At 34.8% G+C, this 127,355-nt stretch overlaps 9 protein-coding genes across 11 annotated transcripts in view; 4 read left to right on the top strand and 5 right to left on the bottom strand.

The window, feature by feature from the left end:
- The window catches only part of arl6ip4 (ADP-ribosylation factor-like 6 interacting protein 4), an 11,419-nt gene extending 9,998 nt beyond the window's left edge, over window positions 1–1,421 (bottom strand). The window contains exon 1 of one of the 2 annotated variants that reach the window (XM_073841318.1): window positions 1,328–1,421. The gene's annotated coding sequence lies outside the window, so the exon portion shown is untranslated. The remainder of the gene's footprint in view (window positions 1–1,327) is intronic. The other variant, XM_073841319.1, reaches the window with a different exon arrangement.
- A 1,421-nt stretch (window positions 1,422–2,842) lies between these two features.
- Window positions 2,843–18,196, bottom strand: mthfd2 (methylenetetrahydrofolate dehydrogenase (NADP+ dependent) 2, methenyltetrahydrofolate cyclohydrolase). The gene is made up of 8 exons (XM_073840731.1): window positions 17,976–18,196; window positions 13,846–14,030; window positions 10,904–11,026; window positions 10,555–10,707; window positions 8,056–8,163; window positions 7,875–7,967; window positions 6,402–6,527; window positions 2,843–3,744 (listed from the first exon to the last, which is right to left on the bottom strand). The coding sequence occupies exons 1-8, from the start codon at window positions 18,053–18,055 to the stop codon at window positions 3,596–3,598; spliced, it is 1,017 nt and encodes a 338-aa protein (XP_073696832.1). The 5' UTR covers window positions 18,056–18,196; the 3' UTR covers window positions 2,843–3,595.
- A 2,827-nt stretch (window positions 18,197–21,023) lies between these two features.
- On the top strand, window positions 21,024–28,074 carry mob1a (MOB kinase activator 1A). The gene is made up of 6 exons (XM_073840950.1): window positions 21,024–21,182; window positions 21,566–21,732; window positions 23,772–23,865; window positions 27,172–27,305; window positions 27,476–27,639; window positions 27,720–28,074. The coding sequence occupies exons 1-6, from the start codon at window positions 21,169–21,171 to the stop codon at window positions 27,795–27,797; spliced, it is 651 nt and encodes a 216-aa protein (XP_073697051.1). The 5' UTR covers window positions 21,024–21,168; the 3' UTR covers window positions 27,798–28,074.
- Window positions 28,075–28,108: 34 nt separating this feature from the next.
- On the top strand, window positions 28,109–37,552 carry dguok (deoxyguanosine kinase). 2 transcript variants are annotated; one of them, XM_073839671.1, is made up of 7 exons: window positions 28,109–28,854; window positions 29,024–29,130; window positions 31,505–31,701; window positions 34,982–35,129; window positions 35,218–35,333; window positions 35,729–35,828; window positions 37,155–37,552. In XM_073839671.1, exons 1-7 carry the CDS (start codon window positions 28,734–28,736, stop codon window positions 37,179–37,181), a joined length of 816 nt encoding a protein of 271 aa, XP_073695772.1. In that variant the 5' UTR covers window positions 28,109–28,733; the 3' UTR covers window positions 37,182–37,552. The 2 variants fall into 2 exon arrangements, with proteins under 2 accessions (XP_073695772.1, XP_073695771.1); XM_073839670.1 differs by having other exon boundaries at window positions 31,502–31,701.
- A 77-nt stretch (window positions 37,553–37,629) lies between these two features.
- gtf2h3 (general transcription factor IIH, polypeptide 3) lies at window positions 37,630–45,685 on the bottom strand. Its single transcript, XM_073839669.1, has 13 exons — window positions 45,585–45,685; window positions 45,344–45,423; window positions 45,152–45,258; window positions 43,872–44,002; window positions 43,314–43,376; window positions 43,147–43,176; window positions 42,962–42,990; window positions 42,807–42,881; window positions 42,668–42,721; window positions 39,741–39,809; window positions 39,516–39,651; window positions 37,990–38,026; window positions 37,630–37,904 (listed from the first exon to the last, which is right to left on the bottom strand). The coding sequence occupies exons 1-13, from the start codon at window positions 45,592–45,594 to the stop codon at window positions 37,835–37,837; spliced, it is 891 nt and encodes a 296-aa protein (XP_073695770.1). The 5' UTR covers window positions 45,595–45,685; the 3' UTR covers window positions 37,630–37,834.
- Window positions 45,686–45,950: 265 nt separating this feature from the next.
- On the top strand, window positions 45,951–53,874 carry eif2b1 (eukaryotic translation initiation factor 2B, subunit 1 alpha). The gene is made up of 9 exons (XM_073840861.1): window positions 45,951–46,226; window positions 47,924–48,025; window positions 48,102–48,238; window positions 50,125–50,241; window positions 50,324–50,436; window positions 51,458–51,526; window positions 51,730–51,805; window positions 53,365–53,490; window positions 53,567–53,874. The coding sequence occupies exons 1-9, from the start codon at window positions 46,214–46,216 to the stop codon at window positions 53,720–53,722; spliced, it is 909 nt and encodes a 302-aa protein (XP_073696962.1). The 5' UTR covers window positions 45,951–46,213; the 3' UTR covers window positions 53,723–53,874.
- Window positions 53,875–54,113: 239 nt separating this feature from the next.
- Window positions 54,114–82,691, bottom strand: cngk (cyclic nucleotide-gated potassium channel). The gene is made up of 39 exons (XM_073839461.1): window positions 82,551–82,691; window positions 79,683–79,971; window positions 79,499–79,598; window positions 79,170–79,255; window positions 78,495–78,579; window positions 77,587–77,761; window positions 77,342–77,506; window positions 75,710–75,856; window positions 75,552–75,614; window positions 74,946–75,060; window positions 74,728–74,864; window positions 74,561–74,626; window positions 74,344–74,479; window positions 73,771–73,878; window positions 73,321–73,493; window positions 73,033–73,175; window positions 72,813–72,922; window positions 72,239–72,371; window positions 72,009–72,125; window positions 71,790–71,889; window positions 70,627–70,773; window positions 70,365–70,427; window positions 66,971–67,092; window positions 64,110–64,762; window positions 63,879–63,982; window positions 63,371–63,514; window positions 60,922–61,083; window positions 60,752–60,835; window positions 60,488–60,637; window positions 60,129–60,262; window positions 59,657–59,850; window positions 59,051–59,295; window positions 58,072–58,143; window positions 57,671–57,942; window positions 57,470–57,591; window positions 56,716–56,942; window positions 56,452–56,609; window positions 54,751–54,854; window positions 54,114–54,663 (listed from the first exon to the last, which is right to left on the bottom strand). Exons 1-39 carry the CDS (start codon window positions 82,689–82,691, stop codon window positions 54,380–54,382), a joined length of 6,030 nt encoding a protein of 2,009 aa, XP_073695562.1. The 3' UTR covers window positions 54,114–54,379.
- A 1,702-nt stretch (window positions 82,692–84,393) lies between these two features.
- vps33a (VPS33A core subunit of CORVET and HOPS complexes) lies at window positions 84,394–97,702 on the bottom strand. The gene is made up of 13 exons (XM_073840862.1): window positions 97,595–97,702; window positions 97,303–97,368; window positions 97,015–97,142; window positions 95,579–95,762; window positions 94,165–94,281; window positions 93,605–93,779; window positions 93,288–93,481; window positions 89,730–89,856; window positions 88,891–88,958; window positions 88,094–88,231; window positions 87,802–87,939; window positions 86,585–86,753; window positions 84,394–84,977 (listed from the first exon to the last, which is right to left on the bottom strand). Exons 1-13 carry the CDS (start codon window positions 97,694–97,696, stop codon window positions 84,784–84,786), a joined length of 1,800 nt encoding a protein of 599 aa, XP_073696963.1. The 5' UTR covers window positions 97,697–97,702; the 3' UTR covers window positions 84,394–84,783.
- Window positions 97,703–98,121: 419 nt separating this feature from the next.
- Window positions 98,122–125,648, top strand: aldh2.2 (aldehyde dehydrogenase 2 family member, tandem duplicate 2). The gene is made up of 13 exons (XM_073839416.1): window positions 98,122–98,284; window positions 106,293–106,397; window positions 112,090–112,230; window positions 112,590–112,669; window positions 114,620–114,731; window positions 114,819–114,947; window positions 117,193–117,306; window positions 118,251–118,353; window positions 121,244–121,428; window positions 121,513–121,677; window positions 123,416–123,573; window positions 124,943–125,057; window positions 125,241–125,648. Exons 1-13 carry the CDS (start codon window positions 98,174–98,176, stop codon window positions 125,271–125,273), a joined length of 1,551 nt encoding a protein of 516 aa, XP_073695517.1. The 5' UTR covers window positions 98,122–98,173; the 3' UTR covers window positions 125,274–125,648.
- The last annotated feature ends 1,707 nt before the right edge of the window (window positions 125,649–127,355 follow it).

Here is a 127,355-nt window from a genome sequence, read left to right as displayed (position 1 = left end):
CATTTCACTCGCATTCAGAGATCGACACTTCTTGACTGGCAAGGCGGCCGCGAGTAGAAACTCAAACAGTGAAAGTGAGTTGTTCAAAACCTTTCTTTTTAGTAAACTCTGTGTACACAAACAATGTTCTCAATGCTGGAGTTCATGAGTAGAGACCCAGGCGATACTTCGAGCAAAGTTTCATGGTGTGTCGAGCCTTCTTAGTGTTGTAAAAATATCGAATTTGATGCGCTTAAAGTTATGCCCCTAGTATCCCATTCACCGGCCATTGACCACAAAACGAAATCACGGTCAATCTCAAAAACGGCTCGTTTGTCGTAATTATGCTTTTAGATACAAGTTTGTCTAGTTTACAGAAAAAAAAAAGTCCAGGTTGCATTTTGCCAATAGTTATCCTTTAAAAATTGACCTACATTGCTGCAGAAGTACCGAACCAGTGTTTACAAAATGCCCTTTACAAAATAGATAAGCTAGATAAGACCCTTCTTCCTCGGCTGGGATCATTTAGAGCCTTTTGCAGCTCCGTTTAAACTGCATTTTGCAAGCTCAAACTCAGGGGCACCATTGCAATCCACTATATGGTGATAATTCCTGAAATGTTTTCCTCAAAAAACAATTTCTTATCGACTTAAGAAAGAAAGACATGGACATCTTGGTAAACAAGGAAGTGAGTAAATTATCTGTACATTTTTTGTTCTGGAAGTAAACTACTCTTGCACCATTTCTTGTTTACTAAGTCCATCTCTGTATGATTCATCAGCGTCCACAATTTTTTTCCATGGTTTAGACAGGATAAATTAGCAGAAGAATGTATTTAGTAGTACATTAACCATGCAATCAGTGCTGTTGTTTTCATCCGAGTATCTCCAATATGGCCGTACATCCGGGTAACTGAACAAATCGCGACGTAAATGCATACATAAGTGTGCATCAGGCAAATTCAGTATTCCGCCATTTCCTATTTGTCCCCTTAAATTATTAAACAGCCGACTGTAGCTGTTTACAAGAAACCTCTTCATTGAGAAGACGCCTGCAGGGTAAAAAGCAAAGCTCAACAAAGCACTTTCTTGCGAACTCTCTGCGCTGCCACCTATTGTTTCGGAGAATAATGCGACGTTGTGTATGACTACGACTACGAAAATATACCGCATAAACAAGGCTTCAAGAATCGCAGCACGACTGTGTGTAACGTTATTCTGAGACAGAACGTGAGGCAACGTGCAGAGCGCTAAAACGCCCGGGTCTACGTAAATCTGATATAAACAACGCGAGCACATGCTTTATATTACTTATAGTCACCCGGTATACATCGCCAATTAATACGTACTTTTTTCCAGTCCAGTGTGTTTTCTTTCTGCTTTATAAGACCTTTAAATCAGAAGAAAACTACTTGTGCACTGTGTGGTCACATGAAACAACAACAACAGCATGCCGGAAATCCGTTTTCGTCATCCTTTCAAAATAAAAGACATCGAGAGTTTGTATTTAGGCGAGTAAGTAAATAAATAAATAAACTGTTTAAATAAAGTATATTTTCAGAGCTGATTAGTAACCGATTACATGAAATATGTATTACGTAATCAGATACTAAATTAGATTAAATTACATTTTAAAATACGTGTAATCAGACTATGGATTACATATTTACACGATAGCAAAAAAAATATTCATAATTTACAAAAATGATTTCAGGTTTAAGAAGCGTTTCAAAATGGCATTAAATACTGATGAAGATGTTGTTTTTAATTTAAATTATCTCTCTAAACGTATTTCTATGTCTTTGGAAGGCTTTTGTCTTTCAAATGTATTAAAACGCACAAATTCACAAACGTTTTCGGCATCTGATCCTCTTTCACTTAATATACTTGAAGTCATCAAGACATTTTAAAATAAATATTTTAATAATTAAGTATCACATTTGCATGTTGATTGGTTCTCTGGGTATGGTCACATGACATGCAGGTAAACAAATTATATATATATATATATATATATATATATATATATATATATGTATGTATATATATATATATATATATATATATATATATGTATATATATTAGTGCTGTCAAATGATTAAGCGTGATTAATCACATCCAAAATAAAAGTTTTTGTTCAAATAATATATATAATATATATATATATGTGTGTGTGTACTGTGTATATTTCTTATGTATATATAAATACACACACATACAGTTTATATTTAGAAAATATTTACATGTATATATTTTTATTCATATATTATGTATACATAAATTTAATATATACACAATAAATAAATAAATAAATATATATATATATATATATATAGTTTTGATTGATTTTAAAGTGATTTACTTTTATTTACCATTTTTTACGATTTAATTAATTATTATTACCACCCTGCAGTTCCTTCCCAAACCCCAGTTTGGCAAACCTTAACATAATATGATGTTTAATGGACTTCATGGTTTTAATAACAACAAATGGAATACATTTTCATACTATTTTTAATATTAATATGGTACAAGATTATCCTGTTTAAATCAATGTAATAAACGAGTTAGGTCAAAAGTAATCTAAAAGTACTCAGATGCAATTTGGAATCAGTAATGGATTACAATTTGTAAGTAATCTACCCAGCTCTGTATATTATATTTTTGACAACGTGCTTTAAATTTACATTGATGCATTTAATGCAATTTCTGGGAATCGAACCCAGAACCTTGACGTTGCAAGCTCCATGGTCTACGTGTTGAGCTACAGGAAAAATACTAATAAAAGCCAAATTCATAAAACAAATAAAAACACAACCTAATTCCTAGATTTGAACAAAAAAACAGGCTGAAATAAAACATCAGTTTGCATATGATGCATTTATTGTAGTGCTTGAAAGGCAACGCATTACATGTTAGTATGCAAAACAATTATGACTTCAACAAGATATGGCATGTCACTGGAACATACAGCTGAAAAAAGCACCAACTTGGCTAGATTTCCATCTAAATGTAGCCAAATTTTCCTCTCCTTTTCTAAGAGGTTCTGTGTCCCTATCCACTGCTCCTTTATCATCACTCTTTGTACTTTCAAAGGCCAGATAAAGGAAGAATAAAATATAAAAGAAATGATTGAGTCACAAATGCGCTCTAAATGAATGAACTGTTGTGGTTGCAAAGGTTATTGGGTCAGTTATCTTGCATGCTGACTCACAAGTATTGACCAGTATTGGACATGTGACATGTCTTAACACTGACTGCAGTTGTTTTGGAAGAATTGGAGTTTCTTAATAATAAATATGCCTCAAAAATGTCTGGCAATATCCTAATATAAATCTTTGCACATATAGAAAGCTGAAAAAGCAAAGCTGTAACAGTGTACAACAAAAAAGTGAAACCTGTGTTTAATGCTTGGCCAGGTCATTTAAAAAATATACACTAAATAATATATTTTTTGCGTCCGATCTGAATGAAAAAGCACATTCTTTTTCCCGCAAACCTTTAAATATATTTAACTAGGCTGTGAGATGCAAAAAAAGGCATTGAAAATATAGACTTTCCACTTGGAGACCCTCGAAATGAAGTGGGAATGTGGAGTGAGCTGAGAGTGAGGATGTTACGAGGACGCTGCCATTCGGACGCGCTGAGGAGGGGTTAAAATTAAGTTCTTTGCTGCCTTGATTGTATTTTTCATGAGCATGGCTACGGTCATGGGTCCAACACCGCCTGGAACTGGAGTAATGAAGCTGGCCTTCTTTCTGACACCTGTGGAGACACATCAGAAATGAGGTTAAGGGGAGACACTGCAGGCTAAAAATATTTTCTCATGCACCCGTCAAGTGAGATTTTGGGATTTTTGGTTTCTCATATGTGACCCTGGACCACAAAACCAGTCATAAGGTTAAATTTGACAAAACTGAGATTTATACATCATATGAAAGCTCAATAAATAAGCTTTCTATTGATGTATGGTTTTTAGGATAGGACAATATTTGGCCAAGTTACATCTATTTGAAATCAGAAATCTGAGGGTGCAAAAAAATCAAAAAGACTGAGAAAATCACCTTTAAAGTTGTCCAAATTAGGTTCTTAACCATGCATATTACTAATCAAAAATTACATTTTGATATATTTACAGTTGGAATTTTACAAAAAATCTTCATGGAACATGATCTTTACTTAATTTCTTAATGATTTTTGGCATAAAAGAAAAATCAATAATTTTGACCCATGCAATGTATTTTTGGCTATTGCTACAAATATACCCCAGCGACTTAAGACTGGTTTTGTGGTCCAGGGTCACATATAATGTTTTTTCAGACTGGTGGAAAGAAAAACTTCCAAAAGACACTGTTAGGTGTTTCTTTAATAGCACTTTATCTATTTGGTGTTTACAATATTAGATTACAAGGTTACAATGCATATCTTTAAAGGCTGTTTTCTCAAAATGCGTTTTTTTTCCTTCTACACTGAGCCATAAATCTCCACTTTAGTAGCACTTACACACAACAAACTATATCCTGAAGGTTTTTCCAGAGGGATTTGTTCATTAATAATTAGCTTGATTTTATACAAAACATTTTATTCCCTCAAAAATGGTTAAAAAAAAGGTTTTCTGTCTGTTCAAAGTTTTTTTCTGAATTATGGTATTACAAAATGAGAGACCCAAAAACATTTGACTCTAATGTGTAAAAAAAAAAATTAAACAAGAATTTTGAAACAGAAAATATCCAGTGTTTCGATTTTTGTGCTAGAAATGTATTAAATTAGTGCGCATTTCATTAAACAATGCCTCATTTGCATACTTATGCAGCGTTCCAGGCAACTCATTACCTGTGTTTTTCCAACCTTCTACCCATGAAAGTGCACTGGAGGGGCAGTCAAACTGGTGACTTCCCACCCAAGAACTAGATGTACTAGATGGATGTACTCCCAGTTCTGAGTTCTGACGTAACATAGCCCGCGAAACAACAGTGTCAGCCCTACGGGTGCGGTGTTTATGCAAGTAGTACACGGTGGAAAAATAGAGCTTAGGAAAACATAACATTGCAATCAAATTAATAATAATATAAAAATAATAAATGCGCCCAGGCATTTTGGCATGACTTGCCTGGAACCCTACACACTGCAAAAAATGCTTTTCTAGCTTAGATTTTTTGTCTGGTTTCCAGCCAAAATATCTACAAATTCTTAAATCAAGAAGGATTTTCGAGACGAGTAAAAATTATTTTCTTGTTTTCAGAAAAAGCAAGTCAAAATTAAGTGAGTTTTTGCTTAGAACAAGCCAAAAAATCTGCCAATGGGGTAAGAAAATAAATCTTATTTCAAACAGAAAACAAGATTATTTTTCTTACCCCATTGGCAGATTATTTTGCTTGTTTCAAGCAAAAATGTACTTAATATTGACTTTTTTTTTCTGAAAACAAGACAATTTTTACTCGTCTAGAAAATCCTTCTTGATTTAAGAGTTTTTAGATATTTTGTCTGGAAACAAGACAAAAAAATCTAAGCTAGAAAAGCATTTTTTTGCAGTGCAAAGTCTTGAGTCTGGTTTGAAGTCGTGATTTACCAGCTCAAAACCTGCCTGGAACGCAGCATTAAACCTAACATTTTAGAAACTCGTAGTTCAATAATTGTTTGCAGTCAAATAAATGTTGTTAACATTTCGTAACATGTTTTAGTATGTTGTTGGAATGTTTCTAGAAGTATTAAACATAATACTAATCACATTTTAACATGTTACTAGCATGATTTAACACTAATCAATGTAAGTCGATGGGAGATTTTCAAATATCAATCCTAAAATTCCTTAATTAAAAGCCATAAATAAAATAAAAGCAGATATTTATTGTGTAGAAATCCCAAACTAGAATGTCTGATGAATATGTGACCCTGGACCACAAAACCAGTCATAAGGTTACATTTTACAAAACTGAGATGGATACATCATATGAAAGCTCAATAAATAAGCTTTCTATTGATGTATGGTTTGTTAGGATAGGACAATATTTGTCCGAGATACATCTATTTGAAAATCTGGAATCTGAGGGTGCAAAAAAATCAAAATACTGAGAAAATTACCTTTAAAGTTCTCCAAATTAAGTTCTTAACAATGCATATTACTAATCAAAAATTACATTTTGATATGCTTACAGTAGGAATTTTACAAAAAAATCTTCATGGAACATGATCTTTACTTAATTTCCTAATGATTTTTGGCATAAAAGAAAAATCAATAATTTTGACCCATACAATGTATTTTTGGCTATTGCTACAAATATACCCCAGCGACTTAAGACTGGTTTTGTGGTCCAGGGTCACATATATGGTGGAGTGCAAGTACAATTATTTTATGAGAATCTTAGAAAGGCTTTTATCACATTATTCCACAAATGACAGTACAAGTCTCTGTGCTTCCTTACCTTCAAAGTCCACATCACCAACAAGTCTGTCTTTCCCGGTCAAGGGGTCTGATATTCTGTTGATACCAACATCTATAACAGCTGCACCCTCCTTTATCATATCAGCAGTGATGAGGTTGGGAATACCTGAAGGAAATTACAGCATTTGTGAACATTAGGTGCATTTCCATTACAGATTTGCGCAAAACTTTGCCAATATTTTATAAACGTCGATTAAAAAGTATTGCAAAATGACGGTGTTTCCATTAACCGATGTTATGCGACTGAAACATATTTTTTCCTGTCATGATAAGTCATGGCAATGGATTTTTGTGTCATTTTGGCTATTTTTAATCAAATGTGATGATCGTATAAATGCAGAAAAATAATGTTTCCATTGCGGTTTTGTGAAATATTCCTTTTTTGAATTGCCTGAAAAACCACCTCATGCAAGCATAAAAACTGTTTTGCGATATATGGGAGTTTTCTTTTCAGTAAGCATATTTTCAATTTGCGCAATTTTAAGGGTAATGGAAACACGCCTATGGTAAGTGACATTTATGATGGTAAACATGCATTAAATGGAAATTTACATTGCCTTGCAAAAGTATTCATACCTCTTAATTTTTTTCACTTTTTTTTGCTGCAGCATTATGTTAAACTGCTTTAAATAATTTTTTTTTCACATCAATCTACATCTCATACACCATAATGACAAAGCAGAAAACAGGTTTGTAACAACTTTGCAAATTTATTAGAAATAAAAAAAAAGATCCCGTTGCGTAAGTATTCATACCCTTTTCTGGGACACCCGAAATGTAGCTCAGGAGCATTCATATTGCTTCTAGATGTTACTACACTTGGAGTGGAGTTAAACTGTGGCAAATTCATTTGATTGAGTCTGATTTAGAAAGGCACACACCTCTCAGAAAAGGTCTAACAGCTGAAAATGCATATCAGAGCAAAAACCAAGATAACTGCCTGTAGAGCTCAGTGACAGACTTGCGTTAAGGCGATGATCTAGGGAAGAGTTCAGAAACAAATCTGCTGCATTGAAGGTTGACAGAAGCATTATCCATAATGGAAGACGATTGGAACAACTAGGACTCGAGAAAATGTCTGCCAGCCCCATCCAAGCTGACAGAGATGGAGAGGTGAAAAGGTGAGGCAAAGAATGGCAGATAATTGCCAAATGCAGATGTGCAAAGATGGTCACATCAGACCCAAAAAGACTTGAGGCTGTAAAGGTGCTTCAACTATGTACTGAGTTAAGGGTATGAATACTTATGCAATCTACTTTATTTTTACTACATTTTTAAAATTAGCAAATCTGGTTTTTGCTTTGTCATTATTACGGTGTATGGAGTGTAAATTGATGTGGGGGAAAAACTAAAGCAGTTTAACATAATGCTGCAACAAAACGTGAAAAAATGAAGGGGTGTGAATACTTTTGCAAGGCACTGTAAGAGGTTTTATTAGAACTGAAAATCCAACCTGCAGCAGCGACGATAATGTCGGCGATCTGCGTGTGCTGACGGAGCTGTTCTTTGGGAGTGTAGCGGTGCGAGATGGTCACTGTGGCATCACCTAAAAAAACAAAAGGGGCAGGATGTGTTATACTAATAGCCTGCACACAAATACTTCCGCTTTGCTTCTTCTCTCCACACAGACTCACCTCCTGGCCTTTCATGTCTGCCGTCTGTGTGTAGCAGCATTGCAATGGGCATCCCCACGTTCTTGGAGCGACCAGCCACCACCACATTCTTACCCAGCGTCTCTATGCCTACGAGAACAGACAGGTTCAGTCAGCATGACAAAGGCCTGGTTTACACTGCAGGTCTTGATGCCCAATTCTGATTTGTTTGCCCATATCCGATATTTTTGGCTGTTTGTTTACATGTTCAATTGTGACCCATATCTGATTCATGTGTTTACACTTGCCATACCATCTTAAAGGGATGGTTCGGAGTAGAATTGACTTCATTGCTATGCACTCCGAAGCCCATCTAAATACCCCATCTGAAGTTTTTTTTTTTTTTTCCCACTTTAGTCAAACATTTATGGAGATATTAGAGTTTTTCGAATTGCTTGTTACAGGAGTGATTGGTACATGTGATGTATCTCGTGAATTGCACCACTAAACGTGCAAGTAATCTTACCAAACTTGTACAGTAGTGTAAATAGGTTATGTACTCACAAAACGCTGCATCGGAACATTTGTAAGTCCACCATGAGTGTTTTAAAAACACGTTTTAGCCGAGCCCTACTAGTCTCAAAAACTACAAATGGCGACACGTCGACGTCACTTCCCCGGTTTGAAAAAAGCACGTAAAAGTCCTCCTACTACATCTGTGTGCATGTCAATTGAGCGCTTCCAGAATTTTCAAATAATGGCGGACGAAGCAAGCGGTAGTAATGATGGAAGTTTTAAAAAAACTGACGTTTCAAAAAATATTTTTTACAGCGGTTGTCTAGTTAGGCCTTTGGTTTTAGCGTTAAGCTTATTTTTTTACATTTGTATGTATATATGTTAAAAAAACATCACTTTCGTAAACTAGCTTCTTTCTTACTGCCTGTGTGAATATCCCCTTACACACAGCTAATTTCTTGTTAGTGATTGAAGATGTTTTTAACGCTTTTAGGGATGAAAGAGTAGTTATTATGTTTTGTGCAGTACAGATAACCTTACTTCTTGCTTAGCGCTGTCACGGTTGCTATGAACAACGGGGAAGGGAGGGAACTGAAAGAAGTGTAGGCTGTCCAAATTCACTGACACCTACTTCCAGGTTTTGCGGTCTTTGGAGGACCCCTCCTCCTTCAACCTGGTAGGAAGGATCCTAAGGAGGATGCAGACCCTGAATTTGGACAGAGCCTTGGTTAAGGTGCGTCAAAGAACAAATACTGACATATAGGGTATTCTATACTCTTTTGGTGCGTTCCGATCGACAGGGTCCCTACGCAGTGTTCACTGCTCCCTTCGCTGAAAATAATCGCTCATTTGGAATGCCCTGGAACGTCATCAAAGCAAATTAACGACAGCGTCACGCAGATTATGATTTAACATAAATAAATATTGTAATTTATTTTACTTTCAAATTTAAATACATATAAAATACATATAAACGTATGTATCTAAACAAATATAGTCCAAATGTATACGTTTAGACCGTTAACACATTAACAGATTTTTGTGGTCTTATTTCACGCACTTTTTTCCCCACACACAGCCTATATTTAACTATCCTGTGATAGCATTAAATAAAACAAGACAGAGCTTCACCTCGCCAGTTTTACTTTCATTCATAAAATACAATATGCCAATGTAACATGAATCGCCATAACCATTCATAAACACTCTAATTTGTATAATGATAACAACATTTATTGCAACCGCTTCATTTCAGAGCCTTAAAAAAATATTATGTAAAATATCACCCAAATGTGTCGCTTTTATTTATTTTATGCAAGAATTCTATTGTGTATTGGCAGCTTTTCCAAATAAAGATTTTGTAAGTTCTTATTTTTTTGAACCGAAAATGAACCGAACCGAGCTCTCCAAGACACTGTACCGAACCGAATACGATATTAGCGTACCGTTACACCCCTATGTGTCACATGAGCAAAAAAAAAAACACACACGGAATTGGGTCGCATTTAACTGACAGTGTAAACGGGGCAAAAGATTCACAGCCAGTCTATAGGTTTAATAATACAGTTTATTTAGGTAAACCGCAGCTTTTTATTTAATAATCATGATTCACATTTTATTCTGATCAACTGTTTCTTCACAAACCCTGGTTTGGGAAACTCTAGATATCTCAAAGCCTGTTTGACTGATTATTTAGGTGTCTTCGTTCACCAAATTTGGTATCTGCCAGCTGACAATAATGATAACTTTATGGCTGATAATATCTCTGTCCTCCAAAGGCAAAGCACAGTAACTACACATTTGGTCAAAATTGAGTTAAGGCTTAAAATGGACTTTGTCTTGTGGCAAAGTCTCCTGGTTAAATTGTGTCCCATTTCAAAGATGAGAGATGAGAGTTTCAACATGTTTGACTAGCTGGTTGTTGGCGTAGTTACTGCACTTTGTCTTTTGAGGGCAGAACTTTTCCTCAACAATCCACACAATTTGAGGTATCAATAAATCCCACAAAGGTAACCAGTTTCTCACCTGTGCGTTTGATAATCTCCCAGACTCCCCAGGGTGTGGCAGGCAGCATAGTGGACTGATCCAGACACATGCGACCGACATTGACCACATGGAAACCATCAACATCTTTCCCCGGACACACGGCATTGCAAACACGTCGCTCGTCGATGTGATCTGTGTATGACAGGAAACCATTTTAAGGAACTTGACAATTTCACAGTATAACTGGAAATAAGATTATGCTTTTATCCTCCATTTCAATCTGGACTAAGTAGAACTGGTCAAAAATGGTTTTAAATGACTATCAAATCTAATGCAGTCATTTCTTAAACCCAGTTCACTGCACTGACAATGTAAAATGTTAACCTACCAGGAAGTGGTAGTTGTACCAGCAGACCGTCTACTCTGTGGTCTATGTTGAGTTTCTCAATGAGGTCAAGTAGCTCCTCTTCACTGATGTTAGAAGGTTTCAGGATGGTTTCGCTACTGATACCTACAGAGAATAAGAGAGAAACTGTGATACAACCGAATGTAATGCAAAGATCAAAAAGGCAAAACTAATACTAGCTATATACAGTTTGGGTCAAAGGTTTACACCCCCATGTTAATTAATTTACCAAAATACGAGGGATCATACAAAATGCATTTTATTTTTTATTTAGTACTGACCTGAATAAGATATTTCACATAAAAGATGTTTACATAGAGTCCATAAGAGAATTGAGAGTTGAGTTAAACTGCCTGCTGTTCTTCAGAAAGGTCCTTCAGGTCCCACAAATTCTTTGGTTTTCCAGCATTTTTGTGTATTTGAACCCTTTCCAACAATGACTGTATGATTTTGAGATCCATCTTTTCACACTGAGGACAACTGAGGGACTCGTATGCAACTATTACAGAAGGTTCAAACACTCACTGATGCTCCAGAAGGAAACACAATGCATTAAGAGCTGGGGGTGAAAACTTTTGAACAGAATGGAGATATCGTATTTTGCCATAATATCATATTTTTTCCCATTTAGTGCTGCTATTCAGAAGCTACAGAAGATATATGTTTCCCAGATGACAAAAGAAGTTACATTTACCTTGATCTTTAAATTCAAAAAGTTTTCACCCCCCGGCTCTTAATGCATGGTGTTTCCTTCTGGAGCATCAGTGAGTGTTTGAACCTTCTGTAATAGTTGCATATGAGTCCCTCAGTTGTCCTCAGTGTGAAAAGATGGATTTTAAAATCATGCCTTCATTGTCGGAAAGGGTTCAAATACACAAAAATGCTGGAAAATCAAAGATTTTGTGGGACCTGAAGAACAGCAGGCAGTTTAAATGTTCAGGACAAACAAGGGACTCATGAACAACTATCACTAAATGAAAAAACACATCTGTGGATCATTCAGGTAACAACACCGTATTAAGAATCATATAAATTCAACTATAATTTTCTCATGTGGACTATATGTAAACATCTTTTATGTGAAATATCTTATTCAGGTCAGTACTATGATAGTATGATCCCTCTTATTTTGGTCAAATAATTAACATTTTGCATATTCTGAAAGGGAAATGTAAACTTTTGATCTCAACTAGGGCCCAAAGTAAGGCTCCTTTCTAGTCAGATTTGCTTGAGTGCGTTTGTGTGGAATCTGTGTGAGATCCTGTAAGGAGTCATATGAACACTCAAAATAGACTTACATACTGTATACAGCCAACAGTGGAAAGTGACACCCATTGCTGACATGCTACAGTAACACTGAAGACAACCACAGACTCATGGCTGCTTTGACTAACCAGTCCAATTCATTCATTTCACAATTTAAAAAAGTAGTTTAATATGCAAGCATAATATCTACAAAACTAATTTAAATAATTTAAGCTTTAAAGGCATGGTTCACCCAGAAGGAATGTTTTGTCATCACTTACTCACCCTCATGTGGTTTCAAACCGGTTTTGACTTTCACAAGACATTTTTAATGACGCCTGAGAGGTTTTCATCCCTCCACTCAAAGTACACACAACTAAAACTTGAATCCGAAGTTCATAAAAACATTGTAACTATAATGCATATTAATTGAGAGTTAATTTAGGCTTTTTGATCAGCACACAAAACGCATATAATATATGGTAGGTCAGATGTCTGCGCTTTCATTTATTTTATGTGCTCTATGTCAGTGTTGGGGAAAGCTATTTTTAAAAGTAATGCTTTACAGTATTGAGTTACTCCCTGTAAAAAGTAACTAATTATGATACTTAGTTACTTTTTATGGAAAGTAATGCGTTACGTTACTTTTGTGTTACTTTTTAAATCTAGGCAGGGTTTGCTTGTTTGTTTTTAATATAAAAAGTTCTGTTTTTGTCAAATGTAAAAGCCTTTTCACACCAAAAGCCTCAGGCTTAGAGAAAAGTAAATTCACGTCTGTACAGCAGACAATAAAAAAACTAAAAAGGAAAACAAATGTTAGATTATTGTAATTTTTTGAGGAATTTTTGCTTATTAGTATGGATGAATTGGATCATCGAAAGTCGGCGGCAAAGACATCGGTTAATAAAATGGGATTAAATACATAAAGGATATTTGCATTATTTAACATATTTAATTATTGCAGGTTTGCGGTGAATTTCTCAGTTTTTATTCATTTTGAGGAATACTCTCTGTTTTTTAGTGAGCGAGATTAATGCATGTTCACATTTATTCTAGAACTAAAGTAACATCTTACTCACAATTTCTCTCAACATGTGGACAGGAGAGCTTTTAATCAATAAATGAGGGGGGAAAGTAACTGGCGTTACTTATTTGAAAAAGTAACTTTTTCTTTCTTTCTTACTTTACTAGTTACTTTGAAAATGTAATATTATTACGTAACTTGCATTATTTGTAATGCATAACCCCAACACTGCTCTACATCTCCCCAGAAGACTAAAAGGCAACAGTCTGACTGATTTAAATTACATTGACCGCGTTTTATGAACGTTTGGAGGTATAAACAGACTTTAACAGAAGGGTAGAAATCTTAGGTTTCGTTAGAAATTATATAATAAAGTCTTTGATTTCCAAAGAATGACTTGGAACAAAAGTCATGGGCTTGTAATGACATGAGGATGAGGAAACAATGAAGAATTCTCAATTACAGGTGAACAAAGCCTTTAACCTTTTATATCAAAAGGTTAAGAAAAATCAGACAAGTGCTTTCAGATTTTTGAACTTGAACTTTACTTCAGTGAGTCATAAGGCGCAAAGGCTTTTCTCTCTAAATACTACATTTACAACCCATTTTAAATAGGAATTACTCTCATCTGGCACTTCGTTTGAACATATCTTACCCACTTCTGCAGCTGCACGGGTTTTATTGAGAACGTATGAGTGACTGGCTGGATTGTCACCCACTAACACCACACTCAGGTGAGGCCTTCGGTTCCCAGCAGTGACCCACATCTCCACGTCATCACGCGCCTCGTTGCGGATCTGCCGCGCCAGTTTCCTGCCTGAGATGATCACGGCATCTTGTCTGCGAAAAGAAACCGAAGGATTGGAGGGTGAAATTTCACTGCAAGAACGATAAATCTGCTTCTGCTCTGGCTAACTGTGAACCCAAATAAGAATGTAAAAAAAAAATGAAAAAAAATAAAAAAAATAAAAGACACTTCAGGCACCTGTCAAGTTTGAGATTTTGGGCACTTCATAAAGTGTTTTTCAGACTAGTGAAAAGAAAACATCCAAAAGACACTTAAGCATTTCTTTTATAACACTTTATCTATTTCAATAACAATACATATTTTTAAAGGTGTTTTCTCAAATTAAGTATTATCTTAATTATGGAGTGACAATATGATATTCCCAAAATTCCTTCTGTAAAAACATTTGACTCTAATATAAATATAAATAATAGAATTTTGAAACTGACTCCATCCAGTGTTTAGATTTTTGTACTAAAAATGTATGCAAATTAGAACATATTTCATTAAATAATGCCTCATTTGCATATTAAAAACTAACATTTAAAAAAAGCTTGTAATACAAAAAATGTTTGCAATTATCAATGTAACTGAGTAAGTAAGGTGATGCAGTGTCTCGACTTAAGCATAAAAACAAGTGTAATACTGCTTAAAACTGTTGTTGTTTTTCCAAAAAAAATATTAAAAAGTTTTTTTGTTTAATTTCATTGCATTTCTGTTTTTATTTTTCCGAGCAAAAAATAAATATCATACATTTTCCCCTAATTTACAGAAGACTACCACTAAAATGTCATTCAGTGTAACAGTCTTGTCAGGCACATTTACAACAAAAATCTATTTATTAAGTATTAAAAGACAAATAGCTTTCACCCCAAATACTAATTAGGTGTAATTCTACTTTTTTTTTTTTTTTTTTTTTTTTTAAATTTGCTACTATCCTAAGTTTTGCCAATTTGTCAAAAATAATTTTTTACTCATTTAAAACAATACAATTTTATATGCTCACGTATTCATTTAGATATTTCAATATGCACAAGTCAGAATAAGCATGTAGTTTGAAGTTTTACATAAATATTGTGTTACACTGAATGACAATGTAACATTATTTTAACCAAATTTTGACATTTTATTCCCCAAAACCTTATTTGAAACCTTAAAAGTAGACACTTTTATTTACATTTAATGTGCTTTATGGACATAAAATCACATCAAATTTGAAAAATGTGGACATATACATACATTCATATACATACATATATATATATATATATATATATATATATATATATATATATATATATATATATATTTTTTTTTTTTTTTTTTTTTTTTTTTTTGGGTGTAATTTATCTGTTAAAATTCCAAAATTCAGATACCTAGAATGCACACTGGGAGCTACTGTCTACAGATAAGCTCTGTGCTGGACTGGTGTGATAGACTTCAGTCTAAATGAAGACATATGCACACTAACTGAAGATAACAGTTTGAAGTCACTTTGAAGCATGTCAGAGCATTCTTGTTTTTCCAGCAAAAGTGTTCATGTCTTGTTTACCTTTACTGACGTGACAATTTTCAATCATGAGATCATTTGTGATAAATTTCAATTGTAAGGCTGTAAAACTGCTCTGAAGGAGCGCAAATTATTACAAAGTGTGTGATTTTCATTTCTATTGAGAAGACAATGCAGTTGAAACAGCACGAAGGTTATGGGTTTGAATCCTGGAGAATGCATGAACTGATAAAATGCATACCTTGAATGTAAATGCAAATAATAAATGGCTGAACTTTAACCTTAACAATGACTGTTGACTATGGAAGAATTAAAAATCCATGTGTCCCCAACTAATTCTCATGATCTCAACATAGCAAAATTACAAAGTCGCGTAATCGCAATTAAGTCACGTCACCAAAATGTTGATTTTTGGTGATTTAGAGTTGTTTTTTTCTTCAAAAAAACATTCCAAAAATTAAGTAGCCTACCTCTAATTAGATTAAATGAAAGTAAAATACTCGTAATCAGACTACAGTTATAGTTCTACAGGCCTTTGTTGTAACACGTAATTTACATTAGCTCCATTGTTTATAACACATTATGTATTTCAACAGTTTTGTGCAATAACCCCATTTGATTTCTTGCTTTTAATTCTTTATTTGAACTAATTATTTTTGCCTCATTGCTATTATTTATGCATTTTAAGAAATTTTAAAGACTTTTGTTCACAAAAAAAACATAAAAAGATATTATCGGGCCCTAAGAAATCTGTTTTATTTAAAAATTATTATTTTTTTCTGTTTTAATTTTTCTATACTCCGTTTTAATGGTTAAACTACTTTCAATAATCAAAAAGCCTGTGTAATTAATTGAGTTTTACAGATTTATTTTCTTCATTTTAACGGTCCTATAAAATTTTAATAATCAAAAGCATCTCCAATTATTTGATTTTATTATAAATAAAATGTTCTGAAGTAAAATTGTTCATTTTATGTGGGAAGGCAAGGCAAGGCGAGTTTATTTATAAAGCACATTTCATACACAATGGTAATTCAAAGTGCTATACATATGAGGAATTAAAATAATCCTCACAATAATACAAACAGAATTTAAGAACATTATTTAAAAATTGATTTAAAATTTATTAAAACAGTAAAAATGATTATAACTAAAATACAATGCAATCTCTTGATTTAAAATGAATTAAAACGGTAAAATTAGTCGTTTAGATTAATAGATTAATTAGTTGATAGATTAATGATATAAAAATAGTTGTTAGTGGCAGCCCTAACTAATTTCTATGTAAAATGATACCAATATTTGTTCTCTTTTTTTGAAGTTATGTTACACAGAAAAAAACTTCAAGCTTAAAGGAGTAGTTCACTTTCAAAACAAAAATTTACAGATAATGTTCTCACCCCCTTGTCATCCAAGATGTTCATGTCTGTCTTTCTTCAGTCGTAAAGAAATGGTGTTTTTTGAGGAAAACATTTCAGGATTTCTCTCCATATAATGGACTTCTATGGTGCCCCCGAGTTTAAACTTCCAAAATGCAGCTTCAAAGGGCTCTAAATGATCCCAGCCGAGGAAAAAGGGGTCTTATCTAGCAAAATGATCAGTTATTGTCTAAAAACATGATAACTTATATACTTTTTAATCTCAAACGCGTGTCTTGCCGAGCAAGACAAGACAAGCATTTGAGGTTAAAAACTATATAAATTGTAATTTATTTATTTATTTGTTTTTTTTTTTAAGAAAATAAACCATTTTGCTATCATTTAACCATCATAAGACCCCTTTTTCCTTAGCTGGGATCGTTTGGAGCCCTTTGACGCTGCATTTTGGAAGTTCAAACTCAGGGGCACCATAGAAGTCCATTATAGTCCATATAGAAATCGTGAAATGTTTTACTCAAAAAACATAATTTCCTTACGACTGAAGAAAGACACGAACATCTTGGATGACAAGGGGGTGAGTAACGTTACATTATCTGTAAATTTGTGTTCTGAAAGTGAACTACTCCTTTAATTTAAGTCGCCTCAGTCATGTGTAGAAAATTTAATCAGCGCTAAATCACTGACCATGCGAGGCATAAATGAAAACAAGTATGTGCTGAATTTAAGCAATCAGCTTTAACTATAAATCACGAGAGAGGAAACCCAACCCATGAGCATTGAAATTAGCAGAGAGAGGTGTCCCTCTGTCGAAACTTGACGCTGGTTGAGTGCAAGCCGTTTCTGACATTACATCAGCCGAGAGACGCTCGGGAGCGCGCGTGAATGGAACAATTAAACCGGCATTTGTTACATAACTAATACATCGAGAGAGGACATGCTTTTGTAACACAACCAAAATATAACTGTAAAATGATTACAACAGAGGTGTTATTGGTTAAGAGTTACAATTATGCTTATGACAAGAGGATTAACGAGAACGCGATGACATTCGTAACACATCCGGAGCTTATTCTAATACTAAAGAGACTAGACAGCTTTAGGATACTTACCTTGAAGATGACAAATGCAAACTACATGCCTGATGGTGAGAATGCCGGCATAGTTTCCGCAAAGCCCGGAGTGTAGCCATTGGTGCGTGATATAAATAAGACTTAAATGAAAAATAAAAAGATTGAAAACGGCTAAATCGCAGGTATGCGATCCTAAACACACCGGGTGGAAAATAAGGCACACTAAAAATTTACTGTCAGCTTATAACCCCGTTGCCCCGTGCGTGGCTATAACGTCACTCTGTGATCAAAAAGGAGAAGCTTCCGCCCGCCCCTTCAGCAAAACGCGCATGCTCAGTAATAACTACAAGGTTTTAGCAGCCAGCAGGCTTTTTGACTTTTTTTAATAGTTTAACGAAAAATTGTTTTGATGTAACAACTCCGTCAGGTTCACGTAACCACGCGTTTTATTTCTATGGTTAACGTTACATGGCACTCGCATATGGCAAGCCGTTTTAGCCTAAAATATACTAACGGTGCGTTTCCACTAGTGATGGGAAGTTCGGATCATTTTACCGATTCGGATCTTTGAGTCTCGTTCAGCAAAATGAACGAATCTTTTTTCGAGTCATTTCGTTCATTTTAGCAAAATATAATTAAAAAGCTATGTGTTACTTCCCTAAAGGTGCATTCACACCAGACGCGACTTGTTCGAATAAATCGCGCTATTCGCGCGTAGTTGGACGCTTGAACATTTTAGATTACTCGTTTCATTCGCACGTGAAATTTAATTCACCACAGATGCAAATTCACGTCATGGGAGGAGTGTCTGCCATTCGTCAGCGGGAAAGTAGTTGTAAAATAGGTGAATGAGCTCAGTTTGCCAGCTTTAGCTTGCTTGTAGTCTCAATGTGTGTGTGTGTGTGTATATATATATATATATATATATATATATATATATATATATATATATATATATATATATATATATGTGTGTGTGTGTGTGTGTGTATATATATATATATATATATATATGTATATATGTGTGTGTGTGTGTATATGTAGGTCTAATTGAGTAAAGAGCGTTTTTTTTTTACTTACCAGATTGTCCGACCTCTTCATTCACTTTCTTCCAAGCAAGATCCTTTCTTTTCCTGTCTTTAAAAGTACACAGATGTATCGTACATCTCCGAGTAACCACAGACAGCAACAGTGATTTTGTCCTCCATTGTTGTTTTGGATTTGTGCCTCCGTCACTACTAGAGCAAGCTCCTGATTGGTTAACGCGGTGCGAATTTTCGCCAAAGTTCAGATTTTTTAACTCGCGCTTTTCGCAGCAAACGCTTGAAACGCTCAATGCGCGCTGTTTCGTTTGCGTGTTTCATGCCGCCGCATTAGCACGTTTGGCACCGCAGGATGGCTATTCGCATCTTTGCATTGGCCGCTTCATTCGCGTCCGGTGTCAACGCACCATAACACATCTACTGCTTACACAAACGTTCACACTACAAACAAGACAAAACTATAATGCTATAAGAAACAGAAAAGATTAAATAATTGTTTACCTGGGTCTTCAGTTTATGATTTGCTCCCCCACCCCGATCTGTCCGGGTTTGAGTTGTTCATTCATCACGTGACAGCCCCATAAAAGCTTGACTGCAGTCTGAACCGGAAAGAGAATTTATTAGTTCATCTCTCGAGTCTTCGGGTTTGAGTCGTTCGTTCATCATGTGACAGCCCCATAAGCTTTACATATACTGTCTGAGCTAGAAAGAGAATTGAATTGTTCAAAATGAACGAATCGTTCAAGAATGACCCATCACTAGTTTCCACTACAATGTCAAATCCGCACTCAGAGCTGCTGGCGATGCTACAACACCACTGCTTTGGGGTGTGTCAAATTTAGGGCAGAGCACGCCTTTGAAAAACAATGTTTACACCCTGTTTGCGTTTCATCATTGCCTTTAAAAGTGGATCGCAAACTAAACACTGGCATGTAATGACAGCATGCAAAGTGCATTTACTTTTGCTTGACTTTTTCAAAGATACGTGATTGAGCTCAGTAATCCACAGTTCAACACTTGGAAACATCAAAATCTCACCTTGCCTACTTTTCACAGCGATTGTTTGTCGCCCGGCATTTTTTGCTTGAGATTTGCATAAAGTTGAGGAATGTCCAACCTTTTTGACGCTCTCAGCCGCTTTCAACGCATTCTCCGCACCGCTCTCAGTCCCATAATGCACCACGCCAGCCTTTAGCTCAACTTCCATATGAATGAATTGAAAATGCTCGCTCCGCCGTGCTCGCTATGTGCCAGTGGAAACGCACCGTAAGTGTTACTCGTCGTAATTGCATTTTTACTAGTAACAATTCCAATTACATAGCTCTCTAATTAAATTCTTACAAGTCAGAATTACAATTAAAGAGCTCTACTATTTAATTCTTGGTAGTAACAATTACAATTAAAGAGATCTCTAAATCAATTTTTACTAGTAATAATTCCAATTAAAAGCGCTCTAATTCAGTTTTTACTAGTAACAATTCTGATTAGAGAGCACTCTAATTTAATTATTACTAGTAAAAATGCAATTACAGAGCTCAATAATTTATTTTTTACTAGTAAAAAAACTCATTAAAGATATGTTTAATTGCAGAGCTCTGTTATTGAATTAAAGAGCTCTCTAATTCAGTTCTTACTAGTAACAATTGAATTAGAAAACTGATTTTTTTACTGTATTTTTACTGGTAAGAATTCAGTTGTAGAGCTCTCTAATTGGAATTCTTACTAGTAAAATGTATTTGTAGAGCTCTCTAATTGGAATTTATACTAGTAAGAATTGAATTAGAGAGCTCTCTAATTGTAATTGTAACTAAAAATTGATTTTGAGAGCTCTCTAATTGTAATTGTAACTAGTAAAAATTGATTCTGAGAGCTCTCTAATTGTAATTGTAACTAGTAAAAATTCATTCTGAGAGCTCTCTAATTTAACTGTTACTCATAAAAATGCATTTACGACGAATAACGCATAGTATATTTTAGGCTGAAACGGCTTGCCATACTCGCAGGGAACCAATCGTGGACATTTCCTGAGTCTCTACTTCTACGCCTACTTATATCTCTTTCGTCTGTAAAACATCGAACTTCGAGGAGTACTTGTAAATGCTGTTTAACTGCCTTTGGGAATTCACTTTATAGTAGCTGTAATTCGTATCGCCTTCTGAACGTTGTTTTGAAAAGGACAAGAACCGGATATGAGTTTCTTATTGTAAGTATTTTAGCCGATGCAACAGTTTATTAACCTTTTTTTTTCTTGCCATAATGGCGTTTTACAGAAACATCAAAAAGCAGCTGTGTGTGTTCCATAAGGATGAGTAATATGGAAGCACACCAAGTCAAAAACTAATGCGAGAATAACGCTGATAACGTTAAACTTTCAACATTTCCGGTTGACATGTCTGTTCCTGTGTTTAGCGTCAAAAACTTCGACTCAGCGTGTTTTGTGTTTTAACTTGCATCTTAAGTTACCCTTTATGCTCTAACGGTACTTATATATTGTTTATAGTCAGTTTAACCACATATCTTAGTTTTTTTTTTTTAAGTAACGTTAGATTTGATTGTTGTGACACAATATGTGACTTTTTGTTGCAGTGGAAGCCGTTCATCAAAGACTTTCAAGCCCAAGAAGAATATCCCAGAAGGCTCTCATCAATATGAACTGCTGAAACATGCAGAAGCCACTTTAGGAAGTGGAAACCTTCGAGCTGCTGTGATGTTACCAGAGGGAGAGGACCTCAACGAATGGATTGCTGTCAATAGTGAGTTTCCTGTTGAACTATTTAAACTTGCATATGAAAACATAATATACATATACAAATATGTGACCCTGGACCACAAAACCAGTCATAAGGTTAAATTTTTACAAAATTGAGATGTATACATCACATGAAAGCTCAATAAATAAGCTTTCTATTGATGTATGGTTTGTTAGGATAGGACAATATTTGGCCGAGATACATCTATTTGAAAATCTGGAATCTGAGGGTGCTTAAAAATCTAAATACTGAGAAAATCACCTTTAAAGTTCTTCAAATTCAGTTCTTAACAATGCATATTACTAATCAAAAATTACATTTTTATATATTTATAGTAGGAATTTTACAAAAAATCTTAATGGAACATGATCTTTCCCTAATTTCCTAATGATTTTTGGCATAAAAGAAAAATCAATAATTTTGACCCATACAATGTATTGCTGGCTATTGCTACAAATATACCCCAGCGACTTAAGACCGGTTTTGTGGTCCAGGGTCACATATGTGCATGCATACACATAATTACATCTACAGTCATATTTAGTGTACACATGTGACCCTGGACCACAAAACCAGCCGTGTTGGGGTAACGCATTACAAGTCATGCAAGTTATGTAATAATATTACTTTTTCCAAGTAACTAGTAAAGTAATGCATTGCTTTTTAATTGACAAGAAAATATCTGAGTTACGTTTTTAAATAAGTAACGCCAGTTACTTTTTCCTCCCATTTATTGATTAAAAGTTCTCCTGTCCCCATGTTGAGAGAAATTGTAAGATGTTACTTTAGTTCTAGAATAAATGTGAGCATGCATCTCACTTACTACAAAAAAATACATAGAGTTTGTCAAAATCAAAATGAATAAAAACAGTGAAATTCAATTCAATTCAGTGAATGCAAACCTGCAATAATTAAATATGTTAAATAATACAAATATCCTTTATGTATTTAATCCCATTTTATTAACCGATGTCTTTGCTGCCGACCTTCGATGATCCAATTCATCCATACTAATAAGCAAAAATTACTCAAGATAATCTAACATTTGTTTTCCTTTTTTTACTGATGAAGAGTTGACATTTGTTCTTCTGCGGTCTACTGTACAGACGTCAATATACTTTTCTCTAAGCCTGAGGCTTTTGGTGTAAAAAGGCTTTTACGTTTACCAAAAATAGAACTTTTTATATTAAAAACAAACAAGCAAGCCCTGCCCAGATTTAAAAAGTAACGCAAAATGAATGCATTACTTTCCATAAAAAGTAACTAAGTAACATAATTAGTTACTTTTTTAGGGAGTAACTCAATATTGTAATGCATTACTTTTAAAAGTAACTTTCCTCAAACCAATCATAAGGGTGAATATTTTAAAATTGAGATTTATGCACCGTCTGAAAGCTGAATAAATAAGCTTTCCATTGATGTATGGTTTGTTAGGATAGGGCTGAAATCAAAACATTGAGAAAATTGCTTTTAAAGTTGTTCAAATGTAGTTTATAGCAATGCATGAAATATATGCAAAATATCTTCATGGAACATGATCTATAGCATGATCACCAGCTTTGACATTCTTGAGACCATCCATATGTACAAAAACATTAAATAAGTCAAGGAAAGGATATTCAGTTTAACAGTTTAACCAGATGTGAAGAACCTTTTAGAACTGCAGTGTGATCAAACAGAAAGAAATAAGTGTTTGCTTGACAGTTTCAGGCTCTTTTAAACCGAACACACAAGGATCTACTTTAAAATAAAAACTGAAACTAAAGTAAAATTTCAGGAGCTAGAGAAACGGTGTTAATAATCAGACACCGTACTGTATGTTTTTTGTAGCAAAAACATTACTTGATAGTATGTTGAAATCAGAAAAAAAAAACAATACCAATGTATTTGTTGTTATACATTTTATTACTAATGCACACGTTTCCAATCTTCAACTCAGGCTGATAACACACCTTTGAAGAAGGTCAACAGTGAGTTTTTTTTTTCTGAGAATAAAAGAAATGATTGTCATTAATTGTTTAATTCAAATGCATTTATTTCAGCTGTGGACTTTTTCAACCAGATCAACATGCTCTATGGCACAATTACTGAGTTCTGTACAGAAACCAGCTGCTCTGTTATGTCTGCGGGGCCCAGGTAAAATAAAACAACTTCTCTTTCAGTGCTTTAGTATTTTCAATTAACCTTTGTGCTGTGCTGACAATCCTTTACCTACAGTTGAAGTCAAACGTTTACATGCGTCTTGCAGAATCTGCAAAATGTTAATTATTTTCATAATTAGTATTGAAGTGAATAAGATATTTTACATTAAAGACGTTTACATATAGTACACAAGAGAAAATAATAGTTGAATTTATGAAAACTTACCCCGTTGAGTCGATTGTTTGTCCTAAACAGTTAAACTGCCCGCTGTTCTTCATAAACATCCTTCAAGTCCCACAAGATCATTGGTTTTTCAGCATTTTTGTGTATTTGAACCATCTTTTCACACTGAGGACAACTGAGGGACTCATATGCAACTATTACAGAAGGTTCAAACACTCACTGATGCTCCAGAAGGAATTACAATGCATTAAAATTCAGAGGGTGAAAACTTTTGAAGGTGTGTAAATTTTTTCTTATTGTGCCCAAATATCATATTTTTTTAATTTAGTACTGCCCTTCAGAAGCTACAGAAGATATTACATGTTTCCAAGAAGACAAAACTAGTTAAATATACCCTGATCTTCAAATTGAAAAAGTTTTGTACAAATCTCTGTTCTGTTCAAAAGTTTTCACCCCCTGGTTCTTAATGCATCTTTTTCCTTTTGAAGCATCAGTGAGCTTTTGAGCTTTGTTATGGTTGCATGTGAGTCCCTCAGTTGTCCTCATTGTGAAAAGATGGATCTCAAAATCATGCAGTCATGGTTGGAAAGTGTTCAAATGCACAAAAATGCTGGTAAACCAAAGAATTTGTGGCACCTGAAGAGCTTTTCTGAAAAACAGCTGGCAGTTTAACTGTGGATCATTCAGGTAACAACACAGTATTAAAAATAAGTGTACGTAAACTTTTGAACGGCATATTTTTTATACGTTTTTATAAATATAAACTAATATTTTCTCTTGTGGACTAGATGTAAATGTCTTTTATGTATCTTATTCAGGTCAGTACTAAATAAACACTAACATGCATTTTGTATGATCCCTCTTATTTTAGTCAAATAATCAACATTCTGCAAGGTGCATGTAAACTTTTGACCTTAACTGGCGTTTCTAGTTAAAAATGACCTGCTTTTTAAAGATTTCTTGTTCATTTCTCATTATGCTGCATTATCACTAAATATTGGATTAAGCCTCAACTTGTTTTGCTTGCAATAAGCATGTTTTGTATCTTGTTTTGGAACTGATTGATCATCTGCCTCATTGATCTGAGTTTATGCACCTTAGTTTTTGCAAAAATTATCCACAAATAATGCTTTTCATTCAAAAACTGAGATGCATATACTTAGATAAATGATAAAAAAGAAAAACTGAAAGACAACAAGTTGATAAAAAGATTGAATCTGATATTTTTGACCAGGAACACCAAAAGTGGGAAAAATTCTAAAAAAGCTACAAAAATGATGCTTGCTTTTTTGGAAAAGAGTCCCAAGTTTTAGTCCGTTGCAACAATATTCACTAGCTTTTTCAGGAGAAAGATTTTATTTTTATGAATTTATTCACTAGCATTTTCAGGAAACCTTCCACAAAAATGATCCACAAATAATGTTTTTCATTCAAAAACTGATGCATATAGTCTGGTAAATGAGGTGGACAATCAATCAGCTCAAAGAAAAAAAAAGAAAAACAATTTTAATTGAAAGAAATTTTTATCTGATATTTTTGACCAGGAATACCAAAAGTGGGGCAAATCTAAAAAAAAATAGAACAGGTATTTTTTTTATTTTGTTTTGAACAAAAATTATGCTTCCTTTTGGAAAAAAGTGAGTTTTAGTCGGTTGCAACAATATTCACTAGCTTTTTCAGGAAAAAGAAAATCTTCTATGGATCAAAATGACCAAAATGCAGTATGTGGTTTAAACAAATAATGAAAAAGGCATTTTTGTTATTTCATGTTCTTGCTCTATGTTAACAGTTTTAATTGAAATTGAAATTAATCCAATATTTTTGACCAGGAACACCAAAAGTGGGACAAATCTAAAAAAAAAAAAAGTTAGAACACCTTTTTATTTTTTTTATTTTTTCAGAAAATTATGCTTCCTTTTGGAAAAGAGTCCGTTGGGTTTTAGTCGGTTGCAACAATATTCACTAGCTTTTTCAGGAAAAAGAAAATCTACTATGGATCAAAATGACCAAAATACAGTATGTGGTTTAAACAAATTATGAAAAAGGCTGAAAAAAAAGGACTGTGCTGCCTTGTTCCTTGTTATTTCACGTTCTTGCTCTATGTTAACAGTTTTAATTGAAATTAAAGAAGTTAATAAAAAAATGAATCCAATATTTTTGACCAGGAACACCAAAAGTGGGACAAATCTAAAAAAAAAAGTTAGAACACGTATTTTTATTTTTTTTATTTTTTCAGAAAATTATGCTTCCTTTTGGAAAAGAGTCCGTTGGGTTTTAGTCGGTTGCAACAATATTCACTAGCTTTTTCAGGAAAAAGAAAATCTACTATGGATCAAAATGACCAAAATACTGTATGTGGTTTAAACAAATTATGAAAACGGCTGAAAAAAAAGGACTGTGCTGCCTTTTTTTTTTTTTTTTTTTTTGTTATTTCATGTTCTTGCTCTATGTTAACAGTTTTAATTGAAATTAAAGAAGTTAATAAAAAAAAATTAATCCAATATTTTTGACCAGGAACACCAAAAGTCGGACAAATCTAAAAAAAAAAAGTTAGAACGCCTTTTTTTTTTTTTTTTTTTTTTTTTTTCTCGAAAATTATGCTTCCTTTTGGAAAAGAGTCCGTTGGGTTTTAGTCGGTTGCAACAATATTCACTAGCTTTTTCAGGAAAAAGAAAATCTTCTATGGATCAAAATGACCAAAATGCAGTATGTGGTTTAAACAAATAATGAAAAAGGCTGAAAAAAAGGACTGTGCTGCCTTGTTCCTTGTTATTTCACGTTCTTGCTCTGTTAACAGTTTTAATTGAAAGAAAAGAAGTTAATAAAAAAAATTAAATTCAATATTTTTGACCAGGAACACCAAAAGTGGAAAAAAAACAACAACAAAAAAAACGTATGCTTTTTTTTTTGGAAGTTGTTACAAAATCAGAGTCCTAAGTTTTAGTCGTGTGCAACAATATTTACTAGCATTTTCAGGATGGATCAAAACACAGCATGAGGTTTAAACAAATTATTAAAAAAGCTTAAAAAAGGAATATGCTGCCTTGTTCATAAAAACTAAAAATGTTTATAAAAAGTGTATATTGTCTCTAAAAATGAATTTCTTTCTCCATAAAGGTATGAATATCACTGGGCAGACGGCACCAACATCAAAAAACCCATCAAATGTTCTGCTCCCAAATACATTGACTACTTGATGACCTGGGTTCAGGATCAGCTGGACGACGAAACTCTCTTCCCGTCTAAGATCGGTTTGTTTGATTCCATTTGTGTTAAAGGAACACTCCACTTTTTTAGAAATAGGCTCATTCTCCAACTCCCCCAAGTTAATATGTTGGAGAATGAGCCTTTTTCCAAAAAAGTGGAGTGTTCCTTTAAACAGTGTAAGCTTTCCATTTACACAGCATTTGACTTTTTCCAGGCGTTCCTTTCCCGAAGAACTTCATGTCAGTGGCGAAGACCATCCTGAAGCGTCTGTTCAGGGTTTATGCTCACATTTACCACCAGCATTTTGACTCAGTCATGCAGCTTCAGGAGGAAGCTCATCTGAACACCTCCTTCAAGCATTTTATCTTCTTTGTTCAGGTCAGTGCATTAACACACAGGCCTAGATCGTAAATGACGATTCTTCTTTATCTGATGACATTTTTTGAATGTTTTTTTAGGAGTTCAATCTCATCGATCGCAGAGAGCTGGCGCCCCTGCAGGACCTTATCGAGAAACTAGGCAGCAAGGATAGATAGACACTGATTTGAATACCATATCGGTCAGCCTTAATGCATTCTCCAGAAAGCCTTTCTTTATTCCTGTCTGAATTTGCTATTTGTGCACACTTCCTGCAGCTCATAGAAGGAGTCTTCCTGAAAACTCTTGGTTTATGTGTGGATTTTCTTTTAGCGTTTGTTCTGTTGTCAGTATTACACTGTAGCCTTTTTTTTTTTTTACGTGTATTTGTGATGGACTGGGGTATGAAACAAATATCAGAGTTTAGATTTTATGGAAGTGAAACTAAAACCAGCAACTTTTAAAAATGTTAGAGTAAGGTGTATTTTGGGGAAGGGATCAACTTTACATTTTTTATTATTCTTTTATTGTTGTTGTTTTGTTCAAGTTTGAAGACAAATGTTATTTTTGATGTTTTGCATTGTTATTATTATTGTTATTATTATTATTACTACAAGACTTCAGTGGTAGGTAAATCCCAAGAGATTTATAATCAGATTTTAAGCAGTATTTCACACCTAATGGAAGTGTCTGGTTCATTTTATTATTTCATTTCTAGTTCTATCGTGCTTATAATCAGATTTTTGAAAGCATTTCGCTTTGTTAATATTTAGGTTATAGCCTAAAGTTAGAACAAATTCCCAAATGTCATTTTAAACAACAAAATGATTATTCCATAATACTTTCTCCACGTTTTATTTCATGAATTAAATTGCTTTTTTTTTGCATTTTTTCGTATTTTTAGACTTTTTACAAAAGGTGCACTGTAAGAATTATTGTCGTATTTTTTAAAACTGTTGTGAAGTCATTTTCAAAGGGGGAAAGCGAAGCTTTTATTTTGAAATTAAACATTCCTCACCCGGAAGCACGTTTTTGCAGAGATGCTTGTTGAAAATAAAAACGGCCAAAACGGTCTTATTCATAAATGAATGATGTAAATATTATTTTTCAGTGATATGTCAGGGATGAGTATGAGAACGATAAAACGCCTTTTCTCGAGCTCTGTTGTTTACCGTGCGAGCAGCCACATGATTAAAAGCAATGAAATAAAGAGAGTCTCCATCGAAGGAAACATTGGTATGTTTTTCTTATATTTTTTTATTAGTTTTTTACACATTATTGATGTTTATACTGGTTATATGAGGTACGTAATGCAGTTAATAATTAATGTTATGTCTAATTATTAGACTAAGTTAGCTCTCGGTGTTTAAAGTTCAGTTGCTAAGTGTTTTCTGAACATTTAAAGCGGTTGGAAAATCAACATTTGCCAAGCTGCTACAGAATGCAGGACAGGACTGGGAGGTGATAGCAGAGCCCATCAGCAAATGGCAGAATGTGGACCAAACAAATCAGGTCAGTGTAACTAAACTAGTCATAGATGACAAATCAACACTGACAGCGCACAAGTTCCGCACATGGCTTAAAGGAGTAGTTCACTTTCAGAATAAAAATGTGCAGATAATGAACTCACCCACTTGTCATCCAAGATGTGCATGTCTTTCTTTCTTCAGTCTTAAAAAATTGTTTTTTGAGGAAAATTTTCAGGATTTCTCTCTATGTAATGGACTTCTATGGAGTTTGACCTTCCAAAATGCAGTTTAAATGCAGCTCAAAGGGCTCTAAATGATCCCAGCCGAGGAAGAAGGGTCTTATCTAGTGAAGCGATGGGTTATTTTCTAAGAACATTTACAACTTATATACTTTTTAATGCCGGGGTAGAAAAGACAAGCAATTGAGGTAAAAAAGTATATAAACTGTAATTTTGTTTTAGAAAATAACCCATTGTTTTGCTAGATAAGACCCTTCTTTCCTGGGCTGTAATCGTTTAGAGCCATTTGAAGCTGCATTTTGGAAGTTAAAACTTGGGGCCACCGTAGAAGTCCATTATATGGAGAGAAATCCTGAAATGTTTTCCTCAAAAAACAAAAATTTCCTTACGACTGAAGAAAGAAAGACATGAACATCTTGGATGACAAGGGGGTGAGTACATTACCTGTAATTGTTCTGAAAGTGAACTACTCCTTTAAGGTGATATTTCACTATTTAAAGGGGTCATGACAGATTTTTTTAAAATTATTATCTTAATATGTTCTTTGAGATTTACTTAAAATGTTAATGTTTTTTTGTTTAAAAAATATCATTTTTACGATGACAGAATAACAACAACAACAACAACAACAAAAAAAAATCCAGAAAAACACTTTTTAAAAAAAAGTTATAATTGATTTGACCCCTGTCAATCAGCAAGATTTCTGGCTCCCAGGTGTCTTTTATACAGGTAACAAGCTGAGATTAGGAGCACTCTCTTAAAGGGAGTTAAAAGAGATAAAAGACACCTGTCCACAGAAGCAATCAATCAATCAGATTCCAAACTCTCCACCATGGCCAAGACCAAAGAGCTATCCAAGGATGTCAGGGACAAGATTGTAGACCTACACAAGGCTGGAATGAGCTACTAGTCCATCACCAAGCAGCTTGGTGAGAATATGACAACAGTTGGTGCGATTATTCGCAAATGGAAGAAACACTAAATAACTGTCAATCTCCCTCGGTCTGAGGCTCCATGCAAGATCTCACCTCGTGGAGTTTCAATGATCATGAGAACGGTGTGGAATCAGCCCAGAACTACATGATCAATGATCTCAAGGCAGCTGGGACCATAGTCACCAAGAAAACAATTGGTAACACACTACGCCGTGAAGGACTGAAATCCTGCAGTGCCTGTAAGGTCCCCCTACTCAAGAAAGCACATGTACAGACCCATCTGAAGTTTGCCGACGAACATCTGAATGATTCAGAGAAGAACTGGGTGAAAGTGTTGTGGTCAGATGAGACCAAAATCAAGCTCTTTGACATCAACTCAACTTGCCGTGTTTGGAGGAGGAGGAATGCTGCCTATGGTCCCAAGAACACCATCCCCACCGTCAAACATGGAGGTGGAAGCATGCTTTGGGGGTGTTTTTCTATTAAGGGGACAGGACAACTGCACCGCATCAAAGGGACGGGGGATGGGGCCATGCATCGTCAAATCATGGGTGAGAACCTCTTCCCTCATCCAGGGCATTGAAAATGGGTCGTGGATGGGTATTCCAGCATGACAGTGACCCAAAACACACGGCCAAAGCAACAAAGGAGTGTCTCAAGAAGCACATTAAGATCCTGGAGTGGCCTAGCCAGTCTCTAGACCTTAATCCCATAGAAAATCTGCGAAAGGGAGCTGAAGGTTTGAGTCACCAAACATCAGCTTCGAAACCTTAATGACTCGGAGAGGATGTGCAAAGAGGAGTGGGACAAAATCCCTCCAGAGATGTGTGAAAACCCGGTGGCCAACTACGAGAAACGTCTGACGTCTGTGATTGTAACTAAGTTTTTGTACTAAGTCATGTTTTGCGAAGGGGTCAAATACTTATTTCACTCATTAAAATGCAAATCGTTTTTTAAAACTTTTTTGAAATGCATTTTTCTGGATTTTTTGTTATTCTGTCTTTCACTGTTCAAATAAACCTACCATTAAAATTATAGACTGATCATTTCTTTTTGTCAGTGGGCAAACGTACAAAATCAGCTGGATCAAATAATTATTTTGCCCTCTGCAGTTATTGTCTGAATTGTAAACAGTATTTCTATTGCTTTGTTATGTAGAACCTGCATCTCTTCTATCTAAAGTCTGACTTTATCATCTAAAGTGACACATTATGTCATATAAACTTTCTTTTCTGTGTAGCAGACAGTGAATTGTCCTCAGCAGTCATCCAGTAACCTGCTGCAGATGATGTATCACGATCCGAAGCGCTGGTCCTACACTTTCCAGACGTTCTCCTGCATGAGTCGCATGCGCACACAACTGCAGCCGCCTCCTGCCAGATTACTGCAGTCCACAGGCAAACCTGTGCAGGTGTACGAGCGCTCCGTCTACAGTGACAGGTGATGCTCAATTTTTGTTTTTACTGATGATTTGAAAAAAAAAAAAAAAACTTTTTTTTTTAAATTAAAACTAATATTGATAATTATTAAATGCAAGCAGGGATATCTATAAATTTAGGATACCTTTAAAAGAGTATGCTATTACGGAAATGATATACTTTATAGGAATATACCTCAATGCAAAATGAATGTAATATTTTCATACATGTAAAGGTGCACTAAGCCAAACGATGTTGGTGTTCAGGGTTCTCACGGGAAAGTTTGTGAATTTGAAAAAAATGTCAAGGCCCTGGAAAGTTTTTGCAAATAAACACATAGATACAGGTCCTTGAAAGTTCTTGAATTTATTTTGTGCAAAAAGTTTTCTGGAAAAAATTCAGAATTATTGCCTCTGGTCCACTAATGTGTTATTTCGCCAACACTTTGTGGCCTAGGCATACTAGCTTGCTTGAATTAGTTACGCACATTTATCGTTACGTTTCCTACATGAGGTAAACATTGCTAAAAAATAGGCTGAAACCACTGAAAAGTGATGCCTGGAAAATGCAAGTTTCAAATGCAAATATTTTATTTAATGTAATGTTGAACTGCTTTGCTTGTTAAGATAATGTAAACCCATGAGGCAAGAAAAACCTAGCATATTTATAAATCTTAAAACTTCTGGTTACATGAGCCTAAGCTCTTTTCTATGAAGCCCATTTCCGCCACTGAATAAGAAATGTGAACCTGGACCACAAAACCAGTCTTAAGTCGCTGGGGTATGTTTGTAGCAATAACCAAAAATACATTGCATGGGTTAAAATTTTAGATTTTTCTTTTATGCCAAAAATCATTAGGAAATTAAGTAAAGATCATGTTCCATGAAGATTTTTGTAAAATTCCTACTGTAAATATATCAAAATGTAATTTTTGATTTGTAATATGCATTGTTAAGAACCTAATTTGGACAACTTTAAAGGTGATTTTCTCAGTGTTTTGATTTTTTTGCACCCTCAGATTCCTGATTTTCAAATAGATGTATCTCGGCCAAATATTGTCCTATCCTAACAAACCATACATCAATAGAAAGCTTATTTAAATCTCAGTTTTGTAAAATTTTACCTTATGACTGGTTTTGTGGTCCAGGGTCACATATGAAAAAAAAGGTTATTGCAACTTATCTCACAAGACTTTTTTCTTAGAATTGCGTCACACAAACTCGCAATTTTTCTTTTTGCTTATGATTGAGAGATATAAATTCACAATTGCGAGTTATGAAGTCAGAATTGCACGATATTAACTCGCAATTCTGAGAAATAAAGTCGCAATTGCATGATATAAACTTGTAGTTGAGAGTTATAAAGTCAGAATTGTGTGATATAAACTTGCAATTCTGTGAACATATCAGTCTTTTTTTTTCTTCTCAGAATTAGACTTTATAAGTCGCAAATGCAAGTTTATATCTCAATTCTGAGAGAAAAAAAGTCTGAATTGCGAGAAACAAAGTTGCAATTGCAAGAAAAGTCAGAATTGCGAGTAAATATCTCACAATTCTGACTTTATATCTAACAATTCTGACTTTATAATTCGCAATCGTGCATTTATATCTCACAGTTCTGAGAAAAAAGTCAGAATTGCAAGAAAAAAAATCTGAAATAAAAGCAAAAAAAAAAAAAAGATTTTTTGCATGGTTGTGTTTGAAACATGAAAACTGTAACAATGTATCTTACATGATGTAACCTTGCTCTCACTTAAAACGTGTCCTTGAATTTGAAAGTATTGGACCTGGAAAGTCTTTCAAAGTTCCTTGAATTTATCCAAGGTGTGGGAACTCTGGATGTTTGAAAGCACCAAAACAAACATGTCCATACCCCAACAGTATGGCCTCGCCCCTATTTTGATATTTGATTCCAGGCCGTCCTGCTCCTTGAGTTCTTTCCACCGCTGGAAAGCAGTTCCGGTATTTACGAAGATCCTACCTCTTGCCTGATCGTGACCCTTTCTCTTTATCCATTTTTTCCATTTCTCTCTATCTATAGTCAGTCTGCTAATATCCATCCTGTGCACTCAAATTTAGTGCTGTCTTCTCTCTATCCTTACAAGACACGCCCCTTACTGCTGATTGGCTACCAGTGTGTTTTGGGACTCGCTCCAACACTGTGGTCAAAAATTGCTTAGTGCACCTTTAATTGCATGTTAATGATGGCAATTAAATAAATTATTATAAGTATTACAGGTTAAACTTATATTAAGTGCAATTAAGGCATTAAGTAGGGCTTAAGTGCATCTTAAATATAATTACGTGACTTGGTTAAAAATTAAATATGCAAGAGGACAAAGCGAAAAGAGAATGGATGGATTGATTTAATATGGTTGAAATTAAACATGGTTAAAGTGTATTGCTGAATGTGCTGACATGCATTTATAGTAAAAATATATTTACAGTAAAAACAAAGTTTGTGCTGGCCAATGATTAATTACGATTAATCGCATTCAAAATAAAGGTTTTTGTGTACAATATATATATATATGTGTATGTGTGTGTGTGTGTACTGTGTATATTTATTATGTATATATGAATATACACACATGCATGTATATATTTAATTATATAAAATATGTTATGTTTATATATTAAATATATATTTATATATAATGCAAATTATATAAATATAAATATATGCATGTAAATATATTCAATAATATCAATAAATCTATAGTGTATGTGTGTCTTTATATATGCATAATAAATATACACAGTACACACACATACAAACAGTAACTTTTATTTTGCATGTGATTAACTGTTTGAACAGCACTAAAAATATATTTTTTATAATAAAAATATATTGCAATGTAATTTCCCTTAAAACTTGTATTTGTATTTAAATATGTTTGCAATATAAAATGTATTAAATGTAGTCCACACTTAAAAATAAGTGTACTTCTTTAAAGCACAGCTAAAGATTATTAAAACAAGGTAAAACCATTAATTCTACATTGTTATAAAGTGCACTTTTTTTAGAAGTGTATTTAAGTGTGTTAAGAAACAGTCATGAAAGTGTCTATTTAAATTACACTTAGATGGCCTTATTTATTTAATATTATATTACCTGCAACTACAGGTTTTTTAAAAGGGATCTATGCAGGGTCAGAAAACTCAGATTTCATCAAAAATATATTAATTTGTGTTCTGAAGATGAAGGAATTTGGACAGAAATTTCATTTTTGGGTGAACTGTCCCTTTAAGATTTGAAGTCTCGTGTCATATTTCATTTTAAATGTGTCTATATTCTCTCAGGTACATCTTTGCGTTAAACATGTTTGAGCTTGGCTGTATAAACTCAACAGAGTGGGCTGTGTATCAGGATTGGCACTCCTTTCTGGTTGAGCAGTTTGATCATCGAATCCAGCTGGAGGGCATCATATATCTCCGAGCATCACCACAGGTCTGTGTTGCTTTGGCTTTCATGTATGCATGCTGATGGTCAGATATGCACACACACAAACCTTGAATTTTGATGTTATGTTCTGCAGACCTGCATGGAGCGGTTAGGCAGACGAGGCCGAATGGAGGAACAGGGCATTCAGCTCGACTACCTTGAGAAACTCCACACAAAACATGAGGACTGGCTCGTCAACAAGACTACAAAGTAAATGTTCTTATTTGGTAGTTGTATTACCATGTGCTTGCTCACTGTAGTGAATGGGTGCCATCAGAATGAGAGTCCAAACAGCTGATAAAAACGTCACAATAATCCACACCACTCCAGTACATCAGTTAACATCCTGAGAAAACAAAAGCTACGTGTTTGTACGAAACAAATGCTTTAAGACACACTTCCTCCAGTGAAAAGTCAATTTTTTTTAAATGCATACATGTTTAAATCAGTGTTTTATTGCATTTTTTTGCTTGTCCTTTAAGAATTAAACTGGATGAATAATACAAAGTACACTTTTTCATGCACCTGGATCCTATTTTGTGTATAGATCTTTGATGACGACAGCAGCATGTGCTTGATTTGTGCTGTTCTCTTCTTCTACATAGGGTCCATTTTGAGCATCTGGCAAAGGTGCCTGTGTTGGTTCTAGATGCCGAAGTCGAGTTTGAGAAGGACAGCAAGACTCAGGACAATCTATTAACAAAGGTAAACTATGTAACAATTGCATGTTTGTATTCCACATTTGTTGCTTTGCATAAAAGTGTCTGCTAAATGAATGCATACAAGTTGAAGTCAAAAGTTTACATACACCTTACAGATTCTGCTAAATGTTAACTATTTTAACAAAATAAGAGGGGGTCATACAAAATGCATGGTATTTTTTTATTCAGTGCTGACTTGAATAAGATATTTCACATAAAAGATGTTTACATTTAGTCCACAAGAGAAAATAATAGTTGAATTTATAAAAACGTCCCCGTTCAAAAGTTTACATACACTTGATTCGTAATACTGTGTTGTTACCTGAATGATCCACAGCTGTGTTTTTTGTTTAGTGATAGTTGTTCATGAGTCCCTTGTTTGTCCTGAACAGTTATATTGCTCGCTGTTCTTCACAAAAATCCTTCAGGTCCCACAAATTCTTTGGTTTTCCTGCATTTTTGTGTATTTGAACCCTTTCCAACAATGACTATATGATTTTGAGATCCATCTTTTCACACTGAGGACAACTGAGGGACTCATATGCAACTATTACAGAAGGTTCAAACACTCACTGATGCTCCAGAAGGAAAAACAATGCATTAAGAGCCGGGGGTGAAAACTTTTGAACAGAATGAAGATGTGTACATTTTTCTTTTTTTTCCCTAAATATCATAATTCTTCATTTAGTGCTGCCCTTTAGAAGCTACAAAAGATATTTGCATGTTTCCCAGAAGACAAAATAAGTTAAATTTACCCTGATCTTCAAGTTCAAATTCGGGGTAACTCTTAATGCATGTTTTTTCCTTCTAAAGCATCAGTGAGTGTTTGAACCTTCTGTAATAGTTGCATATGAGTCCCTCAGTTGTCCTCAGTGTGAAAAGATGGATCTCAAAATCTTACAGTCATTGTTGGAAAGGGTTCAAAGAGACAAAAATGATGGAAAAACCAAAGAATTTGTGGGACCTGAAGGATTTTTGTGAAGAACAGCAGGCAGTTTAACAGTTCAGGACAAACAAGGGACTCATGAACAACTATCACTAAACAAAAAACACAGCCGTGGATCATTCAGGTAACAACACAGTATTAAAAATCAACTTTTGAGCTGGGTAATTTTTATAAATTCAACTATTGTTTTCTCTTGTGAAATATCTTATTCAGGTCAGTAATAAATAAACAATAACATGCATGTTGTATGATCCCTCTTATTTTGCTAAAATAATTAATATTTAGCATTTTCTGCAAGGTGTATGTAAACTTATGACTTCAACTGTATGTTGACAAACATCACATAAGCAACATATTGATTTTTATTTTTTTTCTCCAATCTAGGTTAGAAATTTTTTCAGTGCGTTATAAATGCCATCTTGGGACCAAAGTGCAAGGATTATTTTGTATGGACAGTGATCATCCACTAAGAATCTGTGAGTGTTGAACCAAAGCGCAGATCCAAATCATCTTTGCTGCAAAAGACTCTCATCTCTAATGTGGTTTTTATAACATTCACAGTGGAGCTGAAGTTTGAAGTCTGTGGTTGTCAGTAGGGCACAGAAATGCCACTATGACCAATAAGTGGTTACTTTAACAGGAAACCATTTTGTTAGTCACTGCAGTGAAGATTTTTGCACTGATGGGTAATAAACTGTACTGTGCTGTATATATACACTATAAATACTATGTTATGATGTTTAACATTGTTTTGAATAATTTCAATAAATCCTCATATTTGCAGTGAATTCCAAGACATGAGTCACAAATGTGCTGCATTGCTTTAAAATGAAACACACTGTAGTTCACTGGCTTTGATTGGTTTCTTTAAAAACAGTCTTTTATTTAAGTGTTGGCTACAGTATCAAAACATGTTCAAATAAACATAAATTATTATTTCTTAACACTTCCAAATTACACAGCTCTAATCACACAGTAAAAAAAGTATGCTTTTCAACTAAATACTAATTAGGGCTTTGGAAAGTGCAACACACACTCATTTACTGATGCGGGGTTGGACTAAATCAGATTGCAGTTTTAACTTTTTTCTTCTTTGTTTTAGCCATCTGAGGCAGTGGCATTTTAAAGGCAGTCCTGTAAATAGAAGAACATAGGGGCAGTTAAAGACTGAAAAATGGAAGAAACCATGTTATCTATCTAAAATGTTGAAAAGACTCACTCGCATGTTGTGCAGATCGGACTGAAGTTACAGAATACTGCACAATGAAAGAGGAAAAAATGCAACACAAGGTTAAAATATTATACAGGGTTTCTACACATTTTCCATTTCAAAATTCTATACTCAAATTTCCAAACCTCTCAGTAGATTTTCAGACCATATTTAACAAAAATGGTTCATAATGCATTGTTTTCAGCTTTATATTTATAGTTTTGGATAACATACATAAAAACATTAATAAAAATACAGACTTTTGCATGCATACAAGAAACATTGTTGCACCCTCGAGAAACTATTCACATGAGCATGGGAAATTTTGCATGCTTATGCAATGCCATTTCTAGTTTTATGTAACCTTTTTCTTTTGTGCATCACTGCTATCCTACTATAAATAAAGAAAAAGCATGGATGCACATGAATTAACAGATTTCCTTACTAAAATGTGACCCTGGACCACAAAACCAGTCTTAAGTCGCTGGGGTATATTTGTAGCAATAGCCAAAAATACATTGTATGGGTCAAAATTATCGTTTTTCCTTTTATGTCAAAAATCATGTTCTATGAAGATATTTTGTAAACTGCCTATCATAAAAATATCAAAATGTAATTTTTGATTAGTAATATGCATTGCTAAGAACTTCATTCGGACAACTTTAAATTTAGATTTTTCCACACTTCTCAGCCAAATACTGTCATATTCAATGGAAAGCTTATTTATTCAGCTTTCAGGTGATGCATAAATCTCAGACCCTTATGCCTGGTTTTGTGTTGCAGGGTCACAAATTTAGCTGCCCTTATGGTAGTAACCCAAAATGCAAAACATTTAGCATAATGAAAAAATAAATGCACTTTAAATTCATTCAGTCGTGTTTGATGATCACTAAACAGCTGCCACGAAAACACACTTCTTGTATGATTTAATTATTAAATTCTTAATTTTCTATTATAAAAAACTAAATAGGGTAAAAAAATTTAATTCCATACTTTTCCAGACTACGCAGTAACCCTGATCATAACATAATCCCTCTGCTATGTAGGATATTGATACATTTTAGGGTCACTAAAAATGCAAAGATGACAAGGAGTTCAATCAAATGAAAGCAATTTAGTAAGACTTTAACAATTTACAGCATTCAGACTGTAAACATGAGCAGTGCATGCGAATCAATCAAATATTTCTATTTCAAATATGTTCTGTTCTTTTAAACTTTACATTCTTTAAATAATCTGCATTTTAAAATGATTTGAGGATCATGTGACACCGATGCTGAAAATTCAGCTTTGATCATAGGAATAAGTTACATTTCACAAAATGCTACAATAGAGAAGAGTTATTTTAAATTGTAATAACATTTCACAGTATTATCGTTTTACTGTATTTTTTTTTTACAGTTGTGTTTACAAATGACGTGTCTGTGGTGATGCTCACATGCAGCAGACACATGAGTCTGAACCCAGCCTAATTCTGCCAAAAATGTAAACGTTTATCCAAACTAATAAGGAAAATAGGTCAGATGTAAACGTACTTGACAGGCACACTGAGCAGACGTAGCCAATTTCGATCAGGTTTCGGTGGCAGAAGCAGGCGGCCCTGTAGTCTACATGCACCGGAGGAGGCAATAACAGCTGGGATCGCTGCTCCACATCTGGTAAAAACACCCACTGACACACAAACAACAGTCTCGGCAAGAGAACTTTTGTAACAGGATAACAGTAGATTGGGATAGTACTAAATAGCACAAATATCTCACCAACAAATACTGTGTGAGAGCAATCTTCTGGGGAATTCTGAGATACAAGCCTCCAGTAATGTCACAAGCCTGTTGAGAGACAAACACAAGTGCAAACTGTTTTACACCCAATCAAATATGCAAACATGCCTTGAAATCTTTGAAAATTGTCGTAATAAAGTAGAAACAAGTAACAATGACGCTTAAGACAAAGACACTGCAGGCAAAAACCTTGCTTTTCAGGCTTTGGTCTTTGATTGTTATTTAGGACTACTCGAAAGAAAGCATGCAAAATAGACATTTAAAGGAACACTCCACTTTTTTTGGAAATAGGCTCATTCTCCAACTCCCCCCGAGTTAATAAGTTGATTTTTACCGTTTTGAAATCCATTCAGCCGTTCTCCTGTTCTGGCGATATCACTTTTAGCATAGCTTAGCATAGATCATTGAATCCTATGAGACCAATAGCATCACGTTCAAAAATGACCAACGAGTTTCCATATTTGTTGTATTTAAAACTTGACTCTTCTGCAGTTATATTGTGTACTAAGACCGGTGGAAATGCAAAGCTGCGAGTTTCTAGGCCGATAAGATTAGGAACTACACTTCCATTCCGGCGTAATAGTCAAGGAAGTTTGCTGCCGTAATATGGCCGAAGCAGGCGGAGTATTATCAGAAATGAGTTCACAGCTAGTTTAGAATTTGCACATGCGCTGCGTGATATTACTGCGCCTGCTTCGGTCATATTACGGCAGCAAACTTCCTTGACTATTACGCCGGAATGGGAGTGTAGATCCTAATCTTATCAGTCTAGAAACTCGCAGCTTTGCATTTCCACCGGTCTTAGTACACGATATAACTGCAGAAGAGTCAAGTTTTAAATACAACAAATATGGAAACTCGTTGGTCATTTTTGAACGCGATGCTATTGGTCTAATAGGATTCAATGATCTATGCTAAGCTATGCTAAAAGTGATATCGCCAGAACAGGAGAACGGCTGAATGGATTTCAAAACGGTAAAACTCAACTTATTAACTCGGGGAGAGTTGGAGAATGAGCCTATTTCCAAAAAAAGTGGAGTGTTCCTTTAAGAGCTTATTTTATTACACTTTATATATTTCTATCTGTAGATTTAAATTACAATACATTTCTTTAAAGGCTCTGAGTTTTTTCTCCTCTTCCACAGCAAGGTTATTTTCGTGAATGAAAACTAAAATTAAGACAAAATTGATTGATGAGAAAACATTTTCGTTAACTGAAATATATGAAAAACTAAAACGAAACGAACAACTTTTATTGAAAAACGAACTGAAATAAAATAATAATTATCAAAAATAAATAATTGTTTTCGTAATTATTACGTTAAGACTGTGGCCTGAACAGCACCTGCATTAAATCTAGGCTACGGCAGTTTTAGGCAAAATTATTTATTTTTGTTTATGTAAAACAAGCAATCAAACAATACACTAGAGCTGATAATCGTTAAAAGATCGAGATTCAAACATCCACGCCATCTCATTTCTAAATTACAACGATTCCTCATGTATACCTTTAAAAAAGCCTTACGTCACCTTTTGAAAGCAATTGGTGCTTCAAATAACGTTTGTATCAATTGCATTGTTTCATTATTTTGCTTAGTTTAGAACTGCGGGGAAATTGTGATCTCTATTTGATCTCTAAAAAACTAAAACTGAAACTAAACTATATAAAAACTAAATAGAAATGTGTTCACAAAATAAAAAATTGTTAATGAAACTAATAAAAATGAAACTAAATTTTATTGCAAATTTGAAAACTATATTAAAATAAAACAAATTTAAAGAAACAAAACTATAATGACCTTGTTCCACAGTTCACAGTTTTATTCTTATCTATACTCTGCATGGTGTTACTATACTCAGAGGGGTTTGTTCATATATCTTTTGCACCATTTTATTTTAACATTTTATTTGTAAAAATCTGGAGTATAATTGTTTCTGCCAGTTGACAGTAGTTTTTAAATAGAGAAAAAATATATTTTAAATCCAAAGTTCCCTTTGTAAAAAACAATAACTCTAGAAAACCTCTTTATCCAATGTTCAGGTTTCTGTTCTGGAAATGCATGGATATTAGTGTATATTTAATTAAATATTGGCTTATTTGCATTTAAGAAAACTACGACAGGTGTTAATTAACTGGTGAAAGTATGCTGATATTTACTAGTTAACAATTTCTCCCAATTCATCTGCAGTGTCCTGCCTGAAACAAAACCGGTTCTGCTTCATGCCGCTGAAACTGTCTTATTACAGTTTATTATTTGTGACCCTGGACCACAAAACCAGCTATAAGGTTACATTTTACAAAACTGAGATGTATATATCATATGAAAGCTCAACAAATAAGCTTTTCATTGATATATGGTTTGTTAGGATAGGACAATATTTGGCCGAGATACATCTATTGGAAAATCTGGTTCTGAGGGTGCAAATAAATCAAAATACTGAGAAAATCACCTTTAAAGTTGTCCAAATTAAGTACTTAACAATGCATATTACTAATCCAAAATTACATTTTGATATGTTTACAGTAGGAATTTTACAAAAAATCTTCATGGAACATGATCTTTACTTAATTTACTAATGATTTTTGGCATTAAAGAAAAATCAATAATTTTGACCCATACCATGTATTTTTGGCCATTGCTACAAATATACCCCAGCGACTTAAGACTGGTTTTGTGGTCCAGGGTCACATTTGTAGAAAGATGGACATTTGAACCAGTAAATCCAGGCATAACCTATTAATTTGTATTTCATTTGCACAACTATTTGAATTAGTTATCACTTTGCTACTCACTGATGTATTTTTGTGGAATCATCGTTTGTGGTATTATCATCATTACCGTGTAATTGCAAAAAAAAAAAAAACACTAATAAGTATCCTTGCGCAATGTGATCAAATAAAATACCTGTTGCAGTAGTCCTGAGTCAGCATCCAACACACAGGCATCAATCAGGATATTCTGTGAGAAAAGGAAGAATGTAAGTTAAACAATGGAAGCATTATTCGGTATCAATGAGTACATAATCGAATATAATAACTCCCACCTTTTTCTGTGCTGCAAAGATGACATTCATAAAGTTCATGTACTGTAATGTAGAATCCTCAGCAGCTTTTATTACCTGAAAAACAACGAAAACACTACTGCATTTACACAACTAAACGCTGGATGTTTCAGTGTCAAACCCAAAGAGGTTCTTACCAAAATCCTTGATTTGATGTCCTGCCCAGCTGCAAGTAAAAGCATTAAAGTTCAGTCCAAATATTAAAAATACTGAGATTTCTTTAAAACACCAAGGAACAGAAGTATCACTCTATTTTTAATGAACCGTGTGAAATGCACAAAATGCATGTTTTGAAACATAACCAAGGAGGAAATGTGTTTACCTTGAACATCCTTTGAGACTCGATGAATGTCTGAGAGCCAAATATTAAAGAAAAGTGGAGCCTGTAGTTTGGCCATCATATCTTAATCACAAAGCTTTCTTTAGGCCTAAACTGACATAAAATAAAATCCGAGCGGCCGATCTGCATATAATGATGGTTAAGGATACAGCACAGAGCTTTGGCGAGAGATACGGCCAACAGGCTCTCTGTTTGACCTCCACTGACCTCTGCTGTTAATAAAGAAAACAAAACATTAATACCATTCGTGAAAACATTTATTTACCAAAGCAAAGAATTACATTAGATATAAAGCTAAATGCATCAAAATAGCCAACACAAGGAAAACATGCATGAACCAGGACAATTCACCCAAAAATGAAAATTTTCCACTGGAGGAAGCATTATTTTGGATTATGGACGCATACTTAAGCTAAAAGCAAATGGATTTGTCTCTAACAAACACAGCTTTTGACTTCTCAAGATGTTGATTGATTGGATTGGAGTGGTATAGATTACTTGTGATGTTTTAATCAGCTGTTTGGACTCTCGTTCTGACGGCACCCATTCGCTACAGAGTATCCATTGGTGAGCAAAGGATGCAATGCTACATTTCTCCAAATTCGATGAACAAACAAACTCATCTACAAAAATAGTCCTTTTTGGCTGAACTTCTCCTTTAACCTGTATAATAACATTTAAATCATTAAAATTATTAAATGGCTTACTTCTGTCCATGAGATTCCTGATCTCTTCCACAAAGAGATCATTGGTAACTGACAGAAGTTCATATTTGCCATCACTACTTATAGGTATGTCATCCCCTGATTTCCACCGCTTACTGGGATACAGAAAGTGGCTTGAAAGGAGACATAGTTTTAGTATGTTTGATAATACATACATATACAATTGAGGTCAAATGTTTGCATGAATCTGCAAAATGTTAATTATTTTCACAAAATAAGAGGGATCATACAAAATGCATGTTATTTTTTATTAGGTATAGCCCACAAGAGAGAAAAAAGTTTACATGCACTTGATTCTTAATACGGTGTTGTTACCTGAATGATCCACAGATGTGTTTTTTTGTTTAGTGATAGTTGTTCATGAGTGCCTTGTTTGTCCTGAACAGTTAAACTGCCTGCTGTTCTTCAGAAATCCTTCAGGTCCCACAAAATCTTTGGTTTTTCAGCATTTTTGTGTATTTGATCGCTTTCCAACAATGACTGTATGATTTTGAGATTCATCTTTTCACACTGAGGACAACTGAGGGACTCATATGCAACTATTGCAGAAGCTTCTAACTTTTACTGATGCTCAAGGAAGCACTATGCATTAAGAGCTGGGGGTAAAAACGTTTGCATTTGAAGATCAGGGTAAATTTAACTTATTTTGTCTTCTGGGAAAACATGTAAGTATCTTCTGTAGTTTCTGAAGGGCAGTACTAAATGAAAAAATATGATATTTAAGCAAAATAAGAAAAATTATCACATCTTCATTCTGTTCAAAAGTTTTCACCCCTGACTCTAAATGCATTGCTTTTCCTTCTGAAGCATCGGTGAGTGTTTGAACCTTCTGTAATAGTTGCATATGAGTCTCTCAGTTGTCCTCAGTGTGAGAAAGATGGATCTCAAAATCATACGGTCTTTACTGGAAAGGGTTCAAATACACAAAAATGCAGAAAAAACTGAGAATTTGTCAGACCTGATGGATATTTTTGAAGAACAGCAGGCAGTTCAACTGTTCAGGACAAACAAGGGACTCATGAACAACTATCACTGAACAAAACAAAAAACAGCTCGTTTTTCATTCTGGTAACAACACATTTATAAGAATGAAGTGTATGTAAACGTTTGAATGGGGTCATCTTTATAAATTCAACTATTGTTTTCTCTTGTGAACTAGATGTAAACGTATTTTATGTGAAATATCTTATTCAGGTCAGTCCTAAATAAAAAAATAACGCATTTTGTATGATCCCTCTGCTTCAGATCAGTATATTGTTTACCTTTTTTGATACAGGTTTGCAATAACAGCTAGTTTGTTGGTTCTTGACATCACTAAATGGGCATTTGCCAGGACCATCAGAGAGTCCAAGCACGTTGAAAGAGTGAACTAAAAGAAAAGAAAAGACAAAACTGGTTACTTCTAATAGGCAATGATAGAAAACATTATGAATCTGTAAATAATAATACAGCACCTGTGGTTCCCGTTGAGCTTGCTGACCCCACCAAATAGGGTTGACATCTAACACTATGACCAGAATATTAATTTCGTCGTCTGCAAACATTAATGCTCGTTATTATTGTCACAAATATCAAACATGACAGGTTTTACATGTTTACTTCAAGAGCATGCGCTCCATTCAATTACTTTTTCACACAAGAGGTCAGTGCACAATTGTTTACATTTTAAATTCATGATGTATATAATTTACAAACCCGAGGCCATAGCTGTGAAATCTCTAAAGCTTTGGTATTTTCTCCAGTGTGTTAAAAGTTGTGTTGTTCCGACTCATAATAAGCTGTTCTTCTGTTTTCACCGAAAGGTTTGCGAACCAACTAAACAGCGCGACCTCCTGTGCCGGAGCCGGAAATACGTGTTTGAAACTGACACAACTGTCCTATTTTTTAATTTTTAATTTCATATAACAATACACATATTTATCAATTTGCTATTTTAAAAGATAGCTTTGAGTTTAAAATAGCTTTGAGTAAAAAATAAATTATCTATGTTGTTTTGCTCCGGTCCTGTAGGTGGCGGTAAACGCCAAACCGCGGTCATCCGTCATTAAACAACGAAGAAGAAAGTGCAAGTCCACTTGCTTACTGTCTAGCGTTGATAATTTGAAACAGTTTAATAAAACAAACATTATTCAGTTGACAAAGTCGCTAGTTTGAAATTAGCTAGTAAAACAAACCTTATTCTGTTGACAAAGTCAAAGTAGCTCATCGGGTTCAGTCTCATTGAGTCTAATGAGAGAACATTGCATCAGCAAAGCGTTGTAAGAGAATATTTGTTTGTGAAACACATCCTTATCCTCAACAGAGAAGCTCTGAGGAGTTTTAATATGGAAGAAAAAGGTGAGTTTTGAAAACAAGACATTAAAATGTCATTTCAATAATAGGACATGCTATTTTGCCAGTGGCTGTGGTCTTCTGATCATCTTCCAGTTTAATTAAACGTTGCTCATTCCGTTATATTGCGAAAAAAACATTAGGGTAGACTTTCTAAGATCTAATCTAAGTTACTTTGCTTAATTATATGCTGGCAAAAATTGAAGGACATGTTTCCTGTCCATGTGCATCTTAATGACAGATGCATTATGGGTTAAAAGAGAGAAAAAAGATGCATTATGCTTTATTTACCTTTTAATACCTGACTGTAGTTGTTCATTCTTTTATTGATAGTTATTTATTTAACTTTTGAACGGGGTCTTTTTTATAAATTCAAGTATTATTATCTCTTGTGGACTATTTTTAAACGTCTTTTATGTGAAATGTCTTATTCAGGTCAGTGCTAAATAAAATAAAAAACATGCATTTTGTATGATCCCTTTTATTTTGGTACTTTTGATAGTTTTTTATGTATTAATAATAGTTTTAATAGTTACCTAAAATACGTCTAAATTTAATTGTAAAATATATTTACATTATTTGTTGGGCTCTAGTTTATGAAAAACATGAAATCCTGGTAACACTGGTGATCGTAGGGTCTCATTTTCTAACAGTAGTTAGTGCATTAGCTAATATGAACTAATAACGTGTATATATGTAATATATTGCAATGCAGTATTTTTACAGCATCTATTAATTTTAGTTAATAGAAATGTAATTGTTCATTGTTTGTTTGTCTTAGTTCTCACACTTCACAGTGCATTAACACATGCTAAAAGATACAACTTTTGATTTTAAGAACTACCAGATTTTTTTTTTTATATATATAATTTATTTGATTTGCTTGATCCAAAGTATGTCAAAATGTTTTAATATTTTTGCTATTTAAAATAACAATTTTCTATTTGAATATATTTAAAAGGTTTTTCAGGTTTCGTTGATGAATAGAAAGCATCGATCTGAAATAGAAATCATTTGTAACATTATAAATGTCTTTATCATCACTTTTGATCAATTTAAAGCATCCTTGCTAAAAAGTATTAATATATATAATTACTATTTTTTTAATTACAAAACTTTTTATTTCAGACAAATGCTGATCTTTGGATCTTTCTATTCATTAAAAGTCCAGAAAAAATGTACTCAACTGTTTTAAATAATAATAATAATAATAATAATAATGTTTCTTGAGCAGAGAATCAGAATATTAGAATGATTTCTGAAGGATCATGTGAAACTGAAGACTAGAAGTAATGATGCTGAAAATTACATTTTAAAATATATTCAAATAGAAAAGCAGTTATTTTAAATAGTAATAATATTTCACAATTTTACTGTTTTTGCTGTACTTTGGATCAAATAAATGCAGGCTTGGTGAGCAGAAGAGACTTTTTTAAAAAACAATAAACATAAAAAATCTTACTGTTTAAAAACTTTTGACTGGTAGTCTTAGTAATTGTTGAAATAAAATAAGATTTATAATGGCTAAAGAAGAACTGTTCATTGTTTTTGTTATTTTGCGTAAACGAATGTACTAAAAGGTGTTACACACAAAAATAAAACACAAAAGCCCAGAATCTCATTTAAATATTTATTTGTGTTTTGTAATATGCTTTGCCTGAACTTTCTCAAAATGTGAATTTAATGTTGTTTTTCTCTCTCAGAACTGGTGGAACATTTCCGAGAGCAGATCAGAGAAGACCCGGATGTGGCGTCAGCGGTGGCTGCCATTCAATCACTGCTTGAATTCCTCAAGAGGGATCAAAGTGAGTTTTGTCTTGTTTTAGGATGGTGTTCAGGGAAGTCAGATGCATATATGAACCGATGCTTGTCCTTCTCTAGGCGAGACGATCCTTGGCCTGAGGGAGAACATGACAAAGGCCATACACAGACTAGAAGAGACGGATTCGTCGGTGGCGGTGTCGTCTGGAGGAGAGCTCTTCCTGCGCTTCATCAGTCTCACCTCACTGGAGCATCCGGTCCGTTCAACATTGTAGATTAGTGGCTAGGTCTTGCATTGCAGTGGTTTCAATGGTTTAGGAGTAGGATTGGTACCAATACCGATTATTTGCATGTTTATGTGCCCGATAACCGATATTTATTTACTTTTATAAAGTAAATAAATCACTGAGTGAAGTAAGTCCATACTTCACTTTGATTTTTCCTCCTTTCAGTCAAAAAGTGTTGAAAATTAGCAGTCTTTCATGTTCAATTTAAACTTCATATTACAACGATAAAAACATTTTATTTAAAAGAAATGCATCAGCTGCAACGATAATAAGCAAAATAAATGTAGAATGTCTAATGTTTTCAAATGGAGAAAATAAATAAAGGACAGGAGGGGTATTAACTTTAAAATATAGCTGCAAGCAGCAATTATGGGGCCAAGCACTAGGCAAGGAACGCATCAGAACAAGTGCAGCAATGAGTAATTGAAGCCATTTTAAGGGGATTTTAGTCAAAGTGGTTGAAAAAACATAAAAACAACCACTAGTAATACAACATAATCAGATATCACTTTTGACCACAAGGTGGCACCATCTCAAAACGTTTTGAATACTTTCAGGTCATGATCTCGGTGATATAAACAAAGTTTTGTAATGGTACACCAGTGCATTGGTAAAAATGTAGCATTTTAAATCATAATACTCTATTGTAGAGTATGCTATTTTATGTTTAGTTCAATTATAGCGCCACCAAGAGGCACAATCCCACCAAATTTGGTGTGTGTCTTTAGAATATGCCCATACATATGAGTGTCAAATTTGGTAAAAATATCTCATTTTGTTTTGGAGTTATAGACATTTTTCTATATGAGAAGAGAAAAAATGACCGATGGCTGACTTTGTTTGCATTAATTTGCAATTTACTATCAAAATTTCGCCAGTTGGACATTAGCATATAGCCAGCATGCTATGTTTTCACATTTCCTACGGTGGTTTCGTGTCGATCAGAGTAACAAAGATATTGGCAAATGTTTTTTAAGTGTTAAAATGCAACGTTGTGCAAACCATTAAGGCAAAACCTAGCATGTTTGGTATCGCTGGACTCTGCAAGGATTCAGGAGTCGAAAAAGGTGACTCCCCTAGAAAATTAGTCGACCACACCCAAAGTTATAAACATGGGATATTTGATTTGATTGGCTTGAAACTTCTCGGGCTCCTTCAGGCCATTGTGCTGATGACTCATCCTGAGTTTTGTAAAGATGCGTCAATGTGTTCGTAAAATATAGCATTTTACTACAAAATTCAAAACGGCAGATGCCCAAAATGAGAATTGGAGAAAATGAGACATGAGAATTGGGTATCATTTGACTCCTGAAAATAAACCGAATCTAAAGAGAGTTTTGTGATTTTTGGCCAAACCATTTAGAAGTTATAAGCTAAAATAGCCATTTTTCGTGTCTCCTGACCACTAGGTGGCACTGCGCTGAAACTATGCAGGTAGCCTCAGGTCATGCGTGTTATAACACACGCCAAGTTTGGTCTCAATACGCCAAACCATTGCAGACATTTACCCTCACATCCATATTTGCACGTTTTTCTTAGAATTTGTTTGTTTTTCGAGAATGGTTTGACTAATCAACTCGAATTCCATAACTTTTTGCCAGCATGGTCTGAAGATGATCTGAGCCAATTTTGGTGAAATTTTGGGTAAGTGGTGGTGTTAGAGAGATAAACCCACAAGGTGCTGTTTATCGGTGAATCCGATATTACAAAACCGATAACCGATTATGGTAAATGCTTAAATATCAGGAAAAATATTGGTAAATTGATATATCGGTTGATCTCTAATAATAAGGACTTGTTTTTTTTATCTTCTGTCATGGTGTGGTTGATCTTGTTATATTCTTTATTTTTCACAGGATCTTTCACAGTGTAGGAATGTGATGATAGAGCGAGGCAAGCTCTTCTTGAAGAAAATATCCCTGTCCAGGGGCAAAGTGGGTAAACTGTGCCACACCTTCATCAAAGATGGAGCTGTAAGTACAGTCGTACAGAAACCAGAGCATGTTTTTGTCAATATTTTGAAACATTATGCTCATTTCTGCCTTTCTTCTGCAGAAAATCCTGACACACTCGTCATCTCGAGTGGTTTTAAAGGTTCTGGAAAACGCAGCAGCTGATAACAAACGTTTCACAGTCTATGTCACTGAATCACAGCCGGATTCAGCAGGGTGAGTTTTGCCGTTTACTATTTTGCTCTACAAAGGCAAGTAACACTCAAACTAAGAAAAATGCTTAGAATGTTGTTGATTTATTGTCAATTTTTACACTTCCAGTCTCCACAGACAATACAGGATTTTTTTATTATTGTATTTTGTTTTTAATTAATTATTTTTTTCAGTTATATTAGTTAATCAAGTCAAACGGAATTAAATTTATATTTAGAAGATGTGTGTATACATCATTTTAATAGTATTTTTTTATTTGATCCAAAATTCAGCAAAAGCAGTAATATTCTGAAATATTTTTTACTATTTAAAATAACTGCTTTCTATTTGAATATATTTTAAAATGTCATTTCTTTCAGCATCATTACTCTTCAATGTCACATGATCCTTCCGAAATCATTCTATTATGCTGATTTGCTGCTCAAAAAACATGTATTATGAGCACATTTATTTAGAATTCTTTGATGAATAAAAAGATCCAAAGATCAGCATTTTTCTGAAATAAAAAGCTTTTGTAATTTTGAAAAAGAAATAGAAATAGAAATTAATACTTTTATTTAGCAATAATGCTTTAAATTTAACAAAAGTGATGATAATGACATTTATTTCTATTTCAGATGAATGCTGTTCTTCTGAACTTTCTATTCATTGAAGAAACCTGAAAAAATTCTATTCAGCTGTTTTCAACATAATAATAATAATAAAAAATGTTTTTTTTGAACAGCAAATCAGTATATTAGAATGATTTCTGAAGGATCATGTGACACTGAAGACTGGAGTAATGATGCTAAAAATTCAGCTTTGAAATCACAGGAATAAATTATATTTTAAAATGTATTCACATTTAAAAACATTTCATTTAAATAGAAAAAAAAAAATATTTTAAAATGTTACTGTTTCTGCTGTAGATCAAATAAATGCAGGCTTGGTGAGCAGAAGAGACTTCTTTAAAAAACATTAAAAATCTTGCTGTTCAAAAACTTGTTATAGTCTTTTATGACTTTTTTTCTTTTTTGCCCTTTAGTGAACTCATGGCCCAAAAATTGCGTGAACTCAATATACCCGTCACAGTGGTGCTTGATGCTGCAGTTGGGTAAGTGTTGTAGTTTTGTTATAGTAATAAACCTCTTAATCGCTTTAATTCTACTCAAATCAGCATTCAGATTCACTAGTAAACTGTATTTCTGCTGTCTTGATGGACTGTTTTAAGGTGAGCTCCAGCACTGAAGTCTGGATATCGTAAGATAAGTTTATGCTGTGTATAAACATCTGCTGCTTGGTTTGTGTGATGTTTAGGTACATCATGGAGAAGGTTGACCTGGTAATTGTGGGTGCTGAGGGCGTTGTGGAAAGCGGAGGTGTTATAAACAAGGTCAGAAACATACATGCTCCTGCTGTCTTGATGTTTGCAGTTCTATCTGTACTGTATGGAAGCCCGTTTGCACCATGAATAAAAAATAAAAAAGGGATAATTGCAACTTTTTATCTTATAATTCTGACTTTTTTCCCTCACAATTGCGAGTTTACTGCAATTCTGACTTTTTTCCCAGAATTGTGAGAAATAAATTCACAATTGCGTGTTATAAAGTCAGAATTGCAAACAGAATTGTAAACTAACAATTATGAGAAAAAAATGTCAGAATTGCATGAAACAAACTCTCAATTGCAAGTAAAAAGTCAAATTGTGATTTTTTTTTTTTTTTAATCTTGCGATTCTCACTTTGTTTCTTACAATTGAGTTATCTCACAATTCTGAGGAAAAAAAGTCAGAATTGTGACTTTATATCTCACAATTCTGACTTTATAACTCACAATTGCAAGTTCATATCTCACAATTCTGAGAAAAAGTCAGAATTATGAGATGTAAATTCGCAATTGCGAGATAAAAGTCAGAATTGCGTGAAACAAACTCACAATTGCAAAAAAGTCAGAATTGTGAGTTTTTAACTTTATTTCTCGCAATTATGTTTATCTCACAATTCTGAGAAAAAAAGTCAGAATTCCGAGATGTTAACTAGCAGTGACAAGAAAAATTGAAATGCAGAATATCTTCTGACTTTATCTTCTGAATTATATCTTGTAATGCTGACTTTATAACTCACAATTGCAAGGAAAAAGTCATAAATTGTAAGTTTGTCTTGCAATTCTGACTTCATTTCTCACAATAATATAGAAATATAGAAAAATGTCTATAACTCCAAAACATTTGTGCCTCTTGGTGGCGCTATAATTGAACTAAACATAAAATAGCCATTGACTACAATAGAGTATTATGATTTAAAATGCTACATTTTTACCAATGCACTGGTGTACCATTACAAGTTTATATAATGTAATTCTAAGGAAAAGTCAAAATAACTGGACAAACTCGCAATTGCAAGAAAAAAGTCGGAATTGTGTGGAAAAAAAAAGTTTATATCTCACAATTCTCAGAAAAAAAGTCAGAATTGCAAGTTTGTATCTTAATTGTGAGGAAAAAAGTCAGAATTGAGTGAAACTCACAATTGCAAGAAGTGACTTTATATCTCACAATTCTGAGAAAAAAAATCTGAATTGCGTGAAACAAACACAATTGTAAGATAAATAAGTCATAATTACCTTTTTTATTTTTTTATTCAGTGGGGGAAACAGGCATCTATAGTACTGTCAACCACCAGAAAAAAACAGGAATAACATGTACAGTATGTTAAAAAGGTGAATAAAATATGAACAAACCCCTTTATATAAAAAAAACCCTTTAGAATATTGATAGGAATAAAGCTGTGAAGTTTGGTCCTGAAAACCCTCAAAGATATGGAAGCAAAACCCCAAAATCTCAAAATGAAAAACAAAGGTTTTGCCTGCAGTGTCATCCCTTAAAACTAAATGCATTTAGCTGTTATTATTGAATTTATTTCATACATTGGTAAAATGAATCCATTTGTTTTCTAGATTGGTACCTATCAGATGGCTGTGTGCTCCAAGGCGCACAACAAACCATTTTATGTGGTGGCAGAAAGTTTCAAGTTTGTGCGACTCTACCCTCTTAACCAGCAAGACGTACCTGACAGGTTCAAGGTAAGCTAGTTGAAATGCTATTACACATATTAGACATAATAGATGGATAACATCACTCTCGTTTGTTGTCTTTCAGTATAAAGCAGATATCCTGAGGACAGTGAAGGATCTGAACCAAGAGCATCCCATGATCGACTACACCCCGCCATCCCTCATCACATTACTCTTCACTGACCTCGGTGTGTTGACGCCCTCGGCTGTCAGCGACGAGCTCATCAAACTATACTTATGATGAGGAGGAGGAAGATGAGACTGCTCTTCATAAAGCATTTGTATCTTTGCTCAAGTGTATGACCACAGATGCACCTGAGAGATCCTGTGTTTGGAGAGTGTGACACAATCCTGAAGTTAAGATTAAATTATCTGTTGAAATAACAGAATGGACGATTATTTGCATGTGTCTGTCTTTACACAAAAAAGCATTTAAAGAATTGTCTGTGTCAGTGATTAATATTGATTATTTATAAACGTGTGAATATTAATAGACAGGTATAAACAGGTTAGGCTTATTTCTTTAGTATTTTTTTGTTATTTACCAAGACAAAAAAACTTAAAGATAGCACAGCACTCAAAGCTATCCTTATAAAAGTCTTACAAAGTCAAGAATTTATGGTTGTTTATATTTCTCATGCATTACAAAAACATAACAACATCCCCAAATTTCATTTAGTAGATTCTGTATTCATTAACCAAATACAACTATTTAAAATTACACTACAAATACTAGTACTTTCTAGTACAATAAATATAAAAAATAAACTCCTAAAAGTCTAACTCGTCTAGAATATCGCAAATGAACAAAATATTTTCTATCAGGAATTTTCTATCAAATCTTAAAAACGCCACACCGCTGAACTACTACCAGTCACAATAAAGAAGTGTGCTACAGCTATGGCATTTCAGAAGCTTTCTCTAGCAGTCTGGCAACAGATGGACACAAGAGAGCCACATCTTCCAAGGCGACTTTAGAGAGTATGGCGATATCAACGTAGTTTGCGGCTATGGCAGTGTCCCGGTGTTTATGTTCCCGTAAAAAGTGATCACCAAAAGCTGCTCCGGCTGAGAGACGCTGGAAGACGTTTTTACCTCTTGTGTCGAGGCACAAATTAACCTTGCCGATTAATATCAAGTACATTTCGGTGGCAATGTCTCCCTTTCTGTAAATAAATTCTCCTAAAAAAAAAAAAAAACAGTAGATCAAAATTTGATCATAGCTCTTCAATAAGTTTGGGGCTGATCAGAGATTTAACAAATGCTTACCAACAGGGAAACAGCGGAAGAGAATTCTGGTGGAAAGTTCTCTCATGACAGGCTCTCTTAGGTGGGAGAATAAATGATGCATCTTTAAATGCTGCATGCAGATTCTAAAACAAATGCAAAATAGTGTCAATGTGTGCTTAAGATGTAATGTGCACCACTGTTATTTGAATCATAGTGATGTTAATTACCACAGACAATAGTTTTGATTCATCCTTTGTCTATCAAAGTACAGGTATGACTAAAAAAATTACAATACCGAGGGAAAGTCCATTTATTTTGATCATTTGTTTCAAATAATTCAACTTGTATGTTATATTAGTTCACTACACACAAAGTGAAATATTTCAAGCCTTTTTTTCAATTTTGATGATTGTGGATTAAAGACAAAAAACCCAAATCCAGTATTTCACAAAATTAGAATATTTCCATATGACCAATAAAAAACAGATCTTAAACACATGTTGGCCTTCAGAAAAGTGTGTTAATGTACTGTATTATGTCCTTAGTACTTTGTTGGGCCTCCTTTTGCACTAATTCCAGCATCAAGGCGGCGATCAGCCTTTGACACAGTTGAGGTGTTATGGAGCCCAAGTTGCTTTGATATTGGCCTTCAGCTCGTCTGCATTTCGGGGTCTCTGTTCCCTCATCTTCCTTTTGACAATACCCCATAGATTTTCAATGCATGGGGTTTAAATCAGCCGAGTTTGCCGGCCAATCAAGTACAGTTATTCCATGGCTATTAAACCAGGTACTGGTAGTTTTGGCTTTGTGGGCAGGTGCCAAATCCTGCTGTAAAAGCTTGTTGGCAACAGAAAGCATGAAGTGGTCTAAAATTCCCTGGTAGACAGCTGCGTTGTTTTTTATCAAGTCCACAGTCAGTGGACCCACACCAGCAGATGACATGCTCCCCAAACCATCACTGACTGTGGAAACTTCACACTGGACTTTTGTGCCTCTCCGGTCTTCCTCCAGACTCTTCCTCCAGGGACCTTGATTTCCAAATGAAATGCAAAATTTGCTTTAATCTGAAAACAGGACTTGGGACCACTGGCCAACAGAGCAGTCATTTTTCTCCTTAGCCCAGCACAGACGCTTCTGACGTTGTTTTTGGTTCAGGAGTGGCTTGATGCATAATTAAGCTTTTAGGAGATGATGATTTTATTTTCCAGCAGGATTTGGCACCTGCCCACAAAGCCAAAACTACCAGTACCTGGTTTAATAGCCATGGATTAACTACTTGATTGGCCGGCAAACTCGGCTGATTTAAACCCCATTGAAAATCTATTGGGGTTTTGTCAAAAGGAAGATGAGGGAACAGAGACCCCGAAATGCAGACGAGCTGAAGGCCAATATCAAAGCAACCTGGGCTCCATAACACCTCAACTGTGTCAAAGGCTGATCGGCACCATGCCACGCCATCCTTGATGCTGGAATTAGGGCAAAAGGAGGCCCAACAAAGTACTGAGCCAACATGTGTTTAAGACCTTTTTTTTATTGGTCACATGAAATAATTTTGTGAAATACTGGATTTGTTTTTAATCATTAAAATTGAAACAAATAAAGGCTTGAAATATTTCACTTTGTGTGTAGTGAACTAATATAACATACAAGTTTCACTTTATGAAACAAATTATCAAAATAAATGGACTTTCCCTGGATATTCTAATTTTTTGGCACATACCTGTAGGTGTGCTTGTTTACCTTGACACAATGTCCATTTTCAGACAGCGGGGGACGCCTTTGAACAAAACCTCAGCGCATGTTCCTTTAGTGCGGTTCCACTGATAGCTGTAGAACTGTGTCACTCGATTTTGTAATGTAGATGGGATTTTTTCATGTATCATGTGCTCCTGAATAGTCTGGAATAAATAACGAGGTTTTGCAGAAATTAAACATTATAATAAATCAAATGCTGTACAATGTCTTAGACACGTTAAATACAGTAGCACTGTAGTCCTTCATTACCTGCAGTTTTTCCTCAAAGGCTTCCTGCAGTGTCATCTTGTTTGTTTGTGTAGCGACGAGGAGTCCCATTTTATAAATCACCTGAACTTTACACAGAATCATTATCGCAACACACGCAATCATTTCTCCAAGGTTTGATGCCGATATATCACCATAGCCTGTTGTTGTGTAAATCTGTAATATCCAGTAGGTAGCGTATCTATACATTTCAGTGAAGTCATAGACCTCTGAAACAGAAAAAAAAAGTGGCATATTACATTTTGATTGTAAAAAGTAGGTTAGAAAAACAAAAAACACAGTCCCCCTGCAGATGCTTGAGTCAGTTTGCAGTTTTTCCAGGTTTCCCAGTTATACTTTGAAACAAGAGTCCTTAAACACAAGTCAGTCTTCTTTGATTGTTCTTTACTGTCAAGGTGAGATTCTTTAGTTGGTGCCATGTGTCAGAATCACTACAGTAAAAATGTAAAGCCTTTTGAGGCCAAAATATTGAATTAATATATTTCATTAAGCTTCCAGTGCACTAAAACTAAATAAAATACACCAAGACACAGACAGTAAAAAATAAAGTAGGGACAACCTATGGGCAATATCAGTTGAGTCAGTTCTCAAACAATTTTTTTCATCTTTTTATTTACTTTTTTGACTGATGTCTGCTGATATTGTTAGTCATGGTTTTTCTTATCGTAATTTAGTTTTTACGAGTGTTTTCCACTTGTACAAGATCAGACTAAAGCGATCTTGTTTATTCTCTCACCTGTTTTAGCAACCCATGACATTATTCCATGACTCTCAACGAATGAAATGAAGAGCACCGCCGTACAGTGGACAAAGAGGAAGGTGTGTACAAAGTACTTGATCATCCTAACCAACAGAAGACTGAAAAGAAAAATGTACTATAAAATGCAATTTTAAATACATATACATTTTTAAAAATGCAAGTAATTAAAAGACATACTTGTTTGTTAATGACTGTTCTTCTTTCCACATGAACAGCAATAGTGAAATAATGCGTGGCAAGTGTGCAATCCGGACGTAAATAATCATAGGCAGGAATGTTGACGGATCCTCTTTCATCTGGCGAAAAATGATGAGGCCATATGGAAATGAAAAGACCATATCAAAGACAAATCCCACTTTTCTCGTCATGTAGTTACGGGACGTCAATCTGTATTCTGAAATATAGGCTCCACTGTCATCAAAATAGCAAATTCGAAACTTCAGGAAGATCTGAAAGAAAGGCGGGAGAAGTTTCATGAGGCCTACATTCTTAGGGTATCTTAGCTACAGTATGTTTGCATTATGATAAGAGAATAAACTTGAGTTGAATGTAGAGTAAATCAGTTATCTTTGGCTCACCTCAATTATCTGAAGGAACTCAACAACCATTGTGAGCATGAATAAATAATAGTCAACATCAAACACAGCGGGCTGCAAGGAGAAAGAGTGAATGATAAAACGAGAGCGTGAAAATTTACAGCCAAACGGTCAATTCACAATACCACAACAAAATCCAACAAACCATGGCAAACCATCTTAATTATTATACTTAATACCAGTGTTGGGGTAATGCATTAACCCCCTATTTATTGATTAAAAGCTCTCCTGTCCCCGTGTTGAGAGAAATTGTAAGATGTTACTTTAGTTACAGAATGTGAACATGCAAAAAATAATCTCAGTCATTAAAAAAACAGATACAGTATTCCTCACAATGAATATAAACAGTGAAATTCAACGCAAACCTGCAATAATTAAATGTTATACAATACAAATATCCTTTATGTATTTAATCCCATTTTATTAACCGATGTCTTTGCTGCTGACCTTCGATGATCCAATTCATCCGTACTAATAAGCAAAAATTACTTAAGATAATCTAACATTTGTTTTCCTTTTTTTTTTTTGCTGAAGAGTTAATATTTGTTCTTCTGCGGTCAATTTACTTTTTCTCTAAGCTTGAGGCTTTTGGTGTGAAAAGGCTTTTACATTTGCCCAAAATAGAACTTTTTATATTAAAAACAAACAAGCCCTGCCCAGATTTAAAAAGTAACGCAAAAGTAACGTAACGCATTACTTTCCATAAAAAGTAACTAAGTAACGCAATTAGTTCCTTTTTTATGCATTACTTTTAAAAGTAACTTTCCCCAACACTGATTAATACTTAATACATAGAATTAAAGGTAGTATTAGTGATGCAGCTCTTCTAAAACCTTTTGATTCGACAGGAAAAACAATGACCCAAATAGTTGTAGCAAAAAGTATTTAGACATTTTTGAACACTTTTGAATGCATTACCTCTAAATTAGAGACTAAACTGCACAAGAGATACCATACACACCATGAATGTTATTGCCCAGAAGAAAATGGTGATCAGCAGACAGGATATGTACTGGTAGATGACTCGAAAATTGTTCTCAGGGTCAATGGTTCTGTTGTGCACTCTTCTCATGTTGTTGAAAATCTTCAGGAAGAATTGGATGAGCGCTGATGAGATCGATGTACATAGTCTAGTGCACAAAGAACGTGTACGGAGTTGAGCTCTGTGCTCTTCCCCAGCCATGTGTTCTCTAAACAGTTTTACAGCTGTAAGAGACAGAAACAATATATGACATATCATGCTCATCAGATGAAAATGCAGTCAAGAGAAAGGTGTCAGATGGATAAGGCAGACAAGTAAAACTTGAAGGTGTGTAATCAGCACACTATACAGATTTTGGCCATGATTTTGCCATCTGAGATCATCATAAAAAGTCATCTATCACCACTGGGTGCTTTCTGGTCTTTGTTATTACTATTCAGCAAAATAGTTTTCTACATTGCCAGATTAATAAAGACCCTATGATAAACTGCCAAATGGGAAAGAGTGGTAACAGTGTGTATTATTTTCATAGTGTGCCTGATCTTACATAAATTAAATGCATCAGTTAAACATCAAACAACTCACATCCAGTCCGAATGAAAGTCTCTTCTGCAGAGCCAGGCTTTTTAGATGTGTTTATCTGGAGATCTCCTTTGTGTAACTGGTATTTCATCTCTTCAGCTGCGCTTTGCATTTGATTGTAAATTCTAGGGTAATACTTCAGTGCTTCATCAAGGCTCTTCTTCGATAACACATACAACTCACAGTTTGTTGCAGCTCTGAAAAAGAAATGGGAAAATCAACAAGCTACTCACACAGCATATTTGCAAAATACTTCATTACACTTCTAGATAACATCCATTGTCTGTAGCATTTCCTTAAGGCAAGCATTTCATTTGCTGATTTTAATATAGTAATAATGAACTTTATTTTTATAAAGTGCCTTCAATGCAGATTCTCAAAACAAAAAGCTTGTATCACACACAACTTTTCCCTCAGGAAATGCAAAAGCATCTTTAAAAAATACAAAATAAACATAAATAAAAGCAGTACTAACCTTACTGTGGCAGGTCTTGGTTCTCCCAACAGCAAACTCATCTCACCAAAATACTGTCCAGCTTTGAGTTGGAAAAGAACTGCTGTATTATCATTTGATAAAACCTCCACTTCTCCCTTGTAGATAAAATACATCTAGGAAAACAAAGTGATTGTATGAAGATGTCTATAGCTCTGACTGATTCTAAATTGTAATGCATGAACAAAGCAAGAACATAGTGTCTCTGTGTAATTTGCACCCTGCACAAAAACATTAACATACTGCTACCAATTCAGGCCTATAGGGACACTCCAATTTTCATTCATAAAATGAAAGTTTTCAGATGCACAGTAAGTTTCCAATGTAATTGTAATAATAACCTCTGATCCGTAGTCATTTTTCTTATATATGAGGTCATTCGCTCTGAACAGGGATTGGGAAATTCTTCTGGCTAATAAGCGAATGAAGCATCCATCAGATTCTAACTCCTCCAGACCTTCCTTGGTTATCATTGTTTCAAAAAACTGTCCCTGCAAACAACACCTTGTAAGTCTGAGAGTGACAGATAATTATTTTCAGCCATTTCAACATATTTAATAAAAAATAAAAAAAACATTAATGACAGCTGTGTGTTATGTTATTACCCTGAGTTTCCCTGCTTTGGCAAATGGCGTAGAAGAAAAAAAACTCTCAGATTCTTGTGTTTTCTGCTTATTAAGACCAAACACCTAGGACAAGAGATGATGAATATACATAATTAGGGTGCCATTTTACAAACATTTTTAAAGTAGTAACAGCCAAGATTTTATTTTACCCGTGCTATAAAATCAGCATAAAGAACTGTTGATATATCACCAACTAATGAAGACGGAAAATACTCAGTCAGTTTATCCTGGTCAAATCCTTTTGTGAGTTTCCAGCGCAACACGTAAAATCTGACTACACTGTCATATAAAGCCCCACTTATTTTGTGGCTCTTAAAAAAGAAAGAAAAGAAAAATAAGTGCATATAATATATACCGTAACATGAGATGAGATTCAACAAAATGAGGCATTGCCATAACTGGAAAAATAGTTTAAACAGTACTAATACAATACAATAAATACACGATGGGAAATAGGCATGACCAGCTGCAGTATTTTGTATTTTGGTTGAGAATGAAAACCGGGTTGACGTCAGTTTTTGACATCAATTTGACGTTGACTTAAAGGGTTAGTTCACCTAAAAATGAAAATTAGCCCAGTCTTTACTTACCCTCCAGGCATCATAGGTGTAAATGACTTCCTTCTTTCAAAATTAAAAATGAATTAACCAAGCATTTCCAAGCTCTATCATGGCAATGGGTAGGTTTTTCTCTTCATCAGTCCAAAACAAGTCCAATAAAGTGCACCCATACATAATATAAAGTGCCTCACACAGCTCTGGGGGGTGAATAAAGGCCTTCTGTAGTAAATCAATGCGTTTTTGTAAGAAAAATATCCATATCCAAAACATAATAATCACTTGTGCTAACAGTCGTACACAGAAGCAGCTCTGTGTGGATGGCATAGGACGTATGCGTTGCGCATGTGCCTGTGAGTCTCGTGAAAACCGACATTTGTTTACAAGAGCAAAGGAAGCAAAGTTTTCTTACTTTAGCAAAGGAAAACCAATCTCCTGTTGGTTCATATCAAAATCCTCCAACATTTTTCTCAATTCGTGACTGGTGTTTTGTTTACCTTTCTTCACATCCCAGAGCTGCTTCTGTGTACAACAGTGAGCACAAGATAGATTAAAGTGATTCTTATGTTTTTAATATGGATAGTTTTCCTACAAAAAAGCATCAATTTACTACAGGAGGCCTTTATTCACCCCCCGGAGCCGTGTGAGGGGCTTTTTTTTTGTTATGGATGGATGCACTTTATTGGACTGAGGAAGAGAAACACCCACAGATGTCATTCTAAAGCTTGGAAGTGCTAGGACAATTTTTAATATAACTTTCGTCTGAAAGAATGAAATCGTATGCACCTAGGATGCCTAGTAAATAATTGGCAAATTTTCATTTTGAGGTGAACTATCCCTTTAATGTTGGATTTTGGTTACATAACCAAAAACAACAAATAATCAACGTCAGCGTCATTGGACATCAAATTAATGTTAACATTAGACATTGTCGCATCTGGAATTTAAAGGGGTCATCGGATGCAAAACTCACTCTTTTTTTGGCATTTTTGCCTTTATTATGAAAGGACAGATCAGACATGACAAGAAAGCGAAGTGGGAGAGAGATGGGGGGCGGGATTGGGAAAGGTCCTCGAGTCGGGATTCGAACACGGGACGCCCGGAGCGCAACGGTGCTATATGTAACCCTGGACCACAAAACCAGTCATAAGGTTAAATTTTACAAAACTGAGATTTATACATTAATTATAATTAATAAATAAGCTTTCTATTGGTATGTGGTTTGTTAGGATAGGACAATATTTGGCCGAGATACATCTATTTGAAAATCAGAAATCTGAAGTTGGAAAAAAATCAAAATACTGAGAAAATCACCTTTAAAGTTGTCCAAATTAGGTTCTTAACAATGCATATTACTAATCAAAAATTACATTTTGATATATTTACAGTAGGAATTTTACAAAAAATATTCATGGAACATGACCTTTACTTAATTTCCTAATGATTTTTGGCATAAAAAAAATCTATAATTTTGACCCATGCAATGTATTTTTGGCTATTGCTACAAACATACCCCAGCGACTTAAGACTGGTTTTGTGGTCCAGGGTCAAAAGTAAACATACTTTAGTGTGGCTAAAGTAAACATTACAGCTCATCATCCCATGGGAGAGAGGGGCGGGGCGAGCAGAGCTCATTAGCACTTAAAGGAACATGCAACAGAATAGCACACTCTAAAAAGGGCTGATTTTGACAAGGTAAAAAGTGTGTTTTTTACACAACCATTAAGAAATTTTAACCAAAATATGCTCTAGACTTCTCATTAAGACCCTAAAGAATCATATCAACATGTGGATAATGGGCATCCGATGACCCCTTTAAGAAAGAATAAACCTGACAGATATCTGTGAGGCGCAGCCTGGTCAAAGACAGACATGGTGTCATAACAGCTTTCACAATTGGTCACCGCATAGTGAAACACCTCATTCTGGTATCAAAGAACCCAGGTCCAAATTAAGCAACCCTTTAAGATGATTTTTTTCAGCATTTCAAATTGTTTTATTGTGTATATCTAATAAACAGATTTTGTGTGAAAATAAATACCTTCAAGAACAGTTTCATGCTCTCAGTTTTCTCTGTATAAGCAGCTCTCATAGCATCTGCGTTTGCCAGCATAGCAGTAACGGTGCCTGATAACCAGCCAGTAAACAGCATTGCAGCAATCATGATGAAACTCATGCCAGTTCTCTGAAAATGTGGTTTATGCACAAAGAAAAGTCAGTGGCTGGAGATTCATAAAGCAAGCAATGAGTCTCTACATGCAGAGGACATAAAAACATGCAATTTATGGTAAAATAGGCTTTCATTTGTAAGTTTAAAAGAAAAATTACAACACTATATAATGTATATATCTAGTTTACTGTAAGGTAGAATATTGCAAAAACCTGTCAAGAAAATGTCATGGCCCTATTTCATCTCACAATCAAAGGGAAAATTAAATAAAGTATGAATCATTTCACCATCCCTCATTTTAATTACAATAAAGTAAAAAGCCTAGACAAGTTTTAGATAAATTAATCTAAAATTTGATTTAATCTGATTTGATACTTACCATTGAAATTAGAGATGGATGGATGTCCCCAAATCCAACAGCACATAATGTTGTGGTTGTAAAGTACAAGCTTATTAAATACAGCTCCTGGAAAGTAACAGTGGCTGAACAAAAAACAAAAATCATCTATTTTATTTGTATTTTTTTTAAACCCACACAAATTTATTTTTAAGATATGTGAAAAATTATAAAACATATTCAGAGGTGAAAGCTCAGAAGAACAATACATACCAAAATCGACATCAAATGATTTGTCCAAGTGTGTCACCCAGGACAATATTGTACAGTTGTGCTTTATGCTTGGTATGAAATAATCACTGACGTTTCCATAAAGGTCTGCTGCAGGGCATGCACTTGCAAAGACAATGCAAGTGGCAAAGTGCACAAAAAGAGCAGAATATAGCAACAACTGCAAAACAGTGTGGATGTGCTTTTCAGTGGCAATGTCAGCTTGCAAGAATGAAAACGCCAAGGGAATGCGATATAACTGAAAAATATGTGGAATCCTTAAGTATGCATACAGATGCAATGCTTCACTGTTGGCATAAAATCCATTCTCACTGATTGGTGAAATCATTATCCAACCCACAAGTTCCCAAGGAAAGCAGGTAATGAAATCCACAAGGAACCCGGTTTTTAAATAATGACGTGCCGTTTCCAAGGTGTCAACTTTGAGATCATTGTCTTCATAGAAAGCAACATGCATGCGGAGATAAATGTCCACCCAACAGCAAAATCCAAGTATGTAACAAACAATCCACAGTTCCAAACTGAAGTGTAAAAATGTAACAAGAAATGAGGTAATGATGCTGTTGGCGACTGCTAACAGGGTCCGTAAAAATTCCCATTTTACATAAAATGCACTGCTGGGAAAAAAGGCTTTACTGCAAAAATATAAAAAAAAGTGAGTAAATAAGTCATTCACATTAGGCAATGAGAAAGTACTGGAATACTTAAAAAACAAGGGTGCTTAATTCACTCAGAATTCAATCTGCTAAAGCTTTCAATTCAACGAAACAATCAAATTTTATCATTTATAACGTTTACGAATTAAAACACCACAGTAGCACTGCCTTTACCTCATTAGGAAAGGTGACAGGCACCACGACCAGAAAAAATATGTAATTTGCCCCATTACATTCCTACGGAAACAAAAACAAGAATGCATACTAAAAGAAATAGTATACCCACATAACTTATTCACTCATGACAAAACTTTCATTTTTTTGTGAACTATTGCCTATAGTTTATTTACCTCTGTTTTAAACCTCTAGCCTAAGGGGATTCGATTATAACAGGTCGAAGAGTGTAATTTAATATTTGACATGTTATGTAATTCTAGCCATTTCTTTTTCCTTCTTCCCTATAAATGCTTCTTTTCTTGAAGTCCTTTAAATGTCAAATTAAATTACATACAGTAGGCCTATACAGAGGTTGGGCAAAAAATGTGAACTCCCATTATTATAGAGCTCGTTGTACATGTATAAAATTTTAGATCATTAAAACTAATTTCTTCTTACTTCGGTCTCTGTCGTTTCAATGATTGTCTCATTGGAACAGCTTCTTCCTCTGATCCAGCATACATTGGAATGGTTCCAAATTCAGCCACATCTGGAAAGATATTTATATTTGATTAATAGGTCGCAATCCTTACAGCCTTTATTCACCAAAATCACAACAGATATTAGTCAGTCTAAAAAATAAATAAATAAAACCTGGCTGTTTTAAGTGCATGAAATTAAAAATCACGGCCCTATATTGACTATGATCAGACAATTAAAAAAACATTGTTAGTGCATTGTAACAGCATTGTAAATATCTTGCCATTCTTGGCCTATGAATTAATTATGTAGTTAATCAGTCATTATACATCTGAATTAATATGATTTCTTTAAATAAAAAAACACCTACTATTAGGGCTGCTCGATTATGGCAAAAATTATAATCATGATTATTTTGGTCAATATTGTAATCGCGATTATTTAAAACGATTATGACTGGGTCCAAAACTTTATATAAGTGATTAATCCAAAGATAGCGATACAACGAACAAAAAAATATTGAATACTTTTATGCAAGTCTAAGGTAGCCTAACTACCAAAATTGAATGTATTTGAATGTAAAATAAAACAGCATCTTCACTGTAAAAATTAAACATGCTTTGTTTCTTATTAAAACTAAAAAAAGTCCTTCATTTAAGAGCAGTGAGTGATTTTTCTCTTTGTATTTTTACAGAGAAGGCAGAAGGAATATTATTTGTTGCCGCTTTAAGAGCCACACAGATCCAGTATACTGTTAAACACGTATTTTCATTCTCAACTGTTTATGATCATTTTAAGACATAACTGACATATTCGATGGTTTAGGCTGCACTTTGAGCTAAAAGATAACGTTACAAGTCCGTGTTCTGCTCCGCCTCTGAGCGCATACACAGAACAGTGCAATATAATAATATTTCTTTCATTTTTAAAAACACAACATCAAAGAAGCATTAATAAATCAAGCACGTCCCATTTTATGAAACTCAAGTTACGTGATTTTGCTGATTGGCTTTTATGGAAAAGAGAAAGGAAAGGGGGCGGAATGGGGTGCAATGATCGTTTCATCTTGATTACTGTATTTTCATGATCGTTTGAAGCTGAAAACGAAACTGAATTTTCATTAATTGCACAGCCCTGCCTACAATATATTTATAAGCAAATTAATATATGTGTCATGTATTGTTAGTGCATTTCTGATTCTTGTTCACATAGTCAGATTCACTGATTCTTAATGAGAGGTAGGTGCTGAGATAATCTGTATAGAGTTATGTTTCTCAAAATACTCACAGCATTTTGTCTTTTTGCAAAATCTACGGTCTTTAAATTTCAATGTAACTTTTTGTCTCTGTGCAACATCAGTTTCTAGGACTTGGGATTGCCTTTTCAGTAATATCTCTGCAGTCTCCACCAATGTCGTGTAGCATTTTTGATCTGATTGGAATTCTTCAATTTGCCTAAAAGGATTGACAGTTTTCTCATATAATGTTCTTTAATATCACAGACATTTTACTCTCAACATTTGCAATTTGTTTTTTAGTTCATAAAACATACCTTTTAAGCATGGGATATTTCTCAAGAACTACTCTGATCTTGTCAAAATCAATAACTATAATTTCACAGCATGTCACAGCACGTACTGTCAATGTGGCTTGTTTTCCAAACAAAAAACCTGCCTGCAGAAAAAAACAAAAAACAAAGAAAAGCTGATTCATTTAAAACATAAAACTCTGGTATGTGGGTTAATACCAAGACACTATTTGAACTCCGCTTAGGAGCTCTGAAGCACCCTGCGATTAAACAGTGATATAAAAAAAAAAAATACTGATGTTAAAGGGAAAAAAATGAAAATGTCATCATATACTCACCCACATATTGTTCCAAACCTGTAAGAATTTCTTTCTTCCGTTGACTACAAAAGGAGATACAGTGAGGGAAAAATGATTTTGTACTTTGGCCCACTGACAAAGAAATGATCAGTCTGTAATTTTAATGGTAGGTTTATTCGAACAGTGAGAGACAGAATAACAACAACCAAAAAAAAGTATTTGACCCCTTCGCAAAACATGACAGCACTTGGTGGCAAAACCCTTGTTGGCAATCACAGGTCAGATGTATCTTATAGTTGGGCACCAGGTTTACACACATCTCAGGAGAGATTTTGTCCCACTCCTCTTTGCAGATCCTCACCAAGTCTTTAAAGTGCCCCTATTATGCATTTTCAAATATGATATTTCATGTAGTGTGTCATGTAGCTGTATGTGAACATAAACTATCTGCAAAGTTGTGACGCTGACAGTGCACGACAAATGAAGTTTTTGTCTATCAAAAAAAAAAGAGTCGGCTCACATTCGCCTAAACGAGTCGTCAGCAATTCGAATCTTTTTCTGTTACTGCCACACGTCACGAACTACACATTTGGGTAATGTCCGCCCGCGTTCTATGTCGCGAACAACTTGCCTGCCCACAAACAGTACAATTTTCACGTGGATTACATCATGTCAAGAAGACGCTGTATCCTGCGCTGTGAGAGTAAATTTGTTTTATATGCCCCTCCGAAAGAGTAATCTACAAAGAATGAGTGGTTAACATTAATTTTTTCAACAACACCTCAGCAGTACAATTCCAATCTTGTGTTGTGTTCGCGCCATTTTACTGATGACTGCTTTTCCAATCTTGGGGAGTAACGTTACAACGCGGGATTCACCAAACGCTTGGTTTTAAAAAATGGATCAGTGCCCAGTTTATTTGGACCGGCTTGCTCCTCTGAACTTCTACCTGTAAGTATGATTAATAATTGATGATTGTATTTTCTAGCGATCGTTCAACATACGTATTTGTGTACGTTATGGTGTGTAACAACCCCGCTCATGTCTTGGTAACCGGCTAACTTGCGTTTCTGTAGTTCTGTTGTTCAGCTGGGAGTGCAATGTAGTCTAAAAATTGTGATTGATGCAGCTTGACTGTCTGTCTGCCTTATTAGTTTAAGTAATGATAATGATAAACGATGGCTTAACGCAGTGTTATGGATTATACAATGTTGAAGTTCACAACGTAGAGGTGTGCCCGGTTCGCTTACAAAAGCAAATTGCAAGCACTTTTAACAGGTAACATATGACACCCACTGAGAAACGTCCTGCTCCAGTCGTGCTTACGAAACAGTTTCTTGTCTATGTGCCACTTCAACCGTTTCATCGTCAGACTCCGGCTCGAATTGATAGGGTAAAATCGAGGCTATCTTTTCTATGTATTGACAGTTCTCCGCAGCTGTCATTCAGTTATGGCAATGGCCGTTTCGTTTTTGCGCTGTAGCGGTAGACCAATCCAAAAGGACTGCGCCATCTGACCAATCACAGCAGTGAGGGCACACGGAAAGGAGGGGTTTAGAGAGACTGTTTCTTCGAACTGCTTCACACAAGTCGTTTACGAATCATTTAGAAACGGGGTAAAATTAAATCTAATTTTGGAGAAAACTAAAGTGTTTTTTGAACTTGCATACATGTAAACCTGTTTTAAGAGACTAATACAACAATATTAACTACCTTTAAAATGGCATAATAGGGGCACTTTAAGGTTTCAAGGCTGACGTTTGGCAACTCAAACCTTCAGCTCCCTCAACAGATTTTCTATGGGATTATGGTCTGTAGACTGGCTAGGCCACTCTAGGACCTTAATGTGCTTTTTTTTTGAGCCATTCCTTTGTTGCCTCCACAACACATTTTCAATAAAGGAAGGAGGTTCTCACCCAAGATTTGACGGTACATGGCCCTGTCCATCATCCCTTTGATGTGGTGCAGTTGTCCTGTCTCCTTAGCAGAAAAACACCCCCAAAGCATAATGTTTCTACCTCCATTTTTGACGGTGGGGATGGTGTTCTTGGGATCATAGGCAGCAATCCTCCTCCTCCAAACACGGCGAGTTGAGTTGATGCCAAAGTGCTTGATTTTGGTCTCATCTGACTACAAAACTTGTACATAGTTCTCCTCTGAATCATTCAGATGTTCGTCGGCAAACTTCAGACAGGCCTGTACATGTGCTTTCTTGAGCAGGGGGACCTTGCGGGCACTGCAGGATTTCAGTCCTTATGGCGTAGTGTGTTAACAATTGTTTTCTTGGTGACTATGGTCCCAGCTGCCTTGAGATCATTGACAAGATCCTCCCGTGTAGTTCTGGGCTGATTCCACACCGTTCTCATGATCATTGAAACTCCACGAGGTGAGATCTTGCATGGAGCCCCAGACCGAGGGAGATTAACAGTTATTTTGTGTTTCTTCCATTTGCGAATAATCGCACCAACTGTTGTCACCTTCTCACCAAGCTGCTTGGCGATGGTCTTGTAGCTCATTCAGAAATCTTGCTGATTGATAGGGGATCAAATACTTATTTCACTCATTAAAATGCAAATCAATCTATAACTTTTTGAATTTTTTTTTGTTATTCTGTCTCTCACTGCTCAACTAAACCATCCATTAAAATTATAGACTGATGATTTCTTTGTCAGTGGGCAAACGTACAAAATCAGCAGGGGATCAAATATTTTTTTAAGAATGTTGGTACCCAAACACTTGTTGGTTGCCATTGACTTCCATAGTATTTTTCCATTTCATTTTTTTTTTTTCATAAAATGAAATCAATCGGGACCAGCAACAGTTTGGTTACTAACATTCTTCAAAATATCTTTACACAGGTTTGAATTCATACAGGTTTGGGACAACTTGAGGGTGAGTGAATGATGACAGAATTTTCAATTTCAGGTGAAATATCCCTTTAAGTAGGAAAGATTGGTATTTGGACAGGTCATGAAAATCTGAACAATGTGACACCTCAGAGTGCCATTTGCCAATAAACTGGCATGATTTTCTCAAGGTTTCAGAGCTCCTATAGCATCAGCCACTGATGCAGTGTCAAAATGATTAATATTAAAGGGAACAATATATTCAAATGTTACCTCTCCAAAATGCATTCCCTTCTGATAATGACCAACAACTTCTGAAAGGTCATCATTCAAAATCTATAAAACATTCAAAAGATAAATTAATAAATAAAATGTTCAGTTATTAAACAGTGATTAAAAGAATCAAGTTTAAAGCTATAACCTATTTTCCACAAATGCTTACTAATGTGTCCTGAACTGTATAACTTGCCAACCCCCAGGTTTAGTTTTTCTTTATGTTTAAACATTTATCAAGAAATATACTTTCAATGCTGACCTCACATGCTCCCCTCCGAATACAAAAGAGCTCTCTTGTGATAGTTTTACTGTACTGAATGATTTCGCCTTTAGGAAAGAAGTACATAACCGAAGTTAAAGCAAGGTCTCGTATGAAAGACTGCCCAGCTTCTGCAAAGTAAGGAATCTGCAAAGAGGGAAACAATGGAACATTTTAGCTCATTTTTAACCAGCGCTTATCATCATAATATTCTTTGACAAATGTGTAAAATGAATTTTGCCTCTCATCATTCCAGGGCCTGTGTTCACAAAACATTTTAAATTACCAATAAGAGTTCTCCTAAATAGCAGTAAAATTGTTTAGCTAAGAGTTTTTAAGCTGCTGAGACAAACTTTTAATAAGGAATAGAGAGAAAGCTTAAACTAAGAGCTTCGTTCTGGTTTAATGATTGTAAACAGTCATTAGGTCGGTCAGACTTAAAATATTTTATGTGACCAAATCTGTCAGAGTAATAAAACAATAAAAACCATCAAATAATTTGTAATGGTTTTACTGGGTATAATGGGAATTGTTTTGGTTTTAATGGTAACTGTAATGGTGCCTGTAGGTCTCTACTGGTAATTGGTCAGCTATTGGTGGCTTATTAAAACCACTAAATCTTTAATGCCCCAAAACACAATATAGGAAACCATTCTTTTATGGTTTTAATGGTTAAAAGTTGATGCTTTGTAATGTTTGTAATTGTATTTGTAGTGGAAACCGTTAGAATTTCTGTGATGTTTTGTATTTTTTTTTCAGCAGGGAGGATGGTTTGTGTTTTGGTCTTAGTGACTTAGGAGTCCTCTTCACTACTCTTAACATTCCACAGATTTGACATCCAGATCATGTCAATGGCAACATAGGTTAGACATGCCTTGATTGTGTGTTAATGGTGCCATATAAATACCTTAGTAAAACAATCCTTAGTAAAACACACATGGTTTATAATTTATGCCTAATCTCCTCCAATAAATTTCCTTTCATCACTAATATTGTCTATTGTAAATCCTGACGGTATTTTTAATGTCAAAAGACGGTTTTGTTTTTGGCATACATCTGGCTCAATGCATTTTAACTACAGAGTATGACAGGTGTAATAACTACAATAAACACACACAAATGCCACTTTTCACACATACCTTTTGAGATCGAAAAACACTGACCTGTGACAAAACCTCCCCTCTCTCTGCCATGAGGACATTCTGTTTCAGTTCAACTGGCAAGTTGTGCATTATAAACGGTCCTCCTGGAAAAGCTTCACCTCTGAAAAAAAATAAATAAATAAAAAAATAAAGCTAAATATTTAGCTAAATATCACCTTAGCCATAACCAATGATACACAGACTTATAAATATTGCAGGTAAAATGACAAAATAACATACTGATATTTGGACCACATGAGAGTCATATAATTCATGACTCTGTTCTGCAGAAAATTTTTTAAGTCATGTTGCTTCATGAAGTGACGCATTTCTGAAAAAAGATTCTGGAAAGCCACCCTAAGCAGAAAAAAAGAGCATTAATATGTGCATACATTTTCCCCACATACATAAGAATACATGGCCTTCTTTAATCAGATTAAATTTCGTATGTGTAAATCAAAAATATGTACCTCTTAGCATTTTTACCAGATAGTGTGGCAGAAAGCTGGCTAATAATATAGTTAAAAACCAGCAAGGCAATAATACCAACAACTGCTGCCATACATTGTTCAATCAAAGAGCCAGGTATAATGTCTCCATATCCTGTTAATGTAAACACATGTAAGCACCATTTGATTTGGCGATAAGACGGTTACAACGGTGTCAGTCATCGCAAGTTCAAGAGTTTTGTTCCTAGAAAATCTAGAAAAATTGTTACTAGTTCATATATTTTTAGTTATTATTATGGATCCATTACTATAAACCTAGACAGTACAGACACATTTCTAAAAATAAAGAGAAGCAAATTTTGACTGTCAGATGACAATACAAGAGAAGTATCCACTGTAGAGAAAACGTTACCCACATACTAACACACATCTGTAGAACAATGAATTATAACTGTGTATTTATTGTAAAACATTTGCATTTGCTATTGCATTTGCAATAGATGAAAACTCACTCTATTTGTCTTTTTGTATGTTTCAAAATTCAGTAGAATGGCCCAAAAATGTGCACACAGACACAAACATATGTGGTACTTACCAACACTTGTCATAGTTGTAATTGTCCAAAATACTGCAGTCATATAATGTTCAAAATAGGACTGAGTTGATTTAAGCCCTGTATTCCATGCCCATGATTCCTCCTGACATCTTAAAAGTAAATAAAAATATTGAATCAAAGTAAATGTCTATAAAATTCTATAAATATTGGTAATGTCTTCTCTGATGTACAGGCCAGCACTCTAATAAGTTACACTTACCTTTCTTCATGGCAGGCAGGCAGGTACAATAAGCCAGCACAAACATGAACAGTGAAAATCAAGAGGAAGAGGCATTTTGTTGTCCTTTCTTCAAATAGGTTCTTATGGATGTCACTTTCTTTTTGGCAGAAATACTGATAAATCTAATACCAGAAAACAACCGCTGTGTATCAGGATATCAACTCAACTACATAACTGAACCACAAATAATCCAAACACTTGTTCTCCCCTCCCAACCACAAAGGTTGTGGAAAAAAAAAAATCTATATCGAAAAATATCTAACATACCCTGCGAATCCAAATGAGTCTGTTTAGCCTGACTAGGCCTGAAATGGTCCAATGTTCAGCACCGCCGTAAGCAGAAACAATCAAATCCAAGGGTAAAGCTGCCAGGACATCATAATACAAGTTCCAAGACTTACGATAGACTTGAAATATTGCTGCTAAATCGCTTACTTGTCCTGGAAAACAACAAGAAAGATAAAGGAAGTTTCAGGCATTAAATAATAGCATTGCAGCTAATTAGTGTAGTATGGTACAATTTTCCTATTTAGTTTTCCAGTATAATACTGATAAAATAATTGAGAAGCATTTACTAAACTCCTCCACTGGCACAGAGTGAGTGCAGCTAAGTCAGAGTTGCCAATATTTAACAATTGCTAAATTAAACAGTTTACCAAGATATATTACATGTGCCTTAATTCTGAAAATAAACATGTACATTAAACATTGACCTACCACTTTTTGTAAGCAATCCAGTGCGAAGATTCACTAGTATGTCAAATGCAGCAGCAATGTAAATCAGGCAATTAAGGTAAAAGACAACCGAGTCTTCACTGAAAAGCCCTTAACAGGCAAAGACAAAAAATCATGTTAGGCAAAACCTTAAAAAGCCTAAGCACAAGTCTTGACTGTACTAGATTTAATGTACTAGAATATTTATTCAACTATTTTGAATTTACCATATATAATGAAGCTGAGGCTTGTTCTACATTTCTATTTTTGTTGTAAATAATGTTTTATGATTTTTTCTCAAAGTAAAATGAGCACATGTAATACTGTTAACCTCTCAATCAAAAATCAATGCTTTACATCAGAGGTCTCAATCTCAATTCCTGGAGGGCCGCAGCTCTGCAGAGTTTAGCTCCAACCAGCTCCAACTCACACCTGCTTGGAAGTTTCTAGTAATCCTGAAGACCTCGATTAGCTGGATCAGGTGTGTTTGATTAGGATTGGAGCTTAACTGTACAGAGCTGTGGCCCTCCGGGAATTGAGTTTAAGACCAGTGCTTTAAATCAAACAGAAACATACCTTTTGATTCCACATTGCTGGTGAAGAAAAACACCCATAGCTCCAGGAAAACTGAAACAGTTATGCACCAGAAGAAAAAGAACCTCCAGACTTTTATAAAAACACATTCAGGATGGAAAGTTCCCTTCCAAAAAGACTAGAGAAAGAGACATGGCAAGTAAATAATAAAGGGCATAACAATTCAATTTACATTCATACATACATTCACAATACTCACATTCAAATCACAGGGCTGGTATAAATCATATTCCAAGGATGCTCCAAAAATCCTCTGATCCTTTGTCTACAACAAAAGTTTTGTAGTCAAACTTAGTACATCTGTACAACTATTAGAAAACACTGATTTGGCTATTTCAAAAATAGCTAAATCACTCTGTCACTGACTTTAAGGTTGATGATCTGGTCCGTTTCAAATACAGCATTTTGTGGGACAGAGGCAACTCCATATGCACATGCTTCTTGTAGGGGATTCCTGAAATTTTTAAGACGTTTCTTAGCAGCTCTGGCAATCTCAACAGCAGCTTTAGATAAAGATACGAAACGTCATTAGTGTGCTGTAAACAAAACATCATAAATCTCAAAGCATTACAAAATGTTATTACCATCAGGGTAGTCAGCAAAGAGTAAAAGCAAATTCTTGCGTTCCAAAATGACAATTTCACATTCTGTTAACGCACACATTGTGACATTTCTAGGGATTTCATACAGCAAATGGACCTTAAAACAAACAACAAAATGAGAAATAAACAAAATAAACAACAAAAATAGCATTTATTAAATCAAAGCCACAAATCCAACACTACATCTACCATTACTTTAATTTATTTTGTCATCACTTAAAAAGAGACTATTATTGTTCAAATTATACATTTGCAGTATGAAAAGCATTTCAGACTAAAACATTTTAGTATATAACAATTAAGTATATTTTACTATAAATTAATTTCATTATATTTTAGTAAATAACACATACAAGGGGTTGGACAAAATAATGTGAGCACCCATTATTATAGGGGTTCATATAATATTTGTAGACTACAGTGAAAAACAATTATGTGATTAGACTAGTTTTAATTTATTATTCAACTCTATAATCTCTAGTGTGCACTTCAACAGCAAAGAAGATATGTGATCGAAAACTAAAAGTGCATTTTTTGTCCAATCCCTGTAGATGTGTGATACTGAGAACAAGGGTCTGAGTGTCAAACCTCTCCAAACAATGAGCCAGGTTCCAGTTTTGCAATTTCAGTCTCAGGATTATTACCAAGAACCTGACAATTAGAGCAAATGATGTTCAAAAAACCTTGCACAGACACACTAAAGTCATTGTCCTCAGTTGACCTCAAAGCTTAATATTTAGGCATACCTGAACAAGTCCTTGCTTAATGTAATACATATTTTGACGAATTTCTCCAGTGTTAACCAGAACTTGTCCAGGGCTGTATGTGCAGGTTTTTAATTTCAGCACCAAAGCCCTTTTAAAGCCATCTTCTGTTTTTCTGAACAACTTTGCCTAGAACGATAGACATCCACTTCATTTAACGTCTTTTTAATCTTATGAGCAGTTAATAAAAAACATTATTATTAATACTTTATAAAAGCAAAAAAACATTTCAGTAAACATTTTAGTATATCTTCTCAAGGGACAATACTATAAAAAATGAAACTTGGATATATTTTAGAGTAGTCAACGTGTAGCTAGTATAGCAGTATAGATTTACTGTCCTCTGAAAATAACTCATTATTGTCAAAAAAGCTGGCATCAAAAGTAAGTACACCCTAAGTGATAACAGCAGTATGTTGCTTAACCATGCAAAGCCACATGTCCTATTTATCATGTTTATATTTTTGTCTGCTTAACAGGACCATACAAAGTTGTGTATCTTGTATTAGAGCTGTTCAAATTAGGTGCTTTAAGTACAATTAACTCAAACTGACCACTGGATGTTCAACATTGCATCTCATGGCAAAGAACTCTCTGAGGATTTGAGAATTACAATTGTTGCTCTCCACAAAGATGGACAAAGGCTATTAGAGTTTCAGTAACACACTTAAACCGAGTTACACTACAGTGGTCAGGGTCATACAGAGGTTTTCCAAGATGGGTTCATCAACGAAGTTGAGCACTTGTTCTGTGCGTCAGGTGCAGAACCTGGCTTCAAAAAACAGATGCATGAGTGCTGCCAGCATTGCTTGAAAGGTTGCAGAAGTAGAAGGTCAACTTGTCAGTGCTCAGACCATACGCCGCACACTGCAACAAGTCGGTTTTCATAGGCATCGTCCCAGAAGGAAGCCTCATCTGAAGTGGGCTCACAAGAAAGCCCGCAAACAGTTTGCTGAAGACAACCAAGAGCATGAATTAATGACAACCATGTCCTGTGGTCTGATGAGACTAAGATAATCTTGTTTGGCTCAGATGATGTCCAGCATGTGTGGCGATGCCCTGGTGGTGAGTACCAAGAAAATTGGGTCTTGTCTACAGTCAAGCATGGTGGTGGTAGTATCATGGTCTGGGGCTGCATGAGTGCTGCTGGTACTGGGGAGCTGCAGTTCATTGAGGAAAACATGGATTTCATTATGTACTGTACATTCTGAAGCAGAACATGATGCTTTCCCTCCAGAAACTAGGCCGAATGGCAGTTTTCCAACATGATAATGATCCCAAACACACCACCAAGATGACAATTGCCTTGCTAAGGAAGCTGAAGGTGATGGGGTGGCCAAGTAGGTCTCTAGACCTTAATCCTATTAAGCACATGTGGGGCATCCTCAAGCGTAAGGTGGAGAAGCACCATGTTCCATGCCCAGGATGATTAAGGCAGTGAAAGATAACAATGATGCTAACACAATATATTGACACTATGGACAATTTCACTAAGGTTTCACTTAGATCCAAGTTTCATTTCTATAGTATTGTCCCTTGAGAAGATATACTAAAACAGTTGCGGAAATGTGAGGGGTGTATGCTATGCCTCGGCTAATTGATTATATGACTTACACTTTCAATCACAGTTTTGTAGCAACAACTTTCAACGTCTGAAAGCAGGACAAATGGAAGATCATCCATAAGTCCTGCAATGTCGCGGCCCCTCTGGTGGAACCAAAGATTGTGATAATGTTGGTGCACCCACTCCTGGATCTCCTCTGTTAATCCCATTTGTCTCTTTGATTAAAAAGGTAAAATAAGTATGAAATTACTAGCAGAAATGACAGAGAGATAAATAAAGTCTTCTTATCACAAACCATGTAATGAAGAATAGCCTCCACTCTATGGTAGAATCTTCCTCTTTGTGCAACCATGTTGCTTATAACTGAGCTCAAGTTAGACATGCTGATTCCAAAGGAAAGCAATCCAAGCACCATCACAAATGATGCAATTGTGGCCTCTTCCAAATTTGTGGCATGTATATCCCCATAGCTGTTCGATATATTTAATAAGACAGTATAATGAATACACCCTCTTATGACAAGCAAAGAATATATAAAGTACCGTATTTAATGGTACACTATACTACGGAAATAAAAAAGCGAATATTGCATTACAATTTTTACATACACCACCTTCAAATGCTCCATTTTAACACTTAGACTTTGTGTCTAAAATATCTGTCCACTATATCTGTCATTATGAAACTTACGGTGAAGCTGAAGTAGCGTCACATCTTTGTGACTTAAATCAGAATGAGCATAACTGATTACTTTTTTCCTGTACATTTATGAAATTTAACCTAAATAGTACACTTCAAAGTCAAAGAAAAGTATCAGATAGAGGAAGTCTTGTGTGCTGCACCCTTTTTACAATCTAGATAATAAAACACGGCGTTGATCGGTAACATACAGAGACCTCAGCTTTTACCTATACTCTATAGTTAAAAAAATTATTATAGTTAGAAAATGATAATGCATTAAATAAAAAAAAAATACTAAAAAATGATCAAATTACACTAACGCATTACTGGCCAAAACTGTAGGGCAGGGGTGTTAAAACAGACAAACAGATTGGAGAACCTGCATATAAAACTGTGTTTTATGTTACTGCTATAGTTTATGTGATTTGCATATTGCAATCTCATTTTTAAAAATATCAGTTTAAAAAAGGATAACTTGACATGTCGCACTGTGCATAGCTACATTACATTGCCAGTACTCACCCTATGGAGCACAATGTGATAGTTGACCAGTAAAGCGACGTAGCATAGAACTCCATATCTGTAACTTCTGTCGTATTGATTGAAACTGTAGAAATAGTATGCAGCATAATTAGCAATATCCAAAAACATAGTATAAGGAGATTTATGCTGCAACCCAATCAGTGTTGGGTAAGTTACTCTAAAAAAGTAAATAATTACCAGTAGCTAATTACATCTTCAACAGATTACTGTACAAATTACCTCTCCAAAACGTATTTAATTACTTATTACTAATTACTTTCTAAATCCTATATCAATACCTATGCCTGATTCACGAAGAGGGTCTTAAAAATGGCCAAAGAATTTTATTTTGCTTACTAATTTTAAGTTAAACTGTGCTTTGTTGGTAGGCTATAATGTCTACTAGAATGTTAAAAATGTTCAGTGTTTAATAAATATTTTTAAATTGTTATTCTGTAATTTTTTTTTTCTTTGAAAAGCAAGACAAAAATGTAAAAAGCAAATATTGGCTATTTAATTCATGAAATGGTGAAAAAAATGGCAAAATACATGGGGGAAAAACACGAAAACTTGTTTGGTAATGGGCCTTTGGTCCAGTGTGTAATTTTGTTCTTTATCTCTTAAAGATAATGGCCTTTTTGTGTTATTGGGAGTGAAACAAGGGGGGAAACTTACATTCTGGCAGCAGCTGCAACCAGTTTTCCGTTTTTGGGCAATACCTTTCATGACCAGCATAAACTGCTTCACACACCTGATGAAACCTGACAGAACAACAGAATATCATTACTTTTTAACTGTGCAATGTTTTCTTTATGCAATATCTTGGCATTAATAATAACAAACATTTGCCATTATTCTGTTCTAACATTTTGTGATAGAAAAAACATTGCATTCCTGATTACTAAGAGTTAATAAAGATTATTCTTCAGATCACCAAAGTGACAATCAAAAGGATCCATTGTGGAGTAGAATATTCTTAATTATCGGCCAATTATTGAACTTACCAAAGGCATGCTGAAGCTTGTATACACAGGGCCATGATGGAAAACACTTTGAAAACTGTAAGATTAATCTTGTTGGTGTCTGGTTCCTTACTGAACATGGCTAGAATCACACAAAACATGTTAGCAGGTGTATTTATCTGAATTACATAATGAATTATTTAAAGTTTAGAAATAAATGACTTACATAATATACCAAACAATCTGAACAATCTGAGACATCTATTGGCATATGCATAACGCATAAACCTCAACTGGGGGAAAGCGATTGTTATTGTTTCAAGGGGTAAAACAGACAAGACATCCAGTAAAAACCATGTCCTGAGGTATTTTTTTCTGACTTTTCTAGGGTCTGTTATAACCACTCCATGGGTTTCGTATCCAATGTAAAAGCGTGAAATGATGCTCAAAATGAAGACCAGATCAAGTGAGTATCTCGTGAAGATGATCCCTGGGACTGTAGAGTTGAAAAACATCTGGAAAAAAATTAGGAAAATGAATGATCAGTTATGAAAACTATAAACAGAAGTTACACTCTACCTAGGGCTCTACACAGTACTCTGATTACAATTCTTGGTTTTGGAATTCGAATTCCTCAACATCAATTTTACATTATTTTTGATTGTTTTTATTTAGATCTTTTTTTTTAAAGATTCAAAAAGCCCACTAATTATCATTCAAAAAAACAGAAAAGTAAGAATAAATACAAAACTAAATAAAAAATGCAATAAATAAAGGGAGAGAGTAATACAAAAATAAATGTAGGACTAAATATTAAACATTAACTGTATTTGTTTTAGTGAGTAATTTATTCCTTAATTAACATTAATTCAATTTCAGATTATTACATATATTAAATCATTTATTTTAATTTTATTTTAAATCATTTGACCCTTAATTAAATTCAAATTCAACGACTTTCCAGGTGTAACACTCTCAAATTTATTTATTTGTTTATTTAAAGGTTGTATCAGCGATTTCTAGCCTAAAAATAAAGTGTCAATTTCAGCTGACCTTTTTTCACGATCCGCTCGCTGCCTGCCCCATAAATTGTCTGTGAAAAAACCGCGTCTCTCTGGTCAGCCTAGGGTCCGAGATATGCCAAAAAAACAATCGGCACTACCAACCTTTCCACACATAAACAAACATTGTTCCAACCAATCAGCGTCAGGGGTTTGGTGTTGTGGACTTTCGCTCCGCCTCCCTCACATCCCTGCACCAGTAGGAAAGTCCACAACACCAAACCCCTGACGCTGATTGGTTGGAACAATGTTTGTTTATGTGTGGAATGTTTGGTAGTGCCGATTGTTTTTTTGGCATATCTCGGACCCTAGGCTGACCAGAGAGACGCGGTTTTTTCACAGACAATTTATGGGGCAGGCAACGAGCGGATCGTGATGAAAGGTCAGCTGAAATTGACACTTTGTTTTTCAGCCTAGAAATCGCTGATACAACCTTTAACAGGGACAGTGCATGGCCCTCAGCCATACCAGAATTAGCTAGAATTGTGCTCACATTCTGCATTTTAATACAGCCAAATTCTCAATAAATGCAATTTTTCGTTTGCAAAATTCAGCTAAAATTCAAGGACTTAATGTGGGGACACATTTCAAGTGAGAGCAAGGTTACATCATGTTACCTTGTAAGATACATTGTTACAGTTTTCATGTGTCAAACACAACTATGCAACAAAAAAAAAATGTTTTTTTTTTTTTTGCTTTTATTTTTGGCCATATGACAGAGATCTGATACTCTACTTGTTGTATTTCTGTTTTGCATAAAACTGAAGAATATTTGGTACATTTGATATTAACTTTTGGATTGAAGTATGGAAGCCCGTTTCTGCCACTGAATAAAAAAATGAAAAAGGTAATTGTGACTTTTTATCTCACAATTCTGACTTTTTTCTCGCAATTCTGACTTTTTTCTCAGAACTGTGAGATATAAATGCACTACTGTGATTTATAAAGTCAGAATGGCTAGATATAAAAAGTGGAATTGTGAGATAAAAATCTTCCAGTTCCTAGGAGGAAAAAAGAATTGCGAGTCTAACTTTATAATTGTAGATTAATATCTTCGAGAGCTGGTTATGTAGTCTTAATGGGCCACGTTTCAGTCACTATTTTATATTCACCTTGTTGTCTGAAAAAAGAAACAGTAAACTATATCAATATAGCTATGAAATATATATATATATGAAAACCATTTATTGAGAATTTGGCTGCATTAAAAGGCAGAATGTGAGCACAAAGAGGCAAGACAATACGATGCACTGACGTCATGAATATGCTCTTTAGCATATGACATCATCTAGCGACATTTAGTGACTTTCCAATGAAAAAAGTTGGCAACACTGTGCGTATCTAATGTAAATCAGCTAAGCTAGCATGCACAGGCCACAAAGTGTTGGCAAAATAACACATTAGTAGACCGGATGGAATAATATGGATTTTTTTCCAGAAAACTTTTTGTACAAAATAATATCAAGGACCTGTATCTATGTTACACTGCCCTAGAAAAGTGGGGTTTTGGACAATATTGGCATGAATCCTTTTTAATTTGTGATCATTTTGCACTCATAAGGGACAACACAAACTACGAAAACATATTTTATTACATAAACAGTTTATTCATCAAAATATCCACCGTAATCTTGGCATCCAAGCAGTCAGTTTATTCAAACATTGATATATTACTCCAGGCCTCCTGAAGGATTGCCTAAAAATGATTCGCACTATGCCGATATCGTATCTTTGCCAGGGGTGTTTCCAAAGTTTTAGAGGGCAGTGTATGTTTATTTTCAAAAACTTTCCAGGACCTTGACTTTTTTTTTTAAATTCACTTAATACAGACTTGCAAGTATTTCATGGTTTTAAAAAGGAGCCGATTCCCTTTAAAGAATCGATTCTGATTCGCGATTCGAATGCTTCGAAATAGACGAACCGATTCTTTTTTGGTGTGAAGCCATTAAAACACATAAAAACATTATCTTTTCACTACAATCTCCAGGTATTGACTCAAACTAACAGACAAATGTCTGTTAAAAACATCTTACCTCATACAGAGCGATTATTCCCGTTGCCAGACATGTTATGGAAATAAACGCATTCCACGCACGAACATTTTGCTGCTTTGGAGAATGAACAGACAGCTCATCCTCCAGCTCCCTGGACTCGTTCGGGTCTTCAGGTGTCATCTGCAATACAATCTGAGATATTATCTCTGAAACAGTAACTACACTAATGGAGATGTAATTTTAGAGCAGTAAAAAGAGAAACAATAGCTAACTGTGAACATTTGATCTAAAGTTTCCGTCCGTTTTCTGATAACGTTACCAAATTCAGCTAGCAAGTGATATCTCAAATCCTTTTAGAATTAAGTAAAAACAACATATAACATATAATATGTTTAGCTACCGTTGTAATGATATTTTATATGTAATTTACGAACTTTACTTAGCTTGTACGCTTAAAAATCCTCATTTCTTCACATTTCGATCGGCAGTGACCGTTAAATCGGTTGGAAGTTTTGATTTATTGAATTATGTGGTTGAACGTCACCGCTTACGTCACATCACGTATGTGTCGCAAACAGATTATTAAAGAAAGAATAACATATGTTGTTGTTCTTTGACTTATAAAAAAAAACTAAATTCAGAGGAAAACCTTGCACTAAATTAATTTACTAAATATTTTTACACCCCCCACCTGTGGGGAATTGTGTGAATTACACGAATACTGTTTATTTCTATGTATGTAGATTTTTTGCCCTGATTATTATTTATTTACATATTACTATATTGCTTTATTCAGTGATGCTATTGTGTGGAATATAAGTCTGTACACTTGCAAAAAAAAATTACAAGAAAAATTATTAAAGAAAGAAAACCGAAGCTACTATGTGCTGAATGTGTTCTTAATTTTCTTGTATTGAATGCTAAATTCTTCATTCATATGCAAAAATAGCTTAAATCTCCTTTATCTTTTCCCCTTTTTTCCCCTGAACTTGATTCTCTTGTTTCATTTCACTTACAAATAACCAAAAGAGTGGCAAATGTTTGATGCATTATGACATTTCTAATTTTATTTTTGTGCTTTTCTTTTCTGTATGGGTAATACCAAATTCAAAAACTACTTTAAATGTAAAGGATGGTCACACCAACTGATTTTATTTAGTTAATAGAAGTTCATTGAGAAATAAATCTATTTATGACATTTAAAAAAAAAATGACCCTATTTAAAAGTTTACATACATTTGATTATTAATAGTGTTTTTACCTGAATGTATACCTGTACAAATGAAAAATGTACACATCTCCATTTTGTTCAAAAGTTTTCACCCCCGGCTCTTCTTTTCTTCCTTCTAAAGCATCAGTGAGTGTAATAGTTGCATATGAGTCCCTCAGTTGTCCTCAGTGTGAAAAGACGGATCTCAAAAGCATACAGTCATTGTTGGAAAGAGTTCAAATACACAAAAATGCCGGAAAACCAAAAAATTTGTGAACTTTAGGATTCTCTTAGATTTTTTTCTGAAGAACAGTGAGCGGTTTAACTGTTCAGGACAAACAAGGGACTCATGAACAACTATCAAAACAAAAAAAAAAAAAAAAAAAAAAAACAGGTAACAACAGTTTTTTGTACAGGGTCAATTTTATAAATGTAACTATTATTTTCTCTTGTCGACTACATGTAAACATCTTTTATGTTAAATATCTTATTTAGGTCAGTACTAAACAAAGAAATGCATTTTGTACAATCTCTCTTAATTTGATCAAATAATATTTTACACATTCTGCAAGGAGTATGTAAACTTTTGACCTCAACTGTACTTGCCCTTTCATTAGTAGCCAATCTGAGGTTTAAATTTAGCTATTTCAATAAATTGTTATATAAACGTGCTAAATCCAACAATTATTTTATTTAGACTTGGAATGCATTATCATAACAAAAAAGTAGCCACTACATGCTAAAATTATGTACAGTGGCTGTCTGACAAAGCAGGTTATATATCACATTAGTATGTTAATACACTGCATAATCTGTTTACTCACAAACCTTAGATCAGATGCAGGTGGCTGTTTTCACAAATGTTTCTCATGAATAAATTACTATTGTAACAGGCAACAGCAATTTCAACCTCTTTTCTCATAATCATTAAAAATGATCAGACAAAACAGCATTAACACTTTGATATGAGTTGCATTCTACATTTCACACAAAACCGTACAGTTTGGGTTCATGGTGGACAGATAACAGGATCCGTGAGGCCCCACAGATGGCGTGGCTTTGTTAAGGTAAGTTTTCCTCAGGATTGTCCATGAGAGACTTTATCCAGCTGGTGCCGTTGATAAGTTTGGTGGTTGCAATAATGTACTCAGTCCCGCTATCTTCCATATGAGATAAGAACCGCAGAGCAGCGATTTCAGCGTACGTCACACCGCCAAGAAAGAAGACAAGAGTGGTTCTGTTTTCTCCTGGCTGACCTGCAAATTCAAGAGAAGGAGATTGGACTATCAATCAATTATCAACATTGACAAAATGTTGCAAACATACGCATAAGACTTTTATTCAATTTTTATTTATATAGCGGTTTTAATACTACAAATTATTCTACAGCAACTCTACTACTTAAAAAAAAAAAAAAAATCTCTAATATCCTTGGTGTATATGACTTCCTTCTTTTAGATGAATGCAACTGGAGTTATATTAAAAATTATCCTGGAAAGTCCAATAAAGTGCATCCATCCACAATAAAAAGTGCCTCACATGGCTCCGGGGGGTGAATAAAGGCTTCCTGTAGTTTATTGATGCATTTTTGTAAGAAAAATATCCATATTTAAATAGCAATGGCGTAGGATGTTGCGGTTGCAAATGCACCGGGGAGTCTTGCAAAAACCAACATTTGTTTACAGGAGCAAAGTCAGCAAAGTTTCCTTATTTTAGTTTCCTCTATGGATATTTTTTTTGCAAAAACTTTTGCCACCCCCTGGATCCGTGAGGAGCACTTCTTATTATGGATGGATGCACTTTATTGGACTTGTTTTGGACTGATGAAGAGAAACACCCACCCACTGCCACTCTAAAGCTTGGAAGTACCAGAATAATTTATGTAACTCCAATTGGATTCATCTGAAAGAAGTCATATACACTTAGGATGCCTGGAGGGTGAGTAAATTATGGGCAAATTTTATTTTCTCATACCTTTTGGCCAAATTTCAAGATTATAGCTGGACGATAATTTTTTTGTGATTATACAAGCAAACAGGCAGTTAAGATTTGCTATATAGTATATATGTGACCCTGGACCACAAAACCAGTCTTAAGTCGCTGGGGTATGTTTGTAGCAATAGCCAAAAATACATTGCATGGGTCAAAATTATTGATTTTTCTTTTATGCCAAAAATCATTAGGAAATTAAGTAAAGATCATGTTCCATGAAGATTTTTTGTAAAATTCCTACTGTAAATGTATCAAAATGTAATTTTTGATTAGTAATATGCATTGTTAAGAACCTAATTTGGACATCCTCAGATTTCAGATATTCAAATAGATGTATCTCGGCCAAATATTGTCATATCCAAACAAACCATACATCAATAGAAAGCTTATTTACTTAGCTTTCATATTATATATACATCTCAGTTTTGTAAAATTTAACCTTATGACTGGTTTTGTGGTCCAGGGTCACATATATTATTTTATGGGAATGTACTATATGTACTGTATGTGGGTGAGGTTGGATATAATATGTGACCCTGGACCACAAAACCAGTCATAAAGGTAAATTTTTCAAAATTGAGTTTTATACATGATCTGAAAGCTGTATGAATAAGCTTTCTATTGATGTATGGTTTGTTGGGAAAGGACAATATCTGGAATCTGAGGGTGCAAAAAAAAAACACCTTCAAAGTTGTCCAAATGAAGATCTTTGCAATGGATACAACAAATCAAAAATTAAGTTTTAATATACCCATGCTACTTAAGACTGTTCTTTTGTGGTCCAAGGTCACATATATATCAAGTTTATTATTAAGTTAATAGGTTTACTGATCTAGAATGAAAGTAAATAATGTCAAAGCTCACGACTTACGCTTCTTGTGAAGTCCTGTGGGAACCTGCTGTCTTTCTTCAAAGTGTGGCCCAGGCAGCATCTTCAGCACCTCCTCGATGCTCCTCCAGCCAGGACGAGCCAGTACTTGAGTCAGACGAACGCTGAGCGGCGCATAGCCACTGTACACATACGAGATGTCATTGGGGTTCTAAAAGAAAGTTAACAAGCATTAGTCATTCCTAAAAACTCAGTAACACACAAGAATTTGAACGGCTGCAAAAATGACACTTTTGTGTAATCTCATTAGCAAATATGTGTAAAATATGTACTGTTACCTATGCAAAAATATACATCTCCAAACAAATGCTACTATAAATAATTTCTCAAAACTAACTGCAAAAGTGATGCAAAACTCACTTTTACATGTTGTTTGAACATTAATGTGTTTTGGCAGTTTGTGTACACAACCACCCTACACTGATAAAAATCCACCCAGTCGTATTTTTTTAATCTTTAAAAGTAATATCCCCTTTTTAAAATCAGGTCATTCTCAGCTTCAGACAAAGGCGACTCCCACGATAGATGATTGACATGAGCGCCTTATCTTAGACCCGCCCTCATCGAGCTGAAAAAGTCTGACTCCAATCATCATTGTGTCGACAAGAAAGTCTCGAGGTGTTCTGTTGATGGATGTAATAATGAACATAGCAGTCGTCATTTACTCCCAACATCTGAGCTGCTGAAGACGCAGAGGGTTAATGTTACTTTCGTTTTTCAAAGAAAAGCACGATCCCGATCTACACATGCGTTTATGTTTGTGCGAATCATTCGTGATGCAGCTTCACCCACAGCAGAAGGTAAATATAAGGGTTTTTTTATGCATCTTTGCGAACGGCCTTTCTTAATAATGTGCTTGTTGGCAAGTTTTGCCACTAAATGCAACTAAAGTAAACATTACGGCTCATAATCCCACAGCAGAGAGGGGCAGAGCGAGCAGAGCTTATTTGCATTTAAAGGGACCATGCAATTAAATAGATTTTTTTGCAGAGCTGATTTTGACAAGGTAAAAGGGTGTTTTATGACACTACTATTGAGAATTTTTAACCAAAGTACATTATAGACTTTTCATTAGGACCCGAAAGAATCATATGAACTTGTGGAAAATGGCCATCCGATGACCCACTTTATTGCTCCCAATGTTATTTAATGGATTAATTGACTGGTGGCAGCCATATTCACTAATAACAATAACAAACCTGTTCATTGGCATCCTCCATCCACAGTTTGAGGGTTTTTCTAATTGTGGGGTAGTTGTTTCTCATGGTGCTTTGAGGTTTGAGTAACCCAACCTTTTCCAGGTTCTTGAGAGTCAGAATGTGCTTGTAACCGTAAGTCTAAACCAAAAAGACAAAAGCAATTGTATGTTTATAGCACTTCTAACTCACTTCTATGGTGTCCAGTGACTGTTGCACAACTCAGAAAGTCAGTGACTCAAATTCACCATTGAATAAATATAAACAAACCACAAAGAAATCTCCTCTGTTCTACCTGAAGGATTTCTTTCTTATAGTAGTCCAGGACTTTCTGTTTGAGGCCACTGTTGCAGACAGACTGCATGCAGACCAGCCGCAGGATTTTAATCAGTGGGTCTTTTTGTGCTATGCAGTCTTCTATATAAGTGCTGACCTGAGAGTAAAATCGCAATAAAAACACATTAAACAAAGAAATTACTAGTACCTGAAATATAACCTATTCTCAGAGAATTAAAAAAAATCCATGTTAAAATGCATTTTCCCTTCAAATTCAAAAATAATTTCAAAAATGTTTGGAGAAAGTAAGCAGACTTATATATTAAACTTGATTAGTTTCTGTTTGAACAATAATTAAAGCAGAGTTGTCCATTGTATTTAAACTCTGGACACTTTTGATCATCTGCAGTGAATGGGTGCCATCAGCACGATGAATTTGTTTCTTGCAAACATGCAGCTTTTCGCTTCACAAGATGTTAATTGATGGACTGGAGTGGATTATTGTGATGTTTTTATCAGCTGTTTGGACTCTCTTTCTGACGGCACCCATTCACTGCAGAGGATCCATTGGTGAGCAAGTGATGCAATGCTACATTTCTCCAAATCTGTTCCCATGAAGAAATAAAGTCATCTTGGATGACTTGATTGGGAGTACATTTTCAGCACATATTCATTTTTAGGAGAACTATTCCTGTTTCCACACAAAAACAGGGCATTTCTTTTAAGGTTATGCAAATCATAAGAACATGTCTATTACAAATGTAATTTCTTACATTATACTGCATTTATAATGGAATCATTAACAAAACAAAGCACCTTGTCTGTATCCACTCCAGTCATAAACTCTTGTTCGACGGTCAGATTTTCAAAGAATTCTTCTGAGGCTGAAACATGAAAAGCAAGGCAGTTTGAGAAAAAACTAAACTGATACGAAGTAAAAAAGCAAAATTAATGTGCCAGGTCTCATAAAATGATCATATACAGTCAAGCCCGAAATTATTCATACCCCTGGCAAATTCTGACTTAAAGTTACTTTTATTCAAACAGAAAGTTTTTTTGTGAAAATGACACAGGCTTCTCTCACAAGATTAGATGTGCCACTTTTTGTTCAAACGTAAATAAAAGCTAAAAAAAAAATTTTTTTCCACAATGATGCCTCTTGTACATCATCTTATTATCTTTTTGGAGAAGCCTCATTTCCGGTCAAAAAAAAACCTTGCTGTTTGAATAAAAGTAACTTTAAGTCAGAATTTGCCAGGGGTATGAATAATTTCAGGCTTACCACACTTTGTTAAAATGACCAGGAAAAACATTTACAGTACAATGAAAGTCCAGCAAGCAAGCAGGCGGATGGCTAGCCTGGCGAGCCAGACTTACATCAAGATGTTTAATTAATCAAATGTTTAATTATCAAAATAATTTTTGCTGCCGCTAGGGTGCGTCTAGATTTCTAGGCTAGGCGGATGGCATCATTAATGTTCAAATGTTCATTTCCCGTCATTAAAATCATTATTTTTGATTTTTGAAAAATAACCACAAGTCAGCTCATAAGTCACAATTTGCTGGTAATTGACAGCTTTCCACAGACCTTAGGTCGAAAATAACATAATATTTATTTAATTTCTGAATGCATGGATGCTTGGTCTCAGACTTACTTGTTATGTCTTTAATGAGTTCAGCGATGGAAGTGTGATTAGCCAGGGAGCTCCGAGCCGCCTGCATGTGAGGCAACTGGGAAACAAACTGTTTAATCTCTCCAACAGTTTTCGCATTGTGTCGCTCCTGGCACAGAGACACAAACACAAGCTTGTTTATGGCAAACACTAGCAAATCAGTCTGTTAAAAATGATTTCCAAAGGATCATGTAACACTGAAGAGTAATGATGTTGAAAATTCAGAGAAATAAATTACATTCGAACATACATTCACATAGAAAACAGTTCTTTTAAATTGTAATATTTGACAGTATTACTGTTTTACTGTATCCTTGATCAAATAAATACAAGCAATTCACTAAAATCATGGACAGTAACTATTGGAATGCTTATTTTCTTGCTATAAATATTTACAGTGTTGGGAGTAACGCATTACTAAAGTAATAATATTATAGTAGTATATTACTTGTTACAATCTCAGTAACGCAAGTTACAACAACATATTTTAACTCAGAATGGCTGCAGAGATGGATTCTACATTTGTGAGAAGGACACTCTCTCGTTATTTTCAGTTCATCAGAGAAAAGGATAAGACTGCATAGTCAGGTGCAATCTATGTGCGACACCAAACTCTCAACATGGAAAAATAGCACGAGTAACTCCTGAAAACACCTGGACTGGTGCCTAAACACTAAATTAATGGAGACAGCAGCGGAGTCGAAGAAGAGGAAAAATGCGGCGGACAAGTGCAAACAAGCAACAAAAATTACGTTTAACTAAAATTGACAAAATCTTTTTGTATTAAATCATAGTCTACAGTGCCTTGTAAAAGTATTCATAACCCTTTATTTTATTTTTTTTTTTACATTTTGTTATGTTGCTGCCTTGTGTTAAACTACTTTAAATTACTTTTTTTTCCCCACATCAATCTACACTCCCTACTCCATAATGGCAAAGCAAAAAAATAGGTTTTTAACATTTGTGCAAATCTATTAAAAATAAAAAACTGAAAACATCCCGTTGCATAAGTATTCACACCCTTTTCTGGGACACTCGAAATTTAGCTCAGGAGCATTCATATTGCTTTTAGATGTTACTACACTTGGAGTGGAGTTAAACTGTGGCAAATTCATTTGAATGAGTCTGATTTAGAAAGGCACACACCTCTCAGAAAAGGTCTAACAGCTGAAAATGCATATCAGAGCAAAAGCCAAGATAACTGCCTGTAGAGCTCAGAGACAGACTTGCGTTAAGGCGATGATCTAGAGAAGAGTTCAGAAACAAATCTGCTGCATTGAAGGTTGACAGAAGCATTCTCCATAATGGAAGATGATTGGAACAACTAGGACTCTAGAAAATGTCTGCCAGCCCCCATCCAAGCTGACAGAGATGGAGAGGTGAAAAGGTGAGGCAAAGAATGGCAGATAATTGCCAAATGCAGATGTGCAAAGCTTGTCACATCAGACCCAAAAAGACTTGAGGCTGTAAAGGTGCTTCAACTATGTACTGAGTTAAGGGTATGAATACTTATGCAATCTACTTATTTCAGTGTTTTATTTTTAATACATTTGTCAAATTTGCAAATCTGGTTTTTGCTTTGTCAATACTTTTGCAAGGCACTGTAAATGAACACAGAGACCTCAAGACTTGGCACATGATATACAATGACTAATAGTGAATATTTTTTGAGTATGAATGGGTCATTTTGAGTAGAAAATGAACTCCAGATGTTACAAAACAGCTAGGTACTTAAAGGTCCCATATCGTACACATTTCTGGAGGTTTATTTTATTTGTTGATGTCCTTAAGAATATATATTTGCGTTATAAGTGCCAAAATCCATCTCAATATATTTTTACAGCTCCTTTTTTAGGAGCTCTGTCAAGAACAGGTCGATTTTGGCCCATCTAATTAATATTCATGAGCCTCTCTTCTGATTGGCCTGTTGTTTTCTGAGTGACGCACAACCAGGCCAATCACAGGTAACTACGGTCATGTATGCTGTAAGCGTAAGCGAGCTCAGAGCAATAGAGAGAGCTGATACTCAACAGGATATTTTAGAATGATCATTAATGTTTTTTCTTTTACAAACACCGAATGCAGTAAGCTATATAACTGTTGCTTTAGTAAAGCCCCTTTCACAATGCGCGCTGATTCTGGAAAATTACGGGAACTGTGTGAACCAAAGCCAGAACCTAAAGGCAGTGTTGTAGTAATGATGCACGTTATCAAGCGACTCTTCACAACGAAAAATAACGTTACGTGCAAAGTGGAATGAAGCAGCGATCATCAGGCAGAGCCAGCTCCTCACTATCAGCGCTGAAGCACAGTTTGTTCAGGTTAGTTTCAGTTTAGTGAAACGTACGCGTCGCATTACATCTCACATTCAAACGTCACATGTCTTTATGGTTTGTGTGTAAAGCAAGCACAGATCCCGGAAAACAACTGTGAATGAACCAAATTAAACAATTCCGGAACAAATCGTGGGACACATTATGCGTGTATTTACCGGAATCGCTGTGTGAAAGAGGCTGAAGTTGACGTGCCGCTGATCTCTTATATTCATGTTGTTCTGAAGCCTGTGTAATGATCGTAGCTTGACATCTATCGACTGAACAGGGTTTTCTCCACTTGTTTTCCTGTTGTTGTTGCTCAATGGAATGGATGCTTTGTTGTCTGGGGGTTTGACAAAAGGAGGGTGGGACGTTGGTTTGTGACTGAAGGCGGTGACTTGAGTCGATCGGACGTCACATCGTTACGGAAGTCACAGCTGCTCGTGAAAATGAACAGCTACTTTGAGCAGGCTGTGTGCAGTTTACTGTGGATTGACTGTTTTGAAACTCATATGGTAGTTAGATAGCCCCTAGACCTCAGTTATCATGAAAAAAGCCAGGAAATTTTGATTTTGACGATATGGGACCTTTAACCTAACAACAAAAGCAGCCATAAAACAGTGTGAATACACCTTGAAAACAGCAAGAAATGTAACCTTATTAATGAACTATTTAATGACTTTTATTTTTAATAAAATTGTCAAATTTGCAAATCTGGTTTTTGCTTTGTCATTATTATGGTGTATGGAGTGTAAATTGATGTGGGGAAAAACTAATTTAAAGCAGTTTAACATAATGCTGCAACAAAACGTGAAAAAAGGGGTATGAATACTTTTGCAAGGCACTGTATATATATATAAAATTAATCAATACGCGAAATATTTTTCAGAGCTCGGGCCAAACACAGATTTGCTCATGTGAGGAGTATGTTTTTTATTTTTTTATTTTTTTAAGCGTGTTAATTACAAATCCTGGTTTACATAATAGTTTAGCATTTAAACACATTGCAAATATGGACACAATTAATTGGATTTATGCCGAATGAGAAAGGTAGGCTGCATGAAAACAAAGCCGTTTGCGTTCATTTTTGCTTTACCCTATGTAATTCGTTTTGGCATATATATATGTATTAGATTTTGGAAGTAACTTGCCCAACACTGTATATTTAAAATCAATCATTCTTGCGGTTTGTCTCAGCCAGTGTGCACACAAAAGCAGCACAAACCTCAAACGCAGCTGATATGACCTTGGCTTTCTTGCTGAGAGCCGCTCCCACAGCATTAAAGTTCTTGTCCCGTATTTCAGCATAAAGCTCCTCAGCTGAGTTGAGCTGCAGTTTTTTGGGCTCAGTGGGGAGATCTTTCCCACCTTCTCCCTGTTTCTTCTGTGCAAACTTCTCAGGTGGAAGCTTCACATAACCTGTCAAAGAAACCAACATATGGCAGTACAGACTACTGGGGAAAACAAGAGCTTATACAATCTTTATAGCTTTAATTTCTAAAGTATTTATTTTATGTCTGCACAAATTTGACACTCATTTACCATTAGTGATGCCGTAGATCTCATCGATTAGACCCTCATAGGTAAGTTGGGTGGCTAACGGCGTAAGCAAGTCCACATTGCGATCCAACAGGAGGAGGGTATCAAACACAGGCAGGATTTGAGTATGATTCCCTGCAAACTCTCTCTTCATCCGCAACATCATGTTGGCCACATGCTGAAAAAGACACCCGAGAGATATAAAAAAAGAGAAACAACTCAGTGCAATGTAAAACAAAACAGTGTTTTCCAAACTACTACAAATAAGTACACTTAAACGTGAAGGTTCTTTATTAGCATCAATTGTTCTATGAAGAACCTTGAACATCCATGGAACCTTTCAAATGCAGATTTTTTTTAATGTTCTTCAAAATGGATCTTTTAGGAACTGTTTACTGAAAGGTACCAAAAATAGTTCTTGTATGGCACCACTGCAAAAACACCCTTTTGGAACCTTTATTTTTAAGAGTGCACTACTGAGGAAGAACTAGATGCTAGATGGCATACAATGCATAATTTAAAAAAAAATAAAACAAAAAGTTGACAATTGCTTTTCTACTCACCCTTGCACACTCGCCTTTGCCAAAGATTTGTGGTATTGTTCCATAAAGTGCTTGCAAAGTCATGAGGCCCTTGGCAGCGTGATACAGACTTGTCTGATCATTCTCTAAATAACATTCCTTCATAATAGAAAACAGTTATGTGAACATCTCAATCTGCTCATGCATATGTCAGCTTTTTACTGCACATAAAACAAGGTCATAACCAGGCAAAAGGATATGAAAGAACACAGGTGCTTTCCTAGAGCCAAGAACAGGTCTAAAAGGTGTTTGATGTTATGAAATCACAGATTTTTGAATGAGACACTTTTGCAGCTTGACTTAAATGTTCTTTTTGGACAGGAGGTTTGAGTTCTGAAAGTCAGATTACATTTACAAAGTACATCCAGCAGTCTTTTATATGATCACTTTAACCCTACAAAGTCTACTGTAGCTTAATTGACACAAACATAAGGCCTCTAAATTAGCAACGTGATCAAAACTTTGCTGAAAAACCTGTTGCACTCAATCTACTACATACCTTCTGTTGTCTAAATGATAGTTTGAAATGTTAAGGAAGTAAAATGCCTTAAAAGGTATAATTGCAAAACATCTTTCTTTCAGTTTACTTGATTAGCCATGCATTAATTTTTTCGAAAAATCTTGTTGAAATGTGAGTATCAAATGTGACCCTGGACCACAAAACCATAAGGGTCAATTCTTTGAAATTGAGATTTATACATCTGAAAGCTGAATAAATAAGCTCTCCATTGATGTATGTTGTTAGGATAGGACCATATTTAGCGGAGATACAACTATTTGAAAATCTAAAAATCTTAGGATGTGAAAAAAAAATCCAAATATTGAGAAAATCACCATTAAATTTGTCCAAATTAAGCTCTTAGCAATGCATATTACTAATCAAAAATAAGGTTTTGATATATTTACGGTAGGAAATTTATAAAATATTTAATTTCCCAATGATTTTTCACAAAAAAATTGCTAATTCTGACCCATACAATGTATTTTTGGCCAGTGCTACAAATATACCTGTGCTACTTAAGACTGGTCCAGGGTCACAAATATCAGGCTTTTGAAGAAGGTTTATTTGCATAGGTTTATTGCATTGCATATGTTTTGTGTAAGTAGTCTGATATAAGTAGATCTCATTAAATTGCATGACAAGCTATCAAAGTTTCATCTTGCTTTTTGGCAATAAAAATATTAGTCAAAAAAAAAAAAATATTTTTTCATGTGTCAGGCTTTAATGTTATTGTATGTATTAAGAATTACCCACTATAATATGTCTTTCTAAAACTTCAAATATTCATATTTTGCACCCATAAATATTGATAGTCAAAGTCTGACTAATGTTGAATCAGAAATCCTTCAGAAAATTAGTAAGTTAAGTAAGATTGACATCCAAACACTGCCTTACTCTGAAGGAACTCTCCGACTCCATGGAAAGAAGATCTCCATCATAAGGTATGAGGTCCAGAATGTATTCGTCGATGTTTGTGAAAGAGTTCAAAACCCCTTTCTCCTTCAGCCGCTGTTCACACAGGAGACTCCGGCGAGGTACGAACAGGATGTGGAATTCCCGCGGATGTAATTTATCCTCACTGCAATGGAAACATTAGAATATAATATCATCAGCAACACTACATTACTTTCACTGACTACTGTCAGCAATCATTGCACATAATTAAAACTACCTTTTTATTTTCTCCAATCAAAATCTCTGTTATGAATGATATTGTTACAGTTGAGGTCAAAAGTTTACATACACCATACAGAATCTTAAAACTTGAATTATTTTACCAAAATAAGAGGGATCATACAACATGCATGTTACTTTTTATTTAGTACTGACCTGATATTTCACATAAAAGATGTTTCCATATAGTCCACAAGAGAAAACAATAGTTGAATTTATAAAAATGACCCTGTTCAAAAGTTTACAATCACTTGATTTTTTTAATACTGTGTTGTTACCTGAATGATCCACAGCTGTGTTTTTTTGTTTAGTGATAGTTGACCATGAGTCCCTTGTTTGTCCTGAACAGCCTGCTGTTCTTCAGAAAAATCTTCCAGGTCACACAAATTATTTGGATCTTTGGCATTTTTGTGTATTTAAACCCTTTCCAACAATGACTGTATGATTTTGAGATCCATCTTTTCACACTGAGGACAACTGAGGGACCGATATGCAACTATTACAGAAGGTTCAAACACTCACAGATGCTCCAGAAGAAAAAAAAACATGCATTTAAAGCCAGGGGTGTAAACATTTCTCTTATTTTGTCTAAATATCTTCTTTTTTTTCCATTTAGTACTGCCCTTCAGAAGCGACAGAAGATACGTTTCTCAGAAGACAAAATAAGGTTAAATTTACCCTGATCTTCAAATTTAAAAAGTTTTCACCTGGCTTTTAATGCATCATGTTTCCTTCTGGAGCAGCAGTGAGTGTTTGAACCTTCTGTAATAGTTGCATATGAGTCCTTCAGTTGTCCTCAGTGTGAAAAGATGGGTCTCAAAATCATACAGTCATTGTTGTAAAGGGTTCAAATACACAAAAAATGCTGAAAAAACTGAATTTGTGAGACCTGAAAGATTTTTCTGAAAAACAGTAGGCAGTTTAAGTGACTTTTAAACAGTTATTATTACAAATTCAATTATTATTTTCTCTTGTGGACTATCTGTAACCATCTTTTATGTAAAATATATATTTCAGGTCAGTACTATGTAAAAAAATAACATGAATTACTATGATCCCTCTTATTTTGGTCAAATAATTAACATTTTGCAGATTCTGCAAGGTGTATGTAAACTTTTGACCTCAATTGTACATTGTTTTTGTCTTTTTTGACTTACCTTGCAACATTTTCTGCAATGATGTCCATCAATTCCAACCTCGGTCGAACAAAAAAGACAATATTCTTGACGGCAGCCGATGGTATACGACCGCCTTTGAGAGTGAACATTTTCTCAACCTCATGTTCCTTTGTAAAAAATGAAATAAAGAAAATTACTTTTTGGAAAAGGGATGAACTAACCATTAAATAAAGTCATCAGTATTTTTAAAATATAAAATTAGATTTTCTGTTTTTCTTTTTGCACTCACACTAGTATATGTGTATTTTGGTACAATATGTCTCTCACCTTTAAAAGGGAATACTGAGCAATTAACCCAAAAGGTCCAGTAAGATACTCGTCCCAAACAATGGCCTGTAATATAAAAATAATTTATGAAAACATAAATTAGAGGATGATGAAATTCTAAACGTTATATGTCAACTGACAGTATAACTAAACAATGTTTGCATTAATAATACTACGCAACAACATTGACATAATGCTAGGTTTAGAGCAAACCCTGAGTAAGTGACAGGCGTGACAGCAGGAAAAGAACAAATAAAACTACTATAGTTAATATTAAAGCAGAGAGCTTTACCTTGCTTCCCGAACATTTATCTAAAAATTCTCGCAGGTCTTTTCGTGCAGCCTCTCTCAAAATATTTAGGTTTACTCTGCCGCAATACAAATGTGACGCCATGTTTGTTGAACCACAATCATATGACTTTCACGGCCTCAGGTTGTCACATGACTCGTCTTTCAAAATAAAAACCAGCAGATGTAAATTATTTTACAGTATTTTAAAATATACTTTAGTATATTCTAACATATATTTTATTATTGGTAACGTTTCGCAAAAATAATTAAGATTTAATTTACTTTTACGTACGCGTTGTCGTTGCTTGTTGCCAAGTCCACACTTTTTAAACATGTTTTCGTTGCTAGACATTCCGAGTAATTTCTTGCAAACGACGGTAGTACTCTAACACTGATATAAATATAACGCAAGATATTGTGAATTATTATAGTGTGTTATGTAATACCTAACAGTGGAGTAGTTTTATGACATTAACTTTTGATCAAATATCTGGCAACATCTCTGTCATAAGCGAATGCTTTTCTGCTCTGAAGTCCGAGTGCATTAACAGTCCAAGCGTTGAAGGCAAGTCAGTGGAAAATGCTGCGCACTGTTTTATCCCGAACTTTTCCACAAGTTTGTCGTATCTCAGCATGTCAGCATTCAACGATTCCTGCACCCAACGTTCATCCAGACGTTCACTATAACAAGGTAATGGCTCAATGCTGGGACTTGAAATTATATGTGTATTCAAACAGGTAGTAAGTGGCATGTGCATGCATGTTGCTCATATTAAAACTTATAACTTTATTAAATGTTTGCAGTCTTACTGTTGCGTTGAAAGTAGCGTAATATATTTATGATCCTCTAATGGTTCTGTCGTCGAGAGGCTATTGCATTTAATATGAAAAAAGACATTTGAAGCAGGTTAATGAACTTGGCAATTTTTCAAACCCCGCCTCCTTTGAGAAAATACCATTCCTGTTGTATCTTATCTGTTATCTTTCTGTGCTTCGTTCCTCTCTCTCTCTCTCTCTCTCTCTCTCTCTCTCTCTCTCTCTCTCTCTCTCTCTCATAAACACACACACAGACTTCATTAAAAATATCTAAAATTGTTAGAAAATAAGCATGTAAGGGGTAGGTGAAAAATATTACGCCTATTGCAAACTTCTCATTATTGCTTTCTTATTTTGACAATTAGATAATAGCCTATTTTTGTGTAGGCTATACAATAACAAGCTATTACAATTGTTATTTTACAAATTTTAAAACTCATTACCACAAGTGTCATGGATATACTCGTAGACAATCTTACATTAAACTTGTGAGGTATTACCATATATTACAGAATTGCAAAAAAGTTTTCACTTGTCTGTAACAGCTAGGATATCATTTGTTTACAAAAGGGAATGTAAAAATGTTAAAGGAGTAGTTCACTTCCAAAACACACATTTACAGATAATGTACTCACCCCTTTGTCATTCCAGATGTTCATGTCTTTCTTTATTCAGTCGTAAGGAAGATTTTTCTCCATATAGTGGACTTCTATGGTGCCCCGAGTTTGCACTTCCAAAATGCAGTTTAAATGCGGCTTTAAACAATCTCAAATGCGATTGTAAACGATCCCACTCATCCCAGCCATAATTTTTTTAAAGTACAATTTATATACTTTTTAACCTCAAATGCTTGTCTTGTCTTGCTCTGCCTGAACTTTTTTTTGTGGTTCAAGACACTTAGGATATGTTGAAAAACTCAAAATCATCATACATCGCTGTTTTACCTTCTTTGTTAAGTGTGTTTATCTTCTTTGCATGTTCACTAATTAGGGCCCGAGCACCGATGGTGTGAGGACCCTATTGGATCTGCTCCGTTTATTATTAGGGCCCGAGCACCGATGGTGTGAGGACCCTATTGGATCTGCTTCGTTTATTATTATTATTATTATTATTATTCTTCTCCAAAATGAATCGCATTTTTGAGGGCTTAGACATACCCGAAAACTCATGAAACTTCGCACACACATCAGACCTGGCGAAAATTTACGTCTGATATGGGTTGCAGAAGTGGGTGTGGCAAAATGGCTCGATAGCGCCACCTTTACACGTTCCGCGGTGTGCGCTTTCAGTTGTGATTCACGTACATGCACGAAAATCGGTACACACATCTAGCTCACCAATACCTACAAAAAAGCCTCTTGGAGCAAAATTTGACACCCAACAGGAAGTCAGTTATTTTTAATTTTCTTAGCAAAATTTGTGTAATTTTTGCCATTTTCAGGCGTCATACTTGAACGAACTCCTCCTAGAGATTTATTCGGATCAACGGCAAATTTGGTGAGTCTAATCTAAAGCCCTTTGTGACGTTAAATTGCGAAGATCTAGAGTTTTCATCGGAGGGCGTGTCCGTGGCGGCCTGGCAAATTTCGATGCTTCGCCATGAAAAAGGAAGTTGCTATAACTCAGGCATAAAATGCCCGATCTGCCCCAAACTTCACATGTGTGATAACACTCCTGACCTGATGACATCTACATGCCCATATTCAGTTTTACTCATAGCGCCACCTGCTGACACCAGGAAGTGTCATGCTGTACTCTGCAACAAACTCCTCCAAAAGATTTAATCAGATCAACACCAAAATCTGTCAGTCTAATATAAAGGCCTTAATGATGTTAAATTGCGAAGATCTTGAGTTTTCGTTGAAGGGTGTGTCCGTGGCGACCTGGCAAATTGCGTGGTCTCGCCATGGATATAAAACTTGTTATAACTTAGCCATAAAATGTCCGATTTGCCTCAAACTTCACATGTTCGATAAGAGTCCTGGCCTGAACCAATCTGAAGGCCTATATTCTATTATAATCACAGCGCCATCTGTTGGCAATAGGAAATGACTTGTACCAAACTCCTCCTAGAGATTTAATGATATCAACATTATATTTGGTCAGTCTGATCTCGAGGCCTTAGAGATGTTAAATTGTGAAGATCTTGAGTTTTCGTTAAAGGGCGTGTCCGTGGCGGCCTGACAAAGTTTGATGTTTCGCCATGGACATAAAAGTTGTTATAACTCAGCCATAAAATGTCCGATCTGCCTCAAACTTCACATGTTTGGTAAGAGTCCTGGCCTGAAGACATCTAAAGGCCAATATACAGATATTATTATAGCGCCACCTATTGGCAGCAGGATATATCATATCTTGCACTAACTCACACATACCAAGGTCAATCTGCACCAAACTTCATATGTTTGATCAAAGTGCTGGCCTGAACACATCTACATGCCAATAATCAGTTATAGGCATAGCGCCACCAGCTGGCAGCAGGAAGTTTGGCACATTTAAGTGACTTTGATCTATTTTTCCTACATTTACTGTATTAAAAGCATACTGCCCACCGTTTGCTGTGTTCCTAAAGCCACCGGTCGGCGGTGAGCCCGTGTGCGAGGGCCCGTTCATCGCTGCTTGCAGCTTTAATTATTATTATTATTATTATTCTTCTTCTTCTCCAAAATGAATCGCATTTTAGAGGACCTAAACATGCCCGAAAACTCACAAAACTTTGCACACACATCAAACCTGGCGAAAATTTACGTCTGATATGGGTTTCAGAAGTGGGTGTGGCAAAATGGCTCGACAGCGCCACCTTTAGATGTTCAGCGGTGTGCGCTTTCAGCTGTGATTCACGTACATGCACGGAAATCGGTACACACATGTAACACACCAATGCCTACAAAAAAGCCTCTTGGACCAAAATCCGGAACCCAACAGGAAGTCGGTTAATATTAATATTCTCAACAAAATTTGTGTCATTTTTGCCATTTTCAGGCGTCGTACTTGAACGAACTCCTCCTAGAGATTTATTCGGATCAACGCCAAATTTGCCGAGTCTAGTCTAAAGCCCTTTGTGACGTTAAATTGTAAAGATCTAGAGTTTTCATCAGAGGGCGTGTCCATGGCGGCCTCGCAAATTTCGATGTTTCGCCATGAAAAAGGAAGTTGCTATAACTCAGGCATACAATGTCCGATCTGTCCCAAACTTCACATGTGTGATAACACTCCTGACCTGATGACATCTACATGCCCATATTCAGTTTTACTCATAGCGCCACCTCCTGGCAACAGGAAGTGTCATGCTGTACTCTGCAACAAACTCCTCCAAGAGATTTAATCAGATCAACACCAAAATCGCTCAGTCTAATAAAAAGGCTTTAGTGATGTTAAATTGCGAAGATCTTGAGTTTTCGTTGAAGGGCGTGTCCGTGGCGGACTGACAAATTTCGAGGTCTCGCGATGGATATAAAACTTGTTATAACTCAGCCATAAAATGTCCGATTTGCCTCAAACTTCACATGTTTGATAAGAGTCCTGGCCTGAACCAATCTGAAGGCCAATATTCTATCATAATCACAGCGCCACCTGTTGGCATCAGGAAATGACTTGTACCAAACTCCTCCTAGAGATTTAATGATATCAACATTATATTTGGACAGTCTGATCTAGAGGCCTTAGAGATGTTAAATTGCGAAGATCTTGAGTTTTCGTCAAAGGGCGTGTCCGTGGTGGCCTGACAAAGTTTGATGTTTCGCCATGGACATAGAAGTTGTTATAACTCAGCCATAAAATGTCCGATCTGCCTCAAACTTCACATGTTTGATAAGAGTCCTGGCCTGAAGACATCTTAAGGCCAATATTCAGATATTATCATAGCGCCACCTATTGACAGCAGGATATATCATATCTTGAACTAACTTAAACATACCAAGGTCAATCTGCACCAAACTTCATATGTTTGATGAAAGTGCTGGCCTGAACACATCTACATGTCAATAATCAGTTATAGGCATAGCGCCACCAGCTGGCAGCAGGAGGTTTGGCACATTTAAGTGACTTTGATCTATTTTTCCTACATTTACTGTATTAAAAGCATACTGCCCACCGTTTGCTGTTTTCCTAAAGCCACCGGTCGGCAGTGAGCCCGGGTGCGAGGGCCCGTTCATCGCTGCTTGCAGCTTTAATTTTGAAATGATTTTTGAAGTTGATAGAGAAAACAAACAAACCCTAACTGTCTTGAACCGGAAAAAAAAAACAGAGTTCAGGCAGAGCAAGACAAGACGAGCATAAACGAGTTAAAAAGTATGTAAATCGTAATTAAAAATAAATAAATAAATAACCTATCATTTCTCGATAGATAAGACCCTTATTCCCAGACTGGGATTGTTTAGAGCCCTTTGAAGCTGCATTTAAATTCCATTTTGGAAGTTCAAACTCAGGGGCACCATAGAAGTCCATTATATGGAGAAAAACCCTGCAATGTTTTCCTCAAAAAACATAATTTCTTTACGACTGAAGAAAGAAAGACATGAACATCTTGGATGACAACGGGGTGAGTACATTATCTGTACATTTTTGTTCTGGAAGTGAACTTCTTCTTTAATGCATAACTTGCAAAATCCTTTTCATGCAACCTGAGGAAGTACATTTTCCAACTGACTCTAATGAAGCATTATTACCTAATTCTAAAAGCATTATCAAAATGTCACTAGAAATGTCATTTAATTAACTAAACTAATATAAAACATCATTTCTGATCTAATAATTCCCCTTTTGAACCAGTTTTCATTAATAATACTAGAATTCCTAAAGTCTAAAACATGCAGTTCTCCTTCTCCAGATCTTTGAATGGCAGATTATCTCTTATCATAAAATGTGGTTTGTTCTTCCGGATTAATGTAAACAGTTTGTGATCTGTTATCTTGAGTGTATGTTACATCAACACCTGTGTAGTAGCGTATAGTATATAGATCAATCTAGATAAGCCCTGTCAACTATCAATATTATGGAAATGTCTCCTGTCAGCCAGAAATTTTATTTTGAAACAAATGAATGACAGGAGATGAGCTTAATGGAGATGAATTTATTGTGTAAAATAGTACTTTGTAATAGTACAAGTTCTCTGTTATCCCTACTAGTCCAAATATAGGCTTTAAAATCTAGATGTTTACATCTCCATAATATATCAGTTACTCAAATCTAAGTAGCTCTGATTCAGATGAAGCTCGAAAATTCACTTTGGAAGTAAATCTTAAAAAGCTTAACTGCATTCCAATTTGAGATTTGGCAATAAAACAACAGTATTCAAAGCAGAATCTTACTTTTTTTAGTTGGGCTGCCATATATTACATTGGGCTTGCAATGCATTAATCAAAAAACTGAATATGTACATATCACAATGTGCATACTGCTAGAGTTTACAATGATAGATTTTAATATTATATGATTTTAATACTTCAAGGTCAAATTATGGTGATGCAGATAGCAGAGCATAGTGTGTTGATTTTAAGAATAATATTCAGATATTGTGTCTTAACAAACCTTCCTTTTGGCATCCTTATTTTTAAGGCCCTATATGGTTTAGTTCCAACAAATTGGAATATCAGTATGGCTTCAGGAGTAAATTGTTAAATTGTACACATTTTCAGTGGTTGGTCAAAACCCAAATGTTGCTCACTCTGCATTCAGCTGATACTTTTTTGTTTTAAAGAGAAATGTCTGAAAAACAAATAATGTTTAAACTAGAAATGTATCTTGTTTCCCAATATCAAAATAATTGCATTGGACACACCTGTCTGTAATGTTGTTTTTCCAAAGTGATCTAAATGCAGCTCCATATTCAGATTGAATTGAATAAAACCAATTTTCAGTGGTTAAAAACCAAATATTGCTCACTTTTTCATAGACAGCTTTCTGTAGTCTATTCATAAGATTCTATATTTGAATCAGTTTCATTGATATTTGGAAGAAGGGATTTTGTTCATTTTAACAGCTTCTGAAGCTACCAGAAGTTCAGATATGCAGTGTTTATTGGTATAGCATCTAAAGCATAGTCAAAGATCAAGTATAGTATCTATTCCTGGAGAGCATATTTGGCACAATCACTGATAGTACATCAAAAGGTCTTTTACACTTCAAATAATTAACCTCAGGTAAATGGGATCATGTGTAATCTTATTTTGCGTTTCACAATGTTCATACTTTACCCAGAGTTAACCATTGATAAATCCTGGCTATTCATAATCTGACATGTCGCACATATCATTTCTAAGCACTGGGTTGCTGTTATTATTTGCAGTGTCAATAGTGATGACCAGATAAACACAAAACCACATTTGGTTTTTGACCATTGAGAGTGGGTAGGATACTAAATTTGGAGCTGAACTGAGATTGTGATATCTCTGTGATTAAACCATTCAGGGCCTTAAAAATGAAGATCCAACAGATAAGTTTATTAGGAACCAGAATCTAAAATCATATTTACATAGATTTTAAAACTTTCAGCCATGCACAGTTTGGAAAAATTATATTTATGGCACTCAGGTGGGTATGGCACTCAAGACAAGTCCTATACATTTGTTTTAATAGAGGAAAAACAAAATACATTTCTAGTTTCAACATGATTTATTTTTCAGAGTTTAGACATTTCCTTTTAATTACAATAAGTATCAGCTGTACACAAAATGACCAACATTTGGTTTTCAACCATTGAAATTGGGTCATTTTTAACAATCTGGCTATGGAGCCTCATTGAGATCCCCATATCTCTAATACTGAATGATACGGGGCCTTGAAAATGAAGATTACAAATTAAATATTTATGAAGAACCAGCTTTTAAAATCATATTGTGATATATTTAATGCTTCTTGAGTTACAATCATGCAAACTTTGGAAAAAGAGTATTTATGGCACTCAGACTGGTATGTTCAATGCAGTTGTCTTGACAGAAGGAAATGAGATGCATTTCTAGTTTCAACATGATTTGTTCTTCAGACATTTCCTTTGAAATTCAATAAGTATCAGCTGTATACAAAATGACCAACATTTGGTTTTCAACCATTGAAATTGGGTCATTTTTAACAATCTGGCTATGGAGCCTCATTGAGATCCACATATCTCTAATACTGAATGATACGGGGCCTTGAAAATGAAGATTACAAATTAAATATTAATAAAAAAAAACAGATTTTAAAATCATATTGTGATATATTTAGTGCTTCTTGAGTTACAGGCATGCAAACTTTGGAAAAAGAGTATTTATGGCACTCAGACTGGTATGTTCAATGCAGTTGTCTTGACAGAAGGAAACGAGATGCATTTCTAGTTTCAACATGATTTGTTCTTCAGACATTCCCTTTGAAATACAATAAGTATCAGCTGTATACAAACTGACCAACATTTGGTTTTCAACCACTGAAATTAGGTCTTTTTAAACAATCTGGCTATGGAGCCTTATTAAGATCCCCATATCTCTGGAACTCTGGCCTTGAAAAAGAAGATTACAAATTAAATATTTATTAAAAAATCAGATTTTAAGATCATATTGTGATATATTTAATACTTCTTGAGTTACAAGCATGCAAACTATGGAAAAAGAGTATCTATAGCACTCAGACATGTATGTTCAATGCAGTTGTTTTTGACAGCAGAAAACCAATATACATTTCTAGTTTCAACATTATTGGTTCTATACTCTTCAAAAGAAAAAAGTACTAGCTGAATGTAAAGTGACCCACATTTGATTTTTGACCACTGAAATTCTGTACAGTTTAACAAGTTTACTCCTGGAACCATCCTGAAATTCCAGCATCTCTGGAACTGAACCATATAGGGTTTGAAGTCTGAACATTTGTCAAGCCAGACTATGTCAATGTGTCTCTTTACTTCTCCTTAGATTTTCATCAACAATGAGTGGCACGATGCAGTAAGCAAGAAAACCTTTCCAACCATCAATCCTGCTACTGGTGAGGTTATCTGCCATGTCGCAGAGGGCGATAAGGTGAGTGAATTTTACATTTTTGAATTGTAAATTTGATTTCAACATCCACATCTGTGCCAAATAAAAATGTCTTAAAGCAGCTGGTCTGCTGGTTGTATCTGGTAAACTCTTGGGGTTTGGGGCACTTTTCAGATGGTCAGATTAAACAGTGGTTAAACCGGTTTAGCTTAAAGGTTTGTTTTCTCTATACAACTAATTGAAAAGGGCCAAGTCTTTGGAAGCAACATGATAGCTTTGTATGAGGATTTAACCTACATTTAAGTTTCACTCCACTGACAATCAAATATAACTCAAAACAATGGCTGCAAAACTGTAAAATAATCATGACTTTTTTTTTTAGTTTTACTATAGTTTATGTGTTAATGCATGCAAGGTGTATAGAGTTGGGTTCAACAATTGCAACAGGTGCAAAAAGACAACAAGCTGCAACATGAACACCTTGCATGTAAAATGGACAGGATAAAGTAGAAGCAAGTTTAACACTTTCATTTCAGAAATATATTCAGTTATCTTCAGTGCAAATTAGAAGTAAACAAAAAGATAAGCATTTGATGTCTATATATATTAGGGATGCACCAAAATGAAAATTCTTGTCCGAAGCTGAACAAAATTAAACACTGGGCCGAAGGCCGATTACCGAACATGGTTTTACGTTGTTGTTTTTTTCAAATGTATTTTGCCAATTTTTTTCACCATTGCATAAATTTAATTGCCAACATGTGCTTTTTACAGTTTTGTCTTGCTTTAAAAAAAATGACAAAACAACAATTTAAAAATATTTACTTAACACTTAACATTTTCAACATTATAGCCTACCAACAAAGCTCAATTTAACTTAAATTGAATAAGTTAGTAAAATAATATTCTTTGACCATTTTTAAGACCCTTTTCTTGAATCAGTTAAAATAAATATATTAATAGAGCTGCTGTCATGATTGTTATCATTATTTTTGTCTTACTTTTTTATTTTATTTTACAGAACAACAGTAAAATTACAATACTAACATTTATGAATGTTGACCTTTATTTTGGCGGAAACCTGCAAGAAGACCTCAGTTCTACTTTATTTTTTTCTCCCTAATATATTCATATATATTTTACTACAAATTTCTTGTTTTAAAGGAAATAATAAAAAATGAAACTGAAACACCCCTCATTCAGTGCCATTGTAAGTGAAGTGTCATGTGATAGGGTTGAAGCATTACCATGGAAATAGGAATGTAATATGCCTCAATAATCGCATTTAAGAAGAGTCAGATGTCCTGACACGCATTAGTGAATGTCAGTGTGCGAAATAACAAAGTAAGCCTTTAACAAAAGACTTTTGGTGAGAAATATACACATAAAATAAAGTACAGTACAGATCATTCTAACCGCATCCAAACAAAGTGTTGTTGTCTTATAGACGGTGTCTTGGAGACACAAAGTTCAATTTGCAAGCAGCGATTGTAAATGTGGTGGATGAGTTATAAATCTTGTGAGGGAACTTCTCATCTGGGCAGCTGCAGACCTCCTGTTTCTCTGGCATCATTTTCCAAAACAACCCCTGCAAATACACTATTAGATAAAGCATAGGCAATATGTTTTCCCTTCCAGGTTGAGCTGCAACACATCACTGGAACAGAGCAATTCATTCATGCAAAGAAAACCTGATCTGACATACAGTCAAGCCAAAAATTCTTTATACAGTGGACTACCAGTCAAATGTAAAATTGATACAAATTTTGGACCAAAAATTTGATTTGAGACTTTGACTTGACCATGTTTTGTTACATACCTTTCTATCAAAGTTATCTGCCGTTATCAAGATGAATTTGTTCAGACACAGTTTAACTCTTACGTATTTGTCATATTTTATTACCATGTTCTAAGCTATAGTGAATAAACTGTGATAATGTGAGAAATGTTGAAGGTGTCTGAATAAATTTTGGTTTGACTGTGATTTAATTGAACATATGCTGTAATATCCAATGCAATGTGAACCAAGTATGCTGTTCAAACTGCCAAGTGTGCAGATGTGTTCCTGGTGCATTTTTGACCTTCATGACCCTAGGCACACATGTCTTATAAAGCTATCATTAAAACAGCAAAACAATGAATAAGAATAGTTCGAACTGACTACTCTTTTTTTTTTTTTTTTTTTTTTCTTCTATAAAATATAACATTTGATTATATAATGATTTTGATGAATTTATCACAAAACAAATACATATATATTCTCTGGAAGCCGGGCTGAATGAGTAAACACTGTTACTTGATTGCTAGTCTCGTGTAGCCAGACCTTCAGACTGACAGCAGAAGGTCTGGGAACCCTGGCCGCTTTGAATGGCCAAGGCCCGCTCAAAAGGGGTGTGGAAATCAGGGTTCGTACAATGTACTTAAAGTGCTTGAAGTACTTGAATTTGACTTTTCAAAGGCCTGGAAAACCCTTAAAAATTGCAATATTCCTGAAGAGGTACTTTAAAAGTGCTTGAATTATTGAAAGACAGTGTATCTAAAAACTAATTTAACTTTTTATATATCTTTTCATGCAGAATTTATGCAATTCAAAAAACAAAACACTTTTTTTTCACTAATTTCAGTTAAAACTAGTAACAAAAAAGTAACAAAAAAAAAAAAAAACACGAATAAAACATAAAACTAGCGAGCTAAGCCAGTAGTAGTACTGACAGTGGCTGAAAATGCGAAAAGAGGAACAGATTAACTGAATCAATTGAGTGAGTCATTTAAGCTGGAACCGCTCCAGTTGATTCAAACTTGTGACTCAGAATCAGTTAAACCATTGTGTCACAAAATTATTTACCGTTTCGAAATGCTGGATCACGTATCGTGAATCATTTGATTCAGATCGGGAATTCAGAGCTGATTTGCGGATCTTTTGATTCAGATCGAGACTTCAGATCTCGGATCATTTGATTCAGTTCGAGACTTCAGATCTCAAATCATTTGATTCAGATCGAGACTTCAGATCTCGGATCATTTGATTTAGATTAAAACTTTGCATATATGTGAGTCATTTGATTCAGATCGAGACTTCAGAGCTCAAATCATTTGATTCAGATCGAGACTTCAGATCTCGGATCATTTGATTCAGATCGAGACTTCAGAGCTCAAATCATTTGATTCAGATCGAGACTTCAGATCTCGGATCATTTGATTCAGATCGAGACTTCAGATCTCGGATCATTTGATTCAGATCGAGACTTCAGAGCTCAAATCATTTGATTCAGATCGAGACTTCAGAGCTCAAATCATTTGATTCAGATCGAGACTTCAGATCTCGGATCATTTGATTCAGATTAAAACTTTGCATATATGTGAGTCATTTGATTCAGATCGAGACTTCAGAGCTCAAATCATTTGATTCAGATCGAGACTTCAGATCTCGGATCATTTGATTCAGATCGAGACTTCAGATCTCAAATCATTTGATTCAGATCGAGACTTCAGATCTCGGATCATTTGATTTAGATTAAAACTTTGCATATATGTGAGTCATTTGATTCAGATCGAGACTTCAGAGCTCAAATCATTTGATTCAGATCGAGACTTCAGATCTCGGATCATTTGATTCAGATCGAGACTTCAGATCTCGGATCATTTGATTCAGATCGAGACTTCAGAGCTCAAATCATTTGATTCAGATCGAGACTTCAGATCTCGGATCATTTGATTCAGATCGAGACTTCAGAGCTCAAATCATTTGATTCAGATCGAGACTTCAGATCTCGGATCATTTGATTTAGATTAAAACTTTGCATATATGTGAGTCATTTGATTCAGATCGAGACTTCAGAGCTCAAATCATTTGATTCAGATCGAGACTTCAGATCTCGGATCATTTGATTCAGATCGAGACTTCAGATCTCGGATCATTTGATTCAGATCGAGACTTCAGATCTCGGATCATTTGATTCAGATCGAGACTTCAGATCTCGGATCATTTGATTCAGATCGAGACTTCAGATCTCGGATCATTTGATTCAGATCGAGACTTCAGATCTCGGATCATTTGATTCAGATCGAGACTTCAGATCTCGGATCATTTGATTCAGATCGAGACTTCAGATCTCGGATCATTTGATTCAGATCGAGACTTCAGATCTCGGATCATTTGATTCAGATTAAAACTTTGCATATATGTGAGTCATTTGATTCAGATCGAGACTTCAGATCTCGAATCATTTAATTCAGATTGGGACTTCGGAGCTGGTTTGTGAATCATTTAAATTAGATTAGAACTTTGCATATATGTGAATCATTTAATTCAGATCGAGACTTCAAAGCTGGTTTGTGAATCATTTAAATTAGATTAGAACTTTGCATATGTGAATCGTTTAATTCAGATCGAGACTTCAGATCTCAAATCATTTAATTCAGTTCGGGACTTCAGAGTGTTTATTGCAAATAATTTGTTTCAGATCAGGATTTCGGAGTGGTTTCAAAAATCTTTTTTTTAATTTTTTTTTTATTAATAGTAGAAAACATCAAACCATTAAGGCAGTACAGTTATAAAACTAAACAAAGAAAAAGTATACACATCTTTGATTGAAGTCTGATTTCAGCATATTAGAATGATTTCTGAAGGATTTTGTGACAGTGGAGTAATGATTCTGAAAATTCAGCTTTGCATCACAAGAAAAAAATCGATTCTAAAGTATATTAAAATAGAAAACCACTTTGGGAAAACCACTGTAATGCAACCCTAACCCTAACCCTAACAAGTCTCCTTTAAAAGCATTAAACATCTTACTGATCCCAAACTTTTTGAGCGGCAAAACCAGTCATAAGGTTAAATTTTACAAAACTGAGATGTATACATCATATGAAAGCTCAATAAATAAGCTTTCTATTGATGTATGGTTTGTTAGGATAGGACAATATTTGGCCGAGATACATCTATTTGAAAATCTGGAATCTGAGTGTGCAAATAAATCAAAATCCTGAGAAAATCACCTTTAAAGTTTTCCACATTAAGTTCTTAACAATGCATATTACTAATCAAAAATTACATTTTGATATGTTTACAGTAGGAATTTTACAAAAAATCTTCATGGAACATGATCTTTACTTAATTTCCTAATGATTTTTGGCATAAAAGAAAAATCAATAATTTTGACCCATACAATGTATTTTTGGCTATTGCTACAAATATACCCCAGCGACTTAAGACTGGTTTTGTGGTCCAGGGTCACATATATATTCTATTTAGTTCTCTGTACATGAAAACGGACAGAAACATGACTTTAAGGGATAGTTCACCCAAGAGTGAAACAGAATGTTCACAGAATTTTGGGTGAAGTATCCCTTTGTCCCAAACTGACTCCTCACCTGAGATTACTGAACAAATGTCCTCCCTGCTCTCACTGATAAACAAGAGTCTGGTTGACTTTCCTCTGCAGGAGCTGGGATTAAAAATAGCTGTGCATATTTATTCAACACATATCAAATTGCCAGCTTCAACTAAACTAACATAACCTAACAAACATTATGTAATAAGCATAACTTGATAAAGACTCTGACATAAACTCACTGAGATATCTGTTTTTTTATTTTATTTTATTTGTGCAGTGTATCTCCTGTAATGGTGCCAGTACAGAAAAATGGCCTTGATCCGATAAGGGATGGCCTAAATCGAGTCTTGAATGATGTTTTCAGTCTCCTTTGTTTTGTTTTTTTTATTATTAAACAGGCGGATGTGGATAAAGCCGTCAAGGCTGCCAGAGACGCCTTCAAACTCGGTTCTCCTTGGCGGCGTATGGATGCGTCCCGCCGCGGGCTGCTCTTGGGCCGATTAGCAGACTGCATAGAGAGAGATGCTGCCTATTTAGCTGTGAGTTACTCAAACAACCTTTGTCCTCCATAGACTTTGAGCTGATTTCTTAAATGTATGACAGAATGCTTTCAGTTTGATTCGGCAGAATGAAAGACTAAAATCAGAAAAGATCTAACTCTTGTCTTGACAAACTTTCTCATCTAGTTTAATACTGAAGTAGTAAAACTTAGAAAATGATTTTAGATTTTTTTTTTAGTTGGAGACAAAATTGCTTTTACTTCTTTGTTAGAATTTCCACAATGTTTATTTCATGGGTCCTGTCATTTTGAAGCATGTCAATAAATGTTGATTTATACTTGACCTACAATGATACCACAGTATGTCAATATTATTTGTACTGTATTTGATTTCAACAGGAGCTAGAGACTCTTGACAATGGAAAACCATATGCGGTCTCCTATACTGTGGACGTGCCCATGGTGGCCAAATGCCTGAGGTGAACTTTATGTCCTTATGATTTTGTCCTGCATAGTGTTTGCTAGTTGAAACAGAAATTGATGCAAGACATTTCCCTAATATAATTAATTTTAGTCTAATGAAACTGCGTAATCACTGGTTTATTTATTCTTTTATCAGTACAAATATCAGTACTTATCACATTTTAGCAGTTTTACAGATTTCAGCATTATAAAAAACTGGATTTAAATTTAAGATTTAGTAGTTTAGTAGTTCACTTTCAGAACAAAAATTTACAGATAATGTACTCACCCCCTTGTCATCCAAGATAATCATGTCTTTCTTTCTTCAGTCGTAAGGAAATAGTTTTTTGAGTAAAACATTTCAGGATTTCTCTCCATATAATGGACTTCTATGGTGCCCCAGAGTTTGAACTTCCAAAATGCAGCTTCAAAGGGCTCTAAACGATCACAGTCGAGGAAAAAGGGGTCTTATCTAGCTAAATGATGACTTATTTTCTAAAAAATTACAATTTATATACTTTTTAACCTCAAATGCTTGTCTTGTTTAGCTCAGCAAGACGAGCATTTGAGATTAAAAAGTATAAATGTTTTTAGAAAATAACTGATCATTTCGCTAGATAAGACCCTTCTTCCTCGGTTGGGATCATTTAGAGCCATTTGAAGCTGCATTTTAACTGCATTTTGGAAGTTCAAACTCGGGGGCACCATAGAAGTCCATTATATGGAGAAAAATCCTGAAATGTAAATTCTTGTTCTGAAAGTGAACTACTCCTTTAACTTAAACCAATAAACTCAAGGTGATGCATATTTTTTAGTTTTACAAACAGGATTTCTGTTATAGAACTAATGAAATGTGTTTTAAAAACACAGTAACCCCATTTATATATATCATCATGTATAAAATCCGAGTGGATTCAGTATTATACATTTGGCTGCATTTATTTGATCAAAAATACAGAAAAAAGTATTATTGCAAAATGTTATTACAGCATAAAATATTTGTTTGTTTTTAAAATATACTTTAAAGTAGAATTTATTCCTATGATGCAAAGCTGAATTTTCATCAGCGGTTTCTCCGGTCTTAAGTGTCACATGATCCTTCAGAAATCATTCTAATATGCTGATTTATTATTAATTACTCACTGTAATATGAGTGCAAAACATGTTTTATTGCCTCAACACTTTTATTATTGCATCATCAACAGTAGAAAACAAAATACGTTATTGAAGAAAATACTTATTAATCAAAACAATGTAATATAAACCAATTGAACGCTTCCTTTATAGTAGTCAAATTGACCCTTGTGCATTTCTGACCCCATAACCAACCCCTAAACCCGCCCATCCCTAACATTTAACAAAAGCTTTTAATCATTAAATAACGCCTTTTAAAATATTGGTGGATTTTCAAGACGTGCATGATCATATGAATTGACATTTGAGAGCATTAATAAGTAATGATCCATTAAGCATTATATAATGTTTGGTAGTGATTTATTAATGAAGATTTTAATCATTGTTTTTTAGATTATCAAGAAGTGCATGATCAAATGCATTGAAAGTTTAATAACAATATGCATATCAATTTACATGAAATAATGATCTGGTAATTATTAAGTAATGTTTAATCAACAAGCATTAACAAGCACATCATCTCATATTTCTAGCTATTTCAATCAATTTTAACTAATGATCGGTTGAGCATTGTATGATGTTTGTTAATGGTTTATTAACAAAAGTTATTATAAAGTGTTATTACTTTGAAAAAGTGAGTACTTAAATCAAATCAAATATATGCACATTGTTAATAATAAACTTGTTTTTTGTGCAGAAATCATTTATTGTTTTGTTAATGTATGACTGACAAATATGCATCACATGAACCTCATTAGTTTGTGAAAACTGATAGGAAATGTGGGAAATGGATTCAATCAGAAGCTCAGAACAGTTGGTTGGTTGGTCTACAGGTATTTCGCTGGCTGGGCAGACAAATGGGAGGGGAAGACCATTCCCATTGATGGAGATTACTTCTGCTACACCAAACATGAGCCCATTGGAGTGTGTGGCCAAATTATCCCTGTAAGTAAATGCTTTTGGGATTTTAAAATTGAATATGTATTTGCTGAGTGATATAATATTTTCTCTCTCTTTCACGCTTTACTCCAGTGGAACTTCCCAATGTTGATGCAGGCGTGGAAACTCGGTCCTGCTTTGGCCACAGGAAACACAGTGGTGATGAAGGTGGCAGAGCAGACGCCTCTTACTGCCCTCTACGTTGCTAGTCTGATTGAAGAGGTGAACGGCTTATACACAGTATAATATGTGACCATGGACCACAAAACCAGTCATAAGGTTACATTTTACAAAACTGAGATATATACATCATATGAAAGCTCAATAAATAAGCTTTCTATTGATGTATGGTTTGTTAGGATAGGACAATATTTGGCCGAGATACATCTATTTGAAAATCTGGAATCTAAGGGTGCAAAAAAATCTAAATACTGAGAAAATCACCTTTAAAGTTGTCCAAATTAAGTTCTTAACAATGCATATTACTAATCAAAAATTACGTTTTGATAGGTTTACATTAGGAATTTTACAAAAAATCTTAATGGAACATGATCTTTGCTTAATTTCCTAATGATTTTTGACATAAAAGAAAAATCAATAATTTTGACCCATACAATGTATTTTGGCTATTGCTACAAATATACCCCAGTGACTTAAGACTGGGTTTGTGGTCCAGGGTCACACATGTGCACTTAAAATAATACATTGAATAGATTTTTTTTTTATTGTTATGTACAGTAAGGGAGACAATATTTGATCCCCTGGTGATTTTGTATGTTTGCCAAATGATGAAGAAATAATCAGGCTATAATTTTAATGGTAGGATTATTTAAACAGTGAGAGACAGAATAACAACAAAAAAATCAGGAAAGACGCATTTCAAAAAGGTTATAAATAAACAAGGGAGTGCTCCTAATCTCAGCTTGTTAACTGTATAAAAGACACCTTTCCACAAAAGCAGTCAATCAATTAGATTCCAAACTCTCCACCATGGCCAAGACCAAAGAGCTGTCCAAGGATGTCAGGGACAAGATTGTAGACCTACACAAGGCTGGAATGGACTACAAAACCATCACCAAGCATCTTGGTGAGAAGGTGACAACAGTTGGTGTGATTGCACAAAATAAACATAAAATAACTGTCAATCTCCCTCAGTCTGGGGCAAGATCTCACCTCGTGGAGTTTCAATGATCATGAGAACGGTGAGGAATCAGCCCAGAACTACACAGGAGGATCTTGTCAATGATCTCAAGACAGCTAGGACTATAGTCACCAAGAAAACAATTGGTAACACACTACGCCATAAGGACTGAAATCCTGCAGCGCCAGCAAGGTGGGGCTCAAGAAAGCACATCTGAAGTTTGCCAATCAACATCTGAATGATTCAGAGAAGAACTTGTGGTCAGATGAGACCAAAATCAAGCTCTTTGGCATCAACTCAACTCACCGTGTTTGGAGGAGGAGGAATGCTGCCTATGACCCCAAGAACACCATCCCCACCGTCAAACATGGAGGTGGAAGCATTATGCTTTGGGGGTGTTTTTCTACTAAGGGACAGGACAACTGCACCACATCAAAAGGACGATGGACGGGGGCATGTACTGTCAAATTTTGGGTGAGAACATCCTTCCTTCATTGAAAAAGGGTCGTGGATGGGTATTCCAGCATGACAGTGACCCAAAACACATGGCCAAGGTAACAAAGGAGTGACTCAAGAAGAAGCACATTGCGGTCCTGGAGTGGCCTAGAGTGGTCTCCAGACCTTAATCCCATAGAAAGTCTGTGAAGGGAGCTGAAGGTTTGAGTTGCCAAACGTCAGCCTCGAAACCTTAATGACTTGTAGAGGATCTGCAAAGAAGAGTCCCTCCTGAGACATGTGCAAACCTGGTAGAGTTTTGCACCAAGTACTAAGTCATGTTTTTACCTATTTCACTCATTAAAATGTAAATCAACTTTTTTTGAAATGCATTTTTTTTTTTGTTATTCTGTCTCTTACTTTTCAAAAATACCTACCATTTAAAATCATAGACTGATAATTTTCTTTTTTTTTTTTTTTGTTGATGAATATTAACACTTTCAGAACAAAAATGTACAGATAATTTACTCACCCCCAAGATGTTTATTCAGTTGCCAATTTTTTTTACGACTTTGCCAACAAGGCAAGTTCAAACTCGTGGGCACCATAGAAGTCCACTATATGGAGAGAAATCATTTCTTTACAACTGAAGATATAAAGGACATGAACATCTTGGATGACAAATGGTGAGTAAATAATCTGTGCATTTTTGTTGAAGTGAACTACTCCTTTAAGCGATTTCAGAACCAGTAGTGCTAAAATGCAACTCACTTGTGGATTTTTAGCCTACAAAAATACATCATCCCTGCATCTATTTAGACAGGGTCTATATGTGCATTTGATCACTGTCAATTTACTTACTCACCTGATCACCATCTTAACTGGTTGTAGGTGGGTTTTCCTCCTGGTGTCGTCAACATTGTCCCAGGATTGGGTCCCACAGCAGGGGCAGCCATTGCGTCTCACATGGATGTGGACAAAGTAGCATTCACTGGATCCACTGATGTAAGAGGATTTTCTTCACTAATAGATATTTCTAGGATAAATACAGTAGTGTGCACAGGTCTTTCAGTGCTCCAGAAAACTGCATAACTGATAAAATAAAACAGAAAGCACCAAAACCTTGAACATTTTAGTTACCTGGACTTTTAACGGACAGACAAAAACCTCTCAGGCGTCATTTAAAATATCTTCATTTGTGTTTCAAAAACGAAGGAAAGTCTTATAGGTTTGAAACAACTTGAGGGTAAGTAAATCATAACAGGATATACATTTTTTGTGAACTTTTTTTATTAATATCAACAGGTGGGAAAAATGTCCTCAAAATCTTGGTTCTGTGCAGTGAAGATGCAACATACGACTATTTTTTTTAACTGTATGTTTATATTAATCAAACAATACTATTGACAAAAAATGATCTATTAACTTTTTTGTTCATTACTGCCATTTACATGAATAATTACTCGTAAATAAAAACCTGAAGCAGTGTTTATTTGTTATTTGAGCTATTGATACTGATCTATTCGAATGCTAAGAATTGAATCATTTTCATTTCAGTGCATCAATAGTTTCTCCTTTTTTACAGACAAGGTTTAAGCCTTCTCCCACACTAAAATGCATGACCAAACAGGCTGAACTGAAAATATGTCTTAAAATATTTCAGCGGCATTGTTTTGTCTCAAGATGCAATGTTTATTTTGTTCCTTAGGCACGTTTATAAAAGTCCTGATTGAACTATGGCCTAATCCTGGGTTAATCTAAGCCCTGTCTGTGAAACCAGGCCTATAAATAATACTATAATACTATAATAGCTTATTCACTGCGGCTGAATATTGCTGTGATAACAGAGTATTGAGTTTTGTGAACTTTTGTTATTGCGGCAACCCTAGGCTTTAGTATTATATTTTGTAATTTACAGTAGATATGTTTTGTCTGTTAACTTCTTGTAGGTGGGTCACCTCATCCTGAAAGCCTCAAGTACCAGTAATCTGAAGAAGGTCACACTGGAGCTGGGAGGAAAGAGTCCAAACATCATTCTGTCAGATGCTAATAGTGAGTTCATCCTTCCATCCTGACACCTGCAGCATTTAATTAAACTATTTGTGCTTTGTATCTCGGTGGCAACTTAAAAGGAATGATATTTTATAATTTTCTTTAAGGCGAGACTCTGCTGGTGAATAGGGTAAAAAAAATAACTAATAGTTATCACCTTACTTATTAGGTTGATTAATTCCATTGATAATTGCAAACATTTTTTGTATTACAAGTTTTCTAAAATGTTAGGTTTTAATATGCAAATGAGACATTATTTAATGAAATATGCGCTAATTTGCATACATTTCTAGGACAAAAATCTAAACACTGGATGAAAATTCTTAGAACAGGCAGAAAACGATATATTTTTTTAATAAAATAAAATGTTGTATAAAATCAAGCAAATTATATATGAACAAATCCCTCTGTAAAAACCTTCAGGATATAGACGGGTAAAAGAATATAAAGTTTGGTGTGTGTAAGTGCTACTGAAGTGGAGATTTATGGCTCAGTGAAGGAGAAAAAACTCTTGGCCTTAAAAAAATGTATCTCATTTTGTCACATTATTCAGAAAATTCTTAAAACAGGGAGGAAACAATATATTTTTGACATTTTGGGGGGGAATAAAATGTTGTATAAAATCAAGCTAATTATATATGAACAAATCCCTCTGTAAAAACCTTCAGGATATAGACTGGAATACAAATGTAAAGTTTGGTGTGTGTAAGTGCTACTGAAGTGGAGATGTGTAGGAGAAAAAACTCTTGGCCTTTAAAAATATGTATTGTAATTGAAACCTATTGACACAAATAGATAAAGTGCTATAAAAGAAACACTTCACAGTGTCTTTTAGATGTTTTCTTTCCACTAGTCTGAAAAAAACACTTTAGGAAAAACAGAAAAGCCCAGAATCTCAAACTTGACAACTTGTTTTTGCCTGCATTGTCTCCCCTTAAGGTGTAATGTTACTAATATAATGCTATACTTTATATTAATGGTATACATAGTATATTATGTTCTTTGCACTTAAAGTGCCAGCATGTCCCACAGGCGATACAGACAGCCTGAGAGCAGATATACAGTAAATAAACATACTTTGTTCACCACTAACAGAATAGTTGACACACTGTCAACAGTTTACAATACAAACAATCAGACACACGAGAACCTCATCCTTTAAAACGCAGACCACACTGACGGGGACAACCACAAACAAAGCTTTCAATCACCAAATGACAAATAACTGACAAACAAACATCAATCACCAAGCAGCAATAAATGCAGCTACAGTATAAACAGATGCAGTTAACAGTGGAACAAAAATGATAATCTGAATAATTAATTAACGTCAAATAGAATTCCTTAGAAACAGTAGGACACAAAATAAGATATTTAGAAAATGCTAAATCAAAGTTTGACACCAGTGACTTTAATTGTATGGATGAGAAACACTAAGACCTTTCTCCAAATACATTCTTTTGTGTTCAACAGAAGAAAAAAAATCATACAGATTTGGAACAGGGCGTCCGCGGGTCCTTAAAAAGACTTAAAATGTCTAAAATAACGTTTTCCTAACAAAAGGCCTTAAAAAGTCTTAAAATGTCTTAAATCCAAACTCGATGGGTCTTAAATATTTTTGGTCACATTACCGCTAAAATATCTCCAGTCTGACGGAACTAATGATTGTTTACAGTCACTGGACAGAATGAAGATTCCCCCAAACATTTCTTATTTGTAAATTGATAAATGTATTTAAAATGTATCCTATAACATTATTTATTGCACTTGTGTCAATTATTTAGTCTGCCTGGTGACAGCCCTATAGGATTTCTTATTTTAAATTAAAGGCGATGCATACATTTAAAAAGTAAAAAAATAGGCCTTTATAAAGGTTAATAAAAGAATATGCTGATATAAGTATGTAAAAGTTGAACACTGATGAAAACATTGCTTATAAAAATATTTTTGTGTGGAATATTGTCTGCTGATATGGAAAGTTCATTGTATATTGTAGTAATAAATATAAGTAATGACATTTTAGTTTTGAAATTAATTTTCTTTTTACATCAAACACATTAGAATATAAACATTACATATACTGTATGTATGTAATATAGGCCCGGTTTCACAGACAAGGCTTAAGCTAAAATGTAAGTCTGAGCTGTTTGAACTGAATGAAACTTGCACTGACTGATCTTAAAATATATCGGTGTCTTTGTTTTGTCTCAAGATGCACACCAGTAATGTTTTTTTCTAAGCATGTTTATAAAAATTAATTAAATATCCTAATTGAACTATCTGCTAATCCTGGCTTAGTCTAAGCCCTGTCTGTGAAACCGGGCCATAATGTATATTTCCATTACAGGTTTAGGTCTAACATTTCATTTAAGGCGGTATTAAAAAGGTCTTAAAAAGTCCTAAATTTCACTTGTTCATATCTGTAGAAACCCTGTGGAATGATATAATTTAAAAATAAAATGTGATTCCTCATGTCATGACCCTTTTATAACAGTAGATCAGTAGCTGTGTTTCCATTACCCTTTAAATTGCACAAATTGAAAATCAGCCTAATGAAAACGTGTCAAATGTGCAAAAACTCCCATATATTGCCAAAAAGTTCTAATTCGAGAAAAGGGAATATTCGCAAAACAGCAATGGAAACATTTTTTTCTCATTTACAGGTTGCACTTGATTAAACATAGCCAAAATCCCACAAAAATCCATTGCCGTGACTTATTGCGAAAGGAAAAATGTTTCAGTCGCATAACATTGGTTAATGGAAACGCCGTCATTTCGCGATACTTTTTAATCCACATTTATAAAATAGCGCCAAAGCTTTGCACAAATCTGTAATGGAAACACAGCTAGTGTGTTGATCATTCTAATGAAAGTGTATTTGCGTTTGCAGTGGAGGAGGCAGTGGAGCAGTCCCATCTTGCTCTGTTCTTCAACCAAGGCCAGTGCTGTTGTGCAGGCACCCGCACATTTGTACAGGAGAGTGTCTACGATGAGTTTGTAGAGAGGAGCGTAGAGAGAGCTAACAGGAGGATTGTGGGAGATCCCTTTGACTTGAAAACAGAGCAGGGACCCCAGGTACAGTTCAGTTATCAACAGACATGTAACTAATGCACAAATCCCTCAATCAGCATCCATTAGTCTTTCCTGTCTTTACTGAAGGTGGATGAGAAGCAGTTCCAGAAGGTTCTTGGCTATATCAGCAGCGGGAAGCGTGAGGGCGCTAGGCTCATGTGCGGCGGCGGAGCGGCAGCTGACCGCGGTTACTTCATCCAGCCGACCGTCTTCGGGGATGTTAAAGATGACATGACGATTGCTCGCGAGGAGGTGTGTGTGCTTCAATTATTGAACACATTACTAAGCAGGGCTCTAGAATGCGACCTAATTTCTCAATGGTGCGACTTAAAAAAAATCTACCAGCCATTCGAGGGCAAAATTTGTTTTTGTTTTTAATTAAGAATGTTAAGTTAAGGCCTGATCCGTCCGAAAATCTTAATCCATTCTCTGACATGGAGCTATCAACCTTTCAGGTTATGTCAAACCTTGGTCTGGAGATGTCATTAGATAATGAGCCACATACAATCAAGTCCTAGTCTGAGAAATTTTAAGTTTACATTTCAGCTCAGTGAAGCACTTTAAGCACCAACACTTTTTCAGTAAGTTACCTTTCTTGTAGAATTATGCTTCAAATAAGGAACTTTATGTTGACCAGATTGTTAATCATGTACAAGTCAATATTGCCTATATGGACAGCACTTAAAAAAAGTGAACTTGTAAAACTGTGCTGGTGCACCTAAGAAATAAAAAGTTAGTCCAGAGCCCTGCTAAGAACCCTTTCCATTCACTCTCAGAAAACTTATGTGAGCTACTGGCTCTATCTTTTGCTATTTTTAACACAACTCAGAATAAAAAACTTTAAAAAAGTAAAATAAGTAAAATAAAAAAGTAAAATACAGATGCGATGCCACATTTTTGGTTTTTGGTTGGCTTTTTTTTAGGCTTCAATGATTTCCTAGCGATAAGAAGAGGAGAAAAGAATGGGAAGATGCCTGTAGATGTACCTATAAGCTCTTTTAGTAGCTGTGGTCATCGTATCAGTATTTTATGTTCCCAGTTGTGTATTCGAGTGCAACCGTTTCATGCAATTAAAATAATAGCCCCCATAGCCCAAAATATGTATATAATATGGATTTTTTAAATAATGAAAATATTTAATGGGTTTTCTACTATATGTTGTTGTTTTTTTTTTACTTTTTTATTTTATTTAGTTTTTTAGCTTTATGTCATAATTTATAATTTTTATGTCAGTTTCGGTTTAAGTACATCAAGTGCGCGTGCATACTTCATCAAATGCAGTACAAACTTGGCGTTACACAAATTTTGTGTGTTTTCTTTGAGACCTACCTCAAAGCAGCTATATTTTTATATTTTGAATTAATAAAAAATGCCATTTCACATTGTTTAACTTGCCATGATATAATAATGTGGCATAGACTAAATTCTAAACAGAGACAGGTGAATGGATGCATGTATATTATATGAGGTTTATTTCTATATGTGACCCTGGACCACAAAACCAGTCATAAGGTTAAATTTGACAAAACTGAGATATATACATCATATGAAAGCTCAATAAATAAGCTTTCTATTGATGTATAGTTTGTTAGGATAGGACAATATTTGGCCGAGATACATCTATTTGAAAATCTGGAATCTGAGGGTGCAAAAAAATCAAAATACTGAGAAAATCACCTTTAAAGTTGTCCAAATTAAGTTCTTTACAATGCATATTACTAATCAAAAATTACATTTTGATAGGTTTACAGTAGGAATTTTACAAAAAAATCTTAATGTAACATGATCTTTACTTAATTTCCTAATGATTTTTGATATAAAAGAAAAATCTATAATTTTGACCCATACAATGTATTTTTGGCTATTGCTACAAATATACCCCAGCGACTTAAGACTGGTTTTGTGGTCCAGGGTCACATATAAATTTGATTATGAAAGTTTTACATACAGTAAAAGAATATAACATGCTGTTCCCTTTCTTTTGTGTCAGATCTTTGGACCTGTGATGCAAATTCTGAAGTTTAAAACTTTAGAGGAAGTGATCGAGAGAGCCAACGACAGCAAATACGGCCTTGCGGCTGCTGTTTTTACCCAAGACATTGACAAAGCAAATTACGTATCCAACAGCCTGCGCGCTGGCACTGTGTGGTGAGCCTGTGATGTGCTTCATTATTTTAAGGGAATTGAAGATATGCACCGTTTACAGCTCGGTCATTTGCGGTCAACTGTACTGTGCTGTAATAGGACTGTCCTTTGCTTGTTTTCTCTACATAATCCATTCACAATCAAAGAAAAGTTTTGTTTGTCTAAGTGGACCAAATGTCCATGTAGTTTAAAAAAAAAAGTAGTATAAAGGGTAAATCGGCTAAATATGAACCAGTCATTGCTATGATTGACAGTAATAACCAGATGAAACATCTGACAAGTAGATGTCAAAAAAGAGCTGTGCATTAAATGATTCAGACTAAATTCAGAGTAACAACACTAACGCAAGTAACAAGTTTGTGTTGGTTAAATGTAGGCTATTCAATAGCTTTTGAGTGCATTATTCAATTCTTATACCATGGTGGTTGAGGAGAGATCCCCCATATGATTGTAAAGCGCTTTGGGTGTACGGCAATACACAATGAAAGCGCTATATAAATCCATCATTCATTCATTCATTCATTAATATTTAACTTATTTAATTTGTTGTGAGCTATATATAAGTATTTACAAATTTCACCCTTGTTGGCTGTTTGTGACTGATCTTATTTATTTATTTAATGACTTTCTGCACTTGCTATACTATATACTTCAGTGCAGCAAAATTACTACAATTTATTATACTAGTAATTTTATAATAAATCATAAAGCAAGACGTTTTGGAAAAAAAAAACTAGGGAGTTGAAATGGCAGCTGCAGCCAATGATTGATCCTCTGCTGCCATCTTCTGGTTATATGGGTCATTTCATGTCATTTTCATCTTAAAAAGACATTTTCCGTGAAAAGACATTTTTTTTTCCATGTTGTCTTTATGAATAAAAAGTGAATCTTTGAGGTGAATTTTGTTGCACAGCTGTAGAGTTGAAAAATAATTAAGGCTTTAAAAAATTACAAGATTTAAAAAATGTGTTCATGACTATGAAGGCAAGTTACTGATTATCAAGAATACGATTAAGATGTCCTAGAAGAGAAGTATCACTAGCTAGCTAATGTTATCCTAAACACCTTATGATAATGTTTAGCTGTCAGCATTTAAATGATATGTTGTTAAATAATATGAAACTGAATGTTCATGCCGTTATTATTATTTACGATGTTGCAATTATTATTTTTCTCAGTTTCTGATGAGAACAAGGCAGTAGAGGAGTCTCAAGAGTGTCCACCTATATATAGCACACATAAAATGAGCTTCAGCTGAAGTTTAGGAGCTGGCTCTCATTATGCGGAATGGTCAATTGGATATCTTGGATATTGGTATCAGACATCTTTGTTTTCTGACATGTGGTTTGTGCTTGTCTTTTTTTGTTATTAGGATTAACTGCTATGACGTGTTCGCAGTTCAGGCTCCATTTGGAGGATTCAAGGCCTCTGGAATCGGGCGTGAATTGGGAGAGTATGGACTAGACACCTACACAGAGGTCAAAACGGTAAGCTTCTGCCATCAGATATATAAAAAGTCATTATAGAAAGTCATTATTCATAATTAACTATAAATGTGATACTTGTATCTGTCTTATAATCTCCATTTGATTTCTCACAGTGATTGATTGCTTTTAGAGTTGCATGTTAAATTTTTTTTATTATTATTTACTAACTGTTTTTCTCCACAGGTTATAACTAAGGTCCCTCAGAAAAATTCGTAAACGGAGGAATTCATTTAAAGAAGTCGTCATTGAATTACAAGAGTCGTGCCAGGCATTATTGAAAGTACATTACTCTGATTCTCGTTCTTTAACATGAATTATGTGCTAATGTGTACTGAAAAATAATCTACGTTTAGTACAAATGTGTATTGTGTACTGACTTCATTCTGTTCAATTCAAGCGTTATATAGACAGCATAATTACTACAGTTATTTGCATGCATGGGCTGATTTGTGTAATAAATGCTTTGGATATTTTACGTTCATTTCATTCTTATTCATTTATTCTCAATGCTTAGAAATATTTGTCCTTTTCTGATATTTTTTGTAATGACATACACGTACAGAAGAAAATAAATATTAAACATTAAGTATTGTCCGTGGTGATTTTGCATCATTTATTATTAGATATGATTGCACACCTGAAAAAGCAAATTGTATTGTGTTGATTTTTATAATGCAATTTTTTCAGTTTTTGTGTTGGTTATATATACCTAGATTGTGAAATATGTAACCCATAAATATATCAGTTTGAAATTCAAAAATATTTAGCAAAACAGCAATGGAAATGGCTTTTTCGCATTTACAGGTCACATTCGATTAAATATACCCAAAATCCCACTAAAATCTGTTGCCATGACTTATCATTATCAAAAATTACGCTTCGGTCGCATAACATCGGTTAACTGAAACGCCGTCATTTCGTAATACTAGGCACGTTTCCATTACAGATTTGTGCAAAACTTTGGCTATATTTTATAAATGTATTGTGAAATGATGCCCTTTCCATTAACCGATGTTATGTGACTAAAACTCAATTTTTTTCCTCTGGCGATAAGTCATTGCAATGGATTTTGGCTATATTTAATCGAATGTGATCTGTAAATGGTTTAAAAAAAAAATGTTTCCATTGCTATTTTGCAAAATTTCCCCCTTTTTTTTTTTTTTGCCTGAAAAACCACCTCATGAAAGCGTAAAAAACTTTTTGGCGATATATGGGAGTTTTTGCGCAATTTAAAGGGTTATGGAAACGCAGTTACTGTCAAATTATTTTTATCGATAAAATCCCAGAAAATATTGAGACGATTTTTTTTGTCGCACACCCCAGCAAAAGAGGTGCGTTTCCATTACAGATTTGCGCAATACTTTGGTGCTATTTTATAAATGTTGAATAAAGTATTGCGAAAGGACGCCGTTTCCATTAACCGATGTAATGTGACTCAACCTATTTTTTTCCTCTAGCGATAAGTCACGGCAACAGATTTTGGGCTGTTTAGTCGAAAGTGGCCTGTAAATGCAAAAAAAAACCTTTTTTGCGATGTATGGGAGTTTTTGCGCAATTGACGCGTTTCCATTAGGCGTATTTCCAATTCGCAGTTTGATTTTGCGCAATTTAAGGGGTAACGGAAACGCAGCTATTTATAAAATAGCGCCAAAGTTTTGCACAAATCTGTGATGGAAACGCAGCTACTGTCTAATTATTTTATCGATAAAAAGAAAATATTGAGATTATTTTTTTGTCAATATCGCACACCCCTAGTATTGACCAAGGCTGTATCCGAAATCGCCCCCATCCCCTCAGATAGGGCACTATTTGAGCGGACAGCCATTTTTAGTGGTGAAACCAAAGTGGACGCTCTGGAGTCCACTCATTTAATCCCACAATGCACCGCAAGAACGAGTGTATAACTGATGTACACTCAATGGCTAGAGATAACCCATAATGCACTGTGAGAGTCGCACGCCAGTTGAATTCCCGCCTCTCACCAGAAGATGGCGACCGCAGCGGAATCATCCATCCGTTCATTTTACAACGCGTTCGTCCACGCCATAATACAGCGTACAACACAAGTACAAATTAGTTTTTAAATTGATTATTAAATTAACTAAGGTTAAAGTTAAAGACAAATCCTTTAAATTCAGTTAATTTTAAAAGTTAATTTTAATCCCTGGGTATACAGGAGAGGTGTCAGTGTATAGTTATAACGTAATACATGAAGTAACTGGCACTACTTATTGAAAAAGTAACTCAAAAATTTACAGATAATGTACTCACCCCCTTGTCATCCAAGATGTTCATGTC

Source organism: Garra rufa, chromosome 5, assembly GCF_049309525.1.
Source record: "Garra rufa chromosome 5, GarRuf1.0, whole genome shotgun sequence".
NCBI lineage: Eukaryota > Metazoa > Chordata > Actinopteri > Cypriniformes > Cyprinidae > Garra > Garra rufa.
The sequence above is the reverse complement of the archived record's forward strand: the minus strand, read 5'-3'. Positions and strand labels throughout refer to the sequence as shown.

Bases quoted from the DNA above. Each gene is read 5' to 3' on its own strand.
- mthfd2 (XM_073840731.1), bottom strand. From the start codon at position 18,055: ATGGCTACACTCCGGGCTTTGCGGAAACTATGCCGGCATTCTCACCAT. The intron at 8,164-10,554 runs GTGAGAAACTGG...CTGTTCTCGTAG, and splicing joins GGAGATTATCAAACGCACAG to GCATAGAGACGCTGGGTAAG. The intron at 7,968-8,055 runs GTGAGTCTGTGT...TTGTTTTTTTAG, and splicing joins CAGACATGAAAGGCCAGGAG to GTGATGCCACAGTGACCATC.
- mob1a (XM_073840950.1), top strand. The intron at 23,866-27,171 runs GTAAAATAAAAC...TTCTCCATAAAG, and splicing joins GTTATGTCTGCGGGGCCCAG to GTATGAATATCACTGGGCAG. The intron at 27,640-27,719 runs GTCAGTGCATTA...ATGTTTTTTTAG, and splicing joins ATTTTATCTTCTTTGTTCAG to GAGTTCAATCTCATCGATCG.
- dguok (XM_073839670.1), top strand. From the start codon at position 28,734: ATGTCAGGGATGAGTATGAGAACGATAAAACGCCTTTTCTCGAGCTCT. The intron at 29,131-31,501 runs GTCAGTGTAACT...TTTTCTGTGTAG, and splicing joins ATGTGGACCAAACAAATCAG to CAGACAGTGAATTGTCCTCA. The intron at 31,702-34,981 runs GTGATGCTCAAT...ATATTCTCTCAG, and splicing joins CGCTCCGTCTACAGTGACAG to GTACATCTTTGCGTTAAACA.
- gtf2h3 (XM_073839669.1), bottom strand. The intron at 45,259-45,343 runs GTGCTGTATTAT...CTTTTCTTTTAG, and splicing joins AAGCTCAACGGGAACCACAG to TTCACTCTTTCAACGTGCTT. The intron at 37,905-37,989 runs GTGAGTCTTTTC...TTCTATTTACAG, and splicing joins CCGATCTGCACAACATGCGA to GACTGCCTTTAAAATGCCAC.
- eif2b1 (XM_073840861.1), top strand. The intron at 48,239-50,124 runs GTCCGTTCAACA...TATTTTTCACAG, and splicing joins TCACCTCACTGGAGCATCCG to GATCTTTCACAGTGTAGGAA. The intron at 50,437-51,457 runs GTGAGTTTTGCC...TTTGCCCTTTAG, and splicing joins TCACAGCCGGATTCAGCAGG to TGAACTCATGGCCCAAAAAT.
- cngk (XM_073839461.1), bottom strand. From the start codon at position 82,691: ATGACACCTGAAGACCCGAACGAGTCCAGGGAGCTGGAGGATGAGCTG. The intron at 74,480-74,560 runs GTGAGTATTGTG...CTCTTTCTCTAG, and splicing joins ACCAGCCCTGTGATTTGAAT to TCTTTTTGGAAGGGAACTTT. The intron at 59,851-60,128 runs GTTAGTACTGCT...TTTCTTTTTCAG, and splicing joins CCAAGACCTGCCACAGTAAG to AGCTGCAACAAACTGTGAGT.
- vps33a (XM_073840862.1), bottom strand. From the start codon at position 97,696: ATGGCGTCACATTTGTATTGCGGCAGAGTAAACCTAAATATTTTGAGA. The intron at 89,857-93,287 runs GTTTGTGCTGCT...TCTCTGTGCCAG, and splicing joins TCATATCAGCTGCGTTTGAG to GAGCGACACAATGCGAAAAC. The intron at 87,940-88,093 runs GTAGAACAGAGG...TTTTTGGTTTAG, and splicing joins ATAAGAAAGAAATCCTTCAG to ACTTACGGTTACAAGCACAT.
- aldh2.2 (XM_073839416.1), top strand. From the start codon at position 98,174: ATGCTGCGCACTGTTTTATCCCGAACTTTTCCACAAGTTTGTCGTATC. The intron at 98,285-106,292 runs GTAATGGCTCAA...ACTTCTCCTTAG, and splicing joins CAGACGTTCACTATAACAAG to ATTTTCATCAACAATGAGTG. The intron at 121,429-121,512 runs GTACAGTTCAGT...TCTTTACTGAAG, and splicing joins AAACAGAGCAGGGACCCCAG to GTGGATGAGAAGCAGTTCCA.